At 43.9% G+C, this 144,179-nt stretch overlaps 4 protein-coding genes and 1 pseudogene across 15 annotated transcripts; 2 read left to right on the top strand and 3 right to left on the bottom strand.

Annotated features, from left to right (window-relative positions):
• Positions 1–8: 8 nt before the first annotated feature.
• Positions 9–6,591, top strand: LOC140069220 (uncharacterized). The gene is made up of 4 exons (XM_072114673.1): positions 9–99; positions 232–293; positions 386–445; positions 3,960–6,591. The coding sequence occupies exon 4, from the start codon at positions 3,987–3,989 to the stop codon at positions 6,405–6,407; it is 2,421 nt and encodes an 806-aa protein (XP_071970774.1). The 5' UTR covers positions 9–99; positions 232–293; positions 386–445; positions 3,960–3,986; the 3' UTR covers positions 6,408–6,591.
• Positions 6,592–6,779: 188 nt separating this feature from the next.
• Positions 6,780–27,770, bottom strand: LOC140069251 (uncharacterized). 12 transcript variants are annotated; one of them, XM_072114723.1, is made up of 8 exons: positions 27,539–27,769; positions 14,829–14,992; positions 13,148–13,319; positions 9,957–9,983; positions 9,793–9,876; positions 9,589–9,705; positions 8,728–8,847; positions 6,782–8,654 (listed from the first exon to the last, which is right to left on the bottom strand). In XM_072114723.1, the coding sequence occupies exons 4-8, from the start codon at positions 9,957–9,959 to the stop codon at positions 8,406–8,408; spliced, it is 573 nt and encodes a 190-aa protein (XP_071970824.1). In that variant the 5' UTR covers positions 9,960–9,983; positions 13,148–13,319; positions 14,829–14,992; positions 27,539–27,769; the 3' UTR covers positions 6,782–8,405. The 12 variants fall into 12 exon arrangements, 6 of the variants coding, with proteins under 6 accessions (XP_071970829.1, XP_071970824.1, XP_071970823.1 ...); XM_072114722.1 differs by lacking the exon at positions 9,957–9,983; XM_072114725.1 differs by lacking the exon at positions 9,793–9,876 and having other exon boundaries at positions 27,539–27,767.
• A 32,150-nt stretch (positions 27,771–59,920) lies between these two features.
• On the bottom strand, positions 59,921–116,055 carry LOC140068909 (NACHT, LRR and PYD domains-containing protein 3-like; annotated as a pseudogene).
• A 10,338-nt stretch (positions 116,056–126,393) lies between these two features.
• Positions 126,394–128,169, top strand: LOC140069237 (uncharacterized). The gene is made up of 3 exons (XM_072114697.1): positions 126,394–126,544; positions 126,628–126,781; positions 127,425–128,169. The coding sequence occupies exons 1-3, from the start codon at positions 126,418–126,420 to the stop codon at positions 128,167–128,169; spliced, it is 1,026 nt and encodes a 341-aa protein (XP_071970798.1). The 5' UTR covers positions 126,394–126,417.
• An 801-nt stretch (positions 128,170–128,970) lies between these two features.
• Positions 128,971–143,822, bottom strand: LOC140069240 (uncharacterized). Its single transcript, XM_072114700.1, has 5 exons — positions 143,700–143,822; positions 140,677–140,862; positions 130,904–131,007; positions 130,015–130,161; positions 128,971–129,932 (listed from the first exon to the last, which is right to left on the bottom strand). Exons 4-5 carry the CDS (start codon positions 130,059–130,061, stop codon positions 129,050–129,052), a joined length of 930 nt encoding a protein of 309 aa, XP_071970801.1. The 5' UTR covers positions 130,062–130,161; positions 130,904–131,007; positions 140,677–140,862; positions 143,700–143,822; the 3' UTR covers positions 128,971–129,049.
• Positions 143,823–144,179: the final 357 nt, after the last annotated feature.

Here is a 144,179-nt window from a genome sequence, read left to right as displayed (position 1 = left end):
ATCTCCCTCATCCATCTTCTCTCTCTAAAATAACCCACCTCTAAACTAATGTATTTGTTTATTTGCAGATTTTATTGTCTTCTCCAGTCTCCTGTTGCTGTGAGTAAGATTACTTATTGACTTTAATGGTTTTTAGACAAAGCTTATTGTTCTACTTTATCACCCCAAAAAGACAACCCGGAGCCAAAGTTTAGAATAAATGTAAACTGATCTTTGCTTTTGTACTTAAAGATTGTCTTTAGAAGTATTGACACGAGCGCTGCAATTCAATACAACGTGCTGTACAGAAAACGGTAAATTTACTTTATTTAATTTAGTAATTTATATATAGTTTAATTAGTTCATTATAAATATAATCCAATATAAATTCAATTTTATTTTATAGGCCTCTGTTTTTTTCAATAATCACAAGGTCATCAACTTACATCTGATTTGTTCACATTGCGTAAGTAACTTTCATTTATTCAAAGTCAATATTTGATATATTGTCATTTATTCAAAGTGAATCTGATAGCTATTAAAGGAAACCCACCACTTCCAATGGTGTTTATAAGTTGCAAATGGCGTGCATCAGCTCAGGGTAAGCTTGTGCCGGCGCTTTTTGGCGTTATGTTTTTAAACCGATATAAAGTGTTTAAACGCTTTATTAATCTTTATATAGGAAGTGGCAGCACCGCACCGTAGTACGTGCGCTGCGCGCACGACCGCTTTGTGCACATGAACAGGAAGTGGTTGCGCGCATGGTGCGCCGAGCACCATCCAGGGTGCGGTGAAGGTACTTGTATATAAAGATTAATAAAGCGTTTAAACGCTTTATATCAGTTCAAAAACATTACGGAAATAAGCACCTGCACAAGATCACCCTGATTATAACTACCATCGGAAGTGGTGGGTTTCCTTTAAACATTTTCTTATGCATTACAGATAATGTAAATACTCTAGTATATGCAGACCCGGGTATTGCACTATTGACTGGATTATAAGTCTAGGGTGGGAAATGCATTGGTTACAGCCTCCACCCAGTATATACCTATCCAGCCAATGCCCCCAATAATATTGCTAGTCAGCCCATACCCCCACAATGCATATAGCCAGCCCCTGCCCCCCCAGTTTATAGCCAGACCCTACCCCCCAGTTTAATGCCAGCCCAGTGGCGTAACTACCGCCGTAGCGGTTTCTATGGGGTCGGTGAGCTTCAGGGGCCCGGGCAGTGGCACAATCACAATGTCTGCAGACTGCGCTGCATTTCCGTACCCGATCCGACCGCCGCCCGGGCCCTGCTATACGGCGCATTAAGGTAAACGATCAATCCCTTGACCCGCCCCCTCTTTATCACACCCGCCCCAGAGTTTCTGACCCATCCAGCCCCACCTCTCCTGCGTCCGACCGCTACGCTGCTCCCACGACTGCCTGGCCGTTACCCCGGTCGCCCGGCCGGCACACTGGTCCAGGAGCTGCCTGCTGGTCCTCCACACTGCTTCCGCGGCTGCACGGCCGCCACAATGCTCTCGCGGCCACCTGGCCGGTAGCCTGGTCCCACGGCCAGCACACTGCTCCCGCAGCTGTCCACCCGCCCTTCACACTGCTCCCGCGGCTGCCCGGTCAGCATGATGCTCTCATGGCCGCCTGGCCGGTACCCTGGTCCCGCAGCCTCCCGGCCGGCACACTGGTCCGGGAGCTGTCCGCCGGCCCTCAATGCTGCTCCCACGGCTCACCGCCCTCAACTCTGCTCCCGTGGCCACCCTTCCTCCACACTGCTTCCTCGGCCGCCATGTTGCTGCCGTGGCTGCCCGGCCGGCACACTTCCTAGTCTCGCAGGATAACTGACCCACCCCACTGCACATCAGCCGGTCTGCAAGAAATGTAATTCCCTAAATATGTATGTATAGTTAATGAATGTGTGTATATGCTGTGCGTGTGTATATGCTGTGCGTGTGAATATGCTGTGTGTGTGTATATGCTGTGCGTGTGTGTATATGCTGTGCGTGTGAATATGTGGTGTGTGTGCTGTGATTGTGTATATGCTGTGTGTGTGTATATGCTGTGCGTGTGTATATGCTGTGCGTGTGTATATGCTGTGCGTGTGAATATGCTGTGCGTGTGAATATGCTGTGTGTGTGAATATGCTGTGTGTGTGTATATGCTGTGCGTGTGAATATGTGGTGTGTGTGCTGTGATTGTGTATATGCTGTGTGTGTGTATATGCTGTGCGTGTGTATATGCTGTGCGTGTGAATATGCTGTGTGTGTGTGCTGTGATTGTGTATATGCTGTGTGTGTGTATATGCTGTGCGTGTGAATATGCTGTGTGTGTGTGAATATGCTGTGTGTGTGTATATGCTGTGCGTGTGTATATGTGGTGTGTGTGCTGTGATTGTGTATATGCTGTGTGTGTGTATATGCTGTGTGTGTGTATATGCTGTGCGTGTGTATATGCTGTGCGTGTGTATATGCTGTGTGTGTGTGCTGTGATTGTGTATATGCTGTGTGTGTGTGTATGCTGTGCTTGTGTCTATGCTGTGTGTGTGTATATGCTGTGCGTGTGTGTGTGTATATGCTGTATGTATATATGCTGTGTGTGTGTGTGTATATATATGCTGTGTGTGTATATGCTGCATATACTGAATGTATGATTATAAGCTGTATGTATATGCATTTTGTGTGAATATACTGTATATAGATTCAGTATGTGGGTATATGGTGTTGTTATACTGCATGTTTGTGTATACACATTGGGTGTATACTGTATGTAAAAGAATATGATGTATGTATGCTATATGTATGTATATAAACAGTATGCATGCAACTTTGATGCATATATACTGTATGTATGTACAGTGAGTTTGTATATACTGTATGTATTAGTGTATAAATGTATATAGGAGTACATGAATGTGTGCTTATGAGTGTATACGTATGTATGTGTGGACGAGTATATAAAAGTGAGTGTAGAATGTTATGTTGTGTATTTCAGTGTGTACATGTTAGTAATTGTATAAATGTGTGTGTATGTATGAATATTTTGAAGGGGGGCCCCATGCAAAAATCTGTTATGGAGCCCTGCTTCTCCTAGTTACGCCAGTGAGCCAGCCCCTCCCCCCTAATACATAGCCAGCAGCACAAGCCCACAGTATACAGTTATAAACAGCCAGTCGGCCAGGGCTATTCACACCCTAGTAAAAAAACAAACTCTGTACTCACCGTTTTGAAAACCAACACTCACCGCCCGCAGGTCCTCTGCTTTCTCGCGATGCTCTGGCTGTGTCCCTGCCGCTTCCTGTTATCTTAGTTTGTGCGTGCCTATAGCTGATCACACATTATGATGTCACCAGTAGTAAAAGCACACATAGATAATAACTAAGGCTCCTTAATTTTGATGCTTGCGCTGTTCACCGCTACTCCTCAATGCCTGGATCACCTAGAAAAGGAAATTATAATTAGCAGGCCAGAGTACAGGCACAATGGGGCAGATCTATCAAGCTGTCTGAAAGTCAGAATATTTCGAGTTTCCCATGCCAACCAATCACAGCTCCACTTTAAAATATTCATGAGCACTGGTAAAATGAAAGCTGAGCTGTGATTGGTTGCCATGGTGAACTAGAAAAATTGTGACTTTCAGACAGCTTGATAAATCTGCCCCAGTATGTCATTTGCTCCAGGCTGCTAATTATGAATGCCTCTCGCACCTCTCTCTCCCATGCTTGGAGAGTCAGATGACTCCTGGTGATCCCAGCATTGAGGGCTACCGATGAATAGCGCAGGCTATTAGTGTACACTATGGTAACTGGTAATACTCTTGTATTTGTCAAAATGTGGTGACCGTTTCCCTTACATTATCATATATATACTTATTCATTCTGTATCTGCTTCAGAGTATTAGTGTATTAAATTTTTATTAATTTTTTTTTTAAATTTCATAGCTATATATAATATAATTAGTTTATCAAATCTCTTTTTTAGAATACAATACTGTCTTTCTAAGAAAATATGCCGTCTTGCCTTGTGAACCACTGCCTTAACAAGTCTGGGAAAAAGGCTTCAAGTGAAAATATCATGATACATAAATTTCCAAGTGATCGTGAAAGAGTTAAATTGTGGCTTCTACAAACAGGCCAAATTTTTCAAAATGTAGAGAGTATGGCTGACAAAATATGTCATGGAAGTAAGCAAAATAAATATGCACTGTGCTCATTGCACTTTGAAAAAGACTGTTATTTAGTCACATCAACCGGTCGAGTCCTGAAAAAGGATGCCCTTCCAACCCTGTTTCCGCGAGTTCCAGAAGGAGAATCGGTGATTGCGGAAAGTCTAAAGAAGGACAGAAAACGAAATAGAAAAAGACCTTTAGAGTTGACTAGAACAAAGGCAAATGCAGTTCCATCCACTTCATTAGAAGAACCTGGGGTTCAAGAATGTGTCTTAGACAAACAGATGCATAGTGTTGGTACACAAACTGACTACACTTTGCTAAATTCAGAATTGGTTTTTGTACGTGATGAATTATTGCCCACTGCAATGGGCAGTGCTATATCTTCCACAGACATGTACTCAGCAAATCCAATGGCCTCCACCCCCATGTCGAGCAAATCGAGACAAATATTATATTCCATTACAGAGTTCACCTCACCATTGAAAAAAAAAGCCCATATTGAGACAGAAGACTTAGAAAGCCATGCTTTTTCAATGGAAGGTATAGGACCGCTTTCACCAATTGATTGTGATGCAGAAAAACAACCTGAATGCCCGACAGCAGAGTCTTCGTTTTCTGCAATAACATTGAATCATAAAGAAACAAGTTTTGTTCCTGAAAAACCGAGTATGGATTCTTCAGAGTTATTTGACTACCTCACACTTTTTCCTGAAAATCCACCTCCCACGGTTACATTCTCAAGTGAAAGGGAAATAGTAAACGATCGCAAGCTTATTATTTTTGAAAGTTGCTTGGACAATGTGCTAATGAAGGTACATTGTCAATTTGATCCAAATTGCAAAAACAGAGTAAAAACTATAAAAAAAACATTTCAAGGATCCTTTTTCAGAGTTACCGGTCAATGTTTTGGAGGACACAAATTTCACATTTTAGAATCCCAGCCAAAAATTAAAAACTATGCCTCTGGGAACCTTCTACTCGCAGCCTCGATACTATTTAGTGGACTGAACTTTCAAAAGGTTGCAGAACTATTTGAGATTTTTGGATTGGTTGGAATATCTCAGACGTCCTACTACAGATACCAAACTAAGTTTTTATTTCCTGTTATTGATTATGCATGGAAAGAAAATCAAAAGATAAATCAAGACAAAATAAGTAAAAAAGGTCTGTGTGTTGCAGGAGATGGGCAGTGTGACAGCCCTGGACACAGTGCCAAATACTGTGTGTACACAATTCTTGACACAATCACAGGTAAAATTTTAGATTTCGAAGTAGTGCAACGTTCACAGTGCAATTCTTCAGTAGCAATGGAGAAATTCGGCTTTGAGATTTGCATTAATCGACTAATAGAAAAAGGCTTCAAGATACGTATCTTTGCATCTGATAGACATGTCGGAATTAGAAAGAAATTAAAAGAAGATTATGAAACAATAAATCATCAGTTCGATATCTGGCACTATGCCAAGTCGCTGAAAAAAAAAATTACTTCTGCCAGCAAATTAAGACTTTGTAAAGAACTCGTGCCTTGGGTTGATAAGATCATCTTACATTTTTGGTGGTGTGTACAGAATTGTGAAAGAAATCCAAATCTTTTGCAGGAAAAATGGTTGTCTGTCCTAAACCATGTTGTGAATATACATGAATGGGAAGGAAATCTTTATTCAAAGTGTGGTCATGCACCATTGAATCCTGAGGACCATGATTTGTTTTGGTTGAAGCAAGGATTCCCACCATACAAAAATTTGGAAAGGATTGTAAAAAATGAACAATTGATCAAAGAACTTCCAAATCTCGTACATAACTGCCACACAGGAAGACTTGAAAACTTTCACAGTCTTGCATTAAAGTACAGATCAAAAAGAATACATTTTGGAATAGACTCGATGGAGGCACGCACAAAATTAGCAGCTTTAACACACAACAACAATGTTGGTAGGCCTCAAGCTGTTGTTCAATTTGAGAAAAAAACTTCTCAAAAAATCGGCACCAAAAGAACAACACTTGTAATACCTAAGGGGAAATCTCGGTGGTTTATACGTGATGTGTACGAAAAGGTCAGTGTGGATTACCTTGAGGACTTATCAATAAACGTATTACAACTGGCTCGAGGGGAATTAAACACGGATTGGACCTCCAGGGCTCCCACTTTGCCGCCGAATTTAGCTAATAAAGAGCGCCCAAACAAGGAGGAAATCCAACGACATAGACTGATTAGATTCAGATGCTCATCAGAACCTTTCTTGGCTAACCTTAGCTAATATTTGGGTTACTAGTTCATACCTTATGAGTGTGTTAAACACGTCAGTTTTACACTACATAACATGTTTAACAGTGAGGTAAATAAAAAAAGTTGTAGACATTGTTGAAATTTAAAAAAAAATGTTATTTTGCAAGAATTTTTTTGTTTATAATAAGTTCAAGAACATTAAAATTTTCACAAAGCTTGGTTGTATGATTTGTTTTACTTGTTTTTATCACACTTCAAACTAAAGTGAAGTTAAACCTCAGTGTTATAATATATCTCTTCACCATTTTGGAGAATGTTCCCTGTAAAACTGATAGTCTAATAAAACAAACAATTTTTTTTTAAATATTCCAAGTTTACTTCAAACAATGTAAATCTGAAACATAAAACCATAAATAAAAAATTTAAACATTTTTTCCATTTTTTTATAATAAACAATAACACTTTGTTTACATCTTATAAACAGATCAATATTCCATGTTGATGTGTGACACAGGAAAAAAGATCAATAGCCATAAGTGGCTTTATTGAAAAATCATTTAAAAATCACATTGACATCATTGTAAAATTTAAGTAACCGTCACTGATGCCTGGCTATAAATAAATTAAAGGGTTTTCCCACGAAGACACGTTATGCTCTATCCTCGGGATAGGGCCTAACTTGTTGATCAGTGTGGGTCCCCTGCAGATCACGAGAACTTGTTACTCAGCCATCTCCGTCACTTCCATAGAGATAAATGGAGCGGAACAGTCATTACATATGCTCCCATTTTAGTCAGAGGACCGGCGAGGGATCAGTTGGACACCTCATTGTCATGATCTGTGTAGGTCTCAGCACTGAGACCCACAGTGAGCAGCAAGTTAGGCCATATCCTGTAGATAGGGCCTAACTTGCCCTCGTGGGAAAACCGCTTTCTTGGAATAAATAAACTTTGCATTGATGTCAATGGGATTATTAACTGATAATTTCAATCTGTAGTGCAAAAGGAGCCTTACTCAATTTTGTCAATGTAATATAGCAAACAAAAAAGAAAATTTTATAAATTAACATAATTTATAGTAACTAAATAACTTTTAAAAAATTATTCAAGAGCAAAAAATTCTGCTGCATCATCGTCGCAGGGTTTGAAACCAACGTATTCGTTGTCTGGATCAGGATATGTACTTCTAACAGAATTCACGACACAGGATGGTATTGGTCGCCTGTTCCCGACTCCGAGAAATCCATGAATCCATGTAGTGAAAGCACGGTAGGCTGTTTTCCGAATACATATGACAATGTTTAAATAAACAGAAAATTAATTTTAGAAGTAGTAAAAAATAAAAACCATATTTAAAATTTACAATCACAATTTTTGGTATCAAGTAATACCTTATGTAAGATTTTCTCTAAATTTTGTAGACATTTTTTAACAATTTCATTTAAGATAATGGATCACATTTATTGTGATTATGATTTTTCAGAATATTTAATTTCAATACCGGTTTACAATTTTGCGTGGTGGTGGACGAAGAAATTGTCCTGCAAGCCGTACATTAATTGACCCAGTGTCTTGTCTCCGGCAGTAGATATTGAACAAATCATGTTCAATTATGCAAGTCGATGACTGCAGGTACGGCTTGACATTTTGAATCTCAAAGCAACATATGGATTCAATGTTAGTGGGCATAGGAACACAGTGGGGGTCATTTATTAAGGGCCCGATTCGCGTTTTCCCGACGTGTTACCCGAATATTTCCGTTTTGCGCCGCTTGTACTTAAATTGCCCCGGGATTTTGGCGCACGCGATCGGATTGTGGCGCATCGGCGCTGGCATGCGCGCGACGGAAATCGGGGGGCGTGGCCGAACGAAAACCCGACGTATTCGGAAAAACCGCCGCATTTAAAAACCGAAAATGTGTCGCATAAGGACCGCTTACCTTCACCTGGTCCAGCTCGGTGCATTCCGGCGCGATGAGTTTACTTTCAGCGCAGCAGCGCCACCTGGTGGACGGCGGAAGAACTACCTTATTAAATCCCGGCCGGACCCGAATCCAGAGCGGAGAAGCCGCCGCTGGAACGCGAATGGACCGGGTAAGTAAATTTGCCCCAGTGTGTACAAGTACACCATGAAATAGATCCTATCCTGTTTTCTTCTTCTTCTTCATGAAAAACTACATATCGAAGATTCTCACTTATGCGGGGGTTATCAGGGAAACACTGCAAGGTTGATGATCTTGATGACAACTGAAGATCTAATTCAGCAATTAAATCTTGCATCTAGAACAAATACAATTTTTTTAGTTGATATTCTAATTGCTGAATTGAATTTAAAGGCCCTGTTATAACTTACCTCCTGATCCAATTCAACTGTTGAGTTATTACCCGTTTGTTCGGTCTCCATATTTTGTTGGTACACTTCATGAATCCCAACCACTTCATTAATTGTAGAAGGAGACTCTAAAAACAGAGCCTAAAAGATTTGAATAAAATCAATATTAAAATCAAGAAAAAAAAATTGTAATTGATTGAAGAAATCTTAGTACACACGATGATGAATGTTTTTGATCCATGCCTTATTACGTCTACAGCTCATTCACACAGAGATAAGAGCTATTGGATAATAATAGCGGTGGTTTTGGTGGTAACCCTTGGAGTATATACAAGTTTTTCAACACCAAAAATGTGCTGAGCCCAGCACTTAAAAAAAATAATTATCTACTCATCCTCCGGCGGCCCCTATGCGCAGCGCGGCTCCTCCTCTGTCTTCCGCGCCTGTACAGCGTGGCCATGTTTTCTCCTTGCCAGCCGGGAGAGAATATGGCCGTACCCCTGCAGGCTGTTACAGAAAAAATAGGACAGGCATGGTAGACAGAAGAGGAGCCGTGCTGACATCGGGGAGCCATGCTGCGCATCAGGGCCGCCGGGGGGGTGAGTATATAATTATTTTCTTTTTAAGTGCTGGGCTGGGGCAGGCTGTATACTACTGGGGGCTTGCTGGATATATACTGGGGAGGTTGTGACCAATGCATTTCCCACCCTCGGCTTATACTCGAGTCAATAGGTTTTCACAGTTTTTTGTGGTAAAATTAGTGGTGTCGGCTTATACTCTGGTTGTCTTATACTCGAGTATATATGTTACTTATTTGACAAAAATTGAGTGATAAAAAATAGAAAAATCAACCATATTTACTAATACAACTTCTGTACTAACCTCAAGATTAAAATTCTCATCTTCTATATAACAACCAATGATATCATAATTTGTCTCAAATATAATGTCAGAATTATCACCAGCAGTAACACTGAACATAAGGTCTGACGGTAGAGACTGTAAAATAATGAGAGACAGATATTACAAGTTGAAAGAGTTACAGATTAAAAATAGAATTTTACATAAAAATAGATGTAATATTACCTGGCTGTTAGCATTGTTTGAAGATAGTTGATTAGTGTATAACTCTCCCGTTTCTTCGGATGTTGAAATAGAATTTTGTGTTGCCTATGAAAAATATAGATTTAAAAAAATGTCAATGGTTGTCTGTCTTTTTTAAAATTATGTTATTAAAATAAATAACTTACCATTTTTTTTTCACAAACTCAGATACTCTGTAATAAGATAAAATTAGAAAGATGTAATATAGATAATAGAGAGTCGTCCATAAAACTCCCATTTGCTTGCTTTATGTCGTTCTCTCTTTGCATATATTTTTTTGGTAGATGAATGATTTTTTCCCCATTATGTCTCCTAGAGTCGTTCATGCAGTGGACTACGACGTTGACTTGTGGATTTTCACTTTGAAATAAAATGGTTAACCAGGGTTTGTCTGGGGAGTTTTTATTTCAAATAAAAATATTTTTCCCAAAACTGTGTGTTTTTTTTAGACGAGTTGCAATGTCATGTTAGTAATGGCGCTGTCTAATAGACGGAGCTTATTACTAAGGACGGGGCTTAGTGTTAGGCGTAAAGGCTAAGCCCCTTATCCATTACCCCGGTACCCATTGCCACCAGGGGTGCCGGGAAGAGCCGGGTACAATCCAGTACCAAACCATCAAGGGATGGTTGGGTACTGGGGCGGCCACAGGCTGGTATTATTGGGCTGGAAAAGGCCAAAAAATGTGATCTATTCCACCACAGTAATGCCAGGCTGTAGCTGCTGTATTGTATCTAGCTGCTTGCAGAAAATAGGGGGGGACTCATGTGTTTTTTTTCCTATTATTTATTTATTAATATATGTATGTATATATATGTATGTATATATATACATCGAAACAGGCCCAGGTTTCACACTGAGTAATCTATATTAATAACTATATGTATAATATGACTGTTTTAGTGTCATTTTGTGCTATTTTGGTTGGTGGTGTGCCCCAGGATTTTCTAAGTATAAAAAGTGTGCCGCGGCTCAAAAAAGGTTGAAAATCACTGACCTAGAGGACAACAACAGCCAAGAGGAGGAAGCAGGACAACGTGAGAGGACGACAACCGCCAAGAGGAGGAAGCAGGACAACGTGAGAGGACAACAACAGCCAAGAGGAGGAAGCAGGACAACGTGAGAGGACAACAACAGCCAAGAGGAGGAAGCAGGACAACGTGAGAGGAAAACAACAGCCAAGAGGAGGAAGCAGGACAACGTGAGAGGACGACAACCGCCAAGAGGAGGAAGCAGGACAACGTGAGAGGACGACAACCGCCAAGAGGAGGAAGCAGGACAACGTGAGAGAGACAACAGCCAAGAGGAGGAAGCAGGGCAACGTGAGAGGACAACAACAGCCAAGAGGAGGAAGCAGGGCAACGTGAGAGGACAACAACAGCCAAGAGGAGGAAGCAGGGCAACGTGAGAGGACAACAACAGCCAAGAGGAGGAAGCAGGGCAACGTGAGAGGACAACAACAGCCAAGAGGAGGAAGCAGGACAACGTGAGAGGACAACACCAGCCAAGAGGAGGAAGCAGGGCAACATGAGAGGACAACAACAGCCAAGAGGAGGAAGCAGGACAACGTGAGAGGACAACAACAGCCAAGAGGAGGAAGCAGGACAACGTGAGAGGACAACAACAGCCAAGAGGAGGAAGCAGGACAACGTGAGAGGACAACACCAGCCAAGAGGAGGAAGCAGGGCAACGTGAGAGGACAACAACAGCCAAGAGGAGGAAGCAGAGCAACATGAGAGGACAACACCAGCCAAGAGGAGGAAGCAGGACAACGTGAGAGAGACAACAACAGCTAAGAGGAGGAAGCAGGGCAACGTGAGAGGACAACAACAGCTAAGAGGAGGAAGCAGGGCAACGTGAGAGGACAACAACAGCCAAGAGGAGGAAGCAGGACAACGTGAGAGAGACAACAGCCAAGAGGAGGAAGCAGAACAACGTGCGAGGACAACACCAGCCAAGAGGAGGAAGCAAGGTCACGTGAGAGGACAACAACAGCTAAGAGGAGGAAGCAGGGCAACGTGAGAGGACAACAACAGCCAAGAGGAGGAAGCAGGACAACGTGAGAGGACGACACCAGCCAAGAGGAGGAAGCAGGACAACGTGAGAGGACGACACCAGCCAAGAGGAGGAAGCAGGGCAACGTGAGAGGACAACACCAGCCAAGAGGAGGAAGCAGAGCAACGTGAGAGGACAACACCAGCCAAGAGGAGGAAGCAGGACAACGTGAGAGGACAACACCAGCCAAGAGGAGGAAGCAGGACAACGTGAGAGAGACAACAACAGCTAAGAGGAGGAAGCAGGGCAACGTGAGAGGACAACAACAGCTAAGAGGAGGAAGCAGGGCAACGCGAGAGGACAACAACAGCCAAGAGGAGGAAGCAGGACAACGTGAGAGGACGACACCAGCCAAGAGGAGGAAGCAGGGCAACGTGAGAGGACAACACCAGCCAAGAGGAGGAAGCAGAGCAACGTGAGAGGACAACACCAGCCAAGAGGAGGAAGCAGGACAACGTGAGAGGACAACACCAGCCAAGAGGAGGAAGCAGGACAACGTGAGAGGACAACACCAGCCAAGAGGAGGAAGCAGGGCAACGTGAGAGGACAACACCAGCCAAGAGGAGGAAGCAGAGCAACGTGAGAGGACAACACCAGCCAAGAGGAGGAAGCAGAGCAACGTGAGAGGACAACAACAGCCAAGAGGAGGAAGCAGGGCAACGCGAGAGGACAACACCAGCCAAGAGGAGGAAGCAGGACAACGTGAGAGGACAACACCAGCCAAGAGGAGGAAGCAGGACAACGTGAGAGGACAACACCAGCCAAGAGGAGGAAGCAGGACAACGTAAGAGAGACAATTAGATCTATCCATCTATTTCCTGGTCCTCTGTTTCATATCAGGGCTGGACACTGCTACAAACTATCTCCACACGCTTGTCACTATTTGGGGTATGATCACAGCTGACACTGCTGTGTGACCATTTGATGCATTCTCAGAACTATTCACCAGTTTATAATTATTAAAAGATGTGTTTTCTCTGCAGAGAGTAAATGGTTAATATGTGATCACATCTGGTGAAAGAAATTTAAGATCCACAATCTGATTATATTCTTCCCGTCCCAGGACAATCATTTACAGATAAAAAAGCAGCTGCACAAAGTCTCTATAACGTTATTGCTCTGTGAGATAAGAGTGTTAGTCCTTTGTATATTACACGTTTCTCCATCTGTACATTTATACACTGCGGAGAATGACTGATCCAGTGCAGAGATCTGTATTACTGAGGTCATTGTACATGATGAGCCCCGGATATGATGAGTGACACATGTCATACACAATGTTACCTCTGTGGCCGAGCTCCTCCAGTACAGCGTCCAGGACCGGGGAACCATGATCCTTCCGTAATGCATGAAGACTGACCCACAACGTTATCACAGCTTCTCTTCCTCTCCGGAAAATATCCTGGAGTAAAGTCCGTGCCAAGGTGTTTCCATCATGTTCTAGACTCATGTATTTCTAGAAAGATCACAAGAAAGGTCAGACAAAAGGGACATTATACAAGGAGACAATACTAAGGGTTAATATACACAGATATTTAAAGGGAACCTACCACCAAATATCTACCTATAACGGTAGATCGGGTGGTAGGTGCATTGAAAGGACGTGAGGATAGAACTTTTAAAGGCTAATCGTCACATCCCCACAATCTTTTGATAACTTTTATTTCGCTAATATGTAAATTTTCTAAAGAAGCTACTGTGGTGTGGAGTAGTCGGAGCTGAGGCTACACGGCGCGGCTACTACACGCCCCAGTAGCCTCGTTTATCCACCTACCAGATAACTTCGGCGCGCAGCTCCTCATAGCTGCACGCCCTCGTCTGCGAAGACTACCGTCTGCGCATGCGCAGTGGCTCCAATGACTGCGCAGCCGCAGGCCTGCATGCGCAGACGGCAGGGCTCGCAGGCGAGGGCGTGCAGCTATGAGGAGCTACGCGCCGAAGTTATCTGGTAGGTGGATAAAAGAGGCTACTGGGGCGTGTAGTAGCCGCGCCGTGTAGCCTCAGCTCCGGCTACTCCACACCACAGTAGCCTCTTTAGAAAATTTACATATTAGCGAAATAAAAGTTATCAAAAGATTGTGGGGACTTGAGTATTAGCCCTTAAAAGGTCTATCCTCACGTCCTATAGATCCACCTACCGCCCGATCTACCTTTATAAGTAGATATGTGGTGGTAGGTTCCCTTTAATGTCTTCTCTATAATGTGCTGGTCCAGAGGAGAGGAATATATGGAATAGTTGGGGAGAAAATCCTGAATCCACAAGTAACAATCATAATATTTACCAGAATGTAATGACCCCCTTATGTATGTGTGGGGCAAGACGGGATAGCTACACTTATAATACTTACACAATATAATCTGCTATATAAGCCATAGGCCTGTAAAAGAAGGTTGTGAGCTTCCCGCAAAAATGGCAGCGAGGTCACGGCCCCCACTGAGGTCTATTGTGCGGTCACAGTGCGGCGAGAACATTGTGTGTCCTGCTACCATGACTGTGCAGGGATGGGAAGGGCGAGAGGCGCTGTACACGTGGCCTTACTCTGATAACCCGGAGATTCATCCCTGATAACACAGGGGGCACCTGTACACAACACAGGGGGCACCTGTACACAACACAGGGGGCACCTGTACACAACACAGGGGGCACCTGTACACAACACAGGGGGCACCTGTACACAACACAGGGGGCACCTGTACACAACACAGGGGGCACCTGTACACAACACAGGGGGCACCTGTACACAACACAGGGGACACCTGTACATAACACAGGGGACACCTGTACATAACACAGGGGACACCTGTACATAACACAGGGGACACCTGTACATAACACAGGGGACACCTGTACATAACACAGGGGACACCTGTACATAACACCTGATAACACAGGGGATACCTGTATATAACACCTGATAACACAGGGGACACCTGTATATAACACTGGCACATCATGTTCTCTCACCTCCAGATCTGGGATATTTCGGGAGATCAGCTCATGTAGAAGTGATTGATTCCTCCAGTTCTCCACAATGTAGATCAGATCCTCGTGGAAATATTCATACGTCATCCTCAGGACATGATGTGGATAGTGACAAAGCTGCTGGTAAAACTTCTGGGTCTCATCATCTGAATATGAGGGAGACACAAGGATGAAATCTTCCAGGACATGCAGAGGACGGTCAGCAGTGGATATCAGTACAGAAATGTCATTGTGCTGCCAGGGGAACCCGGCACAGGCCAGGAAAGACACTGGTATAGTATAGTATGAGCCGTAATATCATATACACAATACACAGATACCACTACAAGGACACAGTATGGAGGTAATATCCCCATCACTGCCTCCTGTATACATGTAATGTACATAACACACATATCATATACACAATACACAGATACCACTATAAGGACACAGTATGGAGGTAATATCCCCATCTCTGCCCCCTGTATACATGTAATGTACATAACACACATATCATATACACAATACACAGATACCACTATAAGGACACAGTATGGAGGTAATATCCCCCATCACTGCCTCCTGTATACATGTAATGTACATAACACACACATATCATATACACAATACACAGATACCACTATAAGGACACAGTATGGAGGTAATATCCCCATCACTGCCCCTGTATACATGTAATGTACATAACACACATATCATATACACAATACACAGATACCACTATAAGGACACAGTATGGAGGTAATATCCCCATCACTGCCCCTGTATACATGTAATGTACATAACACACATATCATATACACAATACACAGATACCACTATAAGGACACAGTATGGAGGTAATATCCCCATCACTGCCCCCTGTATACATGTAATGTACATAACACACATATCATATACACAATACACAGATACCACTATAAGGACACAGTATGGAGGTAATATCCCCCATCACTGCCTCCTGTATACATGTAATGTACATAACACACATATCATATACACAATACACAGATACCACTATAAGGACACAGTATGGAGGTAATATCCTCATCACTGCCTCCTGTATACATGTAATGTACATAACACACACATATCATATACACAATACACAGATACCACTATAAGGACACAGTATGGAGGTAATATCCCCATCACTGCCTCCTGTATACATGTAATGTACATAACACACATATCATATACACAATACACAGATACCACTATAAGGACACAGTATGGAGGTAATATCCCCATTACTGCCCCCTGTATACATGTAATGTACATAACACACATATCATATACACAATACACAGATACCACTATAAGGACACAGTATGGAGGTAATATCCCCATCACTGCCCCCTGTATACATGTAATGTACATAACACACATATCATATACACAATACACAGATACCACTATAAGGACACAGTATGGAGGTAATATCCCCATCACTGCCTCCTGTATACATGTAATGTACATAACACACATATCATATACACAATACACAGATACCACTATAAGGACACAGTATGGAGGTAATATCCCCATCACTGCCCCCTATATACATGTAATGTACAAAACACACATATCATATACACAATACACAGATACCACTATAAGGACACAGTATGGAGGTAATATCCCCATCACTGCCTCCTGTATACATGTAATGTACATAACACACATATCATATACACAATACACAGATACCACTATAAGGACACAGTATGGAGGTAATATCCACATCACTGCCCCCTATATACATGTAATGTACAAAACACACATATCATATACACAATACACAGATACCACTATAAGGACACAGTATGGAGGTAATATCCCCATCACTGCCTCCTGTATACATGTAATGTACATAACACATATCATATACACAATACACAGATACCACTATAAGGACACAGTATGGAGGTAATATCCCCATCACTGCCTCCTGTATACATGTAATGTACATAACACACATATCATATACACAATACACAGATACCACTATAAGGACACAGTATGGAGGTAATATCCCCATCACTGCCCCCTGTATACATGTAATGTACATAACACACACATATCATATACACAATACACAGATACCACTATAAGGACACAGTATGGAGGTAATATCCTCATCACTGCCTCCTGTATACATGTAATGTACATAACACACACATATCATATACACAATACACAGATACCACTATAAGGACACAGTATGGAGGTAATATCCCCATCACGGCCCCCTGTATACATGTAATGTACATAACACACATATCATATACACAATACACAGATACCACTATAAGGACACAGTATGGAGGTAATATCCTCATCACTGCTCCCTGTATACATGTAATGTACATAACACACAGTCATATCATATACACAATACACAGATACCACTATAAGGACACAGTATAGAGGTAATATCCCCATCACTGCCCCCTGTATACATGTAATGTACATAACACACATATCATATACACAATACACAGATACCACTATAAGGACACAGTATGGAGGTAATATCCTCATCACTGCCCCTGTATACATGTAATGTACATAACACACATATCATATACACAATACACAGATACCACTATAAGGGCACAGTATGGAGTTAATATCCCCATCACTGCCTCCTGTATACATGTAATGTACATAACACACATATCATATACACAATACACAGATACCACTATAAGGACACAGTATGGAGGTAATATCCCCATCACTGCCCCCTGTATACATGTAATGTACATAACACACATATCATATACACAATACACAGATACCACTATAAGGACACAGTATGGAGGTAATATCCCCATCACTGCCCCCTGTATACATGTAATGTACATAACACACAGTTATATCATATACACAATACACAGATACCACTACAAGGACACAGTATGGAGGTAATATCCCCATCACTGCCCCCTGTATACATGTAATGTACATAACACACAGTTATATCATATACACAATACACAGATACCACTACAAGGACACAGTATGGAGGTAATATCCCCATCACTGCCCCCTGTATACATGTAATGTACATAACACACATATCATATACACAATACACAGATACCACTATAAGGACACAGTATGGAGGTAATATCCCCATCACTGCCTCCTGTATACATGTAATGTACATAACACACAGTCATATACACAATACACAGATACCACTATAAGGACACAGTATGGAGGTAATATCCCCCATCACTGCCCCCTGTATACATGTAATGTACATAACACACATATCATATACACAATACACAGATACCACTATAAGGACACAGTATGGAGGTAATATCCCCCATCACTGCCTCCTGTATACATGTAATGTACATAACACACATATCATATACACAATACACAGACACCACTATAAGGACACAGTATGGAGGTAATATCCCCATCACTGCCTCCTGTATACATGTAATGTACATAACACACACATATCATATACACAATACACAGATACCACTATAAGGACACAGTATGGAGGTAATATCCTCATCACTGCCCCCTGTATACATGTAATGTACATAACACACACATATCATATACACAATACACAGATACCACTATAAGGACACAGTATGGAGGTAATATCCCCCATCACTGCCCCCTGTATACATGTAATGTACATAACACACATATCATATACACAATACACAGATACCACTATAAGGACACAGTATGGAGGTAATATCCCCCATCACTGCCTCCTGTATACATGTAATGTACATAACACACATATCATATACACAATACACAGACACCACTATAAGGACACAGTATGGAGGTAATATCCCCATCACTGCCGCCTGTATACATGTAATGTACATAACACACATATCATATACACAATACACAGATACCACTATAAGGACACAGTATGGAGGTAATATCCCCATCACTGCCCCCTGTATACATGTAATGTACATAACACACAGTCATATCATATACACAATACACAGATACCACTATAAGGACACAGTATGGAGGTAATATCCCCATCACTGCCCCTGTATACATGTAATGTACATAACACACATATATCATATACACAATACACAGATATCACTATAAGGACACAGTATGGAGGTAATATCCCCCATCACTGCCTCCTGTATACATGTAATGTACATAACACACATATCATATACACAATACACAGATACCACTATAAGGACACAGTATGGAGGTAATATCCCCATCACTGCCTCCTGTATACATGTAATGTACATAACACACATATCATATACACAATACACAGATACCACTATAAGGACACAGTATGGAGGTAATATCCCCATCACTGCCTCCTGTATACATGTAATGTACATAACACACACATATCATATACACAATACACAGATACCACTATAAGGACACAGTATGGAGGTAATATCCCCATCACTGCCCCCTGTATACATGTAATGTACATAACACACATATCATATACACAATACACAGATACCACTATAAGGACACAGTATGGAGGTAATATCCCCATCACTGCCCCTGTATACATGTAATGTACATAACACACATATATCATATACACAATACACAGATATCACTATAAGGACACAGTATGGAGGTAATATCCCCCATCACTGCCTCCTGTATACATGTAATGTACATAACACACATATCATATACACAATACACAGATACCACTATAAGGACACAGTATGGAGGTAATATCCCCATCACTGCCTCCTGTATACATGTAATGTACATAACACACATATCATATACACAATACACAGATACCACTATAAGGACACAGTATGGAGGTAATATCCCCATCACTGCCTCCTGTATACATGTAATGTACATAACACACATATCATATACACAATACACAGATACCACTATAAGGACACAGTATGGAGGTAATATCCCCATCACTGCCCCCTGTATACATGTAATGTACATAACACACATATCATATACACAATACACAGATACCACTATAAGGACACAGTATGGAGGTAATATCCCCATCACTGCCTCCTGTATACATGTAATGTACATAACACACATATCATATACACAATACACAGATACCACTATAAGGACACAGTATGGAGGTAATATCCCCATCACTGCCCCCTGTATACATGTAATGTACATAACACACATATCATATACACAATACACAGATACCACTATAAGGACACAGTATGGAGGTAATATCCCCATCACTGCCTCCTGTATACATGTAATGTACATAACACACAGTCATATACACAATACACAGATACCACTATAAGGTCACAGTATGGAGGTAATATCCTCATCACTGCCCCCTGTATACATGTAATGTACATAACACACAGTCATATACACAATACACAGATACCACTATAAGGACACAGTATGGAGGTAATATCCTCATCACTGCCCCCTGTATACATGTAATGTACATAACACACATATCATATACACAATACACAGATACCACTATAAGGACACAGTATGGAGGTAATATCCTCATCACTGCCCCCTGTATACATGTAATGTACATAACACACATATCATATACACAATACACAGATACCACTATAAGGACACAGTATGGAGGTAATATCCCCATCACTGCCTCCTGTATACATGTAATGTACATAACACACATATCATATACACAATACACAGATACCACTATAAGGACACAGTATGGAGGTAATATCCCCATCACTGCCTCCTGTATACATGTAATGTACATAACACACATATCATATACACAATACACAGATACCACTATAAGGACACAGTATGGAGGTAATATCCCCATCACTGCCTCCTGTATACATGTAATGTACATAACACACATATCATATACACAATACACAGATACCACTATAAGGACACAGTATGGAGGTAATATCCCCATCACTGCCTCCTGTATACATGTAATGTACATAACACACATATCATATACACAATACACAGATATCACTATAAGGACACAGTATGGAGGTAATATCCTCATCACTGCCCCCTGTATACATGTAATGTACATAACACACATATCATATACACAATACACAGATACCACTATAAGGACACAGTATGGAGGTAATATCCCCCATCACTGCCTCCTGTATACATGTAATGTACATAACACACAGTCATAGCATATACACAATACACAGATACCACTATAAGGACACAGTATGGAGGTAATATCCCCATCACTGCCACCTGTATACATGTAATGTACATAACACACAGTCATAGCATATACACAATACACAGATACCACTATAAGGACACAGTATGGAGGTAATATCCCCATCACTGCCCCCTGTATACATGTAATGTACATAACACACATATCATATACACAATACACAGATACCACTATAAGGACACAGTATGGAGGTAATATCCTCATCACTGCCCCCTGTATACATGTAATGTACATAACACACATATCATATACACAATACACAGATACCACTATAAGGACACAGTATGGAGGTAATATACCCATCACTGCCCCCTGTATACATGTAATGTACATAACACACACATATCATATACACAATACACAGATACCACTATAAGGACACAGTATGGAGGTAATATCCCCATCACTGCCCCCTGTATACATGTAATGTACATAACACACATATCATATACACAATACACAGATACCACTATAAGGACACAGTATGGAGGTAATATCCCCATCACTGCCCCCTGTATACATGTAATGTACATAACACACACATACCATATACACAATACACAGATACCACTATAAGGGCACAGTATGGAGGTAATATCCCCATCACTGCCTCCTGTATACATGTAATGTACATAACACACACATATCATATACACAATACACAGATACCACTATAAGGACACAGTATGGAGGTAATATCCCCATCACTGCCCCCTGTATACATGTAATGTACATAACACACATATCATATACACAATACACAGATACCACTATAAGGACACAGTATGGAGGTAATATCCCCATCACTGCCCCCTGTATACATGTAATGTACATAACACACATATCATATACACAATACACAGATACCACTATAAGGACACAGTATGGAGGTAATATCCCCATCACTGCCCCTGTACACATGTAATGTACATAACACACATATCATATACACAATACACAGATACCACTATAAGGACACAGTATGGAGGTAATATCCACATCACTGCCTCCTGTATACATGTAATGTACATAACACACATATCATATACACAATACACAGATACCACTATAAGGACACAGTATGGAGGTAATATCCCCATCACTGCCACCTGTATACATGTAATGTACATAACACACAGTCATAGCATATACACAATACACAGATACCACTATAAGGACACAGTATGGAGGTAATATCCCCATCACTGCCACCTGTATACATGTAATGTACATAACACACAGTCATAGCATATACACAATACACAGATACCACTATAAGGACACAGTATGGAGGTAATATCCTCATCACTGCCTCCTGTATACATGTAATGTACATAACACACATATCATATACACAATACACAGATACCACTATAAGGACACAGTATGGAGGTAATATCCCCATCACTGCCCCCTGTATACATGTAATGTACATAACACACATATCATATACACAATACACAGATACCACTATAAGGACACAGTATGGAGGTAATATCCTCATCACTGCCCCCTGTATACATGTAATGTACATAACACACACAAATCATATACACAATACACAGATACCACTATAAGGACACAGTATGGAGGTAATATCCCCATCACTGCCCCCTGTATACATGTAATGTACATAACACACATATCATATACACAATACACAGATACCACTATAAGGACACAGTATGGAGGTAATATCCTCATCACTGCCCCCTGTATACATGTAATGTACATAACACACATATCATATACACAATACACAGATACCACTATAAGGACACAGTATGGAGGTAATATACCCATCACTGCCCCCTGTATACATGTAATGTACATAACACACACATATCATATACACAATACACAGATACCACTATAAGGACACAGTATGGAGGTAATATCCCCATCACTGCCCCCTGTATACATGTAATGTACATAACACACATATCATATACACAATACACAGATACCACTATAAGGACACAGTATGGAGGTAATATCCCCCATCACTGCCCCTGTATACATGTAATGTACATAACACACATAGCATATACACAATACACAGATACCACTATAAGGACACAGTATGGAGGTACTATCCCCATCACTGCCCCCTGTATACATGTAATGTACATAACACACACATACTCTATACACAATACACAGATACCACTATAAGGGCACAGTATGGAGGTAATATCCCCATCACTGCCTCCTGTATACATGTAATGTACATAACACACACATATCATATACACAATACACAGATACCACTATAAGGACACAGTATGGAGGTAATATCCCCATCACTGCCCCCTGTATACATGTAATGTACATAACACACATATCATATACACAATACACAGATACCACTATAAGGACACAGTATGGAGGTAATATCCCCATCACTGCCCCCTGTATACATGTAATGTACATAACACACATATCATATACACAATACACAGATACCACTATAAGGACACAGTATGGAGGTAATATCCCCCATCACTGCCTCCTGTATACATGTAATGTACATAACACACATATCATATACACAATACACAAATATCACTATAAGGACACAGTATGGAGGTAATATCCCCATCACTGCCCCCTGTATACATGTAATGTACATAACACACATATCATATACACAATACACAGATACCACTATAAGGACACAGTATGGAGGTAATATCCCCCATCACTGCCTCCTGTATACATGTAATGTACATAACACACATATCATATACACAATACACAGATACCACTATAAGGACACAGTATGGAGGTAATATCCCCATCTCTGCCCCCTGTATACATGTAATGTACATAACACACATATCATATACACAATACACAGATACCACTATAAGGACACAGTATGGAGGTAATATCCCCATCACTGCCTCCTGTATACATGTAATGTACATAACACACAGTCATATCATATACACAATACACAGATACCACTATAAGGACACAGTATGGAGGTAATATCCCCATCACTGCCTCCTGTATACATGTAATGTACATAACACACAGTCATATACACAATACACAGATACCACTATAAGGACACAGTATGGAGGTAATATCCTCATCACTGCCCCCTGTATACATGTAATGTACATAACACACATATCATATACACAATACACAGATACCACTATAAGGACACAGTATGGAGGTAATATCCCCATCACTGCCCCCTGTATACATGTAATGTACATAACACACACATATCATATACACAATACACAGATACCACTATAAGGACACAGTATGGAGGTAATATCCCCATCACTGCCTCCTGTATACATGTAATGTACATAACACACACATATCATATACACAATACACAGATACCACTATAAGGACACAGTATGGAGGTAATATCCCCATCACTGCCCCCTGTATACATGTAATGTACATAACACACATATCATATACACAATACACAGATACCACTATAAGGACACAGTATGGAGGTAATATCCCCATCACTGCCCCCTGTATACATGTAATGTACATAACACACATATCATATACACAATACACAGATACCACTATAAGGACACAGTATGGAGGTAATATCCCCCATCACTGCCTCCTGTATACATGTAATGTACATAACACACATATCATATACACAATACACAAATATCACTATAAGGACACAGTATGGAGGTAATATCCCCATCACTGCCCCCTGTATACATGTAATGTACATAACACACATATCATATACACAATACACAGATACCACTATAAGGACACAGTATGGAGGTAATATCCCCCATCACTGCCTCCTGTATACATGTAATGTACATAACACACATATCATATACACAATACACAGATACCACTATAAGGACACAGTATGGAGGTAATATCCCCATCTCTGCCCCCTGTATACATGTAATGTACATAACACACATATCATATACACAATACACAGATACCACTATAAGGACACAGTATGGAGGTAATATCCCCATCACTGCCTCCTGTATACATGTAATGTACATAACACACAGTCATATCATATACACAATACACAGATACCACTATAAGGACACAGTATGGAGGTAATATCCCCATCACTGCCTCCTGTATACATGTAATGTACATAACACACAGTCATATCATATACACAATACACAGATACCACTATAAGGACACAGTATGGAGGTAATATCCCCATCACTGCCCCCTGTATACATGTAATGTACATAACACACACATATCATATACACAATACACAGATACCACTATAAGGACACAGTATGGAGGTAATATCCCCATCACTGCCCCCTGTATACATGTAATGTACATAACACACACATATCATATACACAATACACAGATACCACTATAAGGACACAGTATGGAGGTAATATCCTCATCACTGCCTCCTGTATACATGTAATGTACATAACACACATATCATATACACAATACACAGATACCACTATAAGGACACAGTATGGAGGTAATATCCCCATCACTGCCCCCTGTATACATGTAATGTACATAACACACAGTCATATCATATACACAATACACAGATACCACTATAAGGACACAGTATGGAGGTAATATCCCCATCACTGCCCCCTGTATACATGTAATGTACATAACACACATATCATATACACAATACACAGATACCACTATAAGGACACAGTATGGAGGTAATATCCCCATCACTGCCTCCTGTATACATGTAATGTACATAACACACATATCATATACACAATACACAGATACCACTATAAGGACACAGTATGGAGGTAATATCCTCATCACTGCCCCCTGTATACATGTAATGTACATAACACACACATATCATATACACAATACACAGATACCACTATAAGGACACAGTATGGAGGTAATATCCCCATCACTGCCTCCTGTATACATGTAATGTACATAACACACAGTTATATCATATACACAATACACAGATACCACTATAAGGACACAGTATGGAGGTAATATCCCATCACTGCCTCCTGTATACATGTAATGTACATAACACACATATCATATACACAATACACAGATACCACTATAAGGACACAGTATGGAGGTAATATCCCCATCACTGCCTCCTGTATACATGTAATGTACATAACACAATACACAGATACCACTATAAGGACACAGTATGGAGGTAATATCCTCATCACTGCCCCTGTATACATGTAATGTACATAACACACATATCATATACACAATACACAGATACCACTATAAGGACACAGTATGGAGGTAATATCCTCATCACTGCCCCCTGTATACATGTAATGTACATAACACACACATATCATATACACAATACACAGATACCACTATAAGGACACAGTATGGAGGTAATATCCCCATCACTGCCCCCTGTATACATGTAATGTACATAACACATATCATATACACAATACACAGATACCACTATAAGGACACAGTATGGAGGTAATATCCCCATCACTGCCTCCTGTATACATGTAATGTACATAACACACACATATCATATACACAATACACAGATACCACTATAAGGGCACAATATGGAGGTAATATCCCCCATCACTGCCCCCTGTATACATGTAATGTACATAACACACATATCATATACACAATACACAGATACCACTATAAGGACACAGTATGGAGGTAATATCCTCATCACTGCCCCTGTATACATGTAATGTACATAACACACACATATCATATACACAATACACAGATACCACTATAAGGACACAGTATGGAGGTAATATCCTCATCACTGCCCCTGTATACATGTAATGTACATAACACACAGTCATATCATATACACAATACACAGATACCACTATAAGGACACAGTATGGAGGTAATATCCCCATCACTGCCCCCTGTATACATGTAATGTACATAACACACACATATCATATACACAATACACAGATACCACTATAAGGACACAGTATGGAGGTAATATCCCCCATCACTGCCCCCTGTATACATGTAATGTACATAACACACATATCATATACACAATACACAGATACCACTATAAGGACACAGTATGGAGGTATTATCCTCATCACTGCCTCCTGTATACATGTAATGTACATAACACACACATATCATATACACAATACACAGATACCACTATAAGGACACAGTATGGAGGTAATACTCTGGATACATGTAGGGTCAGGAGGTAAGAGCTCTCCATAAGGAGACTTGCTGCCATTGATGCTGCAGGAAGAAGTTCTGGGAGATATGGGAATATGTTTTCCAGGATGAGATAAGGAAAACATTGCCTCTTAGTTACCTTGATGGTCATTGTAACATAAAGCATAAATCTCAGAACATGTAATTGCAGCCGGATGTGAGAACAGCAGTGATATCATATCAGTAATAGTGTAAGAAGTAGAAGAGCCGGAGGTAGACAGCGGGAGAATCTTACCATCACTGGGAGATATAATATTCATCTCTGATCCTCAATAGATAATAAATCCTGCAAGACACAAAACCTTCATTACATGTGGAAGAAACACATTTACCCCATTACATGACAGAACATCTCCCCTCCCCCACACCCTGACACCTTCTCTATACACAGAGGGATGTGGATGAGGCTTGTTGTCAGCAGTGACCAATTTTTAGTCTTTCTTAGAAATTCATCAGCTGCGGTTTCCTCCATAGATCACTTTAGGAGGGGGAAAAGTTCTATAGTTCCTTCCTCTACCTGTGTCCTCCTATTAACTACATGTGATTCCCTTAGGGCAGACAGTTATCTTATATTTATTTAAAAAAAAAAAAACTTTAAATATTTATATATTTTGACCAATTTTTTTTAATTTTGTAACATTTCATCCACATGAGGAGACATTCCCTTTTCTATGTGTTGCATGTATTTTCCCATTACTATCTGCAAATACATTTTCCAAGGTGAGATAAGAAAACATTGCCTCTTGGCTTCCTTACAGGCAGCTCCCTCTAGATCAACTATGACTTACAAGAAACCTAGTGACATGATGTGGGATAATAGCCAGACTAATCAAAAGGTTATCAAAATGATATTCATGAAAATGTCAGCTCATTCCCCCAGAAAATGACACATTTCGCACTGTTTTTACGTGTTACCGTGTGTTTGGATGGTTTTACAACATTTTTCTTCATGGAAAGTGGAAGTGTAAGCACCAGTGACGACACTTTCACAGCTGCTTCCACTTTCATAAATTTAGAAAAACTATTTCAAAACTAGCCAAACGCATGGTAAACATGGTACAACCTGTTTATCTATTAAGATAATTGGGAAAAACTAGCAAAAACGCATGCTTTTGTAAATGGCACCGAAAAAGGCCTGATAAAATAACGGACCAAAAGCGCCACGTGTGGCATCAATGTATGCTTTTTGTAAACGCAATGTTGACAACAATCTAATAAGGCGCAGCTCTTCTTCAGCTGTTTGAAAACGCACGTGTTAAATGCAAACAAAATGCACCGTGTGACCGCACCCTTCGAGTTGCTAGTAATACCAGGGCTCATGTGTCTCGACTCATAGATTTTTAATGTTTTTATTGCCATCCTGTTGTAAATAAGATCTCCCTGTTTTTATCAATCTGTTGTTTTAGTTTTTTTAATATCCTTTGATGATCACTGCCGGGTGTATAAAATGCTGTGAATTTTCAGTTTCATGCATAACATCATGTCTGACGAAGAGAACTAGTATTCTCCAAAGCTCCACCAATATATACAGGCAGTCCCCGGGTTACATACCAGATAGGGTCTGTAGGTTTGTTCTTAAGCGGAGTTTGTATGTAAGTCGGAACTGTATATTTTATCATTGTAACCCCCAGCCAGAACTTTTTTTGGTCTCTGTGACAATTGGATTTTCAATGCAATTTCAATGCGTTTTTCACGCAAAAAAAACGCGCGTGTGTGCGTGAAAAAAATGCAAGTCTGAAAAGACCCATTGGTTACAATGGGTCAGAGTGCAATGCAAGTTCTGCGCGTCAAAAGCACGCGCAGAAAACGCGCATGAAAAACGCAAGTGTGAAAGGGGCCTCACAATCAGCTTTGAGGAGGCTTTATGTGCAGTTTTGTCAATTAAACCGGTGAAAGACATGAACTGAACGAGTGAATGACATTTGTGGAGCAGGTTTACCCTTCAAAATCAAATTCACTCATTCAGTTCATGTCTTTCACCTGTTTAAATGACAAAACTGCAACTAAAACCTCCTCAAAGCTGATTTTGAAAAAACGCGTTTGCATCACGTTCTTGGGGGCTCCGTTTTTATGACTGTCACCGTGCACTCCAAATAACCCCTCTGCTTTATATTTTAGTTCGGTACGATCGCGGTGATACTAAATTTATATATATAGGTTTTATTGCATTTTAATACATTTTCAAAAGTTAAAGGAAACCTACCATTTCAAATGGTAGGTTTAAGCTGTAAACACCGAGCACCAGCTCAGGGTGAGCTGGTGCCGGTGCTTAGTTTCGTTAGTGTTAAAACCGCGGTATCGCGGTTTTAACACTTTTTAAACTTTATAGGCAGAAGCCGCTACGGCGCTGCGCGCGCCTGCGGCATTTCCTATGTAGGCGCGCGCACGATCGTGCGCACGCAGCGCCGAAGCAGTTTCTGCTATAAAGTTTAAAAAGTGTTAAAACCGCGATACCGCGGTTTTAACACTAACGAAACTAAGCACCGGCACCAGCTCACCCTGAGCTGGTGCTCGGTGTTTACAGCTTAAACCTACCATTTGAAATGGTAGGTTTCCTTTAAACAAATGTGTACGAATAAGTAGTTTTATATTTGGAGAGATCAGGCATTACCTATTGTGTCTGTTATTTTTACTGCTTATTACGTTTTATATCAGTTCTAGGGAAAGGGGGCGATTTGATCTTTTGTTTTTTCCTTTTTTTAATTATGTTTGAAACTTTTTTGAATTTTTTTTTTTACTATTTTTTTTAGACCCTCTAGGATACATTTACCCTAGATTGTCCGATCGTTCCTACCATATACTGCAATTCCACGTGCCATCGTCTTTTAAACGCTGCCGCCAGCGCATCGGAAGAGGTAAGAGGCAATATACAGCAAACCCCACCTCTGTATTAAGAGCGCTCACCCAATGAGCCCTCTTCACACACACACCGAGTGTTAAGGGGTTAAAAACCATTTTTTGCACATACCAGGGTATATAGTGAGAGAGTCCTATGCACAATACCTTCAGACAACACAAGAGATGATCCAGTTGCAGGGGCCCCTGTTACAATAATGATCTCTGAGAAGATCCCTCTCTATATACCAGTGCAATCTATGTCACAGCGTAACAGTAGCAGATAACAGCTCTTAGTTACATAAAATCCACATATAGGCAACCACTAAGCCCATAGCCTAGTGCAGTGATGGCAAACCTTTTGGAGACAGAGTGCCCAAGCTAAAACCAAATCTCACTTGTATGTTGCAAAGTGCCAACATGCCAATTTAAGCAGTAACTTATTGATCCCTGCTGTATCACAGGTTGTACTCGTATTGGTGTCCTGAGTTCACCAAAACAATAGAAAGATGGAGAAATTTGGTTTGTAGTTTCCCTCCAGGGTCCCCTGAAGAGGAAGATCCAGAGGACCCAGAGCAGGAGCTCCAATGACAATCCATCTCTATCCACACCTTTCTGCTCCTCCTGTAGTCCTGGCAGTGAAGGATGTCACTTTAAAATAACGCTAGCATGCCACGTCCTGGGCTGTATTGGACCACAAGAGAAAGCCTTGAGTCGTATCTGGCAAACTCTGTGTTGGGGTGAAGGCCTGGGTGCCCACAGAAAGGGCTCTGAGTGCCACCTCTGGCACCCGTGCCATAGGTTCGCCACCACTGGCCTAGTGGGTAGAGGCTCTGTATCTCTATGGCAGATGGAGCTGTGAGGTTGTGGGTTTAAATCCCAGGCTGGGCAAAAATGTATTTATTATTATTATTGAGACGATGACTATTATTATGATGTTATGGTAAAAATTTGGGGCGTGGCCAAGGAGGATTGCTACGCGTGCCGCCATTTTATCCTTCTTTCCCTTCCAAAAATGTTTGGAGCTATGGTCATAGGTCATACGAAAACGAACTAGCACAAAGAGCCGAGCCGTTCACGTGAACAGCTTTGTGAACTGATGGCTCACTAAACCCCTCCCCTAAACAGCTCGCCACATCCCCTTTGACCCGATAATATCAGGTTAAAAGTGGGTTGTATGGGGAGCCTGTTCAAGAGGCAAAAGAGCCAGCTCTTCTTAGTGGGCGGAGCCTAATGAGCCAGCTCACTAAGAAGAGATGTAATTCCCATCACTACTGCAGACTGTATTTACAAAACAACCCCTGTTTGTATCTCTGGGGTTTCTGAGGCAATATAGCAGGGGCAACAGGCTAATCACACTATTTCTTAGCAGTATTAGCAAATCCTTATACATATGTCCACAGTGTAGACAGAGACCATATAACATGTGACAGGACATTATATATATATATATATATATATATATACAGCAGATAAGAGAGGGGGATATTACCTGGGGGCTGCACAGTGTATACAGAGACCATATAACATGTGACAGGACATATATATATATATACAGCAGATAAGAGAGGGGGATATTACCTGGAGGCCGCACAGTGTAGACAGAGACCATATAACATGTGACAGGACATATATATATATACAGCAGATAAGAGAGGGGGATATTACCTGGAGGCTGCACAGTGTGGACAGAGACCATATAACATGTGACAGGACATATATATATATATACAGCAGATAAGAGAGGGGGATATTACCTGGAGGCCGCACAGTGTATACAGAGACCATATAACATGTGACAGGACATATATATACAGCAGATAAGAGAGGGGGATATTACCTGGAGGCTGCACAGTGTATACAGAGACCATATAACATGTGACAGGACATATATATATATATCATACCTCCCAACATTTGGGAAAAGGAAAGAGGGACAAAATGGCGGCACGCGTAGCGTGCCGCGGCGATCCCCCTAAGCCACACCCCCAATCACTCCCTGGCCACGCCCCAAATTTTAGCCATATTAAAAATAATAAAAATCATAATTTAAAAAAAAAAAAAATTATCCTCATTGGGATTTGAACCCAGAACCTGCAGTGTCCATGTACAATAATTCACAGCGCCTCAACCCACTGAGCTATAACCTCAGTGATTAACAAGTGGAGAATTTTGGTAACTAAGAACTATATACTGCCTTGGTATATAGGTAGGGATCTTCTCAGATTATTGTAATTATTGAGACTATTATTATTATTGAGATGATTATTATTATTTTTACCATTATTAATAATCATCTCCATAATAATAAAATTTATAATAATAATAATAGTCTGAATAATTACAATAATAATCTCTGAGAATCCCTCTCTATATATCAGTGCATTAGTCTGTGTCACAGTGTAAATGGCTGATAACATGTCTTACTTACCAGAAATCCCCAGCTCTGTATCACTGGGCTTATAGCTCAGTTAGTTAAGCTCCTGTCTGCAGTGCACAGGGTCCCAGGTTCGAATCTCAGCCTGGGCAAAACTTTATTTAATTTAATTATATAAAGAGCTTGTGTCTGGGGAAGCCCTGGAGACCATATATGGACAGATAGAGATCTGAGCTGATGACGTGGTCCCTGCTCTCTCCACTAAGCCGACACTTCTCTGAAAAGGATTCCCTGCCCGATGTCTGCTCTGGGGAACCCTAGGAGATGCAGTGACCATATATGGACAGATCTGAAGCTGATGACGTGGTCCCTGCTCTGCGCTAAGCCCGACACTTCTCTGAAAAGGATTCCCTCCCGATGTCTGTAGAAGCCATTCTGTACTGTGAGTTCAGACTTTCAAAGTATTTACTATGCGGACACAGCGCCGGGACAAAGCGGGACCTGGGGGGAAAATCCGTGACAATATCATAGCTGCCCGTGACGCGGGGCAGGGGTACGAAAAGCGGGAAAGTCCCGTCAAAATCGGGACGGTTGGGAGCTATGTATATATATATATACAGCAGATAAGAGAGGGGGATATTACCTGGAGGCCGCACAGTGTAGACAGAGACCATATAACATGTGACAGGACATATATATATATACACAGCAGATGAGAGGGGGATATTACCTGGAGGCTGCACAGTGTATACAGAGACCATATAACATGTGACAGGACATATATATATACAGCAGATAAGAGAGGGGGATATTACCTGGAGGCTGCACAGTGTATACAGAGACCATATAACATGTGACAGGACATATATATATACAGCAGATAAGAGAGGGGGATATTACCTGGGGGCTGCACAGTGTATACAGAGACCATATAACATGTGACAGGACATATATATATACAGCAGATAAGAGAGGGGGATATTACCTGGAGGCTGCACAGTGTATACAGAGACCATATAACATGTGACAGGACATATATATATATATATACAGCAGATAAGAGAGGGGGATATTACCTGGGGGCAGCACAGTGTATACAGAGACCATATAACATGTGACAGGACATATATATATACATACATACATATACAGCAGATAAGAGAGGGGGATATTACCTGGGGGCCGCACAGTGTGGACAGAGACCATATAACATGTGACAGGACATATTATATATATACAGCAGATAAGAGAGGGGGATATTACCTGGAGGCTGCACAGTGTGGACAGAGACCATATAACATGTGACAGGACATATATATATATATATACATATATATACAGCAGATAAGAGAGGGGGATATTACCTGCAGCCCGCATAGTGTGGAGAGAAATAAGATCTACCAGGAAGCGAGAAAAGTAAAATACCCGAATACCGGATAGAACTGCACAGGTGACATTCCTGTACAGGATAGATACTCATATACTGTAGAAGGAAGGGCAGACAGATCATCTTCTAGTATATAAAGGTGTATGTGTGTGTATGTGAGTGTGTGTCCGTCCGCTAAAGGAATCTGGGTTTAGGATCACCAAATTTTGCACAGCCGCTCCATGTGACTCAGGGAATGTCATATAATAAGTTTTTTCACCCCACGCTTTCCAAATTCCACTTATTACCCACCATATATAGGAGCTATTGTCTATGATTGGTTGCTGTTCTGCCACAGATCATTAATATGAGCTCTGAGCAGTGATTGGTTACTATAGGCAATGAGTATCAGATGCTTATGTGTGAGGCAAGAAAATCAAAGGATTTTTTTGTGCGCCTTATAGTCTGAAAAATACGGTATATATCAGATAATAGAGGAGGATATTACCTGGAGTCTGCACAGTGTGAACAGAGACAATATAATAGGATAATATATTACACTCACCGGCCACTTTATTAGGTACACCATGCTAGTAACGGGTTGGACCCCCTTTTGCCTTCAGAACTGCCTCAATTCTTCGTGGCATAGATACACGAGGTGCTGGAAGCTCCTCAGAGATTTTGCTCCATAGTGACATGATGGCATCACACAGTTGCCGCAGATTTGTCGGCTGCACATCCATGATGCGAATCTCCCGTTCCACCACATCCCAAAGATGCTCTATTGGATTGAGATCTGGTGACTGTGGAGGCCATTTGTGTCCAGTGACCTCATTGTCATGTTCAAGAAACCAGTCTGAGATGATTCCAGCTTTATGACATGGCGCATTATCCTGCTGAAAGTAGCCATCAGATGTTACAGGGTACATTGTGCTCATAAAGGGATGGACATGGGCAGCAACAATACTCAGGTAGGCTGTGGCGTTGTACCAAGGGGCCCAAAGAGTGCCAAGAAAATATTCCCCACACCATGACACCACCACCACCAGCCTGAGCCGCTGATACAAGGCAGGATGGATCCATGCTTTCATGTTGTTGACGCCAAATTCTGACCCTACCATCCGAATGTCGCAGCAGAAATCGAGACTCATCAGACCAGGCAACGTTTTTCCAATCTTCTACTGTCCAATTTCGATGAGCTTGTGCAAATTGTAGCCTCAGTTTCCTGTTCTTAGCTGAAAGGAGTGGCACCCGGTGTGGTCTTCTGCTGCTGTAGCCCATCTGCCTCAAAGTTGGACGTACTGTGCGTTCAGAGATGCTCTTCTGCCTACCTTGGTTGTAACGGGTGGCGATTTGAGTCACTGTTGCCTTTCTATCAGCTCGAACCAGTCTGCCCATTCTCCTCTGACCTCTGGCATCAACAAGGCATTTCCGCCCACAGAACTGCCGCTCAGTGGATGTTTTTTCTTTTTCGGACCATTCTCTGTAAACCCTAGAGATGGTTGTGCGTGAAAATCCCAGTAGATCAGCAGTTTCTGAAATACTCAGACCAGCCCTTCTGGCACCAACAACCATGCCACGTTCACAGGCCACAAATCACCTTTCTTCCCCATACTGATGCTCGGTTTGAACTGCAGGAGATTGTCTTGACCATGTCTACATGCCTAAATGCACTGAGTTGCCGCCATGTGATTGGCTGATTAGAAATTAAGTGTTAACGAGCAGTTGGACAGGTGTACCTAATAAAGTGGCCGGTGAGTGTATATACATACACACACGCGCATGCGAGGGCGGTTCAATAAGTACCCGTGTTAGAAATGAAGACACCATTTTTTCCCAAAATTTTTTTTTATTTTTCAACATAGTCGCCTTTTGGAAAGATACACTTCTCCCAACATTCCTGCCAATTTTTTTTAACCCCTGCCAAATATAGGATTTGTCGAACTCTCCAAAATACATCTCTGTCTCGGGAATGACTTCCTCGTATAAGTAAAAATTTTTCCCGTGAGCCATTTCTTCATGTAAGGGAACAAGAAAAAGTCGTAGGGAACCAAATCGGGTAAATAAGGGGGTGCGGCAGCAATTCATAACGCAATTAATGCGGTTTGGCGGCGACAACTTCGGATGCATGTGCTGGTGCGTTATCGTGGTGAAACAGCACCTTCTTTTTCAAATGCGGCCGCGTCTCAAACTCACTGTAGTATTGTCTAGTGATCGTTCTTCTTTTTTCTAAAAAATCCGTGAGGATGACGCCGTTTGCATCCCAAAAAGTCTTCGCCTTCTTTGGAGCAGATTCACTGGGAGAAATAAATTGTTCTGAATGTTTCTGGTGTGTAATGATGAATCCAGGTTTCATCAACGGTATCTCCTCGCATTTTACCCATCCAAAAACAAAAAGCAAATTACCGAACGATACTGCGCTTTTTCCATCTTAGCGAGAATCACGGAACACGTCTCACTCAAATGGCTGCCAAATCCAAACTAACCAATCAATCAGTCTGCAACTTGTTTTACCGTCATTTGAGAGATGGCAACACACAATGGTAACACCAACTTCCCTCAAGAATGCCCTCTGTTGTCAAACACAGGTACTTATTGAACCGCCCTCATATATAAAGTCATGGTCAAAAGTTTTGAGAATGACACAAATATCACATGATGTGTTGCCCTCTGGTTTGTCAGATGTTTTATCACATACAGAGATACAAGTGCAATCATATAATGAGAAACAAAAGCTTTTATGGACAGTTAGAAGGAGTTACTGCAGCGAGTCAATGGCGCAGATTTACTTACCTGGCCCAATCGCGATCCAGCGGCACGTTCACTAAAGTCGTGCGCAGGATGTCCACCAGGTGTCGCTGCTACGCTGAAGTCCGCCGGAGTTCACCTTCTCGGTCTCGGTGTATGCGAGTGCAATTCTTGCGACACAATTTTTTTTTAGAAATTCTGCGTTTTTTCCGAATCCGACGGGTTTTCCGATGGCCACTCCCCCCGATTAAGGTCGTGTGAAAGCCATTGCGATACGCCACAATCCGATCACGAGCGCCAAAATCCCGGGGCAATTCGAAAAATTCGGGAAACCTGACAATATAACAGGATATTTTTTTTTTTTAGTTTTCAACATAGTCCACTTTTGGAAACATACACTTCTCCCAACGTTCCTGCCAATTTTTTTTAACCCCTCCCAAATATGGGATTTGCCGAACTCTCCAAAATACGTCTGTCTCGGCAATGACTTCCTCGTTTAAGTTAAATTAAATCGCCCCCCGATTTTTGTCGTGTGGAAGCCGGCGATACGCCACAATCCTGTCACGCGCGCCAAAATCCCGGGGCAATTCAGTGCAAATCGAAAAAATTTGGGAAACCTGACGAAAATGCGCGATTCGGACCCTTAGTAAATGAGCCCCAATATTTGCAGTGTTGACCCTTGTTCTTCAGGACCTTGCAATTCTCCCTGGCAGATCTCACTCACCTTCTGACTGATAGCCGTCCATTCCTGCACAATCACTGCTGCATTTTGTCACAATGTGTTGGTTTTTGTTTGTCCCCCGTCTCCTGATGATTGACCACAAGTTCTCAATGGGATAAGATCCGGGGAGTTTCCAGGCCATGGACCCAAAATCTCTCTGTTTTGTTCCCTGAGCAATTTAGTTCTCCCCTTTGCTTTATGGCAGGTGCTCCATCATGCTGGAGAAGGCATTGCTCATCACCAAACTGCTCCTGGAGGGTTGGGAGAAGTTGCTCTTGGAGGTCATTCTGGTGCCATTCTTTATTCATGGAGGTGTTTTTAGGAAAGACCGTGAGAGAGCCGATTCCCTTGGCTGAGAAGCCGCCCCACACATGAATGGTTGCGAGAGGCTTTACAGGTGGCATGAGACAAGACTGGTGGGATCATTCAACTTGTCTTCTCCCAACAAGCTGTTTTCCAGATGTTCCAAAGCAGTCCACTCCCTGCACCTCCTGCAGAATATCAGTCTTTCCCTAAAACCTAATGCAGTAGACTTTGTAAAAATTAACATTTGTATCTTTCTCAAAACTTTTGGCCATGACTGTATACAGCAGATAAGAGAGAGGGATATTACAATTTCCATTTCCTTTAGTCCGTGAGGCAGCACGCACGTGATTCTTCCCCTAGGCACAACTCAAAAAAGAACAGGTTACCAAGCAGTAGGAGACAATTAAACAATTAGTGTCTTGGCTGACTCCACCTATATAAGGCCGGAGCACACACACAACCCTTGTATGGTATATAGCAATAACGTTTCATCATTTAAGGGTGGGAAAGTTGTGCTTCCTCACGGACTAAAATAAATGGACATTTCGGTAAGCAAATTTCCTCCTTCTTTTTCGTCCGTTCGGCAAGCAGTACTTATGGGGAGGGATCTTAGTTGCCTGTTGCAGCACCATATTGTGTAAGGATGAAACCTTCGGAGGCAGAGAAGTCCATCCTGCAGAGATCTATAGACGAGGATGGAGAGGACCACGTGGCTGCTCTGTAGGACTGATAGACGTGACAGAGCTCAGCTAAAGAAGCTGATGTAGAGTTGGCTCTCAGCTGGTCTAGAGCTTCATGACCGGAGAGACTCAACAGCATCTCATGGAGTCAATGATCCAAGTGGACAATTTGCCCCCTTTTTAACCCCAAAACGACCTGGCCCTTTTTAGTTTTTTTCGATTCCATTTTACACACACTTCAAAAATCTCTAACTTTTTTATTTTTCCACATAAAGAGCTCTATGACGGCTTATTTTCTGCGTAACAAATTACACTTCATAGTGACGTATTTAATTTCCCATGCCGTGTACTGGGAAGCGGAAAAAAAATCCAAATGCAGTGAAAATGGTGAAAAAACACATTTGCGATGTTTTCTTGTGGGCGTGGATATTATGGCTTTCATTGTACGCCCCAAATGACATGTCTGCTTTATACTTTGGGTCGCTACGATTACGTGGATACCAAATATGTATAGGTTTTATAATGTTTTCATACATTAAAGGAAACCTACCACTTGAAGTGGCAGGTTTCTGATGGAAATACCGGGCACCAGCTCAGGGTGAGATCAGGGTGAGCTGGTGCCGGAGCTTATTTTCGTTAGTGTTTTAAACCGCGGTGTCGCGGTTTAAAACACTTTTTAAACTTTATAGCCGGCGCAGGGAGGTACACGCTCAGCGCTTACCATGCGCGCGGCTCTCCTTCACTTCCTATGTAGCCGCGTGCACGGTAAGCGCCGAGCGCGTACCTGCCTGCGCCGGCTATAAAGTTTAAAAAGTGTTTTAAACCGCGACACCGCGGTTTTAAACACTAACGAAAATAAGCTCCGGCACCAGCTCAGCCTGATCTGGTGCCCGGTATTTCCATCAGAAACCTGCCACTTCAAGTGGTAGGTTTCCTTTAAAACCTCCTGTACAAATTTTTTTTTTATTATTTTGCCATCTTCTGGTGCCAATAACTTTCATACTTTGGTGTATGGAGCTGTGGGTGGCGTCTTTTTTTTTTGCGACTTTTGATGGCGTTTTCATTGCTATAATTTTTAGCACTGTGCGACCTTTTGATCACTTTTTATTAATTTTTGTATGTTTTTCAAAATAGCAAAAAAATGCCATTTTCCACTTTGGGCGCTATTTTCCGTTACGGGGTTAAATGCAGTGAAAATACGTTATTATATTTTGATAGATCGGGCATTTTCGGATGCGGTGATACCTAATGTGTTTATGATTTTTACTGTTCATTTATATCAGTTCTAGGGAAAGGGGGGATTTGAATTTTTTGGTTCTTTTTATTATAATTTTTTTTTCCTTTTTTTATTTTTACTATTTTTCAGACTCCCTAGGGTACTTTAACCCCTTAACGCTCTGCGCCGTAGCTCTACGGCACAGAGGTATAAGGGATGTATGAAGAGGGCTCACGGGCTCTTCATACAGAGGTGGGGGTTTTTGCATTTTGCACAAAACCCCCACCGCTAATAACCGCGGTCGGTGCTTGCACCGATCGCGGCTATTAACCCTCTAAACGCCGCCGGCAAAGTCGCCGGCGGCGTTTAAAAGACGGCGGCGCGCGGGCGCCGCCATCTTTTTTTCGATCGCCACGCCCCCGAACGTCATCGGGGGGGCGGCGATCGGTTACCAGGGTAGCCTCGGGTCTTCTTTTGACACGAGGCTACATGGTTTATGCAGGTTCGTTACAATGAGCCAGTGGCTCATTGTAATGTATGACCTGCAAAAATGCCATATATTGCAATACTGTAGTATTGCAGTATATGGTAGGAGCGATCTGACCATCTAGGGTTAATGTACCCTAGATGGTCTAAAAAAATAGTGAAAAAAAAAGTTTAAAAAATAAAAAAAATTAATAAAATATTAAAAGTTCAAATCAAAGTACAAACAGTAAAAATCACAGACATATTAGGTATCGCCGCGTCCCAAAATGCCCGATCTATCAAAATATAAAAAACGGTTACGGCCGGCGGTGACCTCTGGGGCGGGAAATGGCGCCCAAATGTCCGAAATGCGACTTTTACACCTTTTTACATAACATAAAAAATGAAATAAAAAATGATCAAAATGTCGCACAGACCTCAAAATGGTAGCAATGAAAACGCCGTCTCATTTCGGAAAAAATGACCCCTCACACATCTCCGTGCACCAAAGTATGAAAAAGTTATTAGCGTCAGAAGATGGCAAAATTTTTTTTTTCTTTTTTGTACACATTCGTTTAATTTTTGAAAATGTATTAAAACACAATAAAACCTGTATAAATTTGGTATCACCGCGATCGCACCGAACCAAAGAATAAAGTAGGCATGTTATTTGGTGCGAAGAGTGAAAGTCGTAAAAACTGAGCCCACAAGAACGTGACGCACGTGCGTTTTTTTTTCAATTTTTCCACATTTGGAATTTTTTTTTCAGCTTCGCAGTACACGGCATGTTAAAATAAATAACATCACGGGAAAGTAAAATTTGTTACGCACAAAATAAGCCCTCACACCGGTCTGTACACGTAAAAATGAAAAAGTTATGGATTTTTGAAGTTGGAGAGCGAGAAATCAGCCGAAAAACCCTGCGTCCTTAAGGGGTTAAAGGAAACCTACCACTTAAAAGTGGTAGGTTTATACACATATACATGGCACCAGCTCAGGGTGAGCTGGTGCCGGAGCATATTTTTGTTAAGGGAACAAAGCCCCGATCTTAGAATTATAAGTTATATTAACATATAACTCGGCGCACCGCACTTGCGCTCGGCGCACCATGCACGCGCCCTTGCGTGCGCCGTGTTCTGAAGTGCAGGAGAGTCGGTGACGTCTCCGAGCTCTCCGGCACATGCGCGCCTGCGCAACTTAGCATGGGGAAACAGGCCGTGCTAATTTGCGCAGACGCGCGTGTGCCAGAGAGCTCGGTGACGTCACCGGCTCTCCTGCACTTCAGAATCCGGCGCACGCATGGGCGCGCGCATGGTGGGCCGAGCCCAAGTGCGGTGCGCCGAGGCAGGCTTAGGGTGATGCCACACATGGCATTTTTAGGCCGTTTTTAGTTTTGTAGAAAACGCATGCATTAAAAAAAACATCAGTTTTTGTCCGGTCTTCCGAATTTGCACAATTAAAATAGAAAAAACCGCATGCGATTTTTACAATCTGAAAACGACTAAAAACGCCATGTGTGGGGCATCACTCATAGGGACGGGCAGCAGCAGGGAGATAGAGGGACTCGACCGCCCCCCTTAGCATTGCGGATGCGGCAGCTATGGTCAATAGGGCCAACAGGAGCGCGTGTTATGTGTTACCTGTGTGTGACATCACAGGAGCGCGTGTTATGTGTTACCTGTATGTGACATCACAGGAGCGCGTGTTATGTGTTACCTGTGTGTGACATCACAGGAGCGCGTGTTATGTGTTACCTGTGTGTGACATCACAGGAGCGCGTGTTATGTGTTACCTGTGTGTGACATCACAGGAGCGCGTGTTATGTGTTACCTGTGTGTGACATCACAGGAGCGCGTGTTATGTGTTACCTGTGTGTGACATCACAGGAGCGCGTGTTATGTGTTACCTGTGTGTGACATCACAGGAGCGCGTGTTATGTGTTACCTGTGTGTGACATCACAGGAGCGCGTGTTATGTGTTACCTGTGTGTGACATCACAGGAGCGCGTGTTATGTGTTACCTGTGTGTGACATCACAGGAGCGCGTGTTATGTGTCACCTGTGTGTGACATCACAGGAGCGCGTGTTATGTGTCACCTGTGTGTGACATCACAGGAGCGCGTGTTATGTGTTACCTGTGTGTGACATCACAGGAGCGCGTGTTATGTGTTACCTGTATGTGACATCACAGGAGCGCGTGTTATGTGTCACCTGTGTGTGACATCACAGGAGCGCGTGTTATGTGTCACCTGTGTGTGACATCACAGGAGCGCGTGTTATGTGTCACCTGTGTGTGACATCACAGGAGCGCGTGTTATGTGTTACCTGTGTGTGACATCACAGGAGCGCGTGTTATGTGTTACCTGTATGTGACATCACAGGAGCGCGTGTTATCTGTTACCTATATGTGACATCACAGGAGAGCGTGTTATGTGTTACCTGTGTGTGACATCACAGGAGCGTGTGTTATGTGTTACCTGTGTGTGACATCACAGGAGCGCGTGTTATGTGTTACCTGTGTGTGACATCACAGGAGCGCGTGTTATGTGTTACCTGTGTGTGACATCACAGGAGCGCGTGTTATGTGTTACCTGTGTGTGACATCACAGGAGCGCGTGTTATGTGTTACCTGTGTGTGACATCACAGGAGCGCGTGTTATCTGTTACCTATATGTGACATCACAGGAGCGCGTGTTATGTGTTACCTGTATATAACATCACAGGAGCGCATGTTATGAGTCACCTGTGTGTGACATCACAGGAGCGCGTGTTATGTGTTACCTGTATGTGACATCACAGGAGCGCGTGTTATGTTACCTGTATGTGACATCACAGGAGGGCGTGTTATGTGCTACCTGTGTGTGACATCACAGGAGGGCGTGTTATGTGCTACCTGTATGTGACATCACAGGAGCGTGTGTTATGTGCTACCTGTATGTGACATCACAGGAGCTAATGTGCGGGGCTCTATGCTCACCTGCAGCTTCTTCTCCCTCCAGACTAATGCTGTCCCCTGTGTGTCCTGTGTGGGGCGCTGTGCTCACCTGCAGCTTCATCTCTGTCCAGACTAATGCTGCCCCCTGCGTGTCCTGTGTGGGGCGCTGTTCTCACCTGCAGTTCCATCTCCCTCCAGTCTAATGCTGTCCCCTGTGTGTCCTGTGTGGGGCGCTGTTCTCACCTGCAGTTCCATCTCCCTCCAGTCTAATGCTGTCCCCTGTGTGTCCTGTGTGGGGCGCTGTGCTCACCTGCAGCTCCATCTCCCTCCAGACTAATGCTGTCCCCTGTGTGTCCTGTGTGGGGCGCTGTGCTCACCTGCAGCTCCATCTCCCTCCAGACTAATGCTGTCCCCTGTGTGTCCTGTGTGGGGCGCTGTGCTCACCTGCAGCTCTATCTCCCTCCAGTCTAATGCTGTCCCCTGTGTGTCCTGTGTGGGGCGCTGTTCTCACCTGCAGTTCCATCTCCCTCCAGACTAATGCTGTCCCCTGTGTGTCCTGTGTGGGGCGCTGTTCTCACCTGCAGTTCCATCTCCCTCCAGTCTAATGCTGTCCCCTGTGTGTCCTGTGTGAGGCGCTGTGCTCACCTGGAACTTCACCTCCCTCCAGTCTAATGCTGTCCCCTGTGTGTCCTGTGTGGGGCGCTGTGCTCACCTGCAGCTTCATCTCCCTCCAGTCTAATGCTGCCCCCTGTGTGGGGCGCTGTTCTCACCTGCAGCTCCATATGCCATATCCCTCCTCAGCAGTGCAGCCAGAGATATATTTTCCCGTCAGAGACATGGAGAGCCCCGCGGGGAGGTGAGGGGAGAGGGAGGGATCAGTCTCCTCCTCCGCGGGTGTCAGGCGGCTCCTGGAGTCTCTCACACTCTGAGGTGATGGAGATGCGGAGAGAAAATGGCCGCGGAGTGCAGAGCAGCCAATGAGGTGAGAGGGCGGGAAGACGAGGGGGCGGGGTTATGGAGTGTGAGGTGTGAGGAGAGCAGTGACCTGAGGGAGAAGATGATCTGAGGAGAAGGTGATGGCGGGAATCACATAATGGCGGCTCTTATATGTGTGAGGAGAAGCCCCAGCGGTTCTTGTGTTATATACAGGTAGAAGGGGAGGGACAAACCTATTAGGACCCAGGAGTATAGACATTATTAGTGATTACTGTGTGTGAGGAGATTATGTGCTTATATATAAGTGAGGTAATATCTCTCCTGTGACAGGACAGGACTTCCATTATTATCTGACACCCAGTACAAGTCATTAGTTGTCAGGTAAGTGGCTGTGACTCCAGGGCTCATATGTTCTGGTACATATCAGCACCAGGTAACTAATGAGTAATACAGCACTCACTACTCTGTTACTCCTCCTGGCAGGGGGTAATACAGAACATACTACTCTGTTACTCCTCCTGGCCGGGGGTAATACAGCACTCACTACTCTGATACTCCTCCTGGCAGGGGGTAATATAGCTCTCACTACTATGATACTCCTCCTGGCAGGGGGTAATACAGCACTCACTACTCTGTTACTCCTCCTTCACCGGGGGTAATACAGCACTCACTATTCTGTTACTCCTCCTGGCAGGGGGTAATATAGCTCTCACTACTCTGTTACTCCTCCTGGCCGGTGGTAATACAGCTCTCACTACTCTGTTACACCTCCTGGCCGGGGGTGATACAGCACTCACTACTCTGTTACTCCTCCTGGCAGGGGGTAATATAGCTCTCACTACTATGATACTCCTCCTGGCAGGGGGTAATACAGAACTCACTACTCTGTTACTCCTCCTTCACCGGGGGTAATACAGCACTCACTATTCTGTTACTCCTCCTGGCAGGGGGTAATATAGCTCTCACTACTCTGATACTCCTCCTGGCCGGTGGTAATACAGCTCTCACTACTCTGTTACACCTCCTGGCCGGGGGTGATACAGCACTCACTACTATGATACTCCTCCTGGCCGGGGGTGATACAGCACTCACTACTCTGTTACTCCTCCTGGCTGGGGGTAATACAGAACTCACTACTCTGTTACTCCTCCTGGCCGGGGGTAATACAGCACTCACTATTCTGTTACTCCTCCTGGCCGGGGGTAATATAGCACTCACTACTCTGTTACTCCTCCTGGCAGGGGGTAATACCGCACTCACTACTCTGTTACTCCTCCTTCACCGGGGGTAATACAGCACTCACTACTCTGTTACTCCTCCTTCACCGGGGGTAATACAGAACATACTACTCTGATACTCCTCCTGGCAGGGGGTAATATAGCTCTCACTACTATGATACTCCTCCTGGCTGGGGGTAATACAGAACTCACTACTCTGTTACTCCTCCTGGCCGGGGGTAATACAGCACTCACTATTCTGTTACTCCTCCTGGCCGGGGGTAATATAGCACTCACTACTCTGTTACTCCTCCTGGCAGGGGGTAATACCGCACTCACTACTCTGTTACTCCTCCTTCACTGGGGGTAATACAGCACTCACTACTCTGTTACTCCTCCTTCACCGGGGGTAATACAGAACATACTACTCTGATACTCCTCCTGGCAGGGGGTAATATAGCTCTCACTACTATGATACTCCTCCTGGCAGGGGGTAATACAGCACTCACTACTCTGTTACTCCTCCTTCACCGGGGGTAATACAGCACTCACTATTCTGTTACTCCTCCTGGCAGGGGGTAATATAGCTCTCACTACTATGATACTCCTCCTGGCAGGGGGTAATGCAGCACACACTACTCTGTTACTCCTCCTTCGCCGGGGGTAATACAGAACATACTACTCTGTTACTTCTCCTGGCCGGGGGTAATACAGCACTCACTACTCTGTTACTTCTCCTGGCCGGGGGTAATACAGCATTCACTACTCTGTTACTTCTCCTGGCCGGGGGTAATACAGCACTCACTACTCTGTTACTTCTCCTGGCCGGGGGTAATACAGCACTCACTATTCTGTTACTCCTTCCGGGAGGGGGTAATGCAGCACATGCTACTGTTATTCCTCCTGGCAGGGGGGGTAATACAGCACTCACTACTCTGTTACTCCTCCTGGCAGGGGGGTAATACAGCACTCACTACTCTGTTATTCCTCCTGGCAGGGGGGTAATACAGCACTCACTACTCTTACGCCTCCTGGCCGGGGGTAATACAGCACTCACTACTCTTATATTCCTCCTGGCCGGGGGTAATACAGCACTCACTACTCTTATATTCCTCCTGGCCGGGGGTAATACAGCACTCACTACTCTTATATTCCTCCTGGCAGGGGGTAATGCAGCACTCACTACTCTTATATTCCTCCTGGCCGGGGGTAATACAGCACTCACTACTCTTATATTCCTCCTGGCCGGGGGTAATACAGCACTCACTACTCTTATATTCCTCCTGGCCGGGGGTAATACAGCACTCACTACTCTTATATTCCTCCTGGCCGGGGGTAATACAGCACTCACTACTCTTATATTCCTCCTGGCCGGGGGTAATACAGCACTCACTACTCTTATATTCCTCCTGGCCGGGGGTAATACAGCACTCACTACTCTTATATTCCTCCTGGCCGGGGGTAATACAGCACTCACTACTCTTATATTCCTCCTGGCCGGGGGTAATACAGCACTCACTACTCTTATATTCCTCCTGGCCGGGGGTAATACAGCACTCACTACTCTGATACTCCTCCTGGCCGGTGGTAATACAGCTCTCACTACTCTGTTACACCTCCTGGCTGGGGGTGATACAGCACTCACTATTCTGTTACTCCTCCTCGCCGGGGGTAATACAGCATTCACTACTCTGTTACTTCTCCTGGCCGGGGGTAATACAGCACTCACTACTCTGTTACTTCTCCTGGCCGGGGGTAATACAGCACTCACTACTCTGTTACTCCTCCTGGCCGGGGGTAATACAGCACTCACTACTCTGTTACTCCTCCTGGCCGGGGGTAATGCAGCACTCACTACTCTTACGCCTCCTGGCCGGGGGTAATACAGCACTCACTACTCTTATATTCCTCCTGGCCGGGGGTAATACAGCACTCACTACTCTTATATTCCTCCTGGCCGGGGGTAATACAGCACTCACTACTCTTATATTCCTCCTGGCCGGGGGTAATACAGCACTCACTACTCTTATATTCCTCCTGGCCGGGGGTAATACAGCACTCACTACTCTTATATTCCTCCTGGCCGGGGGTAATACAGCACTCACTACTCTTATATTCCTCCTGGCCGGGGGTAATACAGCACTCACTACTCTTATATTCCTCCTGGCCGGGGGTAATACAGCACTCACTACTCTTATATTCCTCCTGGCAGGGGGTAATGCAGCACAGAACAGTGTAGGGCAGTGATGGCGAACCTATGGCACGGGTGTCGGAGGTGGCACTCGGAGTCCTTTCTATGGGCACCCAGGCCATCATCAGAGATTACTCCAAGTATCTTCCTACAGTCCCAGACAGCCCAGGACTTGCTGTGCACAGAGCTATTTTAAAGTGACAGCACTACCTGGGACTACTGGAGGAGTGGGAAGGTATTGTGACTGAGCAGGGAGTATAAATCACAAATAAAATTTCTGTGTTGGCACTTTGCGATAAACAAGTGGGTCTTGGTTGTAGTTTGGGCACTCGGTCTCTAAAAGGTTCGCCATCACTGGTGTTAGTGATCCTGGGACCACCAGCTCCCCCTGGAGACTAAAGCCTTATGTAACACAAAAAGAGATACAACAATATTATCCTATAAGGGATTACACATTGGGCTAGGGAAAATGCGGTACCAAAATATAATGTAAGCGGATTGCAAAAAAGTCACAAAAAAAAGGGGGGTATTTTTTGTATAGAGCATGAGAGTATGCAAGCAAAAGTAAATAAATAGATGGTACCACACTGCGCACCTAAATCAAGAGATAAGCAAGTATTACCTGTGCGGCAAACATACACACAAGAGGGAGCTCATTCTTAGATTCCTTTAGATTCCTCCAAAATTCTTCTGTACACCCATCTATTTGATACATTCCTGAACAGCCATCCCAGAAATGGATTCATCCCATCAGTTTGCTTAGTTTACCACGGAATCCACCAGGCTCTACTTGCTCACGACCACCATAGTCGTTCTGTTGTGGACTCTCTCCCTCTCCTGCTGGCCCTCCGTGGCTGGCCCCTCCCTTCCATGTCCTATTGTATCTCGTTGCGCACTCTGGACTCAGATATACCTTTTTATTGATACCGTATATACTATAAGTATCCATATATATCTTTGATTTGAATAATGTTCTTGAATGTCTCGTCCGCATTTTATATTCCGTTGATCCCTATGAGCATCATTCCATGGGTGGGTATCCTACCTGGCATTGACTATTTCGCCCCCATCCATCCATTTTACTTCACTGTAGTACAATTTAGCATTTAAATTGTTGCACTTGCACTTTATGGGCACGTAGTCCATGCAACCACTCACTTAGTTTATATTGACATCATCTAATCACACATAATGGGGCAGATTTTCTTACCCGATCCATTCGCGATCCAGCGGCGCGTTCTCTGCGCTGGATTCGGGTCCGGCTGGGATTCACTAAGGTAGTTCCTCCAACGTCCACCAGATGTCGCTGCTGCACTGAAGAGCATCGGAAAGCACTGGAATACAACGGGCTGAGTGAAGGTAAGTGCAATTTTCGAGGCACATTTTTTTTTAAAAATGCGGCGGTTTTTCTGAATCCGTCGGGTTTTCGTTCGGCCACGCCCCCCGATTTCCGTCGTGTGCATGCCGGCGCCGATGTGCCACAATCCGATCGCGTGTGCCAAAATCCCGGGGCAATTCAGGGAAAATCGACACAAATTGAAATATTCGGGTAACACGTCGGGAAAACGCAAATAAGTATATGACCCCCAATTAGTAAATGACCCCCAATGTTGTTTATCTCTAATATGCAGATTCATTCTGCATATGGTGGTTGTTTGGTTGAATGTATGATGCATGGGCCCATGATAGTATGTATGTGTTGATTGGTGGGGTGATAGATTATATGTTCTAGGCCAGTGATGGCAAACCTTTTAGAGGCTGAGTGCCCAAACTACAACAAAGACCCGCTTATTTATCGCAAAGTGCCAACACAGAAATGTAATTTGTGATTTATACTCCCTTCTCTGTCACAGTTTTCATTGATACCAGCACCTGAGGACACCAATAAAGCAGAAAATAGTCCCAGGTAGAGCTGTCACTTTAATATAGCTCTGTGCACAGCAAGTCCTGGGCCGTCTGGGACTGCAGGAAGATACCTGGAGTCATCTCTGGTGATGGCCTGAGTGCCCACAGAACAGGCTCCGAGTGCCACCTCTGGCACCAGTGCCATAGGTTTAACCATCACTGGTATATAGTATTTTAAGTATATTATATGCTATAGGTTAGTTCACTATTTAATATTCATTTATTTATTTTTTATACAATATTGTGTCACATACACTGATTTTTATATTGTTATCTTACACTATTTTCACTGTACAACCTTTCTATGTACATTCCCCCCTTTTTTGCATGTATATTTTCTCATGTATACTCTATACAATTTTGTGCTTTTTTTTATACATTTGATCTGCACATTTTTATAGATACCACTTTTGTAAGCTATTTATTTGCAGTGTAGGTTTTTATGCCATCCCCTGTTTTGTACGTGCATTTAGTGTACCAGTTTCTGGCTTATTTACTCTTTAGAACACGGGGACACATTTCTCTGTTGCACCACATTGAGAACACGGGGACACATTTCTCTGTTGCGCCACATTGAGAACACGGGGACACATTTCTCTGTTGCGCCACATTGAGAACACGGGGACACATTTCTCTGTTGCGCCACATTGAGAACACGGGGACACATTTCTCTGTTGCGCCACATTGAGAACACGGGGACACATTTCTCTGTTGCGCCACATTGAGAACACGGGGACACATTTCTCTGTTGCACCACATTGAGAACACGGGGACACATTTCTCTGTTGCACCACATTGAGAACACGGGGACACATTTCTCGGTTGCACCACATTGAGAACACGGGGACACATTTCTCGGTTGCACCACATTGAGTACTTGATGCTGGAAGTGAGCTAATTTAGCTCACTACCAACACATGGGATCTTCCTTTATAAATGGACGCACCACACCATACAGATACCCCTGAGGAAGCCACAGCAGGTGGTGATACGGCTGAGGCGGCCATCCCCAGCTCCCTCTTGTGTGTATGTTTGCCACACAGGTAATACTTGCTTATCTCTTGATTTAGGTGCGCAGTGTGGTACCATCTATTTATTTACTTTTGCTTGCATACTCTCATGCTCTATACAAAAAATACCCCCCTTTTTTGTGACTTTTTTGCAATGCGCTTACATTATATATCGGTACCGCATTTTCCCTAGCCCAATGTGTAATCCCTTACAGGATAATATTGTTGTATCTCTTTTTGTATTACATAAGGCTTTAGTCTCCAGGGGGAGCTGGTGGTCCCAGGATCACTAACACTATCACATGTCGGGTTTTCCTGTGGTAGATTATTCTGTGATTGTTCACATTTTTTTTAATGGTTTTTATTCTCTCTTTTTGTGTTGTGGTGTTTTTTTGATATATGAATAAAGAATGTATTGTCTTGGTCACTTGGCATGTATCCTTTCTTCTTCTTGTGGTTTAAGCTATCTTTAAATGCATTGACCTTTAGACCCTTTACCTGACCTCATTTTGTGCAGTGCCGGTCCCATTTTTTTGTATTCCATTATAGGAGGTTCTACCTTTTGTAACGCTATAACATATCCCGGGGATTTTGAGATTGAAGTACAATGAGTGACGAGAAAACAAAGTAATAGAAACATTTTGATGATATCTTTTATGTTTAGTTATGATAAAAAAAGGAAATTTTCTAAAAATTATTCATTTTCAAAGTTCAAAATGTTCTGCTTTTCAGGCAGATAGTGATAGCACCCCAGTAACTTTACAGCTAACATTTCCGGAATGTCTGCTGTATATCGGCTCAGGGTTTTATGCCTCCTCTCTCTTTTCTAGGTTGTTAGGACGTCCAGAGTTTTGGGTGCAATTTTTCTGAAAATCACTGAAACCCTTATTTTGAGGCACCTGCTCAGTTTTAAGTGACTTTGAGAGGCCTAAACAGCAGTAAAACCCCTTAAATTATACCATTTTAGAAACTGCATGCGCAGTAGTTCCGGCTGCGCAGCCGAAGGTGCCCTTTAAGAAGTGTGTTAACCCTTTAGATGTTTCACAAGGGTTAAAATAAGATGGAGGATTAATTTACAAGCTGTCTTTTTTTTTTTTTTAGACAATACATTAATTTTGGCCAAAAATGAAACCTTCACAAAGTATTAAGTGACAAAAAAACTCCATAAAGTTTTATACCCAATGTCTCCCGAGTCTGAGGATGCCCCATATGTGGTGGTGACTGCTGTATGGGCTCACGGCCGGGCATAGAACAGAACTAGCCATTCAGAGCAGATCTGCAATGTCACATCTTACAGGCTATAAAATGTTTATTTTTTTGTAATTTGGACATGTGGGGGATTTTTTTTTTTTTTTTTTTTTTGTGGATGAGATCCACTTTTTATGTATCATTTCCGGGCTTCCAATAGCGAATAATCAGATTTTATTAACTCGCTCACTAAGGTGGTGGTTAAAAAAAATCATTAATTCTTGTTTATGTTTTTAGCATTTTTTTTACCATAAAAATAATGTGTTATCTTTATTCTATGGGTCATCACTATTACGGCGATCCCCCATTTATATGGCTTTTTTTTATAGTTAACTTGTTTTGCAGATTCTAGAACTAATTTTTTGAGCATTTCATCATTATTTTGCGTTGTTCACTGTACGGGTTCAGTGACGTTTTTATTTTATTGTACGGGTTGTTACGGACATGGTGATACCCAATATGTTGTGTTTTTTGGTGATTTTCACTTTTTTATGTTTTATTTGATTATTGAATGGGACGGGACTTCAGGGGACTTTTATTCTTTTTTTTAATAGGGTTTTTTTAATTGCACTGTTTTTTTTTTTTTTTACTGTTTTATTTTGCCCCAGGGTGGGACATGAACAAGTGATCATTTGATGACTTGTTCATTGTAATATACTGCAATACTAATGTATTGCAGCAGATTACAGAGTCAGCCTATGCATTCAGCACGATCCTAGAAGGCTGCTACTATAGGCAGCCCTGGGGTCCTTATCGGACCTCAGGGTTGACCTGGCAACGATTGGCACCTTCGTACCCTGCAGGAAGGGTCCCAATTGTCATGTCGGTGCACTATAGACGCCGCAGTCACTTTGACCGCGGCGTCTATAGGGTTAAACAGCCGGGATCGTGTTAGTCGTGATCTCGATTGTTACTGCAGGATCCCAGCTACCGCATACTGCCGGGATCGCCAAGATGTGATTCTACGTCAAGGTTCGGGAAAGGGTTTTCCTATAAAAGAACATTCTCAAATGTTAACCCCCTAGTGTTGTTTATTAAATAAAGATTATTTTAACCCCTTACTTTGCAATTTTATTGCTATCACTTAGTGATGGTCGGTGTAAAACTGGGCAGGCTCTAGCGGTGCAGACACTTCATGATCCCTCTGTGCTATTAGATGCTGTGTGCTGACAATGTGCTTAGATCATCAGGGTCTAGGTTTTGCTACACTTTTGAAGATTCTACTAATATCTGACACATATACATGACATGGATTTAATGACATCTCTACTCACCTCACCTAATAAATCAAATTCATAGTCTGCACTGCTATTCCCTTTCCCCTCGGATCAAGACCTTATTGTGTGTGTAGAGCTCTAGAGTTTGAGGCACTCTGTCCAGCAGTGTGTAGAGGAGACCTACAAACTCTAGTGCTCTCTGACTTGTGCCCCTCCTTGCAAACGCGCCTACTTTCATGCCACAGAAATTGGGGTGCGGGCCTATGGACACTCCAACGGATTAGGACGCGGGATTTAACATTCAAAATGGTGTCGCAAGCCATGCACTTACATGCACCGGGAAGAAGATGGTGAACTCCGGCAGACCTGACTGGGGAAGCGACACATGCAGGAAATTGGACGCATGATCTTAGAGAATCGCGGCAGCTCCGAATCCTCGTTGAACAATGCACCTCGGGGATCGCGACGGGTTGGGTAAGTAAAAGTGCCCCATCAACTTTAGGTTGCTCACTTCATCATCATCTCCTCTATCTATCCTCTGTTCAGTTGTTACTCTACAGATCACTATTATGTCCCCACAGTAACAAATATAGTAACATTCCCCTCACAGTTGCCAATATAGTAACAGTATGCAGTAGCCAATTTAGTCCCAGTGCCCCCACACAGAAGCCAAAAGGCATGGCCATCGACAGGAGCCAGTAGTCACAGCACCAGCCCCACGGTAGTCAACAGCCACACTTTAACAGTAGTTAAAGTATCCTAGGGGATCTGAAAAATAGTATAAATTATTATTTTTAAATTATATTACAAAAAATTCTAATCACTCCCATTTCCCTAGAGGGCATATAAATAAACACAATGGGGCACATGAACTTACCCGGTCCGAGGAGTTCACAGAAATTGCATTGTCCGACCTACACTCACAGGCCACTTTAGTAGGTACACCATGCTAATAACGGGTTGGACCCCCTTTTGCCTTCAGAACTGCCTCAATTCTTTGTGGCATAGATTCAACAAGGTGCTGGAAGCTCCTCAGAGATTTTGGTCCATATTGACATGATGGCATCACACAGTTGCCGCAGATTTGTCGGCTGCACATCCATGATGCGAATCTCCCGTTCCACCACATCCCAAAGATGCTCTATTGGATTGAGATCTGGTGACTGTGGAGGCCATTTGTGTCCAGTGACCTCATTGTCATGTTCAAGAAACCAGTCTGAGATGATTCCAGCTTTATGACATGGCGCATTATCCTGCTGAAAGTAGCCATCAGATGTTACAGGGTACATTGTGCTCATAAAGGGATGGACATGGTCAGCAACAATACTCAGGTAGGCTGTGGCGTTGTACCAAGCGGCCCAAAGACACCATGACACCACCACCACCAGCCTGAACCGTTGATACAAGGCAGGATGGATCCATGCTTTCATGTTGTTGACGCCAAATTCTGACCCTACCATCCGAATGTCGCAGCAGAAATCGAGACTCATCAGACCAGGCAACGTTTTTCCAATCTTCTACTGTCCAAATTTCCATGAGCTTGTGCAAATTGTAGCCTCAGTTTCCTATTCTTAGCTGAAAGGAGTGGCACCCGGTGTGGTCTTCTGCTGCTGTAGCCCATCTGCCTCAAAGTTGGACGTACTGTGCATTCAGAGATACTCTTCTGCCTACCTTGGTTGTAACGGGTGGCGATTTGAGTCACTGTTGCCTTTCTATCAGCTCGAACCAGTCTGTCCATTCTCCTCTGACCTCTGGCATCAACAAGGCATTTCCGCCCACAGAACTGCCGCTCACTGGATGGTTTTTCTTTTTCGGACCATTCTCTGTAAACCCTAGAGATGGTTGTGCGTGAAAATCCCAGTAGATCAGCAGTTTCTGAAATACTCAGACCAGCCCTTCTGGCACCAACAACCATGCCACGTTCAAAGGCCTCAAATCACCTTTCTTCCCCATACTGATGCCCGGTTTGAACTGCAGGAGATTGTCTTGACCATGTCTACATGCCTAAATAGACTGAGTTGCCGCCATGTGATTGGCTGATTAGAAATTAAGCGTTAACGAGCAGTTGGACAGGTGTACCTAATAAAGTGGCCGGTGAGTTTATATCCTGCATGTGTCGCTTCCCCACTCAGGTCCGCAGGAGTTCACCTTTTTCTTCCTGGTGCATGTAAGTGCTTGATCTTGTGACACAATTTGAATCTTAAATCCCACACTCAGTACGATTTAGTCGGATTGTCCGACAACCCGCCACCCCATTTCTGTCGCATGGAAGCTGCGCTGCCACGCCAAAATCCGATCACGTGCGACACAATCCCAGCGCAAACCCCGTTAATTACCTGTCAAAACTGCGCAAATGCTGAAAACAGCGAACAAACCAACGATAGTGCGATCCGCAATCCTTAGTAAATAAGCCCCATTAGATATTGCCGCGTCCGAAAATGCCCAGTTTAACAAAATATAATGACGGTTTTTCACTGCGTTTAACCCCGTAACAGAAAATAGCGCCTAATGTCGAAAATTGAAATTTTTTGCCATTTTGAAAAATATAAAAACATCAATAAAAAGTGATCAAAAGTCCTAAAAATAGAAGCATCGAAAACCTCATCATGCAAAAATTACCGAAGTATGAAAAAGTTATTGACGCCAGAAGATTAGCGGCAAAATTGAAAAAAAAAATTTGTACAGGATATTACACATAAACATGTATGTGATACATGTGCAACATCCCCCACCGGGGCCTAGACCTTTCTTGGGGCCTGGAGGCAGCAGAATACCAGAGTGGCTGGCAATAGAGGGAGAGGCTGATATACTGGTTCTCCCTGGGGCAACCCCTGAGTCTCTGTAAGATAAGTCCCTGGGTAATGGAGGGGAAGCCCATGGTGGTAACAGCTGTATCCAGGGAACAGACGGAGGCAACGTTGTGCAGCTCCTGACCTGGAAAGGGCGCTATTCGCAACTACCAGCATACCCATGCATTGGCAGGGGTGTTGCACACATATATATTACACATATGTGTATGTATGAGTAAACTGTAAGTGCATGAGGTGTGTCTGTGTGTTATATGCATATGTATATGTGTGCAACATCCCCCACCGAGACATAGCCTTTTCTTGGGGCCTGGAGGCAGCCGGGGCCCAGAATACCGGAGTGGCTGGCGATTGCGGCCTAGGGCACATTGATGTCACGGTGCTTGGTATGGGGACTGGAGGACTGTCCTACAGCCTGGCAGCTCTCCAGCAGGTGGTGTGTGCAAGAAATATGGAGGGAGAGGCTGAAGTACTTGTTTCTCCTGGGGGCAACCCCTAAGTATCTGTAGGATGAGTCCCTGGGAAATGGATGGGGAAGCCCGTGGTGGTAGACAGCCGTATCCAGGGACCAGACGGAGGCAACATTGTGCAAATCAACTTACAGTTCTTTATTGAACCTCAAACAGCAGGCAACAGCCAAACTCGATTAACATTGGATTCTGGTTACTGGAGTGGTCACAGAGTGGTCCGTAGGAATGGTGCACACAGCCTGATAGTAGATGCAGGCTGGGAGAATTGAGATGGAGCTGTGTCCAAACTGTGGAAGCTGCAGCTCTGGGTTAGAGTCTCCTGACTCAGCTCCTGGGATTAGTGTCCATGGCAGCACTGAAGGTGTGCTACACACTCTGTCTCCTTGGGATTAGAACATAATAAGACCATGTGCTCCCACTGCACAGGGGTTTTATACTCCCCCTGGTCAGGTGGTAGCTCCTCTCCAATCACACTCCAGCTTACAATACAGCTACATAATTGGATAATTACTTACACCCATTTAACTGTTGCCTTTTCTAGCATTATACTCTGGGTGAGTTGCACAGGCTCATCAGATAGATCCTGACATGGAGAGGGCGCTATTCGCAACTACCACCTTGCTTATACATTGGCAGGGGTGTTGCAAGTCTATCTGGTGGTACTATATATGTATATATGCATGTGAATAATTTATCACACGCATAAACACACCATACACTAGAATACACATATACTACCACATGCATATAACACACAGACACACATACATACAAACATACCCATAATCAGATAGAAATGCAGCTGCTGCAGATAATGAGGGGGATGGGGGGAGAGAACTGCAGCCAAAATAGACCTACCTTCTCTGATATAGCAGTGGAAGGCAAATTCTCTAACTAGATGAGCAATGGACGCCTGTCAGGGTGCAGGTTCAGTGGATCCTCTGGACCACCGCAGGAGGTGGCACTAGCTGACACCTAGAACCGGAATCTAAGTGGCACCTGTTCTTCAGGGCGCGTTCACACGTCGTGTTTTTGGTCGCGTTTTCATTGCGTTTGAAACGCATATACAACAGCTGATGAGAGGTGATTTGCCTAATTACATTAGTGTTTACATATGTTAACGCATGCGTTTACGATGCGTTTTGTAAACGGAAATGTTAACAGTGATGTAATTAGGCAAATCACCTCTCTTCAGCTGTTGTATATGCGTTTCAAACACAATGAAAACGCAGGTCAAAACGCAACGTGTGAACGCGCCCTCCCCAGAGCCCGCCGCAAAGCGGAACGGGGTGCCACCAGGTCGTTCCGCCGGTGCGACTAGCCCACGGTGGCAGCGGAGGTTGAGGTACCTTAGAAGGAGACAGTTGCGTGTTCAGGTACAGGCACAGAGTCAGCCCGTCAGGTTTTCGTTCGGCCACGCCCCCCGATTTACGTCGCTTGCATGCCAGCGCCGATGCGCCACAATCCGATCACGTGCGCCAGTTCAGGAGAAAGCGGCGCATATCGGAAATATATTCGGGTAACACGTCGGGAAACCGCGAATCGGGCCCTTAGTAAATGACCCCCACTGTGCAAGTCATGAGTGTAACCGGGTTTAATAGTGGGCCACTGGGGAGGCCACCACGTTCCTGGGCTAAGACGCCTGTGGCCTAGATGCAAAATAAAAGGTTTGGTTCAGTGGGATGTGCCTAGGGTTGGGGCAGACAGGATTTGCCACCTTATGGCTGTGGAATGCATCAATTGCCTCCTGACTAAGGGCAAATGGGGAAGAGGCAATGCAGTCATCAAGGGGCAACATCAGGCTGGGGGCAGCAGACCTTATCCCAGGCTGCAGGCTGGCCAGTCCTAGAATCATGTGAAGAGGCTTAGGGCCTCAGGGCAGGGGCATATTCTGGACTGCCAGCTTTCTTTCCTCTGTCAGGTATCTGCCTGTGGCTGAGAAGCAGTGGCCTAGGAAGACCACCTTCTCCTGGCAGTACTGGAGATTATCTCTGGAAGCTTTGCAACCCTTCTGGAACAGAAAACACATAAGGTAAATAGATGCATCCTGGCAAACCTGTAAAATGGAGGCACAAAACAGTATAACATAATGTCATCCACATACTGTAAAAGAACATCACCCATTAAGGGCCCTAGTCTGCAGATCTACTCCCTGTAGGACCGTGGGGTATGGAGTTTGCCCCCCCCCCCTCCTTGTGGGAATCTGCACCATATGTACTGGAATACTGAACTGGTAAAGGCAAATGGGTGCTGGCAATCTTCATGTAGGGGCAAAGAGAGGAAAACATTTGCCAAATCAAATAACAGTGAAGAATATGGCATTCTCAGGGACTGCTGCCAGTGAGGTGTGTGGATTAGGAACCACTGAGCGTCAGTACACTCATTGTCAGCTCGGAGGTCATGAACCATCCTACATATATCCAGCTGTTCTTTCTGGGTCTTTCTCTTGACTGGGAACAACAAAAGGAACTAACTCTGTCTTGGGGAGGTTGTGCTTGCCGACGTATTTGTCTGTTACCACCCCCTGCCCTAGTCCTGCTCTGTTGGGGGCATTTCTGTTTCCTAGGATGTGGCCACTCACTTCAGTCACTTTGGTAATGTCTCCTCCCCACAGTTGAAACACGCCCACCTCTCTCACCACACCGGAACTTCTCTGTTTCACTTTGTCAATGGTCTGTGAAACTGCTGATCCTGGTCTCTGTTCCCCCTGGCTTTCTGTCAGTCTTATCAGTCCCTCTGTACACCAGTCTGGCTGAGAAGTCTCTAGTCAGTTAACACCTTTGGTAATAACCCATTACAAAACAGCTGGCAAGTGCATTAGATGTACACTACACTGTCAGGTCATACCCCATGTGTCCAAAAGCTGTAACCAGTGGAACTCTTCTAACTGTTCAGGTCTCTGCTTTATCTCATCTACACACATGGGATTCTCCCATAACTATCTCTAGCCCAGCGTTCTGCGCTACCTATAAAGTTCTGGCCAGACTGCAGTGTCTCAACAAAAGCCAGGGACACTTAAATGAAGTGTTGGTGTTTAGTAAAAAAGGAAACAAAAGTCATAGGCTCAGTCATAGAGTTGGGGGCTCTGTCCTTGCTTAGTCAGTTCATGGAGGACACAGAGAAATCTGCACCGTCTTATCAATCTCAAGCAGAATTCTCTCCAAGGTCACACACTGCCTGTGAGCATAACACAGACACAGCATTCCAATCCAAAAGAGCCCAGATTTGGAGCCCCCGCCATCTCCCTTTTCCACGTACAGGAGATGCTGTCAAAATCACTTCTAAGCCACAGGATTTTTTTTTTTTAATCATCAGAATCAAATAAGTTTTATCGGGACCATAACAAAACAAACAACTTCCCACTCCAAGAATCCTCTTAGCAGAAATCCGGAATTAGTGAAAATATTCACCTTTGCCGGCTTTTATTCCAGACATCTATCAAGATTCTCCAAGGTGCTCAGCTGCTAAACTACAACAAAGACCAGTTGTTTTCTACAACTATTGTCATCAATCAGCCTTTATGGCTGCCAAGAAAATAAACTGTCTCTAAGATGGCCGCCACTGAAGATTGGTAGGGCGTGTCATCTTCTCTAACCACCAGGTACAGGGGTGTGACTAGTGACATGGTCTGGGGAGAAACTGGGGGCATCACAATAAGTGGTCTCTCCTGACTCCCTGAATCCACACCTCTGCTGATATGGGTTAAGGGGGTGGAGTCCAAGAGGGTGCTAGTCCGGATCCTAGACGCCATATTTTTTTTCCTTTATACAGGGAGGAAAATACATAAAATCTTCTTCAATTCTCTCCACATCAAAAACTTTGAAATGTTGCTTATCACCCGTCTCTCTCTTCAGCGGGCACTCCTCCTCCTCCTGTCACTCTCTCCTGGTCCGTCAGTAGTCACTGGTCTAAGTCTTTAGTAATCAACCCCATCCACTTTCCTTTCCGTCACAGTATACTTTCACAACCAACTACCTACTTACATCAAGCCAACCTTCTGCCTGGGTGCCACCATTTTCATCAAGTGCTGTCTCCCACCTCTGCACACTCAGGGGATCTTCTACCATACCCAAAAACTTCAATACCTCATGACTTCCTTTCACCCACTCTTTACCTTTCCTTTGTGACACTATGTCAGTTTTCTTTTTAGGTTTGCAATGACAAGCTACATTGTTACTTTGCTCACTACCCATATTGTGACCTGTGGAATACCTGTTTTGTTCAAGGACTATAGATATCCTCCGTAACTATAGCTCTGGACTACAAATTAAGTAGTACAAATTAGAGACCTTCACACAATGTTTCAGAAATCAAGGAGTTAACGCTCAACCGTAAAATCTCTGTCAGTGTCCCAGAGACTCTACTGTCCCTTACCGCATCACGGGGACGATCCCAATCCCGGAGGAAAGGTTCGTAAACCTGGCCAGGGTTTGTCTCTGCAAACTTCCAGATTCTTTTGGGTTTACGTCGTCGGACGGATTCGGACAACACCCAGGATTTAACATCTCAAATTACAAGACATGCACTCACATACACCGGGAAGAAGGAGGTGAACTCCGGCGCACCTCAGCGGGGAAGCCACACATGCAGGATCTCGGGTGCACGATCTTGGTGAATCGCGCTGGACTTCATCTTCATCGGACCGTCCGGATCGGGGATTGCGACAGGACCGGGTAAGTAAATGTGCCTCACTGTCCTTACTGAAGAATAGCTCAAGACAAAAACCTTTATTTTTAGCACTGAGACATGTATATGGAAAATCATAAGGCGCTTTGCATAGAGTGGGTAAGTACATGAGCAGGCAATACTATTGGGTGGTTTGATCCCAGAAATGCAACACAATTGGATGTAAGCACACAAAGGAATGTAGAACCATTGGCTGTCTTCACACATGCCCAAGTGCTCCCCTGAATACCTTCCCCAAGGTGGTGCTAGCGAGTCTTTGTGTTTTCTACCTTACTTTGTTTGAATAGAAACCCCACCCAAACTTTAGTTTTCACTAGACACGTTATGTGACCAGTGCAATCTCCTTAACACCCTCGTATCCTTGATATTCATCCGGAAACCTCCTACTACTGGAGGAAGAATTGTCCATAATGTCCTGGGATCAGCAAAGAGATACATCTGCTCCTGGTTTCCTCAATTATAGAGTTCCGTATTGGGTTTTCTTTTTTTGCAGCTTTTCTATTTCTTCCTTCTCCTCCTTAGAGAATCCATTGTCCCTTAGACTAGAAGATAAAACAGATCCCTGTGTTATTGATGGGTATGAGGAGGAATCTGTACAATCCTCAATTCTCCGATCCAGGTCCAAATTCCAAATATAAACAGAACATGTATAGTGTGTGTATACGGTACATGTATGGTGTGTGTGTATATACGGTACATGTGCAACATCCCCCACCGGGGTCTTCTTGTGGCCGGGAGGCAGCCGGGGCCCAGAATACCGGAGAGGCTGGCGGTTGAGGCCTTACAGTTCTTTATTTAACAGATGACCAATCGGTTAGCAGCAGGCTCGTGGAGAGCCAGTCCACAGGAAGGTTACACGCAGCCTGGTAGTAGCTTCAGGCTGGCATGGTAGAAATGGAGCCAAGTCCTGCTGATGGATCTCAGCTTTGGGCTTAAGTCTCCAGACTTGCCCTGGGTGCTAGGCAGGGGCCTGAGGCACCTGTGGTTCCTGGTATTAGGAAGCTTGCTGTGGCAGCACTTGCATGTCCAGCTCACCCTGATTGGACTCTGTAGACTAACCATGTCCTTCCACCCAGCAGGAGTTTATAGACTCCCCTGGTCAGGTGGTAGCAACCCTCCAATCAACTTCCAGCTTGTTTTACAAGAACATAATTGGACAGTAACCTCTCAGTATTAACTCTCTCCTAGAGGTAGCTTCTGGAAGAGTTGCGCAGGCTCACCAGATAGATCCTGGACCAGGAAAGGACGCTATTCACAACTACCACCTTGTCTATGCATTGTGTGTGTATACAGTACACGGATGATGCGCGTGTGTGTATACAGTACACGGATGATGCGCGTGTGTGTATACAGTACACGGATGCTGCGCGTGTGTGTATACAGTACACGGATGCTGCGCGTGTGTGTATACAGTACACGGATGCTGCGCGTGTGTGTATACAGTACATGTATAATGAGGAGGGTGAGGAGTGTGTGTCCTATATATGTAAATAATACTCCTCTTATCATTTTTAACCCCTTTGTGACTGATGTTTATTGTTGCCTGAATGGCCAGGGCAATGTGTTGCAGTTTTTGAAATAACAAGATCTTTCGAACACTTTACATATTAAACATTTTTTCATGACATATGAGATTTTAACTTGATGAGAGTTTTATTAACTTGTCTGGGACCGCCCACTGACTTCAGACGTCAGCGGGTGCAGGTCCTGAGTCTTTAGACATCGCTGCAGTTTTCTACTTCTCCTGCGCTAGCCGCGGGAGCAGGACCTGGTCTCCGGGTGTCTCTAGAGAGCAGAGAGATGCGGTTCTTTACAGCTTCTCCCTTCTCCGCTCCTCACAGAATCGCGCAGAAGGACCGCAGTGCACGGAGGAGCATGACTGCTGGATCTAAAGGGGTTAAACAGAGCTGCTGGGTCTAATTAGACCCAGTCCAGCTATGATCAGAATCCCTGTCACAACTGGGAATAAAATAATAAAATAAAATTTAAAGGGAAAAAAAAAAAAGGGTGAAAAAATGTCCCCAGGGGTCTTTTATGACCTCATGGGGGACATATAAAGTAAAAACATACACAAAAACATAATTAAAAAAAATCCCCCGCTACACTACTTAAAGCATCGCCACAGTCGCCTGTTTGCCCGAGATGGTACATATTATATATTAAACTGACAGAAACAAAATAGGGAATTCATTAATAATGTTCAATGTTACCCCCCTTCTTTCCATGACACACTGCCCGTGGCTAAGCACATTATTATTCTGTGTAGTGTCATTTGTTAGGCATTGCTGATGTCTCAGTATCAATTTAATGTTTTATGTTGTTAATGTCACGTGTTTCTACTTAATAACAATTGATTGTACATGAACTTCTTACTGTCATCTGGCAGGTTTTCCTGATTCCTGTTACTTCCTGTGTTACTTGTGGTTTTAGAACTTTATATTATGGTCCTATATTATCACACAGGGGCACATTTACTAAGGGTCTGTACACCGCATTTCCGTCGGGTTTCCCGACTATTTCTGATTTGTGCCTCATTTAACAGGGGTTTTTGGCGCACGCCATCAGATTTTGGCGCAATCATGCTGAGTTTCATGCGACACAAATCGGGGCGTGGCGTGTACTTGGTTCCTATATACATTGTATATTTATAGATTATTAGGGAGAATCTTCCGGAAATAACAGACACAGGAGAGGATTAGATACACAGCTCAGCAGTCAGTAACACACAGGAGAGGATTAGATACACAGCTCAGCAGTATCACACAGGATAGGATTAGATACACAGCTCAGCAGTATCACACAGGAGAGGATTAGATACACGGCTCAGCGGTATCACACAGGAGAGGGATACAAAGTGTCTATTACCCAGAGAAACTTCATTATATCTTATACTTACTATAATCCCTCCAACCTGCGGAGACCGGACAGAGCTTCCAGCAGGACACTGAGGTCAGGACCAGACAGGCGGTTACCAGACAGGACAAGTATCTTCAGGTCCGGATTATTCCTTATTACAGAAGCCAACAGGACGCAGGACGTGTCCGGGAGATTATTATAACCCAACCTGTAAGAATAAGAGGAGATGTGAGTGAGGTATCCGCAGACTGTATCACACAGCTCAGCAGTAGCACACAGGAGAGGATTAGATACACAGCTCAGCAGTATCACACAGGATAGGATTAGATACACAGCTCAGCAGAATATCCCACTGTGTATCTAATCCCATCCTTTGTGATACTCTCTGCTGAGCTGTGTATCTTATCCAATTATGTGTGATACCGTCTGCTCAGCTGTGTATCTAATCTTATGCTGTCTGATACTGTCTGCTGAGCTGTGTATCTAATCCTATCCTGTGTGATACTGCTGAGCTGTGTATCTAATCCTCTCCTGTGTGATACTGCTCAGCTGTGTATCTAATCTTATGCTGTCTGATACTGTCTGTTGAGCTGTGTATCTAACTCTTTCCTGTGGGATAGTGTCTGCTGATATTTGTATCTAATCCTATCCTCTGTGATACTGCCTGCTGAGCTGTGTATCTAATCCTATTCTGTGTGATACAGACTGCTGAGCCATGTATCTAATCCTCTCCTGTGTGATACTGCCTGCTGAGCCATGTATCTAATCCTATCCTGTGTGATACTGCTGAACTGTGTCTTCAATCCTCTTCTGTGTGATACTGTCTGCTGAGCTGTGTATCTAATCCTATCCTGTGTGATACTGCCTGCTGATCTGTGTATCTAATCCTCTCCTGTGTGATACTGTCTGCTGAGTTGTGTATCTAATCCTATCCTGTGTGATACTGCCTGCTGAGCTGTGTATCTAATCCTATCCTGTGTGATACTGCCTGCTGAGATGTGTATCTAATCCTATCCTGTGTGATACTGCTGAGCTGTGTATCTAATCCTATCCTGTGTGATACTGACTGCTGAGCTGTGTATCTAATCCTATCCTGTGTGATACTGCCTGCTGAGCTGTGTATCTAATCCTCTCCTGTGTTATACTGTCTGCTGAGTTGTGTATCTAATTCTGTCTAGGGTTGCACGATGCATTGAAATCTCAGTACTTATAGCCAGAATGGTTCAATACCAGGTTTCTGTTACGTGCGGTACTGAACGACTTCCACAGACTTCTATCTGTCTGCAAGGCAGACATCGGGAAGAGATGTGTCGGGTTAGAGGCAGAGCAGGGACCACGTCAGCAGGGAGATATCACCATCTGTCCATATATGGGTCTCTACATCTCCCAGGTCTTCCCCAGACACAAGACTTGAAGAACCCACAACCTCCACCCTATGCCATAGAGAGACTGAGCCTCTATCCACTAGGCTATGGGCTTAGTGGTGGTCTATGGGAGGATTTCATGTAAGTAAGAGCTTCACTGTTACACTGTGACACAGGCTGAATACACTGATACATAGAGATGGATCTTCTTAGAGATTATTATAATTGAGATTATTATTATGAAGACGATTATGATTATTATGGAGATTTGAATAATATTTTAATCATATATTACAGTTACATTAAATGAATAAATATGTATAAGTTACATTCACACAGCTGTATGTCGGACCAGCCGCAGCCCCCTCCCCCCTCCATAGAGAAAAGCGCTGCACACAAGGGGAAAGATAGAGCATATGCATCCCCCCCCCCAGACGGCCGTTTGAATGTAACCATATACAAAAAATAAGGGCTCATTCAGACGGGCGTTTCCACTGCTCATCTGCAAAAAATGCTGACGTGATGTCTGATCAGTCCATATTGTATCCGTACCCCATCCGTTATTTTCTCAGATTCAAAAAAAGCTGATGGGTTTCTAATTTACTTCTTGCTCCGCCCAGTTGGTTGCAACATTTGAAGAAATAACACTCGGCACATGCATGACCTCCGTATGCCGTCCATTTTTTTGCGGATACATTGACTTCTATGGATGTACGTGGTCCGCATGCGAGACACAATAACGCATGCTGCACTTTTTTTCTCACTGTCTGCACATCCGTGAAAAAGGACATGAGAACAGACCCATAGGAAACAGTGGGTCCGTTTGCCATCCGCAAAAAAAAGGATAGTATACGGACATCAAAAACACCCGTCTACATGAGCCCTCTTGATAATGAAAAAGGGAGAAAAATCTTCCCTGAAATGTGTTTATGTCCCAGCGGCTGATTTCTACTACAAGTGCCCCCGGGTCTATGCCCCTTCCTTACATGTAATGTGTATCGGGTAGGTACCTGGACCACCTACCTCCCTACTCGGGGACAGTAAAAATTTTGGGGCCCCTGACTGGGAGATGCTGGGCCCCCCTGCTGCTTGTATATTTATGTTATTATCGTCCTATATTATCACACAGTGCTGTCAGGGGGTTGTATATACAGCGCCCCCTAGAGGTGATGGGGAATAACTCTGCACCTTCCTGTCCTGTAAGACTTTGGGTGCTGGAGATGATATGTGGGTGCAGGGTGTCCCCATCATGTGCGGCTCCTGTATTACCGGATCACAGAGATAAGAGAAGGACAAGGCCGGGGCTCGTCATCCACAGCTCAGTGTCTCCTCTCCAGTCCTGCAATATTGTATGTTACCTCTGGGGGGCGCTATAGTCAGCTCCTAATAATGTATCTTCCTCTCCTCTATTACAGACACAAGAGACAAAGGGGGTCATTTACTAAGGGCCCGATTCGTGTTTTCCCGACGTATTACCCGAATATTTCCGATTTGTGTAGATTTTCACTATATTTCCCCGGGATTTTGGCGCACGCGATCCGATTGTGGCGCATCGGCGCTGGCATGCACACGACGGAAATCGGGGGGCGTGGCCATTAAAAAAACCTGACTGATTTGGAAAAACCGCCGCATTAAAAAAAAGTGTCACTCGACACGCACTTACCTGCACCCACAATAGGACGGTGAAGTTCAGTGCATTCTGATGAACTTCAGCGCAGCAGCGACACCTGGTGGACGTTGGAGGAACTACCTTAGTGAATCCCAAACGGGTAAGTAAATCTGCCCCATTTGAAGGTCATTTACTAAGGGCCTGATTCGCGTTTTCCCGACGTGTTACCCGAATATTTCCGATTTTCCCTGTATTGCCCCTGAATTTTGGCGCACGCGATATGATTTTGGCGCATCGGCGCGGGCATGCACGCAACGGAAATCGGGGGGGCGTGGCCGAACGGAAACCCAACGGATTCGTAAAAACCGCCGCATTTAAAAAACAAAAAGTGTTGCGGGACTCGCGCTTACCTTCACCAGGAATAGGCCGGTGAACTTGAGTGCATTCCAGCGGACTTCAGCGCAGCAGCGACACCTGGTGGACGTCGGAGGAACTGCCTTAATGAATCCCGGCCGGACCAGAATCCACCGCAGAGAACGCGCCGCTGGATCGCGAATGGACCGGGTAAGTAAATCTGCCCCTATGTGTCTATTACTGGGAGAAACTTCATTCTATCTTATACTTACTGTAATCTCTCCATCCTGCAGAGACCAGACAGAGCTTCCAGCAGGACACTGAGGTCAGGACCAGACAGGCGGTTACCAGACAGGACAAGTATCTTCAGGTCCGGATTATTCCTTATCACAGAAGCCAACGGGACGCAGGACGTGTCTGGGAGATTATTATTACCCAACCTGTAAGAATAAGAGGAGATGTGAGGGAGGTATCCGCAGACTGTATCACACAGGAGAGGATTAGATACACAGCTCCGCAGTATCACACAGGATAGGATTAGATACACAGCTCAGCAGACTGTATCACACATGATGGGATTAGATACACAGCTCAGCAGACTGTATTACACATGAAGGGATTAGATACACAGCTCCAATTCTGTGTCATACTGTTGCTGAGCTGTGTATCTAATCCTGTCTGCAAAGCTGTGTATCTAATCCTATCCTGTGTAAAACTGCAGAGCTGTGTGATACTGACTGCTGAGCTGTGTATCTAATCCCACCATGTGTGATACTGTCTGTTGAGCTGTGTATCTAATCCTATCCTGTGTGATACTGCTGAACTGTGTATCTAATCCTATCCTGTGTGATACTGACTGCTGAGCTGTGTATCTAATCCTATCCTGTGTGATACTGACTGCTGAGCTGTGCATCTAATCCCACCATGTGTGATACTGTCTGTTGAGCTGTGTATCTAATCCTATCCTGTGTGTTTCTGTTGAGCTGTGTATCGAATCCTATCCTGTGTGATACTGTCTGCTGAGCTGTGTATCTAATCCTATCCTGTGTGATACTGTCTGCTGAGCTGTGTATCTAATCCTGCCATGTGTGATACTGACTGCTGAGCTGTGTATCTAATCCTATCCTGTGTGACACTGTCTGCTGAGCTGTGCATCTAATCCTATCCTGTGTGATACTGACTGCTGAGCTGTGTATCTAATCCTATCCTGTGTGATACTGTCTGCTGAGCTGTGTATCTAATCCTATCCTGTATGATACCGTGCTGAGTTGTGTATCTAATCCTATCCTGTGTGACACTGACTGCTGAGCTGTGTATCTAATCCCACCATGTGTGATACTGTCTGTTGAGCTGTGTATCTAATCCGATCCTGTGTGTTTCTGTTGAGCTGTGTATCTAATCCTATCCTGTGTGTTTCTGTTGAGCTGTGTATCTAATCCTATCCTGTGTGATACGGTCTGCTGAGCTGTGTATCTAATCCTCTCCTGTGTGATACTGTCTGCTGGGCTGTGTATCTAAGCCTATCCTGTGTGATACTGACTGCTGAGCTGTGTATCTAATCCCATCCTGTGTGATACTGTCTGCTGAGCTGTGTATCTAATCCTATGCTGTGTGATACTGTGCTGAGTTGTGTATCTAACCCACTGGTTTGCACGGCTGCCACTAGGAGCTCAATACTTACTCCTTACACTGCCTGGCTTCCTTTTCTACTCCCTTGTTACCCCCTACGGAGCTAAGGGCATTTTCTGAAGAACCCAGCGTTCCCCTCATGAGCCCAATAGGGCGAAACAAGCCATGTCGGGATTTGGGTTCCATACCCTATATGTGATACACACTCTATGACACAGTTTTTCACTTACCTGTGACCGTGTATGACGCCAAAGGTTTTAAACCTGACTATACCTGTTGAATAGGTCTGTAATAGGGCCAGCTATAGGACCATAGTTCTGAGGCTAGGCCATTAGGGTGTGATAGGCTTTGTCCTAAATGGGGCTTGTGCAGGGACTTTATATGACTATTACGTCAACAAGACCCGAGCCCAGATGGACTAATAGCCATCATTCACCCTTCTTTTCTGCACTCTATGTACCCTTCATGGATCTTTACCCTCCTCACCTAAGACCGTGATTGACTATTCTAACAAAGGCCAAGGTGAATCATCTCCGGTATTTTCATAAGGAGTCACATGGACTTACTTTACGTTATGATCTTTGAGAAATACATACAATATACAAGGTGAGCCCTAGATAGAAAATTCACGTCATATTTTCAGGTCACCTATAGCAGATTCCTATACGCTCAATCATCTTTCTCTGTATTTATAGACTGACCATCTATGCAGAGGCTACAATCACATTTATAAAAGACTCCATAACACTCTTTCTCTGTTTAAATCTACAATAAAAAAGCAAGTTTATATTTTCAAATCACTGGTTGTAATTTGTTTTATACCCTTTAAAGTGATTTCATTCACTGGGGTCCTCCCCAACTTCGAGCAAGACCCTGCACCCTCCCTCCTTCTTTCATGTAATCCTGCCATGTGTGATACTGTCTGCTGTGCTTTGTATCTAATCCTATCATATGTGATACTGCTCCGCCATGTATCTAATCCTCTCCTGTGTGATACTGCATAGCTGTGTATCTAATCCTCTCCTGTGTGATACTGCATAGCTGTGTATCTAATCCTCTCCTGTGTGATACTGCTGAGCTATGTATCTAATCCTATCCTGTGTGATACTGCTGAGCTATGTATCTAATCCTCTCCTGTGTGATACTGCATAGCTGTGTATCTAATCCTCTCCTGTGTGATACTGCTGAGCTATGTATCTAATCCTCTCCTGTGTGATACTGCATAGCTGTGTATCTAATCCTCTCCTGTGTGATACTGCATAGCTGTGTATCTAATCCTCTCCTGTGTGATACTGCTGAGCTGTGTATCTAATCCTCTCCTGTGTGATACTGCATAGCCATGTATGTAATCCTCTCCTGTGTGATACTGCATAGCTGTGTATCTAATCCTCTCCTGTGTGATACTGCATAGCTGTGTATCTAATCCTCTCCTGTGTGATACTGCTGAGCTATGTATCTAATCCTATCCTGTGTGATACTGCTGAGCTATGTATCTAATCCTATCCTGTGTGATACTGCTGAGCTATGTATCTAATCCTCTCCTGTGTGATACTGTCTGCTGAGCTGTGTATCTAATCCTATCCTGTGTGATACTGTTGAGCTGTGTATCTAATCCTCTCCTGTGTGATACTGCTGAGCTGTGTATCTAATCCTCTCCTGTGTGATACTGACTGCTGAGCTGTGTATCTAATCCTATCATGTGTGATACTGTCTGCTGAGCTGTGTATCTAATCCTCTCCTGTGTGATACTGACTGCTGAGCTGTGTATCTAATCCTCTCCTGTGTGATACTGTCTGCTGGGCTGTGTATCTAATTCTATCCTGTGTGATACTGCTGAGCTGTGTATCTAATCCTCTCCTGTGTGATACTGTCTGCTGAGCTGTGTATCTAGTTCTATCCTGTGTGATACTGCTGAGCTGTGTATCTAATCCTATCATGTGTGATACTGACCGATGAGCTGTGTATCTAATCCTCTCCTGTGTGATACTGTCTGCTGAGCTGTGTATCTAATTCTATCCTGTGTGATACTGCTGAGCTGTGTATCTAATCCTCTTCTGTGTGATACTGACTGCTGAGCTGTGTATCTAATCCTATCCTGTGTGATACTGACTGCTGAGCTGTGTATCTAATCCTCTCCTGTGTGATACTGTCTGCTGAGCTGTGTATCTAATCCTATCCTGTGTGATACTGCTGAGCTGTGTATCTAATCCTATCATGTGTGATACTGTCTGCTGAGCTGTGTATCTAATCCTCTCCTGTGTGATACTGACCGATGAGCTGTGTATCTAATCCTCTCCTGTGAGATATATGTATAATGACATATGTCTAATCACACCCACTGACCCTCTAATCTACTATTCTGGGGTCTTCGGTTGATGCTTTTTCCCTCTTCTGTTATTTATAGATATTTTTGTGCTTATTTTAAGTCTGATTTCTACTACAAGTGCCCCCGGGACTATGCCCCTTCCTTACATGTAATGTGTATCGGGTAGGTACCTGGACCACCTACCTCCCTACTCAGGGACACTCAGGATTTTGGGGCCCCTGACTGGGAAATGCTGGGGGCTCCCCTGCTGCTTGTGGTTGTAGAGCAAGTCATCCACAGCTCAGTGTCTCCTCTCCAGTCCTGGAATATTGTATGTTACCTCTGGGGGGCGCTATAGTCAGCTCCTAATAATGAGATGATTCTGTATCTTCCTCTCCTCTATATTTATGGCAGAGGCTTATTATAGGATTTCTGGACTTGGTTCCTGTATACTTTGTATATTTCATAGTTTCATTGTATCATGGTTTATATGGTTGAAAAAAGACACATGACCATCAAGTTCAACCAAGGAAGGAAACGGATTGGATGAGGAAGGGATTTATGGGAAACAATTCTATATAACATAACCAGCAATGTTATTTAGGTGTAAAAAGGCATCTAGACCCTTCTTGAAGCTCTCTGCTGTCCCTGCTGTGACCAGCGCCTAAGCTCTCTGCTGTCCCTGCTGTGACCAGCGCCTGAGCTCTCTGCTGTCCCTGCTGTGACCAGCGCCTGAGCTCTCTGCTGTCCCTGCTGTGACCAGCGCCTGAGCTCTCTGCTGTCCCTGCTGTGACCAGCGCCTGAGCTCTCTGCTGTCCCTGCTGTGACCAGGCCTGAGCTCTCTGCTGTCCCTGCTGTGACCAGCGCCTGAGCTCTCTGCTGTCCCTGCTGTGACCAGCGCCTGAGCTCTCTGCTGTCCCTGCTGTGACCAGCGCCTGAGCTCTCTGCTGTCCCTGTTGTGACCAGCGCCTGAGCTCTCTGCTGTCCCTGCTGTGACCAGCGCCTGAGCTCTCTGCTGTCCCTGCTGTGACCAGCGCCTAAGCTCTCTGCTGTCCCTGCTGTGACCAGCGCCTGAGCTCTCTGCTGTCCCTGCTGTGACCAGCGCCTGAGCTCTCTGCTGTCCCTGCTGTGACCAGCGCCTGGGCTCTCTGCTGTCCATGCTGTGACCAGCGCCTGAGCTCTCTGCTGTCCCTGCTGTGACCAGCGCCTGGGCTCTCTGCTGTCCATGCTGTGACCAGCGCCTGAGCTCTCTGCTGTCCCTGCTGTGACCAGCGCCTGAGCTCTCTGCTGTCCCTGCTGTGACCAGCGCCTGAGCTCTCTGCTGTCCCTGCTGTGACCAGCGCCTGAGCTCTCTGCTGTCCCTGCTGTGACCAGCGCCTGAGTTCTCTGCTGTCCCTGCTGTGACCAGCCCCTGAGGCAGGCTATTCCACAGATTGACAGTTCTCATAGTAAAAAAGCCCTGTCGCCTCCGGTGATTAAACCTTGTTTTCTCCAGATGGAGACAGTGCCCCCTCGTCTTTTGATTTGATCTAATCTGAAACAACTTACCACCATATTCTTTGTATGGACCATTCATATATTTATATAAATTATTCCTGTCTCCTCGTAGTCGTCGCTTTTCCAGACTAAATAAATCTAGTTGTTTTAATCTTTCCTCATAACCAAGACCCTCCATACCCCTTATCATTTTTGTGGCTCTACGTTGTACCCTCTCCAGCTCCAGGGCATCCTTTTTATGGACCGGTGCCCAGAACTAGACAGCATATTCCAGGTGAGGCCGAACCAATGCCTTGTATAGTGGTAATATTACATCCCTATCACGAGAGTCCCAACCACTGCTGATACATGACAAGATCCTACTGGCTTTAGAGGCAGCTGATTGACATTGCATGCTGTTATTCAATTTTTGATCTACCAATACCCCCAGGTCCTTCTCAACAAGGGACTCTCCCAGATTTACTCCCCCAAGGACATATTTTGCCTTTGGATTATTAGCCCCCAGGTGCATAGCCTTACATTTATCCACATTAAACCTCATTTGCCAAGTGGATGACCAAACATTCAGTCTGTCCAAGTCACCCTGCACCCTATGAACATCCTCCATAGACTTTATTACACTACACAGCTTTTACTACTGCTCCCATCCTCCATAGACTGTATTACACTACACAGCTTGTACTACTGCTCCCATCCTCCATAGACTGTATTATACTACACAGCTTGTACTACTCCCATCCTCCATAGACTGTATTACACTACACAGCTTGTACTACTACCCCCATCCTCCATAGACTGTATTACACTACACAGCTTGTACTACTACCCCCATCCTCCATAGACTGTATTACACTACACAGCTTGTACTACTCCCATCCTCCATAGACTGTATTACACTACACAGCTTGTACTACTGCTCCCATCCTCCATAGACTGTATTATACTACACAGCTTGTACTACTGCTCCCATCCTCCATAGACTGTACTACACTACACAGCTTGTACTACCCCCATCCTCCATAGACTGTATTACACTACACAGCTTGGGCCAAGCACAGAACCCTGGGGTACACCACTCATAACTGGTGACCATTCCGAGTAGGAATCATTGACCACAACTCTCTGGATACGATCCTTCAGCCAGTTCTCAATCCAATTGCAAATGATTTCTGCCAAACCAATAGCCCTAATTTTACCCATCAGGCGTCTGAGGGACAGTGTCAAATGCCTTAGCAAAGTCCAAATTTATAGATTACTAGGGAGAATCTTCGGCAAATAACAGACACAGGAGAGGATTAGATACACAGCTAAGCAGTATCACACAGGAGAGGATTAGATACACAGCTCAGCAGACAGTATCACACAGGATAGGATTAGATACACAGCTCAGCAGTATCACACAGGAGAGGATTAGATACACAGCTCAGCAGTATCACACAGGAGAGGATTAGATACATAGCTCAGCAGTCAGTATCACACAGGGTAGGATTAGATACATGGCTCAGCAGTCTGTATCACACAGGATGGGATTAGATACACAGCTCAGCAGTATCACACAGGAGAGGATTAGATACATAGCTCAGCAGTATCACACAGGAGAGGATTAGATACATAGCTCAGCAGTATCACACAGGAGAGGATTAGATACATAGCTCAGCAGTATCACACAGGAGAGGATTAGATACACAGCTCAGCAGACAGTATCACACAGGATGGGATTAGATACACAGCTGAGCAGTATCACACAGGAGAGGATTAGATACATAGCTCAGCAGTATAACACAGGATAGGATTAGATACACAGCTCAGCAGACAGTATCACACAGGATGGGATTAGATACACAGCTGAGCAGTATCACACAGGAGAGGATTAGATACATAGCTCAGCAGTCAGTATCACACAGGGTAGGATTAGATACATGGCTCAGCAGACAGTATCACACAGGATAGGATTAGATACACAGCTCAGCAGTATCACACAGGAGAGGATTAGATACATAGCTCAGCAGTCAGTATCACACAGGGTAGGATTAGATACATGGCTCAGCAGACAGTATCACACAGGATAGGATTAGATACACAGCTCAGCAGTATCACACAGGAGAGGATTAGATACATAGCTCAGCAGTCAGTATCACACAGGGTAGGATTAGATACATGGCTCAGCAGACAGTATCACACAGGATGGGATTAGATACACAGCTCAGCAGTATCACACAGGAGAGGATTAGATACATAGCTCAGCAGTATCACACAGGAGAGGATTAGATACACAGCTCAGCAGTATCACACAGGAGAGGATTAGATACATAGCTCAGCAGTATCACACAGGAGAGGATTAGATACACAGCTCAGCAGACAGTATCACACAGGGTGGGATTAGATACACAGCTCAGCAGTATCACACAGGAGAGGATTAGATACATAGCTCAGCAGTATCACACAGGATAGGATTAGATACACAGCTCAGCAGTATCACACAGGATAGGATTAGATACACAGCTCAGCAGTATGACACAGGATAGGATTAGATACACAGCTCAGCAGACAGTATCACACGGGATAGGATTAGATACACAGCTCAGCAGACAGTATCACACAGGATAGGATTAGATACACAGCTCAGCAGTATCACACAGGAGAGGATTAGATACACAGCTCAGCAGAATCACACAGAGGATTAGATACATAGCTCAGCAGTATCACACAGAGGATTAGATACATAGCTCAGCAGTATCACACAGGAGAGGATTAGATACATAGCTCGGCAGTATCACACAGGAGAGGATTAGATACATAGCTCAGCAGACAGTATCACACAGGATAGGATTAGATACACAGCTCAGCAGTATCACACAGGAGAGGATTAGATACATAGCTCAGCAGTATCACACAGGATAGGATTAGATACACAGCTCAGCAGTATAACACAGGAGAGGATTAGATACACAGCTCAGCAGTATCACACAGGAGAGGATTAGATACATAGCTCAGCAGTCTGTATCACACAGGATAGGATTAGATACACAGCTCAGCAGTATCACACAGGAGAGGATTAGATACATAGCTCAGCAGTATAACACAGGAGAGGATTAGATACACAGCTCAGCAGTCTGTATCACACAGGATGGGATTAGATACACAGCTCAGCAGTCAGTATCACACAGGATAGGATTAGATACACAGCTCAGCAGTATCACACAGGAGAGGATTAGATACATAGCTCAGCAGTATCACACAGGAGAGGATTAGATACACAGCTCAGCAGTCTGTATCACACAGGATGGGATTAGATACACAGCTGAGCAGTATCACACAGGAGAGGATTAGATACACAGCTCAGCAGTATCACACAGGAGAGGATTAGATACATAGCTCAGCAGTATCACACAGGAGAGGATTAGATACACAGCTCAACAGTATCACACAGGAGAGGATTAGATACAAAGTGTCTATTACTGGGAGAATCTTCATTATATGTTGTACTTACCCTAATCTCTCCAACCTGCAGAGACCGGACAGAGCTTCCAGCAGGACACGGAGGTCAGGACCAGCCAGGCTGTTACCAGACAGGACAAGTGTCTTCAGGTCCAGATTATTCCTTATTACAGAAGCCAACGGAACGCAGGACGTGTCCGGGAGATTATTATAACCCAACCTGTAAGAATAAGAGGAGATGTGAGTGAGGTATCCGCAGACTGTATCACACAGCTCAGCAGTAGCACACAGGAGAGGATTAGATACACAGCTCAGCAGTATCACACAGGATAGGATTAGATATATATCTCAGAAGACTGTATCACACATGATAGGCTTACATACACAACACACAGCTCAGCAGTCAGTATCACACAGGAGAGGATTAGATACAAAGCTCAGCAGTATCACACAGGATAGGATTAGATACACAGCTCAGCAGGCAGTATCACACAGGATAGGATTAGATACACAGCTCAGCAGTCAGTATCACACAGGATAGGATTAGATACACAGCTCAGCAGTCAGTATCACACAGGATAGGATTAGATACACAGCTCAGCAGACAGTATCACACAGGATGGGATTAGATACACAGCTCAGCAGACAGTATCACACAGGATAGGATTAGATACACAGCTCAGCAGTCAGTATCACACAGGATAGGATTAGATACACAGCTCAGCAGACATTATCACACAGGATAGGATTAGATACACAGCTCAGCAGACAGTATCACACAGGATAGGATTAGATACACAGCTCAGCAGACAGTATCACACAGGATAGGATTAGATACACAGCTCAGCAGTATCACACAGGAGAGGATTAGATACACAACTCAGCAGTATCACACAGGAGAGGATTAGATACACAACTCAGCAGTATCACACAGGAGAGGATTAGATACACAGCTCAGCAGACAGTATCACACAGGATAGGATTAGATACACAGCTCAGCAGACAGTATCACACAGGATAGGATTAGATACACAGCTCAGCAGACAGTATCACACAGGATAGGATTAGATACACAGCTCAGCAGTATCACACAGGAGAGGATTAGATACACAGCTCAGCAGTATCACACAGGAGAGGATTAGATACACAGCTCAGCAGTATCACACAGGAGAGGATTAGATACACAGCTCAGCAGACAGTATCACACAGGATAGGATTAGATACACAGCTCAGCAGACAGTATCACACAGGAGAGGATTAGATACACAGCTCAGCAGTATCACACAGGAGAGGATTAGATACACAGCTCAGCAGTATCACACAGGAGAGGATTAGATACACAGCTCAGCAGTATCACACAGGAGAGGATTAGATACACAGCTCAGCAGTATCACACAGGAGAGGATTAGATGCACAGCTCAGCGGTATCACACAGGAGAGGATTAGATACAAAGTGTCTATTACTGGGAGAATCTTCATTATATGTTGTACTTACCCTAATCTCTCCAACCTGCAGAGACCGGACAGAGCTTCCAGCAGGACACGGAGGTCAGGACCAGCCAGGCTGTTACCAGACAGGACAAGTATCTTCAGGTCCGGATTATTCCTTATTACAGAAGCCAACGGGACGCAGGACGTGTCCGGGAGAACATTATTATCCAACCTGTAAGAATAAGAGGAGATGTGAGGGAGGTATCACACAGGATAGGATTAGATACATATCTCAGAAGACTGTATCACACATGATAGGCTTACATACACAACACACAGCTCAGCAGTCAGTATCACACAGGAGAGGATTAGATACAAAGCTCAGCAGTATCACACAGGAGAGGATTAGATACACAGCTCAGCAGACAGTATCACACAGGATAGGATTAGATACACAGCTCAGCAGTCAGTATCACACAGGATAGGATTAGATACACAGCTCAGCAGACAGTATCACACAGGATGGGATTAGATACACAGCTCAGCAGACAGTATCACAAAGGATAGGATTAGATACACAGCTCAGCAGTCAGTATCACACAGGATAGGATTAGATACACAGCTCAGCAGTCAGTATCACACAGGATAGGATTAGATACACAGCTCAGCAGTCAGTATCACACAGGATAGGATTAGATACACAGCTCAGCAGACTGTATCACACAGGATAGGATTAGATACACAGCTCAGCAGTCAGTATCACACAGGATAGGATCAGATACACAGCTCAGCAGTATCACACAGGATAGATACACAGCTCAGCAGTCAGTATCACACAGGATAGGATTAGATACACAGCTCAGCAGACAGTATCACACAGGATGGGATTAGATACACAGCTCAGCAGACAGTATCACACAGGATAGGATTAGATACACAGCTCAGCAGTCAGTATCACACAGGATAGGATTAGATACACAGCTCAGCAGACTGTATCACACAGGATAGGATTAGATACACAGCTCAGCAGTCAGTATCACACAGGATAGGATTAGATACACAGCTCAGCAGTCAGTATCACACAGAAGAGGATTAGATACACAGCTCAGCAGACAGTATCACACAGGATAGAATTAGATACACAGCTCAGCAGGCAGTATCACACAGGATAGGATGAGATACACAGCTCAGCAGACTGTATCACACAGGATAGGATTAGATACACAGCTCAGCAGACTGTATCACACAGGATAGGATTAGATACACAGCTCAGCAGTCAGTATCACACAGGATAGGATCAGATACACAGCTCAGCAGTATCACACAGGATAGATACACAGCTCAGCAGTCAGTATTACACAGGATAGGATTAGATACACAGCTCAGCAGTCAGTATCACACAGGATAGGATTAGATACACAGCTCAGCATACAGTATCACACAGGAGAGGATTAGATACACAGCTCAGCAGTCAGTATCACACAGGAAAGGATTAGATACACAGCTCAGCAGTCAGTATCACACAGAAGAGGATTAGATACACAGCTCAGCAGACAGTATCACACAGGATAGAATTAGATACACAGCTCAGCAGTCAGTATCACAGTCCTAGGCTACTTTAGTCCTAGGCTACAATAAACAGCTGTAACAGTTATCACAGGCGTCTGTAATGAAGCTTTAGTGTTAATCCTGGTTCTTATGACAACCCAACATTTTTACTATCCAATTGTCACAGAGACCAAAAAAGTTCTGGCTGGGATTACAATGATAAACTATACAGTTCCAACTTACATACAAATTCAACTTTAGAACAAACCTACAGACCCTATCTTGTATGTAACCCGGGGACTGCCTGTATATTCTCTTAGCTACACCAGAGAAGTTCCTAAGGAGTGAGAGTGGAACGATACTGTGGATTTGTCAAAGAACATTGAAAAGACTTAAAAGGAGCTCCGGTCAGATTGATTTTTTTTATATATTTTTTATACTTTGGTGTATGGAGCTGTGGGAGGTTTTGATGATGTTTACAATGTTATAATTTTTATGACTGTGTGACATTTTGATCACTTTTTATAGAAGTGCCATTTTCGACTTTCTGTCTATTTTAATAGATTGGGCATTTTCGGACGCGGCGATACCTAATGTGTGTATGATTTTTACTGTTTATTTATATAAGTTCTAGGGAAAGGGGGTGCTTTGAGTTTTTAGGTTTTTTTATTATATATATTTTTTTTTTTTTAGATTTATTTTTACAATTTTTAAGACTCCCTAAGGTACTTTAACCCTAGGTTGTCTGTAAGATCCTACCATATACTGCCATACTACTGATAGCACATTGTAATGCATGGGTTAAGCCGAAGTAGCCTCTGGTCTTCGGAAGACCCAAGGCTACCATGGTAACGGATCGCCGCTCCCCGATGATGTCACGGGGAGCGAAGATCCTCAGAAAGATGCTGGCAGCAATCAGCGAGAAAACACCTGCGCACTCGGCATGTGACGTAATACTACGCCACATGTCGGTAACAGGTTAAATTACTATTACATATGTTTTTTAATCTATATCTATATCAGTGCACAGTATGGGGGGGTGTATATCTATATCAGTGCACAGTATGGCGGGGGTGTATATCTATATCAGTGCACAGTATGGCGGGGTGTATATCTATATCAGTGCACAGTATGGGGTGGGTGTATATCTATATCAGTGCACAGTATGGGGGGGGGGTATATCTATATCAGTGCACAGTATGGCGGGTGTATATCTATATCAGTGCACAGTATGGGGGGGGGTGTATATCTATATCAGTGCACAGTATGGGGGGGTGTATATCTATATCAGTGCACAGTATGGGGGGGGGGGTGTATATCTATATGAGTGCACAGTATGGGGGGGTGTATATCTATATGAGTGCACAGTATGGGGGGTGTATATCTATATCAGTGCACAGTATGGGGGGGTGCATATCTTTATCAGTGCACAGTATGGCGGGTGTATATCTATATCAGTGCACAGTATGGCGGGTGTATATCTATATTTGTTCACAGTATGTCGGGTCTATATCAGTGCACAGTATGGCGGGTGTATATCTATATTTGTTCACAGTATGGCGGGTGTATATCTATATCAGTGCACAGTATGGCGGGTCTATATCTATATCAGTGCACAGTATGGCGGGTCTATATCTATATCAGTTCACAGTATGGGGGGTGTATATCTATATCAGTGCACAGTATGGCGGGTGTATATCTATATCAGTGCACAGTATGGGGGGAGTATATCTATATGAGTGCACAGTATGTGGGGGGTATATCTATATCAGTGCACAGTATGTGGGGGGTATATCTATATCAGTGCACAGTATGGGGGGGTTTATATATCAGTGCACAGTATGGGGGCGTGTATATCTATATCAGTGCACAGTATGGCGGGTGTATATCTATATCAGTGTACAGTATGGGGGGGGTGTATATCTATATCAGTGCACAGTATGGTGGGTGTATATCTATATCAGTGCACAGTATGGGGGGGTATATCTATATCAGTGCACAGTATGGCGGGTGTATATCTATATCAGTGTACAGTATGGGGGGGGGGTGTATATCTATATCAGTGCACAGTATGGAGGATGTATATCTATATCAGTTCACAGTATGGGGGGGTATATCTATATGAGTGCACAGTATGGCGGGTGTACATCTATATCAGTGCACAGTATGGCGGGTGTATATCTATATGAGTGCACAGTATTGGGGGGTGTATATCTATATCAGTGCACAGTATGTGGGGGTGTATATCTATATCAGTGCACAGTATGGGGGGGGGGTATATCTATATCGGTGCACAGTATGGCGGGTGTATATCTATATCAGTTCACAGTATGGCGGGTGTATATCTATATCAGTGCACAGTATGGCGGGGGTGTATATCTATATCAGTGCACAGTATGGGGGGTGTATATCTATATCAGTGCACAGTATGGGGGGTGTATATCTATATCAGTTCACAGTATGGGGGGTGTATATCTATATCAGTGCACAGTATGGGGGGGTGTATATCTATATCAGTGCACAGTATGGGATGCGTATATCTATATCAGTGCACAGTATGGCGGGTGTATATCTATATGAGTGCACAGTATGGGGGGTGTATATCTATATGAGTGCACAGTATGGGGGGTGTATATCTATATCAGTGCACAGTATGGCGGGTGTATATCTATATCAGTGCACAGTATGGGGGGTATATATCTATATCAGTGCACAGTATGGGATGCGTATAGCTATATCAGTGCACAGTATGGGGGGTGTATATCTATATCAGTGCACAGTATGGCGGGTGTATATCTATATCAGTTCACAGTATGGGGGTGTATATCTATATCAGTGCACAGTATGGGATGCGTATATCTATATCAGTGCACAGTATGGCGGGTGTATATCTATATCAGTTCACAGTATGGGGGGTGTATATCTATATCAGTGCACAGTATGGCGGGTGTATATCTATATCAGTGCACAGTATGGGGGGTGTATATCTATATCAGTGCACAGTATGGGATGCGTATATCTATATCAGTGCACAGTATGGCGGGTGTTTATCTATATCAGTTCACAGTATGGGGGGTGTATATCTATATCAGTGCACAGTATGGCGGGTGTATATCTATATCAGTTCACAGTATGGGGGTGTATATCTATATCAGCGCACAGTATGGGATGCGTATAGCTATATCAGTTCACAGTATGGCGGGTGTATATCTATATCAGTTCACAGTATGGGGGGTGTATATCTATATCAGTGCACAGTATGGCGGGTGTATATCTATATCAGTTCACAGTATGGGGGTGTATATCTATATCAGTGCACAGTATGGGATGCGTATATCTATATCAGTGCACAGTATCGCGGGTGTATATCTATATCAGTTCACAGTATGGGGGGTGTATATCTATATCATTGCACAGTATGGGATGCGTATATCTATATCAGTGCACAGTATGGCGGGTGTATATCTATATCAGTTCACAGTATGGGGGGTGTATATCTATATCAGTGCACAGTATGGCGGGTGTATATCTATATCAGTTCACAGTATGGGGGTGTATATCTATATCAGTGCACAGTATGGGATGCGTATATCTATATCAGTGCACAGTATCGCGGGTGTATATCTATATCAGTTCACAGTATAGGGGGTGTATATCTATATCAGTGCACAGTATGGCGGGTGTATATCTATATCAGTTCACAGTATGGGGGGTGTATATCTATATCAGTGCACAGTATGGGATGCGTATATCTATATCAGTGCACAGTATGGCGGGTGTATATCTATATCAGTTCACAGTATGGGGGGTGTATATCTATATCAGTGCACAGTATGGGGGGTGTATATCTATATCAGTGCACAGTATGGGATGCGTATATCTATATCAGTGCACAGTATGGCGGGTGTATATCTATATCAGTGCACAGTATGGGGGGGTGTATATCTATATCAGTGCACAGTATGGGATGCGTATATCTATATCAGTGCACAGTATGGCGGGTGTATATCTATATCAGTGCACAGTATGGCCGGTGTATATCTATATGAGTGCACAGTATGGGGGGTGTATATCTATATCAGTGCACAGTATGGGGGTGTATATCTATATCAGTGCACAGTATTGGGGGGTGTATATCTATATCAGTGCACAGGATGGTGGTGTATATCTATATCAGTTCACAGTATGGGGGGTGTATATCTATATCAGTGCACAGTATGGGATGCGTATATCTATATCAGTGCACAGTATGGCGGGTGTATATCTATATCAGTTCACAGTATGGGGGGTGTATATCTATATCAGAGCACAGTATGGCGGGTGTATATCTATATCAGTGCACAGTATGGGGGGTGTATATCTATATCAGCGCACAGTATGGGATGCGTATAGCTATATCAGTGCACAGTATGGGGGGTGTATATCTATATCAGTGCACAGTATGGGGGGGTGTATATCTATATCAGTTCACAGTATGGGGGGTGTATATCTATATCAGTGCACTGTATGGGATGCATATAGCTATATCAGTTCACAGTATGGGGGGTGTATATCTATATCAGTGCACAGTATGGGATGCGTATATCTATATCAGTGCACAGTATGGCGGGTGTATATCTATATCAGTGCACAGTATGGGGGGTGTATATCTATATCAGTGCACAGTATGGCGGGTGTATATCTATATCAGTTCACAGTATGGGGGGTGTATATCTATATCAGTGCACAGTATGGGGGGTGTATATCTATATCAGTGCACAGTATGGGATGCGTATAGCTATATCAGTGCACAGTATGGGATGCGTATAGCTATATCAGTGCACAGTATGGGGGGTGTATATCTATATCAGTGCACAGTATGGCGGGTGTATATCTATATCAGTGCACAGTATGGGGGGTGTATATCTATATCAGTGCACAGTATGGCGGGTGTATATCTATATCAGTGCACAGTATGGGATGCGTATAGCTATATCAGTGCACAGTATGGGGGGGTGTATATCTATATCAGTGCACAGTATGGGGGGTGTATATCTATATCAGTGCACAGTATGGGGGGTGTATATCTATATCAGTGCACAGTATGGCGGGTGTATATCTATATCAGTTCACAGTATGGGGTGTGTATATCTATATCAGTGCACAGTATGGCGGGTGTATATCTATATCAGTGCACAGTATGGGGGGTGTATATCTATATCAGTTCACAGTATGGGGGGTGTATATCTATATCAGTGCACAGTATGGCGGGTGTATATCTATATCAGTTCACAGTATGGGGGGTGTATATCTATATCAGCGCACAGTATGGGATGCGTATAGCTATATCAGTGCACAGTATGGGGGGTGTATATCTATATCAGTGCACAGTATGGGGGGTGTATATCTATATCAGTGCACAGTATGGGGGGTGTATATCTATATCAGTGCACAGTATGGGGGGTGTATATCTATATCAGTGCACAGTATGGGGGGTGTATATCTATATCAGTGCACAGTATGGCGGGTGTATATCTATATCAGTGCACAGTATGGGGGGTGTATATCTATATCAGTGCACAGTATGGGATGCGTATAGCTATATCAGTGCACAGTATGGGGGGTGTATATCTATATCAGTGCACAGTATGGGATGCGTATAGCTATATCAGTGCACAGTATGGGGGGTGTATATCTATATCAGTGCACAGTATGGGGGGTGTATATCTATATCAGTGCACAGTATGGGGGGTGTATATCTATATCAGTGCACAGTATGGGATGCGTATAGCTATATCAGTGCACAGTATGGGGGGTGTATATCTATATCAGTGCACAGTATGGGATGCGTATAGCTATATCAGTGCACAGTATGGGGGGTGTATATCTATATCAGTGCACAGTATGGGGGGTGTATATCTATATCAGTGCACAGTATGGGGGGTGTATATCTATATCAGTTCACAGTATGGGGGGTGTATATCTATATCAGTGCACAGTATGGCGGGTGTATATCTATATCAGTGCACAGTATGGGATGCGTATAGCTATATCAGTGCACAGTATGGGATGCGTATAGCTATATCAGTGCACAGTATGGGGGGTGTATATCTATATCAGTTCACAGTATGGGGGGTGTATATCTATATCAGTGCACAGTATGGCGGGTGTATATCTATATCAGTGCACAGTATGGGATGCGTATAGCTATATCAGTGCACAGTATGGGGGGTGTATATCTATATCAGTGCACAGTATGGCGGGTGTATATCTATATCAGTTCACAGTATGGGGGGTGTATATCTATATCAGTGCACAGTATGGGATGCGTATAGCTATATCAGTGCACAATATGGGATGCGTATATCTATATGAGTGCACAGTATGGAGTGTATATATGTTATTCCTGCGTGTTTTCCATAGAACTCTATTGGAAAGGGGCTTTACTCTACCATATGACCTTCAAAACTTTTGGACAAGCTACTGACTTTATTCCTTTGCAAATAGGGGGGAAAAAACGGATGACTCTGGGACCACTTCTGCTTACATTCTAAGTGTATGCTCACATCTACAGATTCTCTCTGTTCAGTCCCAGGTGAAGTGCACTACAGGGGATCATTGACAAGCTTATTTTTACACTTGCCTTTTATTTTGGGGAGTAATGGCGCCCGATAATGCGCCTATGATGCTTGGTGAGGCGTTTGAGCGACCTCTGATTAGATACATATCTCAGCAGACAGTATCACACGGGATAGGATTAGATACACAGCTCAGCAGTATCACACAGGATAGGATTAGATACACAGCTCTGCAGTCAGTATTACACATGATAGGATTAGATACACAGCTCAGCAGACAGTATCACACAGGATAGGATTAGATACACAGCTCAGCAGTATCACACAGGATAGGATTAGATACACAGCTCAGCAGACAGTATCACACAGGATAGGATGAGATACACAGCTAAGCAGACAGTATCACACAGGATAGGATGAGATACACAGCTCAGCAGTATCACACAGGATAGGATTAGATACACAGCCCAGCAGTATCACAGAGGAGAGGATTAGATACACAGCTCAGCAGACAGTATCACACAAGAGAGGATTAGATATACAGCTCAGCAGGCAGTATCACACAGGATACGATTAGATACACAGCTCAGCAGACAGTATCACACAGGATAGGATTAGATACACAGCTCAGCAGACTGTGTCACATGATAGGATTAGATACTCTGGTACAGTGTCCCCTTATTACTAATCGGGGGCGCTATCCCCACCATTACTACTATTACTATTGGCTACTGTGGATCCCGGTGTAATAACAATCCGGATGATTTATACCTCAGATCCCGGAGGTTGTGTAATCCTGGTGCCAGTCTCTCTAATCCCTCAGGGTCTATAGAACATCCAGATAGACGGAGACCTTCTATATGTGAGCAGCACTCCATGATGAATGATAACACGGTGCAGTCTAGAGCCGACAAGAAAACATAAGAAAGGTCCAATGTTCTGTGTGATTGTAATGATTCCTGCACCAGAACCTTATTCCGGGTCTCAAACAGATAGAAGAACGTCCTGAGAAGTTGCTTCTTGTTTTCACTTTCCTGCAGCCTCTCTTCTTCTTCTTCTTCTCCAGCCTCTCTCCTCCTTCTTTCTCTTCTTCTTCTTCTCCTCCTCCTGTAATGAAGTTCTTCAGCCAAGTGATGACGTCTCTGGAGGCCTGAGCTGCTTGTGTGTCCAGGTATCCGGTTAGTAGTGACCTGGTGGTGGCATCTGATAGACCACACAGGAAGCGCAGGAACATCTCACCTCGTCCATCAGGATAGGATTTGGCTTTCTCTAGTGATTCCTGTAACTTCTCAGGAGAATAATCTGCATAATGCACAAAGGCAGAGAAGAATTCCTGGACAGTGAGATGTAAGAAGGAATAGGACACAGGTTCCTCCGATTCCATCAGGAAACTTGATAAGAGCTTTGACTTATTGTCCACATGGAAAGATTCCAGATCCCGATCATCAAATATAATCGTGTGATTCATGACCCCATGTTCTGCCATCCATCCCATGGACTGCAGGAGCTTCTGGGCGCCACTTTTCTCCAGGCTGTGATTGGACAGGATGTTGGCGACAAATATGGCAAAGAGCTGGGTCACGGTTCTGGGTAATAATGAGACCTGCTGGTCACTACTTGTGGTCTGGAAGCTCCTGGATAATACTGTACAGATGATCCAGCAGTAGGACGGGAGGTAACAGAACGTGTACAATGTGTCATTCTGCCTCACATAGGTAAAAGCCTTTTCTGCCAGTTCAGGGTCACGGAAGAAATTCTCAAAGTAAATCTTTCTTTCTTCTGTGAAGAATCCACTGATTTCTACCATTCGCTGGAAATCCCTACAATCCATTGATGCCAGTCTGGTCGGGCGACTGGTCATCAGAACAGAACAACCAGTAAGAAGAGACTTTCTCACCAAACTGACCACAATGTGACCACAACGTTCCGGCTGTTTAGGGTCGGAGCACAAGTGACGGGATGTGAAATCCATTGTCTGATTGCTTTCATCTAATCCATCAAATATAAAGAGAAGTTTCTCTGGATCTTGTAGGATGTTCTCGAGCTGCTGCCACAGATATGGGTAATGATGAAGGATCAGGGTCTCCAGACTAACCTTATCCCATCTGTTCAGTTCACGGAATTTGAAGAAGAAGACAAAAGAGAATCTTTGATAGAGATCCCCCTTCACCCAGTCATAGACAATCTTCTGCATCAGCGTGGTCTTCCCTACCCCGGGCACTCCGCTCACCAGCACCATATGTGGTACCAGTCTGGACCGGTGGCACCAGCGGAACATCTTGTTGGGGGAAATACGTTGTAATTCATGATGTTTCTTCTTTACATATTCCTCATGTCTTGCCCCGGTCGCTATGAGCTCATTCTTAGAGCGTTCCCTAAAGTGATGAGTGGAGGCAATGATGAGGGTCACATAACGTGTGCAGAAGGGAAAACTCTCCTCCTCCTGGTTACATCTCGGAGGTTTATTCTCTATCAGTTTCTCCGTTTTCTCATATAAATGTTTCTTGTGCTGGTTCTGGATTTCTATGGAAACAACAGAAAATAAAGGAGATGATAAGTGGCTGCAGGGATGGAGCCTAGGGTCCACCAGTAAAATATATTTGGGAGGCCCAGCTACTGCTTCAATGAAACAGGCAAACCACCCCATGTATATTTTCATTGTGTTTCTAAACGTGATGCAAATGCAAGGTGTGAATGCAGCCTGTGGCTGTGTTCACACATTGGGGCACATTTACTTACCAGGTCACTCGAGTTCACTGAAAGTGCATTGTGCGTCTATTATGCTGCATGCAGCGATTCACTAAGATCGTGTGCCTGAAATTATCAATATGTCGCTTCCCCGCTCAGGTCCATCAGAGTTCACCATCTTTTTTGTGGTGCGACTTTAACATAGAGCATGCAACAAAATTTAAAAGTCAAATAAGGTGCTCAGTCCAAAGCAGTCAGACTGTCTGATGCCACGCCCCCTAATTTGTGTCACATGGAAGCAGCGCAGCTGCACCACAAAAGGATCGCCTGCGCCACAATCCCAGCGCAGACACTTCACCGGACTATAGTGTGGTGCAAAGCCCTTAGTAAATGAGCCCCATTGCGTTTTTGTTGGGAAAGAGGATCCTGTTTCTCTTCCATTTAAATGCATGTCGTTTTGCCATTTTGTAGCGATGCATTTAGAGGTTTACCTTTTAAAAATACAAAATTAAAGCAAAAACACAACATTGAGATGTTGCCTTTTTGCTTTTGTTTTATGTTTTTGAAAGACACACAAACCTCTAATTGCATTGTAACCCAACAAAATGCAACAAAGAAAACATAATGGGGCACATTTTCTTACTAGGTCACTCGAGTTCACTGAAAGTGCATTGTCCGGCTATAATGCTGTATGCAGCTAATCACCAAGATCGTGCGGCTGATATCATGAATGTGTCGCTTCCCGCTCAGGTCAGACGGAGTCCAGCAACTTTTTTGTGGTGCATCTTTAACATACGGAGTGCAACACAATTTAAAGGGAACCTACCACCACGAATCTACCTATAAAGGTAGATCGGGTGGTAGGTGGATGTATGGGACGTGAGGATAGCCCTTTTTAGAGCTAATCCTCACGTCCCCGCTAGCCTAGCATAAACTTTATTGCCCTAATATGTAAATTTAATTAAGCAGCTACCGGGGCGTGGAGTAGCCGGACACGAGGCTACACGGCGCGGCTACTCCACGCCCCAGTAGCTTCTTTCCCCCGCCTACCCTGTGGGCGCGTTCACACGTTGCGTTTTGGTCGCGTTTTCATTGCGTTTGGAACGCATATACAACAGCTGATGAGAGGTGATTTGCCTAATTACATTACCGTTTACGTTTGTAAACGCAATGTTAACGCATGCGTTAACAACACGCGTGCGTTAACACTTTTGTAAACGGAAGCGTTAACAGTGATGTAATTAGGCAAATCACCTCTCCTCAGCTGTTGTATATGCGTTTCAAACGCAATGAAAACGCAGGTTAAAGCGCAACGTGTGAACGCGCCCTATGACCCTCGTCCGAGAAGCCGGAGTTCTGCGCATGCGCAGTAATTCCGGCCTCGTTCCCGAGATCGCACATCTTGGCCGGAGTTACTGCGCATGCGCAGAACTCCGGCATCTCGGACGAGGGCGCGCAGCTGCCAGGAGCTGCGCGCCGAAGATCACAGGGTACGCGGGGGAAAGTAGCTACTGGGGCGTGGAGTAGCCGCGCCGTGTAGCCTCGTGTCCGGCTACTCCACGCCCCGGTAGCCGCTTAATTAAATTAACATATTAGGGCAATAAAGTTTATGCCTAGCTAGCGGGGACGTGAGGATTAGCTCTAAAAAGGGCTATCCTCACGTCCCATACATCCACCTACCACCCGATCTACCTTTATAGGTAGATACGTGGTGGTAGGTGCCCTTTAAAAGTTAAATACGGCACTTGGTCCGAATCAGTCGGAACGTCTGACAGCCCGCCCCCTAAGTTGTGTCGCATGGAGACTAGTGCAGCTGCATCACACAAGGGTCGCATGCACCGCTATCCCAGGGCAGACACTTCTTAAATACCTGTGCAAGATGTTTTAGCCACGAAGTATGTGCATTGTCCAACCAAAGTGTACAGCGCGACCCGTAGTAAATGAGCCCCAAAATGTGAAGGCAGCCTCAGGCTTCCTGGATAATACACTTGTGCAGTTCTTGGGATGAAAATAATGGTCCCATGGATCGTTGTTTGGACATTGTTTGACATTGGGATGTAAGTACATAATAATAGCCTGAACTGCGAACATGGTTAGGACCTGCTCTGTCATTTGCAGCTCAGGCAGTCGCCTCATACACAGGGCTATGAAATTCACAGCCATGTGCATGAGCCCATAGAAGTGATTGGGGACGTGTACAACAGTCCTGCAGAATACTGGCCCATTCACACTTAGTTATTTTGATGCGTTTTAACTGCATTGGAAACCACAAAAGGGAGGGGCATAGCCAGAACACAAATGTGTTTCTACTGAAAAGCTTGTGTTCTGGAATGAGCCCCTCCCTTTTGCCTTTGCACATGGAATTAAAACACAAGAAACGTGTGAAGGGGCCTGAAGCTTGTTATCTGCCAGACTGTTTTACTTCCAGGAATCAGTATTTAACCTCTTAAGGACTGAACATGCAACAGGTTGCAGGTATATAAAGAGGGTTCACAGGCTGGGGGGGAGGGAGTTTGACATGTGGCCCTGAAGGGCTGTAGAGGCGCGCACCTAAATTCTTTTGAAAAGCCTGCAAACTTGTTTGCTGGTTTTTACGCAAAACTACACCAGGTTGGACTTGGCAACGTTTTACCCGGCGACTGCTTTGCCCAACGGATACATCAAGAGGCCTCAGGGTGGTGTCACATGTTAGCGTTTTAAAATACACTAGCTGGCCCAAAGACATTTACATATTCGTTTGCATACAAACTGTGGCTGTTGGCTACTGGGGGCCATCCCTGTGGCTGTTGGCTACTGGGGGCCATCCCTGTGGCTGTTGGCTACTGGGGGCCATCACTTACTATAAAAGGTCCGACACTGTGACTACTGGCTAGTGGGGTTATTACTGTGGGGATCGCTATGACTATTGGCTACTGGGGGTTTAATGGTGGCCACAGTGGGTATCACTGTGAATAATAGCTACTGGGGGTCATCACTATAACTAATAGCTACTGGGACGAGAACTATTTAAGAATTAGACTTCCATACAGTACAAGTCTGTAATGGTCGACTTGAGAGCAGACCTAACAGTGCACTTACCTCTCAGCTGCGGGGGTAGGTTGTGTCCTTCCTCATCCAGTAGGATTTCTCCCGGCAGATCCTCACCTAATAAGAAATTTGTAGGATTTTATAGTATATAGATCAGTGCTGGATGTACAGATATAATATACATGTGAGATTATACAGGGATATGGACAATGGTCATAAAGATAAAGCTGAGAACAATCCCAGGAGCCAGAGATTGGACCAGATGAAACCAGTAGATGGATCAGAATTAATCTACACGTACCTAGCAATAGGTAGAGGCCAGAAATTATATCAACAATCTGTAGAAAACCTAACACTGATGGATTTATATAGAAGTTTCTGGACCTCACAAACCCCTGTCCCCCTCCGCCCCAAGTATAAACCACCTACATATAAATGGCAGGAACACAGAATGACTTGGAGGAGTTAAAGCAGCTCAATATAATATAATAAGAGTTTTCTATAGGAAACAAGATTCCCCCTGAAGAACCATTTTGCCTCATGGCTACACTAAGCATGGTGTGGAGCTTCCCTGGCTGAGATGAGTATAAAGGTTTGTTACGGGCAGAAAGCAACAAATAAAGTGTCATTTGGGACACCAAACCACTGGTCCATAAGTATCGGTAGATTGTTTAGTGTCCCAAATGGCCCTGACAGTAGTTACTACTGATGAGTGGAGAAGTCAGTGCCTGCTAATGTATAGGGACCAGACACCTTCCAGGGGTGTGCAGGGAGTGGATGGACAAACTGCAGTAATAGTCACTTACAGCTTTTCATCAGGAGTCGGTTTGTGTACCCGAGGACCTAGAGGACAACAACAGCCAAGAGGAGGAAGCAGGACAACGTGAGAGGACGACAACCGCCAAGAGGAGGAAGCAGGACAACGTGAGAGGACAACAACAGCCAAGAGGAGGAAGCAGGACAACGTGAGAGGACAACACCAGCCAAGAGGAGGAAGCAGGACAACGTGAGAGAGACAACAACAGCTAAGAGGAGGAAGCAGGACAACGTGAGAGGACGACAACAACAGCCAAGAAGAGTAAGCAGGACAACGTGAGAGGACAACACCAGCCAAGAGGAGGAAGCAGGGCAACGTGAGAGGACAACACCAGCCAAGAGGAGGAAGCAGGACAACGTGAGAGGACAACACCAGCCAAGAGGAGGAAGCAGGGCAACGAGAGAGGACAACACCAGCCAAGAGGAGGAAGCAGGACAACGAGAGAGAGACGACAACAGCCAAGAGGAGAGAGCAGGACAACGTGAGAGAGACAACAACAGCCAAGAGGAGGAAGCAGGGCAACGAGAGAGGACAACACCAGCCAAGAGGAGGAAGCAGGGCAACGAGAGAGGACAACACCAGCCAAGAGGAGGAAGCAGGACAACGTGAGAGGACAACACCAGCCAAGAGGAGGAAGCAGGGCAACGTGAGAGGACAACACCAGCCAAGAGGAGGAAGCAGAACAACGTGAGAGGACAACAACAGCCAAGAGGAGGAAGCAGGGCAATGTGAGAGGACAACAACAGCCAAGAGGAGAGAGCAGGGCAACGTGAGAGGACAACAACAGCCAAGAGGAGGAAGCAGGACAACATGAGAGGACAACAGCCAAGAGGAGGAAGCAGGGCAACATGAGAGGACAACAGCCAAGAGGAGGAAGCAGGGCAACGAGAGAGAGACAACAACAGCCAAGAGGAGGAAGCAGGGCAACGTGAGAGGACAACAACAGACAAGAGGAGGAAGCAGGACAACGTTAGAGGACAACAACAGCCAAGAGGAGGAAGCAGGGCAACGCGAGAGAGACAACAACAGCCAAGAGGAGGAAGCAGGACAACGTGAGGACAACAACAGCCAAGAGGAGGAAGCAGGACAACGTGAGAGGACAACAACAGCCAAGAGGAGGAAGCAGGACACGTGAGAGGACGACAACAGCCAAGAGGAGGAAGCAGAGCAACGTGAGAGGACAACAACAGCCAAGAGGAGGAAGCAGAGCAACGTGAGAGGACAACAACAGCCAAGAGGAAGCAGGGCAACGCGAGGGGACAACAACATCCAAGAGGAGGAAGCAGGGCAACGTGAGAGGACAACAACAGCCAAGAGGAGGAAGCAGAGCAACGTGAGGGGACAACAACAGCCAAGAGGAAGCAGGGCAACGCGAGGGGACAACAACAGCCAAGAGGAGGAAGCAGGGCAACGCGAGGGGACAACAACAGCCAAGAGGAGGAAGCAGGGCAACGTGAGGGAACAACAACAGCCAAGAGGAGGAAGCAGGGCAACGTGAGGGGACAACAACAGCCAAGAGGAGGAAGCAGGGCAACGTGAGGGGTCAACACCAGCCAAGAGGAGGAAGCAGGGCAACGTGAGAGAGACAACAACAGCCAAGAGCAGGAAGCAGGGAAACGTGAGAGAACAACAACAGCCAAGAGGAGGAAGCAGGGAAACGTGAGAGAACAACAACAGCCAAGAGGAGGAAGCAGAACAATGTGAGAGAGACAACAACAGCCAAGAGGAGGAAGCAGGGCAACGTGAGAGGACAACACCAGCCAAGAGGAGGAAGCAGGGCAACGTGAGAGAGACAACAACAGCCAAGAGGAGGAAGCAGGGAAACGTGAGAGAACAACAACAGCCAAGAGGAGGAAGCAGGGAAACGTGAAAGGACAACAACAGCAAAGATGAGTAGTTGCCCACCAGTCCCGGCAGCTCTTTTTTCGGGAAAGACAATTAAGCAGAGTGGCCACCGTGCTTCTACAGCTGCTTGACTCCCTGCAAATGCAAGCTTCGCTTTCCCTAAAGCCTCCCCAGCCTGCCGCCTTGCTTCAACAGCTGCCTGACTCGAAGCAGTTTCAAGCCCGGCTTCCATGTCGGCCTCACTTGGCTCCGGTGTTCGAAAAGCTACCAGAGTCTCCGGCTCTCCCAGAAGCCGCTCCAGAGTCTCCGGCTCTCCCAGAAGCCGCTCCAGAGTCTCCGGCTCTCCCAGAAGCCGCTCCATAGTCTCCGGCTCTCCCAGAAGCCGCTCCAGAGTCTCCGGCTCTCCCAGAAGCCGCTCCAGAGTCTCCGGCTCTCCCAGAAGCCGCTCCAGAGTCTCCGGCTCTCCCAGAAGCCGCTCCAGAGTCTCCGGCTCCCCCAGAAGCCGCTCCAGAGTCTCCGGCTCCCCCAGAAGCCGCTCCAGAGTCTCCGGCTCCCCCAGAAGCCGCTCCAGAGTCTCCGGTCTTCCAAGAAGCCGCTCCAGTGTGCCAAGTGCCGCTCCACTCTCCAATGTGCCAAGACCGGCTCCGACCTCTGCAACTCTCCAAAGCTGTCTCTGCTTTCCAAGAACTGCTCCTGCCTCCGCAGCTTCCCAGTGCTGCTCCGGTCTTCCAAGAGCCATTTCAGCCTCCGGCCTTACTGCTTGTTGAGGACTCTTTGCAAGTTATCCATCCATTGGCCAAAAGACTCTCCAGTGTATCCTCGGCTTGTTCCCTGCCAGGTCCAAGCACCTTATCGAGGTTTGTCCTGTTTCTGCTTTCCTCCTCAGGTGTCCCGTCACCAAGATGAATTGGAGGAGACGCAAGAAGAGGCAACTGAGGTGAAAGCCTCCTGTGTGTATCCCAAGGTCCCGTTTCCTGTGCGTTTCCAGATGCCTCCTGTGGTCCGTGTCCTGTGGTCCGTAGCCTGTGGTCCGGCATTGGGAAACACAGGGTTACACCTGTTTAACCTGTTAAATGCTGTGGTCAGCGCATTTAACATGCCTCTTAGGGTCTTTCCCCCCCGATCGCCCCCCTCCCCCGAATAGTTTTTGGTGGGCGCTGATCGTTGCCATGGCAGTGCTGGGGTCCGATCTGGTCCCCAGCACAGCCTGCAGGCACTGCCAGCAAGATGGCGTCATCTTAAAGGCACAGTGTCAGCCTATGCATGTGCATAGGCTGACACTGCTAATACCCTGCAATACATTAGTAGTACCATGAACAAGCAATCAGATGATTGCTTGTTCATGTCCCAGGGTGGAAGTAGTAAAAAAGTAAAAAAAATAATGTTTTTCAATAAAAAAATAAAGTAATAAATCAATAAAAATGCCCATAAGCCCCATAACATATAAAGAGACATATAACACAAAAAAAGCCAAAATCATAACAAAAGCCCCACATATATAGTATCACCGCGTCCATTACAACCCGTAGAATAAAAGTAAATTATTATTGAACCCTTTTGATAAAAAAAAAATGCTAAAATCCCTCCAAAAATTATGATTTTTACCTATTCAATCCCACAAAAAATGCAATAAAAAGTGATCAAAAAAACATATGTACTTCAGAATGATACAGTTGAAAAGTACAACAAAAAACAAGCCATCAACCAGCTCCATAGCCAAAAAATTAAAAATGTTATGCCACTTGGAAGATGGCAATGCAAAAATTATAACTTTTTCCCCACATTAGGGTTTTATTTGACAAATTTAGTAAAATGTAAGAAAAAATATTCATGTTTGGTATCCCCGTAATCGTAATGACCCATAGAATAAAGATAATATGATTATTAGTCTATACAGTGAACACAAAAAAAAAAAAGGAAAAAATCCAGTACAGAATTGAGGGGGGTCTCTGCACTCGGGAGAAACTGCAGAACAAATTGTATGGTGGGTTTTGTATTTTTAGCTTTTGGAAATGTGTAAATTTTAGGGCTAAATGAGCGTATAACCGACAAAATTTTACCATTCTAAATTTCACCTTCATTTTGATGTAATTACTATGAAGATCTCAAGGGGTTAACAATCTTCCTAAAAGCTGTTTCTGATAGTTTGAGGGGGGCAGATTTGAAAATGGGTTGATTATATAGGGGGAGTTTTGATGTTAAATATGTAAAATTTCATTCAAATCAGTATTTATCCGCAAAAGAGTAAATTCTGAAAATACGGAAAATCGCTATTCGATTTGTAGCCGCGTGACATCAAAATAAATTATCCAGACATTTCAAAAATTATGAAAATGTAAAGTAGATATATGTTTTGTGTAAGAGCGAACCATTGGTTCACATTAGGAATCCTACTACTTCCCCATTCTCGAACTATAAGGACCTTCGCTATTGTCATGAGCTTTAATACCAATAGCCTCTCTTTTTGCTTCACTTTATCGCTAATCCCAAACAGTCCCATAACTGCCACACTAATCGAGGGGGTCAGTGGCCGCTCTAAAATTTTATTTATCTGCCGGTATAAACCATCCCAGAAACCTTTAAGTCTGGGGCACGCCCAGATTGTATGAAGAAAGTCGGCCTCCTCTATTCCACATTTGAAACATTTAGATGAACTCTTCACTTTCATCTTGTACAGCACATCTGGAGAGTAGTATAGTCTATACCAGTGATGGCGAACCTTTTAGAGCCTGAGTGCCCAAACTTCAACCAAAAGCCACTTATTTATTGCAAAGTGCCAGCACAGCAATTTAAGCAGTAATGTATTTCTCCTTGATCTTTGACAAATTTCAATTGTTCAGCCTCCTAAAGACACCAACCCAGTTGAAAGGAGGAGGGCAAATTTGCCTATCATTGTAGGAAGATTCTATAGGAAGATACTTTGAGTCCTGAATGGTGAAGTTTATGCTGGGGTGATGGACCGGGTGCCCACAGAGGGGGCTCAGAGTGCCGCCGCTGGCACCAGTGCCATAGGTTCGCCACCACTGGTCTATACAATACCTTTGTCTGGATAACTCTGTGATTTTCACTAATAGATCCTACCTTCACATTCCTATAAACCCCCTCCCACTCATGCCGTGTTATCTGTCCTATCTCCTTTTCCCAGTGCTCTTGTGACTTATGTTTAACCCCTAAGAACATACCTTTAATCAATAATCTATAAACCCCAGCAACCAAACCCTTTTCCTTTTTAGTGTTTTTAATAAAGTCTATACATGGATGTGCCTCTAATTCTATACTTCTCCGCCTCCTTATTGCTATAATTGCATGTGCTAACTGTGAATATCTCAAAAAGTCTCCATTATTCAAACCCACTTTTGTTTTAAGTGAAGAAAAACTTACCACTACCCCTTTATCCAGTATCTGAGAAAAAAGGCGCACCCCTCTATTTTCCCAGAAAATGGGATCTGGGAGGTTCCCAAGCTCTGGAAAGAGGGGATTATGCCACAAAGGAGTATCTTCTATAATACCATCCATATGAATTATTTTCTTCACCTGACTCCATCCTTTATGAACGGCCTCCATACTTGTATTTAAATTCTTCTTTTTCTCCACTTCCCCCCTCTCCAGTGCTTCGTACACAGTAGGAGCTTTCCCATCTTCCATTATCCAACTTTTCACTGGTTCGTCCCTGTCCTTCCATCCTACTATACGGGACATCTGGGCCGCAAGGAAATAGCCCTGCAGAAAGGGTATCCCAACCCCCCTTCTCCTGAGGGTCTGTATAAGTAACTAATTTTGATTCTAGCTCTCTTCCTCCCCCAAATTAATTCATTAAGGAGAGCTTCCATTGCTTTAAAGAAAGAATTATCAATCCAGATTGGCCACGATGTAAAAAAAAACAAAATTTGTGGTAGCAGGACCATTTTTATATCTATCTATCCGCAAAGGAGAGAGGTAGTTTATCCCAGGTATGAACCCTACTTCTAACTGAGTTGACTAGAGGTTTCAGATTTAATAGTTCATATTCTTGCACGGTGGCTGAGTGAGTAGCACTTCTGCCTTGCAGCGCTGGGGTCCTGGGTTCGAATCCCACTCAGGTCAACATCTGCAAAGAGTTTGTATGTTCTCTCCGTGTTTGCGTGGGTACTCCGGTTTCCTCCCACACTCCAAAACATACTGTTAGGTTGTTTAGATTGTGAGCCCCATGGGGACAGGGACCAATTTGACAAGCTCTGTGCAGCGCTGCGTAATCTGTGTGCGCTATATAAAGAATTATTATTACTTTTGCTGAGATTACGGTCCCGAGATATTTCAGCGATTCCTGGCTGTTCATTTTAATTCCAGATTCTAGCTCTACTATCTTATTCCCATCCAGTGGCATCAGACCTGACTTACTCCAGTTAATCTCTAAACCTGAAAATTGACCAAATTCTGTCACTGTGCTTACTGCATTGGGTACCGAGACAAACAATCTGTTCAGACAGTCGCTCACTTTCCTGCCTGGGACAAACCCCCTCTGGTCCTCGTGAATAATACCAATTACCAATTACCTTCTTAAGTCGTCTGGCCAACGTCTTTGCTATGATTTTTTTTTTTTAACCAGAAAAACTTTTATTTATGCTTTGAAGCACAGAATAAAGCATATACATTTGCACATTCCACATAGTGATGTATCATAACATTAACAGATATGCTTAATACATACATAACAAACCCCAACACCAAACCCCCCACCCCCCTGCCCCCTTGATCTGAGCTTCTCCTTTCATTGGCATAATAATTCCTTCTCTAGAGGCACCTAGCACCCATGCTATCCTACTCATATTCCTAGCAACCCTACAGATTGCCAACGTTCCCAACTCTGCAGTAACTGCGGTGAGGCCAGTTCTGGACACTCAATCCACTTACTCCATTGTTTTTCAAATTTCTTACACGCCCCTCTCTTCCTCTACACATTCATTTCAAGCTTAATCGTGTTGTTTAGCATTTTCTTCACTTCCGCAAGAGCCGGCGGCTCCTCATCCAGCCAATGCTTGGCAATCGATTTCCGTACGTGGTAAAGAATTTTGGCTACCGCTAATTGTTCTGGCCTAGTTATGTCTAATTCCCCTACACAACCCAACACGCACACTTTGGGTTCGATAGGCACGTTAACTGAAAACACCTTGTGTATCAGTCTACCCGCCCTTTCCCACAGGGGTTGTAGCTTGGAACACCTCCAGAACATGTGCATATCATCCGCACCCTCCTCCCGACATTTCGGGCAGTACGAGTCTCCCCGCAGCCCCATCCTTTGCAGCACAGCCGGAGTACGGTACACCTTATGTATAAGGAATAATTGCGATCTCCTACGTGCCACATTCAATGATAATAGGGAGGGTGACTCCAACACTTCCCCCCATTCCTCGTCTGTAAGGTTTCCCATCTGCACCTCCCATTTCCTCCGGGTATCAGCCATCTGATCTCCCAGCACCTTATCGAGAATCACTCTGTATACCAAGGATATCAGGCCCCGCATATTTTCCGCTTTTACAACCCCTGTAAGGACTCCAATAGAGGAGAACTCTATATTCTGATCTCCAAACTGTGCCTGGATCGCATGTCTGATTTGCAAAAATTGAAAAAACATAGCTCTACTAACCCCAAATTCCTCCGTCAATTGCTGAAATGACTTAAGCACTTCAGCTTCATACAACTGATATAGGTATACAACCCCCTTTCTCCTCCATCTTTGCATGTCTTCCAACATGTACACCTCTCCCAGATAAGGGTTATTCCACAAGGGTGTAAACTTAGTCCAAGGACCCACTGCCATTAAGTGCTTATACGTATCCCATACCTTTTGCATAAGTCGCAGGGTCGGACAATTACGCACTCCCCTGCCCAAAAATCCCGCTTCCAACGCTGCCATTGGTTCCTGGGTTTCCAAATAATGCTTTACCACTCTTGGGCAGTAAGAAGTGCTCCCCGTCAGATCCCATCCCCCAAATTGTTGGCACTGCGCAGCCAAATAATAAACCCAAGCATTAGGGAGTGCCAGACCCCCCTTATCTTTTGGCATCTGTAGCTTTTCTAGCCGAATCCTTGGGATTCCCTTCTTCCATACTAAATCCCTGAACAGGCTGTGGAACCTACGGAACCAATATTTAGGAATCCACACTGGGGCATTATGTAAAGCGTACAAAAGTTGGGGCATCAGAACCATTTTTACCAGGTTAGCACGGCCTAGTGCAGACAGAGGTAGTTTATTCCAAATCACTATACGGGCTCGCATTTCTTGTAGGAGAGGTGCCAGATTTAAATCAATAAAGTCCGTAACCGTTCGGGTAATCTGTAGTCCCAAATAAGTGAATGTATCCACCACCGGTATTTCTCCCCCCTGTACCTGTGTATGGGCACTAGGAGTCAGAGGCATCACTGCAGACTTCGCCCAGTTAATACGCAGTCCTGAGTAGTCCCCAAATCTAGCGAAAATATTCTCCACCACCGGTATTGCCTGCCTTGCGTCTGAGAGGAATAGCAGTACATCATCTGCATATAGGGCTATACGTTCCTCCCCTCCATTATACTGGAATCCCTTTATATCCTGATGCTGCCGGACCACACATGCTAACGGCTCTATTGCAAGGGCAAACAGCAGTGGTGAGAGCGGACACCCTTGTCTTGTGCCCCGCTGTAAATAGAATCTATCCGACCATCCCCCGTTCACTCTCAGTCTAGCTGATGGCGCTGCATACATCAACTGCACCCATTTAATAAAATTAGGGCTAAACCCCAATTTCTTAAGCACAGCCCACAAGTAACCCCACTCTACACAGTCAAAGGCTTTTGTGGCGTCTAAAGAAACCACTGCCGCATGTTCTCTATCCGCCGTTGTAGCTTGTAAGTTAAGATACAACCTTCTAAGATTAATGGCGGTGGACTTAGATGGGATAAATCCAGACTGGTCACTGTGCACTACTGAGCCCACCACTGAACTCAGTCTAGTGGCCAACACCTTTGCCAGCACTTTAATATCAGACGTGAGGAGCGATATGGGCCTATAAGAATCTGGCAACTGTGCATCTTTCCCCTCCTTAGGGATCACTACAATTGCAGCTTCATAACATGAGGCCGGCAGTCTCCCAGTATCAAAACATTCTTTCAGAGTTTCCCACCACTGTGGTAACAAAACATCCCCATATTCCTTCAGGATCTCAGTCGGCAACCCATCCATGCCAGGGGCTTTTTCATTTGCCATGCCCGCGACTGCTTGCTCCAGGTCCTCCAGTGTAATGGGTCCCTCCAAGATCTCCCGTGCCTCCGGGCTCAAGAGTGGCATACGGATCTCTCCTAGAAAACTCTCCAATTGTTCTGTGGTATAATCTGCTCTAGTAGTATATAATGTCTTATAGAAATCCGCAAAAACTCTTAGAACCCCTTCTGTTCCTTCTACCAGGTTCCCGCTTTCCTCTCTGAGGCCATAAACATATGCTCTTTCTGTCCTTGCCCGTGCCATTTTGGCTAGCAACCTCCCAGTTTGTTCCCCTTCCGCATAAAATTGTTCTTTTAAGAACATCCGCTTATTATCTGCCTGCTGGAGCATGTGAGTTGTTAACTGGTCCTGCGCATCTACCCATACCCTTTCTGCCTCATGAGTATTGGCCCTGATATAGTTCTCCTCCGCCCTTACCACTTTTTCCCTTAAGTCAGCCCCTATCTGCCTAGACCTGGTCTTCACTTTTTTGATCTCTCTTCCTATAATGTTTCTCAATTCCATCTTTACAGCATCCCATAGAATAACTCCCGGTACCGACCCCTTATTAAACTCAATATACTCTCTCAGGTGATGTTTCGTTACTCCCCCATCTATCAGTTTCAGCCAAAAGGCATTCAAACGCCAACCACACTGTCTTTGCCCATCCCTCCACCCACACCCCACTTTCAGCACTAGGGCCGAATGGTCGGATAACATTCTCGGCTGGTATTCAATATCCAGCACCACAGGAATCACTCCATCAGATCCCAGTATCATATCAATGCGGGACAATGACTCATGCGTAGATGACCTACATGAATACTGTCTTACTCCCAGGTTCCTTTCCCGCCACAGGTCATGGAGCCCAATTTCCGTGCACCATCTCCCCAGGGATGTCATACCACGTCTTTGCCCACCAGCGTCTGTGAACCTATCCATCTCACTGTTCATAACTTGATTAAAATCGCCCATTATGAGCAAAGGGGCATCAGGTAATGCTGATAGACGCTCTAATAAGTTCCGGAGCGGTACAGAGGAGAATGGCGGAGGTATGTACATCACTACCACAATACATTCCCACCTATATATAGTGCAGTGCACACCCACAAATCGGCCTTCCGGGTCAGAAAATGATGAGTGTAATGTGAATGGTAATGCCGCATTGATTAATAGGCTCACCCCCCTAGAATAAGAAGTGTGGAACGCATGATAGCTATGACTAATCCAGGATCTGTCAAGTACATTAGCTGTGTCCCTCGTGAGATGCGTCTCCTGTAGCCCTATTACTGAAATCGCTTTCTCTCTTGCATACTGAAGTACTGCTCTCCTTTTGTTGGCACTTCCCATGCCCCGTACATTCCAGGACAGACAATTAAACACTTCTCCCATGGCAGTCTATTATCTCTCTCCTCCTCCCCTGTGCTAGGCCCACCTTCTCCTCTATTATGCCACTCATCTTTTCACTATATGCAATATTTCTAAGCTCAGATCTTAACCTTTCCCCCCTTGCCCTTCCCATAACAATAAACCTCCCCTCCGCAGAGGGTCTGGGCTACTAGTTTGCATCCTAGCCAGTAGGACAAACCGTTCCCACCCACTAGACATTGGGTATTCGTTCTCTATGCTATTTTTACCAAACATTGATAGAAAACTCAGCGTCTGACACAAAAATAGCAACTTTTCCTATAAAGTAAAAAAAGTATTAGTGGATTATAACAGTAAACACGTAACCATCTCCTCCGCCACTACATACATCAAAGTACCATCCAGGTTCGGCATCCTCAAGTCCGCAATACGAATAGGAGGCCCCCCCATAAAAGAGGACCAAACATAGTGCAATAAACTGTAACCACACAAAATAACAGTCAGCAGTAAGATCTCACATTTTGTCCCGATACATAGGGGCCACATCTTCAATCTCCGCCTGGCCTCTCCTCCCGTCTTCGCAGGTGTTGCTCATGCGCATCCAGCCATTGAAGCGCAGATCCCGGCGTATCAAAGAAATGTGTGGTTCCAAGCGCCACCACACGCAGACGGGCAGGATAGAGCATCGAATAGGAGACCCCCAGCGCTCTCAGCCTCTTCTTTATATCCATGAAGTGCATTCGCCTCTTCTGGACCTCCACCGAGAAGTCTTGAAAAAAGGACACTTTCACGCCATTTATCGTAATGTCCTCTTTATCCCGAGCTCGCCGCAGTATCTTGTCACGATCCTTATAATGCAACAGCTTAATAAGTACCGGCCTCGGTGGTCTGCCCGGCGGTCCCGGCCTGGTGGGTACCCTATGTGCCCTTTCAACTGCAAACAGCGGTGTCAGATTCTCTCGCCCAAACTCCTCCAAAAGCCACTTTTCAAAGAAATCATCCGGGTTCTGCCCCTCCACTTTCTCAGGCACACCAACCAATCTAATGTTATTTCTGCGCAACCTGTTCTCAAGGTCATCCGTTTTTGCTTGCAGAGCTAGCACAGCTTGTGATTGTTCGCGTATTGCATTGCGCACGGGCGGAAGCGCTTCCTCTATTTCTTGTACTCTATTCTCCACAGCCGTTGTTCTCTCAGCCATTTTATGCATATCATTGCGCACAAGCAATATTTCTTCTTTCAAACTACCCACTTGACCAGTTAACTGCAGTAGTGCAGAGGTATTATGCTGCATAGCTCTCATAACATCAGTCAATGTGGGTTCAGCCTCCACTTCTTCTAAATCTTGGCTATGCCCTTGCTGTCTGCTCTCCCTGGCTTCTTCCCCTGCCATCTCCTCCTCACCTTCGGATTGCAGGTCTGACAGTACAGCATACCTGGACCCCGGGGAGCTTCCAGACTGTGTCAGTTGGGACAGGGATGTGTCACTCGACCCTGGGGCCATGCGTGCATAGCCACTCAGCTTGGCTGCAGTGTCCGGTCGCAGAGACTTCTGCGCACGCGATCCTGCCTGCTGGCGGGCGCCATCTTGGCTCATCCTCTCCCCCTGCTTCTCGGCCGTTTTCTGCCGCTTTGACCCCGTCATTGCGGCTCTGGAGGACACCCGCCGGTGCTGCTGTCTCTCCCGCTCCGTGGTGGCTATTTTTCAGCCGAACCCGGTGGCAGCTACGTGCTATTCAGGATTCCGGTGGCGGAGCTCGGCTATCACACAGCCGCTTACATCCGCTGCTAGGCCACGCCCCCGTCTTTGCTATGATTTTAGCGTCGGTATTAATCAGTGAAATGGGTCTGAATGATCCTGGGTCCAGTGGGTCCTTGACTTTTTTTGGGATAAGAATGATGATAGCTTCGGACATTGAGTCAGTCACTTTCCCTCTTCTATAAATTTCTTGCATTGTAGTTAACAACATTGGGGCCAGTACTTCTTTTAATCTCCTGTATAAACCGAAGGGAAGGCCATCCTGGCCTGGGGCAGAGTCGCCGCTACAGGAGTCAATTGTCTCCTCCAGCTCCTTCAACGTAATCAGGGAGTTCAGCGCTTCTACCTGATTTCCAGACAAGCGCGGAAAGTTAATATCCTGCAGGTATCTTTTAATATCTCCCGTTTGATTTTTATCCCCAACAGACTCATAAAGGTGTTGATAAAAGCGTTTACATTCCTGCTGTATCTTGTGTTGCTCTCTGCATATTTGTCCTCTATGCCCTCGGATAACTGAAATGTTCTTATTTCCTTGTTTATTGTTCTTGATCATATTAGCTAAAAGTTTACCTGATTTCCCCTTTTCCGTGAAGTATCGCTGTCCCGCAAAAAACAGTTTGTGTTGGGCTTTTTCTATTAAGAAATCTTCATATTTTTCCCTGGCATCCTTATAGGCCCGGGTAAGAATGGTATCTCCGGAGTGTCCCAAATTCTTAGATGTGTCCTCTACCTGCTTTTTTAAATCTGCCTCCTTCCTACTAAAATCTTTCTTTTTAACATTAATCGCATGTGAAAGCGTAGACTTAATGAATAGTTTCAACATATCCCAAACTGCAAAAGTGCTTGCGGTATTAATGTTCCTGTCCCAAAACTCTCCAATAGCTGTTTTTAAATCCAGATGAGGTTCGAGAACAGTTAGCCAATGGGGGTTTAGTTTGAACTTCCGCCTACTGAATGATGGTTCCCCTATTGTGACTAGGACTGGAGCATGGTCAGAGATCACAATGGGTTCATAGGTCATTCTGGAAGTGTTCCTCAATACCTGCGAATTAGCTAATCCATGATCTATTCTGGACAGGGTATTACAGGATTTAATGTGACAAGAAAAGGCCCTCTTTTCCCCATATTTTGCTCTCCATATATCCTGTAAACCCATGTCCTGACAAAAGTTCCTCAATTTTATCCCCTCATTAGGGTTTGTTTTTGTTACCCCCAATAGGTTAAAGCGATCAAGATGAGGAACAAAGACCATGTTCGGGTCTCCCATGATCAGGATTCTGGTACAACTTTTATCCTCAATAAAGCGGGCAAATTCTGACAGAACCCTTAACGATGAGGGGGGGGGGGATTAACATAAATCAGTGATGGCCAACCTATGACACGCGTGTCAGTGCTGACACGCATAGCCATTTTCAGTGACACACGGCCGCCAGAGAGTTAAGTTTCATCCTCCGCTCCTACACGGCCAGGTGCAGTAGCCGGGAGGCTGAGAGATTGTCCAGCACATTGTAATAAATAGATGTAGTATGGCAGTACATGGTAGGATCAATCACACAACCTAGGGTTAAAGTACCCTAGAAGTTAAATAATTATACAGATTTGTTATTTAAACTATAAATATCACAAAATTATGTTTTTTTGTCAAGGTGACACACCACCAGAGTTATGCTCGGTTTTTTGGCGAATTTTGACACACCAAGCTAAAAAGGTTGCCCATCACTGACATAAATGCAAGAACATACTCAATTCCGTTCAAAAGACAGTAAAAATATAAACCTGCCCTCACTATCAGAGTTTTTATCAATTAATTTGAAGTCTATACTGAAGTGGTTTAGAACCGAGACACCTTTTGAGTAATTACCCCCGTATGAGTGGAATTCCCATACAGCCCATCTTTTTTATATTCTACATCCTGTTAGGATCAGTGGATCCTCTAGACCACCGCGGGAGATGGAACTAGCCAACACCCGGGACCGGAGCCCAGTGGCACCTGGTATTCACCAGAGCCCGCCGCAAAGTGGATTGGACTTGCTGCGGCAGGATACCACTAGTTCGTTCCCAGGCGTGACTAGCCCGCGGTGGCAGCCAAGGTCGAGGTACCTTAGCGGATGACAATCTCGTAGTCAGGTCCAGGCACAAGGTCAGGGCAGGCGGCAGAGATGCAACGTCAAGTCCAAGTCCGGGGTCAGCAACAGGAGGTCCAGGCAGGTGGGAACGGGAACACAGGCACACAGAACACAACAACACGGAGGTACTAGGTAACACGGCAACACAGGACTCAGGAGCGGAGACACACAGGAACGCAGGAATACACAGGAACGCAGGAATACTCGCTTGGAAGGTTTCTCTAAGGCAATGAGGCCCAAAGATCCGGCAGGGGACACAGGAAGAGGCAGGATTCTTAAAGGTGGTGTTCAGCCAGTGCACCAATTAGCGGTGCGCTGCCCTTTAAGTTTTCTGCAGGAGCCGCGCGCGCGCCCTAGGAGGCAGGGACGCGCGCACACGGCAGTCCGGGGAAGAGCAGGAGCCGGGAGAGGTGAGTGAGGAGACCGGGCTGCAGCGGGGGCACACGGGGAGCACGGATGAGCCCACGATCCGAGACAGGGATCGCGGGAGCACCCGTGACACATCCTAATTCTGGGGTTAAGTGGGTTTCTAGCAATACTACCACAGCTGGCAAATGTTTATTTATTACATCAAATATTGCACATCTTCTTTTCCTATCGCTCAGGCCCCTAATGTTCCAACACAGAACTCTTATTGCCTTCTCCATTCAGATAGGGAGAAGAAAGAAAAAAGAAAGAAAGAGGAAAAAAAAAAAACTTGCCGGTATACCCCTACCCCCCCCCACCCCCCCTTACCCAAACTTGATCCACTTGATTACAGCCTGTTTTTCACCATCTTATAACTTGCCCTCAATTTCTGTGTCTCCCTCTTCACTACCAAATACTTTCAATAACCACTTCTGTATGTTAGTGGCCATATTCCCTTCAGAAGGCTCCTCTGGATACCCAATTATTCTTATATTGGCCCTCCTTGACCGATTCTCCTGATCTAACAGCTTTTCTTTCAACTGTGCATTTTCTTCCCTTAGTTCTTTCATGCCTTTCTGGATTGATTTAATATCTTCCTCAGTTTTCCTGACGCTCTTTTCCATTCCCTTAAACTTATCCCTCAATGAATTCAAATCATCCCTCATTATCGCAATGTCAGAGCTAATACAGCCAACCTCCTTTTTTAGCTCAGCTACTGATGACTTAGTTTCTTGAACCGTGTCAAGGATCTAAGCCAGAATGTCTTCGTTTGTGGGATTAAGATCTTCACTAGCTAGGGAATTAGACCCTGTGTTATTGGAAGCTGAGGGAGGCAAATCCTCCTTGCTAATTTGTTTTGTTTTAGTTGGGGAGGCCTTCCACATTTTATCTAACCCTCCTGACTTTCTTTCTGTCTTTTTTGGAGGCATGATGAAGTAAAGTAACCTACACCCGACAATGACAGACAAACAATACGGTAAAACCAGATTAAGTTCTACAACCTAAAACTTAGTGAATAAGCCTTAAGCAAAGTGTTAGTAAGTATTGCGTTTTAAGTCAGTTAGTTATTATCCTATTGTTAAGCCAGCAATTGAATAAACTAGATCAGTGATGGCTAACCTATGGCACGGGTGCCAGAGGTGGCACTCGGAGCCCTTTCTGTGGGCACTCAGGCCATCACCAGAGATGACTCCAGGTATCTTCCTGCAGTCCCAGACAGCCCAGGACTTGCTGTGCACAGAGCTATTTTAAAGTGACAGCTGTACCTGGGACTATTTTCTGCTTTATTGGTGTCCTCAGGGTGCTGGTATCAATAAAACAGTGACAGAGAAGGGAGTATAAATCACAAATTACATTTCTGTGTTGGCACTTTGCGATAAATAAGCGGCTCTTTGTTGTAGTTTGGGCACTCGGTCTCTTAAAGGTTTGCCATCACTGAACTAGATTAACGCAAGGCGCACAGAGAGCAAAATACAGATATAAAATACAGTAATGCCAAAATCGCCACAGGCTTATAATTACTTCAACGCAAATTTAACTAGGGTTGCTCAATAGTATGACTTAGAAAAAGAATGTTACTGGAGCAAACCCGAAAATCCAGACCAGACTTAAGTTAGGAGTTGGTTAGAAAAACAAGCAATAGAAGCATCATTAGGAGCCCTGGCGAGGTTGCCCAACTACAGAAACCACATCGGCATATCAGACTTTGCCCTATAGTCCCATATGAAAGATATGAACAAATCCATATTGATAAATGTGGAACTGGAGGGAAATGGGCTGAGATCTGGAGTCATTGGAAATAGTTTTTTCCCCCATTGTTGAGGATGTGTTTCTGGGAGGAGGGAGAGGAAAAGAAGAGAAAGGGGAAAAAAAGAAGAAGAGAAAAAAGAATAAAAATTGTGTTTTATCTGGAGACCTGATGGCAGATCTCCACCATTGTGTTTCAGGTTAGGACGAACTATGTCTAGCAGTATGTGGTACACACCCTGGTTATATGAATTTTGTTAAACTGTTATATGTGTGAACACTGTTAAATTGCAATGTCTGACTACTATTTTTGTAATGTACATTCTTTGTTAACCCCTACGGGACTCGGCATCTTTTGGCCTAAAGGACGCGGCCCCATTTTTCAAATCTGACCTGTGTCACTATAAGTGGTTATAGCGTGGGAACGCTGTGAGATATCCAGGGGATTTTGAGATTGTTTTCTCGTGACACATTGTACTTCAAATTAGTTTAAAAATTTGGATGAAATCTTTTGCGTTTAGTTATGAAAAAAAACAACATTTGGCAAAAATTTTGAAAATTTTTTTATTTTCAACGTTCTAAATTCTCTACTTTTAATTCAGAAAGTCATAGCACCCAAATAAATTCATAACTTACATTTCCCAAATGTCTGATTTATGTTGGAAGGTTTTTTAAGATTCCACATATTTTACTAGAATGTTATGAGGCTCAGAATTTGGGTGCCATTTTTCACATTTTTTGTAAAATCGCCAAAACCTGTATTTAGATGGACCTGCTCAACTTCTAATTGACACTGAGAGGCCTAAATAATAGTGAGACTCGTAAATTACCCCATTGTGGAAACTACACCCCTCAACGTATGAAAAACCACTTTTAAGAAGTTTGTTAACCCTTTACGTGTTTTATAGGGGTTAAAACAAAATGGAGGTGGAGTCTGCAAATTGTAATATTTTTTCACAATACACTCATTTTGGGTGGAAAATTAAACATTTGTAATGGATAAAATGAAAAAAGGCTCCACAAAGTTTGATACGCAATTTCTCCCGAGTACACGGATACTCTATATGTGGTGGTGACCTGCTGTATGGGCGCACGGCCGGGCATAGAAGGGAAGGAGGCGCCATTCAAATCAGATTTGCTGTCACATTGTACAAGCTGTAATTTTTTTCTTTTTTTTATTGAGGATATATAGGGGCTTATTTCTTTTGCCACATGAGATGCACTTTTCTAATACATAATTTTGGGGCATCTATAGCTAATTGGTGAGATTTAATTAACTCTTTGTTGGTGGAGGAAATGAAAATCATCAATTTTTAGGAAAATTTTTATGTGTTTTTTTTTTTTGGCCGTTAACCATACCATGAAAATAGTATATTATTTTTATTCTATGGGTCGCCACGTTTATGAAAATACTTCATTTATATAAATTTTTATTTTTTCCCATTTTTACTGAATAAAAAGTAATTTGGCAAAATTGTTGTTAATTTTAGCATCACCGTCTTTCATAAGCATAACTTTTTTATTTTTCACCTAACAAATCTGTTTAAGGGCTTATTTTTTGCAAGAATGATAGCTCTTTTTAGTGGTCTTATTTTAGATTGCGTAACTTTTTAAAATCACTTTTTTAGAGCATTTTTAAAGGGCATTAATAAAAAATCATCTTTATCAGAGAGTTTTTTTAGGTTGTTTTTTACGGGGTTCACTTTGCGGATCTAATAACGATTTGGTTTTATTATACAGATTGTTACGGACGCAGGGATACCAAATATGTGGGGGTTTTGTGTATTTTATTCAATTGTACTGAATAAAAACCAATTTGGAGAAAATCTTGTTCATTTTAGCATCACCATCTTTTCATATGCATAACTTTTTTATTTTTCGTCTGACAAATCTTGTTAGGGGCTTATTTTTTGCGAGAAGAGTTGTTCTTTTTAGTGGGCTTATTTTGGAGTGCATAACATTTTTTAAATCACTTTTTAGAGCATTTTTTATAGGGTATTAATTAAAAATTATCTTTTTTCGGAAAGTTTTTTGCGTTTTTTTCCTCCGGCGTTTACCGTGCGGGTCCAGTAACAATTCTGTTTTATTATGCAGATTGTTACGGACGCGGCAATACCAAATATGCGGGGTTTTTTTGTGTTTTTATGTTTTTTATACTTTATTAAGTTTTTTTTATGGGAAAGTGACATTTTAAGGGCTTATATTTTTATGTATTTATTTTTTATTTATTCTAATGTGTTAACTTTAGTGTTTTCGACTTTTTTTTAATTATACATACTTGAACTTAAACCAGTGATGCTCTGATCACTGGTTTAAGTTCAATACACTGCTCTACAATACTATTTTATTGTAGAGCAGTGTAAACTGTCTGAGCATGCTTGCGCATGCTCAGACAGTTTACAGCCAGACCCGGAAGGGGTCTGGCTGCCATGGAGACCAGGCAGCTCCGGGGCACATGCCAGTCCTCGGAGCTGCCCAGAAGTGGATCGGATCCCCCGGTAAGCGGCACGGGGGATCCGATCCACAGCTCAAACACACTTACACGCCGCGGTCATGTTTGACCGCGGCGTGTAAGGGGTTAACACCCGCGATCGGAGCCGGCTCCGATCGCGGGTGTTAGCGCAGGCTGTCAGCTGTACTAGACAGCTGACAGCCGCTGCTTCTGGTACCGGCTCCGTTCGTGAGCCGGTGCCAGAAGCAGGACGTTATAGAACGTCCCCGTGCGCTAAGCATCTAGCCCCGGGGACGTACTATAACGTCCTGGTGCGCCTAGGGGTTAAAAAAGCAATAAAAAATTTTTATAATGAAAAAAAAAAAAAAGTAGAGATATGGGAAATGTTATTCAGCAACTTATTTAGGTGATAAATCTATCTGCCTGGAAATGTAAGGATTTCGAATTTAAAAAAAGAGAAATTTTTCAAAAAATTCATTTTTTCTTTTTTTAGTAAATAAACACAAAACTTATCAACCAACATTTACCACTAAAATGAAGTACAACATGTGGGGAAAAAACAATCTAATAATCGCTTTGATAAGTAACAGTTTTCAAAAGTTATAACCATATAAAGCGACGCAGGTCAGAATCCAAAAAATGTGGGTGAGCCTTAAGCTGTAAAATGGCTGCGACCTTAAGGGGTTAATAAAACAAAAAGAAACAACATTAAACAAAAACATACAAAAACAAACTCTGTAGTGCGGCTGCTAGACCACGTCCATAATTTCCAACGAATATGGGGTACTAGTTTAAAATTCTCAATGAATTCTTTTTCCCATTATTTTGCTACGCCATCCCTCCAGTTCTTACATTCTCAATATTAAGTAGCCTGTAGTGCTCTTAATTGTATAAGGTTATTGCTCTGTGAGATAAGAGTGTTAGTCCTTTGTATATTACACGTTGCTCCATCTGTACATTTATACACTGCGGAGAATGACTGATCCAGTGCAGAGATCTGTATTACTGAGGTCACTGTACATGATGAGCCCCGGATATGATGAGTGACACATGTCATACACAATGTTACCTCTGTGGCCGAGCTCCTCCAGTACAGCGTCCAGGACCGGGGAACCGTGATCCTTCCGTAATGCATGGAGACTGACCCACAATGTTATCACAGCTACTGCTCCTCTACAGAAAATATCCTGGAGTAAATACCGGGCCAAGGTTTTTCTATCATGTTCTAAACTCAGGTATTTCTAGAACACAAGAAAGGTCCAACATAAGGGTCATTATACAAGGAGACTGAATACAAAGGGTTAATATACACAGATACTTAATGTCTTCTCTATAATGTGCTGGTCCAGAGGAGAGAAATAGATGGAATAGTTGGGGAGAAAATCCTGATTCCACAAGTAACAATCATAATATTTACCAGAATATAATGACCCCCTTATGTATGTGTGTGGGTGGGGCAAGACGGGATAGCTACACTTATACTACTTACACAATATAATCTGCTATATAAGCCATAGGCCCGTAAAAGAAGGTTGTGAGCTTCCCACAAAAATGGCAGCGAGGTCACGGCCCCCACTGAGGTCTATTGTGCGGTCACAGGATAACAGAGGAGACACCTGTATATAACACCTGATATCACAGGGGACACCTGTATATAACACCTGATAAAACAGGGGACACCTGTATATAACACCTGATAACACAGGAGACACCTGTATATAACACCTGATAACACAGGGGACACCTGTATATAACACCTGTATATAACACCTAATAACACAGGGGACACCTGTATATAACACCTGATAACACAGGGGACACCTGTATATAACACCTGTATATAACACCTAATAACACAGGGGACACCTGTATATAACACCTGATAACACAGGGGACACCTGTATATAACACCTGTATATAACACCTAATAACACAGGGGACACCTGTATATAACACCTGATAACACAGGGGACACCTGTATATACCCTGTTTCCCCTAAAATAGGACATCCCCCGAAAATAAGACCTAGTACAATTTTATTCAGGCTCAGAAATATAAGGCCTCCCCTGAAAATAAGACCTAGCGACAGTCATTGCTACAGCTCCCCTCACACCATACATTAGTATTAGTAAATCTTTCAGAAGGTTGTGACATGAGGAATAATTCATGGAAGTAAATCCCCGGCTGTTGTGCTGCAAATGTGATACCAGCAGCTACCAGGATAAGAAGGGTCATTTATGGAAAGTGCTTTTACTAAACATGAGAGACTGGGGCCAATGATTCTAATAGAAATGGAGTCACAAGAAAGACAGCAGGAAATTCAGAGTTTGGAGAGTCATAAGGATGTTAGAGAGGTAGATTTTTTTGTTCACCTATAAATGTAAATTCTTGTTCATGGAAAAATAAGAATCCCCTGAAAATAAGACCTAGTGCATCTATAGGGACAAAAATTAATATAAGACACTGTCTTATTTTCGGGGAAACAGGGTAACACCTGATAACACAGGGGACACCTGTATATAACACCTGATAACACAGGGGACACCTGTATATAACACCTGATAACACAGGGGACACCTGTATATAACACCTGATAACACAGGAGACACCTGCATATAACACCTGATAACACAGGGGACACCTGTATATAACACCTGATAACACAGGGGACACCTGCATATAACACCTGATAACACAGGGGACACCAGTATATAACACCTGATATCACAGGAGACACCTGTATATAACACCTGATAACACAGGGGACACCTGTATATAACACCTGATAACACAGGGGACACCTGTATATAACACCTGATAACACAGGGGACACCTGTACATAACACCTGATAACACAGGGGACACCTGTATATAACACCTGATAACACAGGGGACACCTGTATATAACACCTGATAACACGGGGACACCTGTATATAACACCTGATAACACAGGGGACACCAGTATATAACACCTGATAACACAGGGGACACCTGTATATAACACCTGATAACACAGGGGACACCTGTATATAACACCTGATAACACAGGGGACACCTGTATATAACACCTGATAACACAGGAGACACCTGCATATAACACCTGATAACACAGGGGACACCTGCATATAACACCTGATAACACAGGGGACACCTGTATATAACACCTGATAACACAGGGGACACCTGTATATAACACCTGATAACACAGGGGACACCTGTATATAAACACCTGATAACACAGGGGACACCTGTATATAACACCTGATAACACAGGGGACACCTGTATATAACAACTGATAACACAGAGGACACCTGTATATAACACCTGATAACACAGGGGACACCTGTATATAACACCTGATAACACAGGGGACACCTGTATATAACACCTGATAACACAGGGGACACCTGTATATAACACCTGATAACACAGGAGACACCTGCATATAACACCTGATAACACAGGGGACACCTGCATATAACACCTGATAACACAGGGGACACCTGTATATAACACCTGATAACACAGGGGACACCTGTATATAACACCTGATAACACAGGGGACACCTGTATATAAACACCTGATAACACAGGGGACACCTGTATATAACACCTGATAACACAGGGGACACCTGTATATAACACCTGATAACACAGAGGACACCTGTATATAACACCTGATAACACAGGGGACACCTGTATATAACACCTGATAACACAGGGGACACCTGTATATAACACCTGATAACACAGGGGACACCTGTATATAACACCGGCACATCTCACCTGCGGATCTGGGATATTTCGGGAGCTCAGCTCATGTAGAAGTGATGGAAGATTCAGGTTCTCCACAATGTAGAGCAGATCCTCCTGGAAATACTCATACGTCATCCTCAGGACATGATGTGGATAGTGACAAAGCTTCTGGTAAAACTTCCGGGTCTCAGCATCTGGAAATGAAGGAGACACAAGGATGAAATCTTCTAGGACATGTAGAGGGATGACAGCAGTGGATATTAGTACTGTAATGTCATTGCGCTGCCAGGGGACTTGTGTAGGAACCTGGAACAGGCCAGGAAAGTCAAATGGGGCAGATTTATCCAGTGTCTGAAAGTCAGAATATTTCTAGTTGCCCATGGCAACCAATCACAATCCCGTTTAAAATATTCATGAGCACTGGTATTTTAAACGGGAGCTGTGATTGGTTGCCATGGGCAACTAGAAATATTCTGACTTTCAGACACTTGATAAATCTGCCCCAATGTCTGGAAGATGCATTGCTCCCAACCATCCCGGTTTGGCCAGGACAGTCACGATTTTTTTTACCTCTGCCCCGCGTCACGGGCAACTGTCAGATTGTCGCGGATATTCCCTCCAGGTCGCGCACTTGCTGGGGTTGTCCCGGCTCTGTGTCCCGCATAGTAAATACTTTCAAAGCCAGAACCTGGGAGCCTACATCTCCTAGGGTTCCCCAGAGCAGACATCGGGAGGGAATCCTTTTGAGAGAAGTGTCGGGTTAGCGGAGAGCAGGGACCACGTCATCAGGTCAGATCAGCATCTGTCCATATATGGTCTCCAGGGCTTCCCCAGACACAAGCTATTTATTGAATAAAATAAATTTATGCCCAGCCCGGGATTCGAACCCCAGACCCTCTGCAATAAGGATAGAAGCTTCTACCCTCAAGGCTATAAACTCAGAGGATGTCAGTGGGAGGATTTTCTGCAACTAAGAGTTTCACTGTTACATTGTGACACACCGATACTTCGAGAGGGATCTTCTCAGAGAATATTATTGAGATTATTATTGAGATGATTATTATTATTAAGATGAATATTGAGAGTAATATTGAGATTATTATAATTTAGATTATTGAGATTATTAGTATTGAGATTATTAAGAGATTATTTTAATTATTGAGATGATTATTATTATAATTATTAAGATTCTTGAGATGATTATTATTGAGATTATTAGTACTAACATTATAATAATACTGATGGTCTCCATGATAATAATAAAAATAATAATAATAGTCATCTCAATAATTACAAATGGTAATTTCTGAGAAGATGTATCCTCCCATCAATGACCACTGGGCCAATACCCTAGTGCAGTGATGGTGAACCTTTTGGAGAGAGAGTGCCCAAACTTCAACCAAAAACCCACTTATATGTCGCAAAGTGCCAACATGACAATTTAAGCAGTAACTTATTGTTTTAATCCTATTGGCGTCCTGAGTTCATCAATACAATAGAAAGATGATGGAGAAATTTGGATTGTAGCTTCCCTACGGGTTACCCTGAAAAGGAGGAATCAGGGTTCCCAGAGCAGGAGCTCCAAAAATAATCTCTCTTTCCACACTTTCTCGTTCCTCATGTAGCTCTGGCTGCCAAGGATGTCGATTAAAAATGGCGCTGAGCATGGCACATCCTGGGCTGTATTGGACGGCAGGAGGAAGCCTTGAGTCCTGTTTGGCAAACTCTGTGTTGGGGTGAAGGCCTGGGTGCCCACAGAAAGGGCTCTGAGTGCCACCTCTGGCACCCGTGCCATAGGTTCGCCACCACTGCACTAGTGGATGGAAGCTCCTTCTCTGTAGCATTTAGAGTGTATGAGTTCAAATCCATCGCATGTCCCAATGTGGAACGTGCATATACCTTCACGGATTCATCAGGCACCAAGACCTATAACATCTCACAAAATATTTCTTGCAGAACCACAGCGGTGATCTACTACGCCACCTGCCCCTGTAATTTGATATATATTGGCCTAACCAGCAGGGCCATGAAAGTAAGGGTTAGGGAACACATGCGTGACATTAAAGCCACACTCGGCAGTGATGCAGATCTTGAGGGTAAACCAGTGGCACTCCACTTTAAGGAGAAACATAACTCGGATCCAAGTCTCCTGCGAGTGCGTGGTATTGAAAAGGTGGACCTTGGAATCAGAGGTGGTCCGATCCAGAAGATTTTAGCTCAACACGAAACCCGTTGGATCTGGACCTTAAATACCTTAAAACCAAGAGGTCTCAATGAGACCCTTAGTTTTGCTCCATTTCTCCAATAAACGTACCCAAAAACAAAAACCACCCCCCATCCACCCCCCAAAAAAATATTTACCTGTTTAATGCTGCGTTGTTCATGTCTTGCATTTATACACTGGCGTCTTGGAACACCAGTTTTTAACTGTTGTTTTTATGTTGTTAACTCAAACATATTTTCTGTTTTCCAGCATCTTTTCTTCCCACAGTATTCGATAATTATACATCACCGAGAATAATTAAGCCTTTTAGGATTTCGTTCATACAAATGATGATTTATACATAAGATCGAATTGAAAATACATCCAAACCTGCCTTCATCTCTAATTCTTTCTTGCGCAAAGTTCATAGAAAAATTCTTCTGGCTCTTCGAGGACATCGCCCCTTAAGGACACGTATTCAGACATATGTACCTATACTGCATAAATATTCCTGGTATTCTTGTCCTGTATACCAAATGATAAATTCAAGACAATATTGCCATTGTTACTCCTGGAATGTATATATATCTATGAAAAACAGTTGATATATTCACCTTGTTCCCTCACATTTTCCCTTCACTTCCCCACACTCACTTGCTCCTTCCTCACCTTTTCCCTGCACCATCCCCCATCACTTCCCCTCACTGCACCCTATTACTTTTAAGTCAAAAAATGTGGATGTACGCATACCATAGGTATTCCAATTGATTTATTAACTATAAAATGTTGATATTTCATCTTCTATAAAGGTCCATGTGTAAATTTATCAATGATAATGTCAAGAACTGGTAAAAAATCTATGTGATGAAAAGAGTAATAATCTGTTTTATCCCATCGATCATTGAAGGAATTCTTTATGCACTTGTCACTTTATCTCCTAAATATTGCACAAATTTCATGTGTTTGGCATGTATTATTCATTCACTTTTTCCTTAAATATCACACCAATTTTAGGAGTCTGTCTTGTAAAATACAATTTATTTAATTTTTTCTTCAGAGTTTGTATTATAATATTTGGTTACACCAGGTCACAGCATTGAATTACTAAATGCACTTTATTTAATCTTCACACATTCGTGATACTTACCCTTTGCAACTAAACTGGTTCAGTGTAATATATATTACATCAAATATCTTTCTTTACTCTGCAATCGGATATCCTCTCTATAGGGGGCGCCAGACATACATGCACTTTATAATGCCTATTGCTTGCGCTTCTAGACTAACAACTAATACACGCTGCAGTCTCGCGATATTCAGTCACGTGACCTGATGACGCTATTGGTCACATGACATATCAGACACCACCTGATTTTTTGACACGTGACTCCGTGACGCCGCGGGTCACATGACAAACCCCACACCATCTGTTTCTGCAATCAGCAGGTTTGTGACCACACGTAACTCTCCCTACAACGCCTATTGGCTCTTTTTCCTCTTATATACACCCCCTACACCACATTGACGCCAACCCCCAGACGAAGGCTCAGCGCGAGCCGAAACGCGCGTCGGGGACACGGTACACCCTGGACAGTGGAGGACCCTTACATCCCTTACCTGGTAGGAGCTGTTGCTTTCACTTGGCTTTTATACTTACCCATTTACCTTTTCTGCAGGGCATTTTTTGTCCCACTTGGTGGGCACTAATGCCCAGTTGATGGATCAATATACTGTTATTACACCCTCAGTGAGATACACATTCTCAGGCCCAGCTCCATTTGTTTCATTGTATATACCATCTCCTTCCACTTTGTCCAGGTAGTCCCGTTTCTATATCTGCTACACCCCACTACCTGTTTTTGCCATTTTTTCATATCAATTTTAATCATATATCAGTGTCTTATTTTTGCCACTTGTATATATTTTTACATGTTTGCATTGTGCCACCAATAAAAATGTACTTTTATTCTAACAACAGTCTTTAGTGTTTTTCCAACTTCCCCTACAATGCAAGGGGTACCCTTCTGATCTATTTTGAGTTCAAATCCCAAGCTGAGCACATTTTTATTATTATTATTATGAAGAGGATTATTATTCTTATTATTATTGTGATTTAGTCATTGTAACATAAAGCATAAATCTCAGAACATGTAAGTGCAGCCGGATGTGAGAACAGCAGTGATATCATATCAGTAATAGTGTAAGAAGTAGAAGAGCAGGAGGTAGACAGCGGGAGAATCTTACCATCACTGGGAGATATAATATTCATCTCTGATCCTCAATAGATAATAAATCCTGCAAGACACAAAACCTTCATTACATGTGGAAGAAACACATTTACCCCATTACATGACAGAACATCTCCCCTCCCCCACACCCTGACACCTTCTCTATACACAGAGGGATGTGGATGAGGCTTGTTGTCAGCAGTGACCAATTTTTAGTCTTTCTTAGAAATTCATCAGCTGCGGTTTCCTCCATAGATCACTTTAGGAGGGGGGAAAGTTCTATAGTTTCTTCCTCTACCTGAGTCCTCCTATTAAAGGAAACCTACCATGTGATTGGATGCATTATGAAGCAAACATACCTTGATACTGCTGTAGCTACACTGATGCAGGATCATATCTTGGTTAATCCCTGAGCTGAGTGGTTTTGCTGAAAAACAATTATAACATTCAGGACCTTGGGAAAGCTGAGTCAGCATGGCTGCCAAGATAAACACATTACACACGGGAGTTTGGAATTACAGATGGAGTTAAGTCGAGCGTGACTAATCAACCTGAGCTGGTTCACTCATATACAACAGCTGGGGGATGGTACAGCAATTGATTATTCTGTCTGGCAGGGAGAAGAGTGATTGCATCATTATCTCCTGCAGAGAAAAACTCTACTGCTATGAGAAGCGGGAAAGCAAGCGCCAGAGCAGCCATAGAAGGGACAGAGCTTCATTATCATAATGTTATAATTGTTTTTTCAACAAAACCACTCCGGGATTAAACAAGATATGATCCTGCATCAGTGTAGCTACAGCAGTCTCAAGGTATGTTTGCTTCATAATGCACCAAATCAAATGGTAGGTTTCCTTTAACTACATCAAAACTAATCAAAAGGTTCTCAAAATGATATTCATGAAAATGTCAGCTCGTTCCCCAGAGAATGACACATTTTAAAGCGTTTTTCCGTGTTACCATCTGTTTGGATGGTTTTACAACAAGTGTAAGCACCAGTGTCGACACTTTCACAGCTGCTTCCACTTTCAGAAATGAAGAAAAGCTATTTCAAACTAGCCAAACGCATGGTAGACATGCAAAAAAGCAGCGCAAACGCATCGTCTGAGCGCACCCGGAGGGTGATGCCACACATGGCATTTTTGGTCTGTTTTTGAGCATACTCTATCTTTTCCCCATGTACGGCCGCATATACCTCCCCCCCAGACGGCCATGTGAATGTACCTTAAGGGTGGTGACACACATGGCGTTTTTAGGCCGTTTTTGAGCGCATGCGTTTTTTCCCGATCTGAAAATGCACTACTTAAAACGGCCTAAAAACGCCATGTGTGTCACCACCCCCAGTCTGCAATGCAGCAGCAACCATAGAAAACAATCCATGTGAGAGGAGAGGCCGTCTGCAGAGATATCACTATGACCATCACGCAGTCCTGTGTCTTAGGCCGGCGCCACACGTGGCGCTTTGTCTGCGCCGGTGTTTTGCGTTAATTTAACGCGAAACACCGGCGTCTCGTTCCCGATCGCAGGCGTTTCCATAGAAACGCCGATGCGATCGGGCCGAGGCCCGCCCCGGTGGGCGCGGCTTTGTCTGCATTTGCAAGCTCAGACAAAGCGCTACGTGTGGCGCCGGCCTGACTCAAGTTCTGCCCGGGCAGAAGAAGATGCTGCGAGATCACTGGCAGCTGAGACGTCAGCAATAATTTTGATGCTTTATATAAATCAGGAGCTACTGTATACAAATATTTTTAGTTGAGGGGGTACTACAGAGGTCGCATTAACGCCTCACCACGCGCCATTAACCCCCAAAATAATTGGCATGCATAAAGTTACGCTTGGCAATTATTCCCTGTAGCGCGCAGGCTGAGCGGTTCAGCGCGCACTGCAAAAGAGGGAAATGTCAGTAGCACGATCATAGCGCGCGCCGAACCTCTCAGCGGGACACGTGACTAGGGGCGGGCCGGAGAGACCCAGAGTGAGAGCACCGGCCCCAGGGGAGACATGTGGACAGCGGGGCTGCTGCTCCCCGTCCTGCTCCATCTCTACCTGCCCGCTGCTGCCTGCGTTTGTGTGATCCCGACGGGACTTAATAGCAAGGCCGGGTGAGTGTAGTGTAGTGTGTGAGTGTAGAGTAGTGTTGTGAGTGTAGAGTAGTGTTGTGAGTGTAGAGTAGTGTTGTGAGTGTAGAGTAGTGTTGTGCGTGCGTGCTGTGCGGAGCCTCGTGGGTGCGGAGCCTCGTGGGTGCGGAGCCTCGTGGGTGCGGAGCCTCGTGGGTGCGGAGCCTCGTGGGTGCGGAGCGTTGCGGGTGCGTGCTGTGGGTGCGGAGCGTTGCGGGTGCGTGCTGTGAGAGCGGAGCGTTGCGGGTGCGTGCTGTGAGAGCGGAGCGTTGCGGGTGCGTGCTGTGAGAGCGGAGCGTTGCGGGTGCGTGCTGTGAGAGCGGAGCGTTGCGGGTGCGTGCTGTGAGAGCGGAGCGTTGCGGGTGCGTGCTGTGAGAGCGGAGCGTTGCGGGTGCGTGCTGTGAGAGCGGAGCGTTGCGGGTGCGTGCTGTGAGAGCGGAGCGTTGCGGGTGCGTGCTGTGAGAGCGGAGCGTTGCGGGTGCGTGCTGTGAGAGCGGAGCGTTGCGGGTGCGTGCTGTGTGAGCGGAGCGTTGCGGGTGCGTGCTGTGTGAGCGTTGTTTTGCCTAAATTTTCATACTCCTCCGGAGGGCGCGTTCACACGTTGCGTTTTCATTGCGTTTGAAACGCATATACAACAGCTGATGTGAGGTAATTTGCCTAATTACATTACCGTTTAGCGCATGCGTTAACAAAACGCATGCATCAACGCTTTGTTAATGTGTGCGTTAACATCGCGTTTACGATGCGTTTTGTAAGCGGAAACGTTAACAGTGATGTAATTAGGCAAATCACCTCTCCTCAGCTGTTGTATATGCGTTTCAAACGCAATGAAAACGCAGGTCAAAACGCAACGTGTGAACACGCCCTCAGGTAAAAATACTCCTCAAAAATGGTGAGAGGAGTATTTTTACCGTTCTGGAAAAATGTTAGTGCGACCTCTGGGGTACTATATAACGAAATATAGTCTATGGGGGACATTTACTTAGAGTGTCGGTGTCTGCATTGGCTTTGTTACCGACCTGCTCTCGGAAAGAAGATACACATTTAATATTGTAGAGCTGTGCAGAGACATTTCTGTCCCCGAGCCCATTTTCTGTCCCTGGGACCAAAATCTGTCCCAAGCACCAGAAATGTGTCCAACAGTCCCTGCTAGACCAGTTTTCTTTTGGTCTACTTTCCGCCAGTTTACAGCGCCCAAAAATGGCTGGGACACATATTAATTCTGTCTGAGTTTCCACTCCGCCAAAGCCACGCCCCTTTTCGGAGAAGAGTCGGAGCAGATGGAAAAAGTCATTTTTTCTGTCCCCGACAGCTAATAAATAGGTCTGAGAGCAGAACATGTGGTGAGAGCGCCACAAAACTGGTGGAAACGCCATAGTAAATGTCCCCCTATGTGTACAATATATTGAGGGGGGTCACTGTGTATTTATTATATGTAGCAAAAAGAAGTTGTATGGAGTAAATGTTTGTTATTTAGATTTCATTTTATCACAAAAATGGGAAATTTTTATGCTGTGATTACAAAACACTTCACGTGACAAGACATATCATAACATCACAGCAAAAATATCGAAACAAAAACACAATGGACAGAAATGACCTTTGTAAGAAGCACTTGGCAAAAACATGCAGTGTCTACATATCTCCATTCCTGGCCACAACATAATTCATCTTAGCTGGTTATCCAGGAGAAACTATACTGTAAATAACTGTGATATTTTTAGTGGCGCGGTGTGGACATGTGTAGCAAGGAGCTGGAGAGACCTGGCTGGCAAATCCTGCAGTGAAGGCCGGGAGAAGTTATTCGGAGGGCGCGTTCACACGTTGCGTTTTGGTCGCGTTTTCATTGAGTTTGAAACGCATATACAACAGCTGATGAGAGGTGATTTGCCTAATTATATTACCATTTACGTTTCTAAACGCAATGTTAACGCATGCGTTAACATCGCGTTTACTATGCGTTTTGTAAACAGAAATGTTAGCAGCGATGTAATTAGGCAAATCACCTCTCATCAGCTGTTGTATATGCGTTTCAAACGCAATGAAAACGCGACCAAAACGCAACGTGTGAACGCGCCCTGAGGGTGCGGTCACATGTTGCAGTTAAAACGGCATCACAGTCAGCTTTGAGGGCGCGTTCACACGTTGCGTTTTGGTCGCGTTTTCATTGAGTTTGAAACGCATATACAACAGCTGATGAGAGGTGATTTGCCTAATTATATTACCATTTACGTTTCTAAACGCAATGTTAACGCATGCGTTAACATCGCGTTTACTATGCGTTTTGTAAACAGAAATGTTAGCAGCGATGTAATTAGGCAAATCACCTCTCATCAGCTGTTGTATATGCGTTTCAAACGCAATGAAAACGCGACCAAAACGCAACGTGTGAACGCGCCCTGAGGGTGCGGTCACATGTTGCAGTTAAAACGGCATCACAGTCAGCTTTGAGGGCGCGTTCACACGTTGCGTTTTGGTCGCGTTTTCATTGCGTTTGAAACGCATATACAAAAGCTGAGAGGTGATTTGCCTAATTATATTACCGTTTACGTTTGTAAACGCAATGTTAACGCATGCGTTAATAAAACGCATGTGTTAACGCGTTGTTAACATCGCGTTTACGATGCGTTTTGTAAACGGAAATGTTAACGGGGATGTAATTAGGCAAATCAACCCTCCTCAGCTGTTCTATATGCGTTTTAAACGCAATGAAAACGCAGGTCAAAACGCAACGTGTGAACGCGCCCTGAGGTTTTATTTGCAGTTTTGTCAATTAAACAGGTGAAAGACATGAACTGAAGACATGAACGGGTGAATGACATTTGTGGAGCAGGTTTCCCCTTCAGGCCGCGGTCACACGATGCGCCTGACGCATGCGTCCTACGTCTTTTTGACGGACGCATCCTTTTTTTTTTCTATGGTTATCAATGGCTTTTCTTTCTTTCCGTTTCGTCCTTGCGTTTCTATGCGCTTAGCGCATGTGTTTTTGCGTCCAGTTGCGTTTTTCATATTGTTGCTGGACGCATGCGTCTGGCGTGTTGTCAGTGAACGTTGTTTAGCTCTGTGTGCGTTTGACGGATGCGCCTGACGTTCAGTACCGGTTCTGTCTGCTTTTTCATGATGTTTTTCCCGCTGTTTACATTTTTGCAAAGTTGGCATTTCATTTCTTGTGGTATTTGTGTCAGGGTGCACTTGCCAGTATGGCATCTGGTGTTCGCTCGGATCTTGATGCCTCACATGTCATTTCTCTTGTAAGTTTTTTTTACTTTTTCTGTGTCTCTCATTCTTGCTTTAATTCCCTATAGCACCTTTTTTTTTGTGGTGGTGGGGCAGGGGTAAATGCTGTATGCATTGTCCTTTAAAATCTTTTTATGTGACTTTGCTGTTGAGTTTACTTTTTTCTTTACTAAATTTTTAAACTAATGTGTTTCTAACATTTAAAATATGCTTTATAACACGGCGGCCTGGCAGTGTATATACACGTGTGCATTCAGATGATGCCTTGTGTTATGTTGTGTTGTTTTTTTTTGACACAATGTGGTTCATTTACTAAGGGCACAATTTGTGTTTTCCCAACGTCTTACCAGAATTTATAAGATCTGTTCAGATTTTCCCTGTATTGCCATGGGTTATTTTGCACACGCGATCTGATTGTGGTGCATTTGCGCTTGCACGCGCGCAATGGAAATCGAGGGGCGTGGATGAATGAAAACCCAACGTATTTTGAAAAAAAAATGCATTTTAAAACAGAAAATCATTTTTGGAGCTTGCGCTTACCTTCACTCAGCCGGCCTTGGTGTATTGAAGAGCATTCCGATGCTTTTCAGTGCAGCAGTGCCACCTGGTGGACGGCGGCGGAACTACCTTAATAAATCCCTGCCGGACCAGAATCAAGCGCAGAGAATGCCCCGATGGATCGCAAATGGGCCGGTTAAGTAAATCTGCCACAATGTATCCTTAGCATGTGATTGATCAAAACGCAACCCAACGCACTACACAATGCATTGTCTGAATGCGCCCTCACACTCCATAACATGTTGTGCACATTGCGGGGGAGAGGAGGAGGAGGAGGTGAGTGCTGCTCAGCCTTGACCCTCTCTATAGGTATATATGTTTCAAAGTGTCATTTGCAGCATAAATATTGCACATGTCAAATCTTTGGACGGGGTACGAAGCACAACGTGTGATGCACAGTACTGCTACCGTTGGAAGACTTGATGCCATTTGAATGTATGTTGAACGTTTAATGGCCGTATATACGTCCATCTTAATTTTTATTAAATGTAGCATATGGGCATGGATACACATTCCACTCTCCGCCCGTTCATAGTGAAACGCTTGCACACAGGGTGCCGGCTTTGGCCCCAAATTTCACAAAAATCTCCATTGTGAATCAAGAAATTGAACTATTGGTCACATTGTTTTCAACAGAAATGCATGTCTATTTTGAACTTGGACCGCCCCCTGTGCACTAGCATAGCATTATTAACGGATGGTTAGCTGAATGTGTCAACACGTCCTAAGGCAGTGTGCATGTAGCTACATACTCCATGGTGCGCGCAGGCTATATACTGTATATGCTTGAGTATATGCCTACTTTTAACATGCAAAATAAATCAAAAATAGCTCATCTTTGCTTATCCAATAGTCTTTATTTAAAAAATTCTGTAAAAAACATCCATTGTCCACAATGTTGATTGCGGCTTATGATCCCCATTGCGGCTCCCTGTGCTTCATTCTCTATCTTCTCTCTTATCTAGCTGGCATAGTTGCGTCCATGCAATCTGAAGGCCGTTGCACACTATGATGCAGCGCTGTTGCCACTGATGAAGTCATCAGTGTCAACAGGGCTGCATTGTATTGTGCTACGGCCTGCAGCCATCTACAGAAGAGAGAAGAATCCGCCGGGAGACGTGGCGTGGATTGGGCTCAACAGAGAGTGAATATAAATTGTTGAGTTATGTCTTGTTTAAAAAATAGGGTGTCCAGGCTGTATACTACATGGGGGCTGCCTGTATACTGTATGTGGCTGGCTGTATACTACACCCTGGGCTTACACTGGAGACAATTGGTTAACGTTTTTTTTTTGGTTTAAACTACTGGTCACGGCTTATATTTTCATCCACATATATTTTTTTAAAAAAATTTTGCCAATTCGATTTTTCAGTTTGAACTTAAAAAAAAAAATAAATAAATAAATGCTCGAATACAATTTCAACGTTTTTTAAATAGTACAAAGTTTATTAAAAATTTAATTTTTAAAAAATGGCCATTAAAGAAACATTCAAAATATCACAATGAAAAGAAAAAAGATGTTTGACATAAATCCACATTTACAAATTTAAAATGTATAGTTTTTATTTACAACATTAAAACAATTTGCATTGTAAAAAATTTTAAAAAAAATGTGTGCTCATACATAGGTGAAGGAAAGACCAATGCTATGGGACTTACAACACAAACATTATGCCAGCAAAAGCAAAAGAAGTCAGGCATGGATTCAAATATGCAAGGAATTAACCAGCGATTGGGAGGAGATGGAACCACGTGAACAGTGGAAAATGGGTAAGTGCAACAAATTTATTTATTTATTTTTTTTAATTAATAAATTTAATATAATAACAGAAAATAATTATCATTTAAAATAGAAGAGCAGGTTCGCACGAGGTGGCGGTCATGTAGGGATCGCTTCAGACGAGAAGTTGCAATAAATGAAAAGAGTGGCTCCTCCCCGTCTCACAAAAGGCCATATCAACATTTTGATGAATTACTTTTTCTCTTACCAACTCGTACTCTTCGGCCGTAAGTTTATTTTATAAATAAGATCATTTTGTATTCATGTATTGAAAAAGGTTAAGTAAATTTCTGTAAAGAAAAGAAAAAAAAAAAAAAAAAGGCAAAGCTTGATGGTCTTTCAAGTATTGCCATACTGTGAATGGCTCAGTGCTTGGACGAGTATTTCCCCAGCTTGAGATTTATCAGTTTATTATGTAAACACAGAGAAGCAAAGATATGAATACAAATAAATTATTAAACACCGGATCATTGAATTGAAGAACACAGTGAAAAAACACAGAATACAACACATTGCCAATGTTACAAACAACTGATAATTTTATGGTATACACACATGCATAACTTTGCATGACTTTGGATAAGTTAGCAGATGTAGGTAACATCTGCAATGTGTGCAGATTACGGTTCTTTCAATGTGTTTATTCATTACAAAAAGCTCGTGTATCCATTTGACTTCAATGTTGTTTGTTATTCAATACAAGCACTCTAGCATTTTTTGGATTGATCCTCTCAAGTATAAATTTAAATATAAGATTATTTTACTTTGTTTCATTTTTGAATGTACAATGAAATTACTGCATCTTATTATGATCTTTTACCATACAATTATACTCTATTTTCTTTCTTTTTTAAAAAAAAAAAAAAAAAGGACTCAAGGAAACATTCCAAAAAAAACAAGAGGACAAGCACACGAACATCTCGATACTGATGACCAAACAATGGAGCAGAGCCACACATCTTTGGTTGAAGATGCACATGGTACAGATTCACAAACAAACGTGGAAATTGATGACTCTCCACCAGAACCACCACCCATCAACACCAGGCAAACTCGAAGAAGGGCAGCACGTGTGCAGTCAGATCCAATAAGTGCTATTGAACATGAGGCGGTAAACATGATGCGTCGTGCAGGGTCACAAGACATGTATGATGGGTTGGGTGTTGTTGTAGCGGGCCAATGCAGACGCTTCCCTGCTGGGAAACGCAATTTATTTATTGCTTATGTCATGACTGTGGTGGAACTGTTTGACAATTGTGATATTTTGCCTAGTATTGATGTTTTGGTCAACAATTTAAAAGACTTATTGTGTCCAAAAACAACAACCACACAACCATTTGAAACTAGTCCAACTACTAGTCTTGTTGCATCACCTCCAAAAAAACAAACATGTACCCAAACAGAAACTACACAAACTCATGCATTGCCAAGCACATCATATTCCGAGGATCCAAATAGTTCCTATCTTCAAATGCTGCTTTCTGATTCAAGCCCATGGAGACAGCAAAGGCTACATGAAGAGTTGCAGACAGTAACTGCATTGCCAGCCTCAACATTTTCATTTTCACCAACACATAGTCCAAATGAACCCCATGACCTTACACGACGCAATTAGCAGTCTTTATTGTTACAGTTTCCGTTTAACTGTTATCCAAGTTTTAAGTTTCTATAGTCAAGCCATTACAATACAGGCAGATGTTGCTCAAACAGTCCGTTTATAATGCAACCCAAGTGAAAATGTGGTTAGCCTCTGCCCATGCACATATGCATTTATATAGAGACACATGCAATGTGTCTATTTGTCACATGCATATCCCTGTAAGCACATATGCCATTTGTCACAGTGCGGACACCTTGGGCTTGTGTTACATTTAAAACTGGCTCCAAGCAGAACATGTGTCAGTGGCTTTATTGGTCCAGTCATAATGAAATGCTGGTGCACAGGGGGCGGACCTTTGACAATACTTACAAGCCTTTCCATGCAAAAGCATGTGATCAATATGTCATTTGCAGAAGTATACCTCAAAATGCATTTTTACAAAGGGAAAGGACCGTCCCCTGTGCGCTAATGTTGCATTATGAAAGGACAGATACCGGAACGTGTGACCACGGCCTTACTTGCTGGGTTTAAGCATAATCCAATTTTATGCAATGAGGTTTAACCATTTTTGTTTTTTGAAAAATTTACTTTAAATTTTCAAAGAGATCCAATGGATCATATTGTGTTTGAAATCTTAAACACCTTTTTTTTTGTATTTTTCTAAATTTGGTTTTACAAATATAGCCTTTTGGATATTTAAAACAAAAAAAAAAAAAAGAGGTTAATGTTTCAGTGCATTATAAAATAAAAAAAAAAAAAAAAAAAAAGAGTTGTTTTTAGAATCATTGAACATTGTTAAACCACATAAGCCCAAAATAAAGAAAAATTAGATTTTATTACAACCATCAAAATAATGAAATGCAGATACAGTAAATGAAAAATATAAAAAAAAAAATTAAATGGCATCATACTGCCAAGCAACTGCCCCGTGCTCACTATTAAAATATTTGAGAAATTCATCTCTTGTGCGCCATCCAGATAAAGCACGGCAATTGCATTGGTCTATTGTATTTGCAAGGTTGACATCATTGCCAACGTCAAGCAGTGCCTGTGGAGACCTACCAATTCGACTGAAATTATGCAGAACACAGCATGCCTTCACAACTGTGTCTACATTTTCTACACTTAGGCATATAGCTGTTTTAAGTAAACGCCATTGCCCACTTAATATGCCAAAAGCGCACTCCACAGTCTTGCGGGCTCGAGATAAACGGGCATTATAAATCCGTTTCATATTTGTCAAACCCCGCTTACAGTATGGTCTCAATAAGTGAGTGCGGAGACCAAATGCCTCGTCGGCCACAAAGACATGGGGGAGAATTGTGGAGCTCCCAGTAAGTGCTTTGGCCGGAGGAATATTAATATGTTTTTGAAGAAGCTGTCTTGCCATTGCACTGGTTTCGAGTATTCTCGAATCATTTGTGCTGCCATACGAACCAGTTTCAATGGCAATAAAATTACTGTCACTGTCCGCAATGGCAAGTAAGACAATTGAAAAATATTTTTTATAATTGAAAAAAAGAGTCCCTGAATGAGGTGGCTGTATCACACGGATATGCTTCCCATCAATTGCTCCAAGACAATTTGGGAAATCCGTCTTTTCCTCAAAACCTTTCGAAATGGCTTGAAAATAGTTTGTGGTGGGAAAAGGCATGCAGCGAGGCTGCAAAGCAGCCCATATCACCGCGCAAGTATGTGGAATGATTTTGCACAATGTACTTTTCCCTATCCGAAACTGATGCTGCATGGAGTGATAGCTCTCCCCTGTGGCCAGGAACCTTTATTGAAAGAAAGAAACAAAGATATCACTTTGGTGTAATAATTTCTTTTTTACAGGTTAAAAAATTTAAAAAAACAAACCTTAACGTTACAAGTAGACGTTGTTCAGGAGATATTGCTTGCCTCATCACAGTAGATTGGAATGTTATTTGCTGCTTAATAAGGCCAAGCAAAAAGTCATATTGCTCTATACTTAAACGGCAATATTCCTGAAATTTATTAGGATACCTATGAGACAAAGAAGAGATAACTTTTTTAATAAATATTTAACTATAAAGCACTTAATAAAATGCACACATACATAAAACCAATACAATTCTTAAAATAAGCCAGCTTTTTTTTTGCTTTTTTGAAAAAAAAAAAAAAACGGGGGTCCAAAAAAAACAAAAAAAAAAACATGTAGGTTAAAATAAAAAATAAGGATACTTTCACAACAACAGCCGCAATTAAAAACATGGATCAACAATGTGTGCACGGGTACTCTTCTGTATTGCCCGTGTCCACTCCTCTGTATTTGGTGTTCTGTAACAGGCGGCATAGTTATCTGCCAGCTGTTGCATAATATGACTTATTAATCAGCGGCATCATAGTATGTTCCTGCCTGCATCTATGCAACAGAATACAGAAGTCCAAAAAAATAGGAGGAGCCGTGTGGAAGAAAGAAGATCAGCCACGTCAAACTCATGGAGCCACGCAGAGCATCGGGGCTGCCAAAGGGGTGAGTATATAATGTAACATCATTTAAAAAAGAATTGACCTGCCTGTATACTTCTGTTGCCTTGTTGGCTATATTCTGAAGTGGTGCTGTGACCAATGCATTTCCCACCCACACCTTAGACTGGAGTCAATATGGTTGTCCATTTTGTTGACAAATACGGAACATAGCTTAGACGCTGGTCCACAGATATACAGGTATTTACTAAACCAGGATAATGTAAGAAACATTTTAAATATATATATATATATATACCTGCGTAATTCAACAAACAATTGAAAAAACTGTCCGTGGCTATCCCGTCCTTGCAACAAAGGATGAACCCATAATCGTCTTCTCAAATGGCGCTGACTTTGTTCCTTTAAAAGAAGATTAAAAAATAACTTCCAAAGCAGTTCTAGAAAAAATAAACAAAATGTAAAAGTGAAAGAAAAATACCAATTTGCGAAGCCTGCGACGACGCGCTGCAAGTCCAAGAATAACAGCACCACATCCCATGATAATATCTCTGCTTGGCCCAGTATATTGCTCCATCATTAGACACCACCATCAAACACAAACACCACAAAAAAACGGACCTGCGTTTGCACTTATATATTGCTACACAGGTGTCCATGGCTTGCAATTGGGGGTTGGCAATGCAAACGCAAGAAAGACGCATGCGTCACAGTAACGCATGCGCTCTTGAAGCATGCGTCAAACGCACGCGCCAAACGTGCGCCTTGCAACGCATGCGTCAGGCGCATCGTGTGACCGCGGCCTTAGGGTTAATATTGATTCTTATGACAACCCAACATTTTTAAATTGTCACAGAGACCAAAAAAGTTCTGACTGGGATTACAATGATAAAGTATACAGTTCCGACTTGCATACAAACTCAACTTAAGAACAAACCTACAGACCCTATCTTGTATGTAACCCAGGGACGGCCTGTATATATTTCTGTGTGCAGTATATTTGCATTACATTCATTACAGGCACATATTTATCTGTGTGCTTATGCAGTACAAGTGTTTGCTCAATATAATGTGTGGACATCGCTGTGGGTTTTTGCTATATGGGGCCCTGACACAAAGTTTGTACCGTGGCACATTACAGTCTTATTACGCCACTGTCTGTCACCTTATTTCAGTGTTTGCGTCACTATTTTTTACTCCCCTCAATCGAAAGCAAATTCTATTACTCCATGCAAGCTAAGAACATGTACCGCATTTTTTCGGACTATAAGGCGCACCGGATTATAAGGCGCACCATAAATAAATGCCTGCTAAAACATCTAGTTTCATATAAGGCGCACCGGATTATAAGGCGCACCTGATTATGACCAGGATGAATGACCAGCAGGTGGCAGACCTGTGCACAGTACAAGGCAGCTGTTGTCTGTAAGTACAGTTCATATATAAGGCACCTTTGATTTAAAAAAAAAAAAAAAAAAAAAAAAAAAAACGGTAATAAATATTTTTTATGTATTGAATTTCTGAAAAAAAATCACATTTGCACCATTTTCTTACTCTGTTTTCCCGGCTTTTACTGTGCGCTCCAAATGTCCCCTTCCCTTTATCCTTTTGGTCAGTACAATCAAGAAAATACAAAATTTCTATATTTTTTTTCATTTATCCCAATTTTGGCGACTGTACGATCATTTGATTACTTTATTTTTGTGTGTGGATAAAATAGCGGCGATTTAGACATTAGGATTTTTTTCCATTTTTTCCACTGTATGGAGCAATCATTTCTATATTTTGATAGAATTGTAGGATTACCTACATGCATTTATTCATCTTTGAGTTCTAAGAAAATGAAGGTTCTTTCGCTCATTTCTCGCTCTCCACCTTCACAAATCCATAACTTTTTAATTTTTCCGTGTACAGAGCTGTGTGAGGGCTTATTTTGTGCGTAACAAATTTTACTTTCCCGTGATGTTATTTATTATTCCAGGCCGTGTACTGGGAAGCTGGAAAAAAATTCCAAATGTGGTAAAATTGGAAAAAACGTGTTTGTATCATGTCCTTGTGGGCTCAGTTTTTATGGCTGTCACTGTGCGCTTTATATAACACGTCTACTTTCTTTTTTGGTTTGGTACCATCGCAGGGATACCAAATTAATATATACAGGTTTTAATTTAATAACTTTTTCATAGCTATCATTTTTAGGACTGTGTGACATTTTGATCACTTTTTATTCCATTTTCTATGTGTTGTAAAATGGTGTAAAAGTCGCTATGGGGATAGCCGCCGGCATTAAGTAGTTTTAGATTTGGATAGATCAAGCATTACCTATTGTGTCTGTTATTATTACTGTTTATTACGTTTTATATCATTTCTAGGGAAAGGGGGGTGATTTGAACTTTTGTTTTTTCCTTTTTTAATTATTTTTGAAACATTTTAGAAATTTTATTTTTACTATTTTTTTTTTAGACACTCTAGGGTACATTAACCCTAGATTGTCTGATCGTTCCTACCATATACTGCAATACTACTGTATTGCCCATGCGCCACCGTTTTTTAAACGCCGTTGTCAGCTTTGCCAGCTGCATCGGAAGACGTGGGGGTGCGGTCACACGTCGCGTTTACTGCATGCGTTTAAAAACGCATTGCTACAGCTGAAGGGATATTTCCCTAATTAAACAGCTGTTAACGCTTGCGTTTACAAAACGCAAGTGTTAACGCATTGTTAACACATACGTTAACATTGCGGTTAACACATTCATTTTGTAAACGCAGGTGTTAACAGCTGTTTAATTAGGCAAATCTCCCTTCAGTTGTAGCAATGCGTTTTTAAACACATGCAGTAAATGCAACGTGTGACCGCACCCTAAGAGGCAATATGCAGCAAACCCCACCTGTGTATGAAGAGTGCTCACCCCGTCCTATGCACAATACCTCCAGACAACACAAGATATGATCCAGTTGCAGGGGCCCCTGTTACAATAATAATCTCTGAGAAGATCCCTCTCTATATACCAGTGCAATCTGTGTCACAGTGTAACAGTAGCAGATAACAGCTCTTAGGCCGCGGTCACACGATCCGCTAGGCGTCCGTTCATATAACGCGACGCTAGCGCACAGGGGGCGGTCCTCGGCCCGAACGCACATGCGTTAACAGGGAAACGCATGCGATCGGCTTATCAATCGCATGCGTTTCCCTGTTAACGCATGTGCGTTCGGGCCGAGGACCGCCCCCTGTGCGCTAGCGTCGCGTTATATGAACGGACGCCTAGCGGATCGTGTGACCGCGGCCTTAGTTACATAAAATCCACAAATAGACAACCACTAAGCCCATAGCCTAGTGCAGTGATGCGAACCTTTTGAGGTGCCAACCAAAAAATTAAAGCAGTATCTTATTGCTCCCTGTTCAACAACTTTCAATCATATTGGCCTCCTGAAGACAACAACACAGTAGATAGATGCAGAGGTCGCACTAACATTTTTCCAGAAGGGTAATAATACTCGTCTCACAATTTTTGAGGAGTATTTTTAACCGAGGAGAAGTACGAAATTTTCATTAATAAATATATAATGCATAGGCGTATTTATAGTGTTAAGAGACGTCTATTAATACAAGGAAAAAGTTACAGCTCCTGTTTTCTGTGCTTAAGGGCGCTGTCCCAAGTTGCATTCGCAAACGCAGACGCAGACCAAACCGCGCCCACCGGGGCGGTCCGATCGCATCGGTGTTTTTCTATGGAAACGCCTGCGCGGCTCGTTCCCGATCGCAGGCGTTTCCATAGAAACACCTATGTGATCGAACCGCCCCGGTGGGCGTGGTTTGGTCTGCGTCTGCGAACGCAACGTGGGACAGCGCCCTAAAAGGGTTTTCCCACAAATTCAAGTTAGGCCATATCCACGGGATAGGGCCCAATTTGAATTCTTGGGAAAATCCCTTTAGGGCGCATTCACACGATGCATTGAGTCACTTTTTTATGCGTTTTTGACGCATTCCAAAGGCCTCACATGTTGAAGTAACATTGGGTTTTAGCAAATGCAATGGAAACGCAATGTTACTTCAACATGTGATCAAGGTTCAAGCCTTTGGAATGTGTCAAAAACGCAACGCATCGTGTGAATGCGCCCTCAAAAAGCAAGTATGTATTAAACAAGTGCTGCACAACATTTTTGTGGTGTCTTCACACATGGCATTTTCAAACACATCAGAACAGCTGAGAAGAGATTTGCATAATTACATTGCTGTCAATATTGTGTTAACAAAACGCATGCATCAACGCAATTCTATTGCGTTTTGTAAACGAAATGTTAACAGCAATGCAATTAGGCAAATCTCTTCTCAGATCTGTTGTGATGTGTTTGAAAATGTATGTAATAACCTCACCCTTGGGTGATGTCACACATGGCGTTTTATGTCCGTTTTTAACCCCTTCACGCTCCGCGGCGGATATATCCGCCACGGAGCGCAGTGACTTAGCGCTCAGTGGCGGATATATCCGCCACGGCTCCTATGCCGGCTCGGCTCTGGATCAGAGCCGAACCGGCATCGGGAAACACGGGGTGCCGGCTGTAACTAATAGCCGGCACCCCAGTGTAACACCCGCGATCGGAGTTGTCTCCGATCGCGGGTGCTTAACCCGTTAGATGCCGCGGTCAGCGCGACCGCGGCATCTAACAAGTATCTGGGGGGTCTTTCCCCCACGATCGGCCCCCCCGAACCGTTTTCGGGGGGCGCCGATCGTTGCTATAGTAACTCTGGGGTCCGATCTGGACCCCAGAGTTACTAGCAAGAATTGCCAGTAAGATGGCGTCTGTGACGTCATCTTACTGGCAAAGTGCCAGCCTATGCAAGTGCATAGGCTGACACTGATAATACTCTGCAATACATGAGTATTGCAGAATATTATCATGAAGAAGCAATCAGAAGATTGCTTGTTCATATCCCATGGTATAAAAGTGAAAAAGTAAAAAAAAAAGTTATTCAATAAAAAAATAGTCATAAATCACTAAAAATGCCCCAAACCCCCAAAACATATAAAGAGACATATAACTCAAAAAAAAAAGTCTAAATCAGTGATTTTCAACCTTTTTTGAGCCGTGGCACACTTTTTATACTTAGAAAATCCTGGGGCACACCACCAACCAAAATAGCACAAAATGACACTAAAACAGTCATATTATACATATAGTTAATAATATAGATTCTAAATTTATTTTACTCACTCCTGGGCCTGGGCCTGTTTCAATGAACACAAAAGGGATATCCTGGCAGGAATGGTGGAAAGACACACACAAAGCTCTTCCTCAACAGTTCTCAGTTTCTCCCTGTTTTTAGTATATGGTGCTGATTATTATGTGGCTCATATACTGCAAAATAAAGGCGTACAATGAGAAGTACTATGGTCATGAGGCCAGACTACAAGTGCCAGCTCATATACTCAGCATATGAGCTGGTACTTGTAGTACTCCAGCCTCATGACTATAGTATTTCTCATATTACATTTCTCTGGGAAACAAAACACAGGTGGCACCATAGTTTGGGGAACTTTCCCCGCGGCACACCTGACCATGTGTCGCGGCACACTAGTGTGCCACGGCACACTGGTTGAAAATCACTGGTCTAAATCATAACACAAACCCCACATATATAGTATCACCGCGTCCGTAACAACCCGTAGAATAAAAGTAAATCATTATTGAACCCCCACGATAAACGCCGTAAAAAAAAACTGTTATAAACCCTCCAAAAATTATGATTTTTACCTTTTCAATCCCACAAAAAATGATATAAAATGCGACCAAAAAACCATATGTACTCAGACATGATACTGGTGCAAAGTACAACATGTCCCGCAAAAAACAAGCCATCAACCAGCTCCGTAGCCAAAAACGTAACAAAGTTATGCCACTTGGAAGATGGCAATACAAAAATTATAGATTTTTCCCCACATTAGGGTTTTGTTTGACAAATTTAGTAAAACGTAAGAAAATATATTCATGTCTGGTATCCCCGTAATCGTATCAACCCATAGAATAAAGATAACAGGATTATTAGTCTATACGGTGAACACCAAAAAAAAAAAAGTCAAAAATCCAGTACAGAATTGATGCTTTTCTACTCCTGCCCTCAAAAAGGTTCCTAAGGCCCGTTCCCCACTTGCGAGTGTGATGCGATGAACTCGCATCACACTCGCAACGCAAGCTGCCGGGAACGCACGGCCTGAACGCTGCACCGCGGGAGTGAACTCAGCATGTCAGTTCACTCCCGCGGTGCAGCGTTCGGGCCGTGCGTTCCCGACAGCTTGCGTTGCGAGTGTGATGCGAGTTCATCGCATCACACTCGCAAGTGGGGAAGGGGCCTAAATTTTCAACAATAGGTGATACCAACCCCAAAATGGTAACAATGGAAAAAGCATCTCATCCCGCAAAAAAAATGCCGTCACATGGCCCCAATAACGAAAAAGCGAAAATTTTATAGCCTTCAAAAGGGGCCAATGAGGAAACTAAAATCCTGGCAGCTGCAGCGCCCTCCTTCCCTTCTGCGCCTCGCTGTGCCCCCATAACACAAGTAATGGCCACATGTGGGGGGTCTTTGTACTCAGGAGAAATTGCAGAACAAATTGTATGGTGGGTTTTCTCTTTTTATATTTTGGAAATGTGTAAACAATTGACCATTCTAAATTTCACCTCCATTTTGATTCAATTACTATGAAGATCTCAAGGGGTTAACAATCTTCGTAAAAGCTGTTTCTGATAGCTTGAGGGGTGCAGATTTGAAAATGGGTAGATTATATAGGGGGGTTTTGATGCTAAATATGTAAAATTTCATTCAAAACTGTATTTATCCCCAAAATAGTCAATTCTGAAAATCCGGAAAAGCGATATTCTATTTGTAAGCCGTGTGACGTCAAAATAAATTATCCAGATATTTCAGAAATTATGAAAATGTAAAGTAGACAAATGGGAAATGTTATTCAGCAACTTATTTAGCTGGTAAATCTATCTGCCTGAAAACGCAATGATTTAGAATTTCGAAAATGGCAAATTTTTCAAAAAATTTATCATATTTTCTTTTTTTTGTAAATAAACGCAAAACTTATCTGCCAAAATTTACCACTAAAATGAAGCACAACATGTGGGGAAAAAACTATCTCAGAATCGTTTTGATAAGTAACAGTGTTCAAAAGTTATAACCATATAAAGCGAAGCAAGTCAGAATCCAAAAAATCGGGCTGAGCCTTAAGCTGTAAAATGGCTGCGTCCTTAAGGGGTTAAACCTCCGTTTTCAGTCCGTTTACCATGCATTTGGCTGCTTACAACCTGTTTTTCTATTAAGATAATTGGGAAAAACTGACTAAAAACGGACCAAAAATGCCATGTGTGGCATCGCTCTTAGGCTACATTCACACCATATGGGGGACGCATGTACAACCGCAAGTTTGCGGCTTTTAGGTCCCTAGTAGAAGGCAATGGCCGCACGGAGCAATACCGCTCCGTACACGGGAAAAGGACATTACCCAATGCCGGTCACCCCTTCCTCCTCTCCATGTCACTAAACACGTCTGCACGGCTACGGCCTGGCGGGCATACGTTTGTGTGAATGCAGCCTTATTGTCTACAGAGCGGACTATGGCTGATGGCGGCCCCCAGCCCAGTCTTGGGCTGATGCTGCTGAATTTTTATTTCATTTATTTTCTGGAGTTTGGGAACATAACTTTTTTTTTTTTTTTGCAGGGGCACATTTAGAAATGGAATATATAATATACTCAAATATAGATGACAGATAACAATGATCTAATGGTAAGAGCCCATTGGATCACTGTCATCAGTGATTTATATACAGAGACCTGCAGAGAGGATGCACAGCACCTTCCCTGCAGCCTCTCACTGTATACAGGGGCTGCTGTGACAGGGGGCCGATTATTATCAGTCCCCTGTCACAGTACACGATTGGGCTGTCACATAGACAGCACGATCCTGTTACTGGCTGTGTGCACGATCGTACACCGATCAGGAGCACAGCCCCGGTAATAGATATCCCTCCCCCACCCCCCGCTCGGCTCCTCCATCTCTCACCACTCGCTCGGCTCCGCCCCCTCACCCCCCTCGGCTCCACCATCTCTCACCCATCTCTCAGCGCCCCGTGGGAGAGGCTCGGACAGTGAGCAGGAAGTCCCTCCCTGTCCTGCCTCCAGACACTCAGCGCTGCGATCCTGCAGAGAATATTTTGCATGATCGCAGCCGGCGCTGTCACCGCTTGGAAGCGGCAGCTAACATTCAGACAAGAAAATCACCAAGCGTACTTATACGCTTGGTGATCTTTTGGGGGAGTAAATCAGCCTTTAAACGCATCTATGACGCTTGCAGAGGCGTTATCGCGACCTCTGGATAGATGGAAAATTTTCATCATTTTAGCTTCTTTCCAGTTTCCCTCTGGGGCCAGCAGGAGGTCCTCCAAAAATAATCCGACCCTGTCTAATTCTCCCTCTTCCTACAGTCCCAAGTATCAAAGTAAGTATCAAAATATGACTGAAAGCAGCATCTTTTAAGTTGCTTGGATCTGCAGGAAGATTCTTTGAGTCTTGTCTAGTGTTCTGGGGTGATGGTGCAGGTGCCCATAAAAAGGGCTCCGAGTGCCGCCTCTGGCACCCGTGCCATAGGTTCGCCACCACTGGCCTAGTGGGTAGAGGCTCTGTGTCTCTATGGCAGATGGAGCTGTGAGGTTGTGGGTTTAAATCCCAGGCTGGGCAAAAATGTATTTATTATTATTATTGAGACGATGACTATTATTATGATACTATAGTAAAAAGTTGGGGCATGGCCAGGGCGAGATTGGGGGTGTGGCTTAGGAGGATCACTACGCGTGCTGCCATTTTATTCTTCTTTCCCTTCCAAAAATATTGGGAGCTATGGTCATAGGTCATACGAGAATGAACCAGCACAAAGAGCTGACTCATTTATGTGAACAACATTGTGAGCTAATGGCTCACTAAACCCCTCCCCTAAACAGCTCACCACGTATGGGGTTTGGTATGGGGTTACGGATTGGCCTGTTCAAGAGCCAAAATAGCTGGCTCTTCTTAGTGGGCGGAGCCTAATGAGCCAGCTCACTAAGAAGAGACGTAATTCCCATCACTACTGCAGATTGTATTTACAAAACAACCCCTGTTTATATCTCTGGGGTTTCTGAGGCAATACAGCAGGGGCAACAGGCTAATCACACTATTTCTTAGCAGCATTAGCAAATCCCTATATATGTCCACAGTGTAGACAGAGACCATATAACATGTGACAGGACATACATATATACAGCAGATAAGAGAGGGGGATATTACCTGGAGGCTGCACAGTGTATACAGAGACCATATAACATGTGACAGGACATATATATATATATATATATACACAGCAGATAAGAGAGAGATATTACCTGGAGGCCGCACAGTGTATACAGAAACCATATAACATGTGACAGGACATATATATATATATATACAGCAGATAAGAGAGGGGGATATTACCTGGGGGCCGCACAGTGTATACAGAGACCATATAACATGTGACAGGACATATATATATATATATATATATATATACAGCAGATAAGAGAGGGGGATATTACCTGGAGGCTGCACAGTGTATACAGAGACCATATAACATGTGACAGGACATATATATATATATATACAGCAGATAAGAGAGGGGGATATTACCTGGGGGCCGCACAGTGTATACAGAGACCATATAACATGTGACAGGACATATATATATATATATATATATATATACAGCAGATAAGAGAGGGGGATATTACCTGGAGGCCGCACAGTGTATACAGAGACCATATAACATGTGACAGGACATATATATATATATATACAGCAGATAAGAGAGGGGGATATTACCTGGAGGCTGCACAGTGTATACAGAGACCATATAACATGTGACAGGACATATATATATATACAGCAGATAAGAGAGGGGGATATTACCTGGAGGCTGCACAGTGTATACAGAGACCATATAACATGTGACAGGACATATATATATATATATACAGCAGATAAGAGAGGGGGATATTACCTGGAGGCCGCACAGTGTGGACAGAGACGAGATCTGCAGGGAAATGGCCGCCAGTGAAGTAATGGAGGAACGATCCGGATAGAAGTTACTTTCGCTTTCAGTTGTGCTGATGATTGAGGTAAATACTTCTGTCTTAACCCTTTCCCCGCTGAGGTCTGGGACAGGCTGCTCCTCTGCTGTTCAGGGCTATTCTCACATTAATGACACGTATAAAGAAAAGCAACATGACAACATAAAGAATGGCAGTGGCCCCATAGTCATAGACTATCAGAGAGCGGACGCCGGACACATCATCGCTTTTAAGGCACCAACGCCGTGATGTCATTAATACTTATAGTCCACATAGAGAACATGGCACACACCAAAATGGTTTTCTTTAATTTTTTTATTTTTAGCGTTTTCAATGTATAATTCACACAGTGGAGCCTTCACCGTAGAAATTGAACAAAAGTTATATAATTCTATACAGATCAGAGGTAATATACGACGTTTCGGTCATCACGACCTTTGTCAAGCATGATCTGGCAATGTCTGCAGTAGTAGGTAGGAGAGTGGTGAGGCTGCAGCACCAGTTTGGTGTGTGCCATGTTCTCTATGTGGATTATGGATGGACTGAGAATCCTACATTGAGCACCACCCACACATGGTGTGCGGTCACTATTGTTTCTACGTGATTAATACTTATAGTGTCATTTCCATTCAGAATCACAAAAATCGCCATAAGTGGCTGAAAATGTGACATCACAGGAGCGAGTGTTATGTGTTACCTGTATGTGACATCACAGGAGCGCGTGTTGTGTTACCTGTATGTGACATCACAGGAGGGCGTGTTATCTGTTACCTGTATGTGACATCACAGGAGCGCGTGTTATGTGTTACCTGTGTGTGACATCACAGGAGGGCGTGTTATGTGTTACCTGTGTGTGACATCACAGGAGAGCGTGTTATCTGTTACCTGTGTGTGACATCACAGGAGCGCGTGTTATCTGTTACCTGTATGTGACATCACAGGAGCGCGTGTTATCTGTTACCTGTATGTGACATCACAGGAGAGCGTGTTATGTGTTACCTGTATGTGACATCACAGGAGCGCATGTTATGTGTTACCTGTGTGTGACATCACAGGAGCTCGTGTTATCTGTTACCTGTATGTAACATCACAGGAGCGCGTGTTATCTGTTACCTGTGTGTGACATCACAGGAGCGCGTGTTATCTGTTACCTGTGTGTGACATCACAGGAGCGCGTGTTATGTGTTACCTGTATGTGACATCACAGGAGAGCGTGTTATCTGTTACCTGTGTGTGACATCACAGGAGCGCGTGTTATCTGTTACCTATATGTGACATCACAGGAGCGCGTGTTATGTGTTACCCGTGTGTGACATCACAGGAGCGTGTGTTATGTGTAATACTGTCCCCTGTGTGGGGCACTGTGCTCTCCTGCAGCTCTATCTCCCTTCAGACTAATGCTGTCCCCTGTGTGTCCTGTGTGGGGCGCTGTGCTCTCCTGCAGCTCCATCTCCCTTCAGACTAATGCTGTCCCCTGTATGTCCTGTGCGGGGCGCTGTTCTCTCCTGCAGCTCCATCTCCCTCCAGACTAATGCTGTCCCCTGTGTGTCCTGTGTGGGGCGCTGTGCTCTCCTGCAGCTCCATCTCCCTCCAGACTAATGCTGTCCCCTGTGTGTCCTGTGTGGGGCGCTGTGCTCACCTGCAGCTTCATCTCCCTCCAGACTAATGCTGTCCCCTGTGTGGGGCGCTGTGCTCACCTGCAGCTTCATCTCCCTCCAGACTAATGCTGTCCCCTGTGTGTCCTGTGTGGGGCGCTGTGCTCACCTGCAGCTCTATCTCCCTCCAGTCTAATGCTGTCCCCTGTGTGTCCTGTGTGGGGCGCTGTGCTCACCTGCAGCTTCATCTCCCTCCAGACTAATGCTGTCCCCCTGTGTGTCCTGTGTGGGGCGCTGTGCTCACCTGCAGCTTCATCTCCCTCCAGACTAATGCTGTCCCCCTGTGTGTCCTGTGTGGGGCGCTGTGCTCACCTGCAGCTCTATCTCCCTCCAGACTAATGCTGTCCCCTGTGTGTCCTGTGTGGGGCGCTGTGCTCACCTGCAGCTTCATCTCCCTCCAGACTAATGCTGTCCCCTGTGTGTCCTGTGTGGGGCGCTGTGCTCACCTGCAGCTTCATCTCCCTCCTGACTAATGCTGTCCCCTGTGTGTCCTGTGTGGGGCGCTGTGCTCTCCTGCAGCTTCATCTCCCTCCAGTCTAATGCTGTCCCTGTGTGTCCTGTGTGGGGCGCTGTGCTCACCTGCAGCTTCATCTCCCTCCAGACTAATGCTGTCCCCTGTGTGTCCTGTGTGGGGCGCTGTGCTCACCTGCAGCTTCATCTCCCTCCAGACTAATGCTGTCCCCTGTGTGGGGCTCTGTGCTCACCTGCAGCTCCATCTCCCTCCAGACTAATGCTGTCCCCTGTGTGTGCTGTGTGGGGCGCTGTGCTCACCTGCAGCTCCATCTCCCTCCAGACTAATGCTGTCCCCTGTGTGTCCTGTGTGGGGCGCTGTGCTCACCTGCAGCTCCATCTCCCTCCAGACTAATGCTGTCCCCCGTGTGTCCTGTGTGGGGCGCTGTGCTCACCTGCAGCTCCATCTCCCTCCAGTCTAATGCGGTCCCCTGTGTGTCCTGTGTGGGGCGCTGTCCTCACCTGCAGCTTTATCTCCCTCCAGTCTAATGCTGTCCCCTGTGTGGGGCGCTGTGCTCACCTGCAGCTTCATCTCCCTCCAGACTAATGCTGTCCCCTGTGTGTCCTGTGTGGGGCGCTGTGCTCACCTGCAGCTCCATCTCCCTCCAGACTAATGCTGTTCCCTGTGTGTCCTGTGCGGGGCGCTGTGCTCACCTGCAGCTTCATCTCCCTCCTGACTAATGCTGTCCCCTGTGTGTCCTGTGCGGGGCGCTGTGCTCATCTGCAGCTTCATCTCCCTCCTGACTAATGCTGTCCCCTGTGTGTCCTGTGTGGGGCGCTGTGCTCACCTGCAGCTCTATGTCCCTCCTCAGCAGTGCAGCCAGAGATATATTTTCCTGTCAGAGCCATGGAGAGCCCCGCGGGGAGGTGAGGGGAGAGGGAGGGATCAGTCTCCTCTTCCGCGGGTGTCAGGCGGCTCCTGGAGTCTCTCACACTCTGAGGTGATGGAGATGCGGAGAGAAAATGGCCGCGGAGTGCAGAGCAGCCAATGAGGTGAGAGGGCGGGAAGACGAGGGGGCGGGGTTATGGAGTGTGAGGAGAGCAGTGACCTGAGGGAGAAGATGATGTGAGGAGAAGGTGATGGCGGGAATCACATAATGGCGGCTCTTATATGTGTGAGGAGAAGGTGATGGCGGGAATCACATAATGGCGGCTCTTATATGTGTGAGGAGAAGCCCCAGCGGTTCCTGTGTTATATACATGTAGCAGGGGAGGGATACAACCCTTTCAGGACCCAGGAGTATAGACATTATTAGTGATTACTGTGT

The sequence above is a fragment of the Engystomops pustulosus genome, chromosome 7 (genome assembly GCF_040894005.1).
Source record: "Engystomops pustulosus chromosome 7, aEngPut4.maternal, whole genome shotgun sequence".
Taxonomy (NCBI): Eukaryota; Metazoa; Chordata; class Amphibia; order Anura; family Leptodactylidae; genus Engystomops; species Engystomops pustulosus.
This window is presented reverse-complemented; position numbering and strand designations above follow the sequence as displayed.

What these genes read in the sequence shown, in the direction of transcription:
- LOC140069251 (XM_072114722.1), bottom strand. Translation starts at nt 13,213, where the DNA reads ATGCATTACGGAAGGATCATGGTTCCCCGGTCCTGGACGCTGTACTGG. An exon ending in ATGAGAATTTTAATCTTGAG is followed by an intron (nt 8,848 to 9,588) that starts GTTAGTACAGAA and finishes CAAATCTTTTAG; the next exon opens with GCTCTGTTTTTAGAGTCTCC. An exon ending in CAGTTGAATTGGATCAGGAG is followed by an intron (nt 8,655 to 8,727) that starts GTAAGTTATAAC and finishes TATTTGTTCTAG; the next exon opens with ATGCAAGATTTAATTGCTGA.
- LOC140069220 (XM_072114673.1), top strand. Translation starts at nt 3,987, where the DNA reads ATGCCGTCTTGCCTTGTGAACCACTGCCTTAACAAGTCTGGGAAAAAG.
- LOC140069240 (XM_072114700.1), bottom strand. Translation starts at nt 130,061, where the DNA reads ATGAGGCAAGCAATATCTCCTGAACAACGTCTACTTGTAACGTTAAG. An exon ending in CGTCTACTTGTAACGTTAAG is followed by an intron (nt 129,933 to 130,014) that starts GTTTGTTTTTTT and finishes CTTTCAATAAAG; the next exon opens with GTTCCTGGCCACAGGGGAGA.
- LOC140069237 (XM_072114697.1), top strand. Translation starts at nt 126,418, where the DNA reads ATGCTATGGGACTTACAACACAAACATTATGCCAGCAAAAGCAAAAGA. An exon ending in ACGTGAACAGTGGAAAATGG is followed by an intron (nt 126,545 to 126,627) that starts GTAAGTGCAACA and finishes CATTTAAAATAG; the next exon opens with AAGAGCAGGTTCGCACGAGG. An exon ending in CCAACTCGTACTCTTCGGCC is followed by an intron (nt 126,782 to 127,424) that starts GTAAGTTTATTT and finishes AAAAAAAAAAAG; the next exon opens with GACTCAAGGAAACATTCCAA.